Source organism: Gymnogyps californianus, chromosome 8 (assembly GCF_018139145.2).
Source record: "Gymnogyps californianus isolate 813 chromosome 8, ASM1813914v2, whole genome shotgun sequence".
In the NCBI taxonomy this organism is placed as follows: domain Eukaryota; kingdom Metazoa; phylum Chordata; class Aves; order Accipitriformes; family Cathartidae; genus Gymnogyps; species Gymnogyps californianus.
In genome coordinates, this window is record NC_059478.1 from 19632042 (window position 1) to 19746803 (window position 114762).

The 114762-nt window shown below is 38.5% G+C and overlaps 3 protein-coding genes and 2 long non-coding RNA genes across 11 annotated transcripts; 3 read left to right on the forward strand and 2 right to left on the reverse strand.

The window, feature by feature from the left end:
* Positions 1-283: 283 nt before the first annotated feature.
* On the reverse strand, positions 284-26465 carry SH3GLB1 (SH3 domain containing GRB2 like, endophilin B1). 5 transcript variants are annotated; one of them, XM_050901458.1, is made up of 11 exons: positions 26328-26465; positions 21512-21653; positions 18726-18854; positions 16886-17019; positions 16418-16510; positions 13619-13705; positions 12203-12226; positions 7736-7825; positions 7101-7201; positions 1764-1995; positions 284-758 (listed from the first exon to the last, which is right to left on the reverse strand). In XM_050901458.1, the coding sequence occupies exons 1-11, from the start codon at positions 26397-26399 to the stop codon at positions 651-653; spliced, it is 1212 nt and encodes a 403-aa protein (XP_050757415.1). In that variant the 5' UTR covers positions 26400-26465; the 3' UTR covers positions 284-650. The 5 variants fall into 5 exon arrangements, with proteins under 5 accessions (XP_050757415.1, XP_050757417.1, XP_050757416.1 ...); XM_050901460.1 differs by having other exon boundaries at positions 13667-13705; positions 26328-26464; XM_050901459.1 differs by lacking the exon at positions 12203-12226 and having other exon boundaries at positions 26328-26464.
* Positions 26466-29392: 2927 nt separating this feature from the next.
* Positions 29393-36994, forward strand: LOC127019416 (uncharacterized). The gene is made up of 3 exons (XR_007766912.1): positions 29393-29499; positions 30852-30985; positions 36835-36994. It is a non-coding gene; the product is annotated as an uncharacterized LOC127019416 (long non-coding RNA).
* On the reverse strand, positions 34801-53186 carry LOC127019409 (calcium-activated chloride channel regulator 1-like). Its single transcript, XM_050901455.1, has 14 exons — positions 52965-53186; positions 51013-51153; positions 50634-50784; positions 49848-49965; positions 48948-49119; positions 47049-47276; positions 44589-44813; positions 43277-43454; positions 41382-41488; positions 39811-40035; positions 39381-39648; positions 38029-38193; positions 36938-37165; positions 34801-35568 (listed from the first exon to the last, which is right to left on the reverse strand). The coding sequence occupies exons 1-14, from the start codon at positions 53121-53123 to the stop codon at positions 35141-35143; spliced, it is 2793 nt and encodes a 930-aa protein (XP_050757412.1). The 5' UTR covers positions 53124-53186; the 3' UTR covers positions 34801-35140.
* A 7444-nt stretch (positions 53187-60630) lies between these two features.
* On the forward strand, positions 60631-81171 carry ODF2L (outer dense fiber of sperm tails 2 like). Its single transcript, XM_050901457.1, has 14 exons — positions 60631-60655; positions 63526-63588; positions 63821-63892; positions 65696-65812; positions 69007-69192; positions 70518-70627; positions 72154-72289; positions 72857-72967; positions 74124-74228; positions 75384-75542; positions 77647-77732; positions 77819-77981; positions 78876-79001; positions 81004-81171. Exons 2-14 carry the CDS (start codon positions 63553-63555, stop codon positions 81130-81132), a joined length of 1536 nt encoding a protein of 511 aa, XP_050757414.1. The 5' UTR covers positions 60631-60655; positions 63526-63552; the 3' UTR covers positions 81133-81171.
* Positions 81172-99799: 18628 nt separating this feature from the next.
* Positions 99800-113629, forward strand: LOC127019415 (uncharacterized). Of its 3 annotated transcripts, none has more exons than XR_007766909.1 (5): positions 99800-99869; positions 108266-110267; positions 110889-111124; positions 112000-112132; positions 112231-113629. It is a non-coding gene; the product is annotated as an uncharacterized LOC127019415 (long non-coding RNA). The 3 variants fall into 3 exon arrangements; XR_007766911.1 differs by having other exon boundaries at positions 110971-111124; XR_007766910.1 differs by having other exon boundaries at positions 110175-110267.
* Positions 113630-114762: the final 1133 nt, after the last annotated feature.

The following is a 114762-nucleotide window of genomic DNA, read 5'->3' on the forward strand; positions in this document are numbered from 1 at the left end:
AAGGGAAAAAAGTACAAGGCAAGATTAAAAACAAGTCAGAGCATATGTCACTAGCTTGTGTCAATCCACCTAGGTGCAGTTTAAAATCTCAACAACAGAGAGAAAACAACCGTTTTCATTTTTCAAAGGTGATTAAATGCACAAGTTACTCAGCAGATAGCCATATATGCCTCAGCACATTTGAACTCCACAAGTGTTGGGAACTGAAGTCCATATGGACTTCTTCAAGGTTTATGTTTCATGTTTTGTTTTGGTTATTCAAATAACGTGCATTACACCTGCATCAGTTCACAATAAGTTTATTTTATGTGAAGAAAAGCTTTGCCATTAATGAAAAATTTCAGTAGAAAACAGTATCTCCTGCTTTCAATCTAGATTACTCAAAAGTAGAAGCTTGTATTAGTGAAAACTTCAGTAGAAACAAATCTGTAGGAAACATGTTCTTGGCACATGAAGTAAAAGCTTTAAACACATTAAGTTTGAATAGAGTATTTACCATGCAACCACGCTGGCAGAAAAGCCAGTTTGTAATGGCTGGTATTTGTCCCTCAAGACGATAACATGGAAGACACTTAAACCTGCTTACATAACGTTAATTGTATATAAATATGGTGTCGCCATAATTGACAGTCTTTATTCAGGCCAACCATTTAGTTTAGCAGTTCTAAATAAGTAATAGGCACTTTGCCTTTCTGATTTCCCCTTTCACCCATCAGCCAGTCTGAATCCATGCCAGGGATACTGTACACTGTTATCACCTAAAAAACAGAAACACATTATTATAACCTTTCCCTGCCTGGAAAAAAATTACAGTCTACCTTCATGTGATTTCCCAGGTCTTAGAACTGAGATTAACCAAGTTAAATAGAGTATTTAATATGAGCATCCATGGAACATAATCTAGTGCTCATAAAAATTATTTCACTGGTCCATGGAAAAGAAGTAGATACAGCAGCATATTTTAAAGTCCCTTTTTTCCTGATGAAATTCTACTCATTACTGTTTCTTTTCTATTATTTTTTATCTATAAATCCTGTCTATTGCCATCAACTGTAACAGGCAATCTAAAAGCAAGTTCATTGGATCTTCAAGTGCATGATAGAAAGACAGATGGTGTTGATTTGCTACATGTTAACAGAAAATCTTAGGCCACAGCTTCTATGTAAATCACTATCTAGAGAAGAAAAAAGTCAAATAGAAATATTTAAGTAATGCACATTTAAAAAACCAAAAAGTCTGAAAACCTTTTTGTGGATGCTCTTCTTCGGGGTTAAGCTACAGTCACATTACCAGGTGGAACTCTGTTCCAGCACCCTGCTTCATTGCGTACCTCCACCTGCTTTGTATAGACTCTCTGACTTAAGAGTGCAATTGAATTGGAACAGGAATAAACACAGCACAACCACCACCATCAAAACAAGAAGTAGTTGTATTTTCATATTCTTCCCAAATTGCAATATTTAATGTTTGAAAGACTGATTGTGTTGATAACAGTGCTAAAGGTGTGGTAAAAAGTAGACAGCAAAATTGCATCTGGATTGTCTAGCAAATGTTCTTGCAAGCTAAGCTGGTGTAACAAATGTTAACTCTCACTATAGAATATTAGGGTATATAGGTACAGGACAATGCTCTAAAAGTACTATTGAAGTTTAATTAAAAAAAAATCAACTACACAGATTTCTTGATGTAGCACATCTCAACTGGCTAGTCACAAGCATTCTGATTTTACTTTTGAATGATCAAGGTACATAGAAAACTCTTACCTCATCTGCAAGTAGTGATAATTCACTGCTGTTTGCAGCATCGTAATCATAGAGAACTCTAGCTTTCCTGCTGCCACTTGATGACTTCAGTTCACTGATGCCTGAAGTAACTATTGAATTGCTTACTGAAGGCAATGAAGCAGAGGCCGAGGCCAAGACTGAGGGAGTAGAAACACTCTGCACAGGAGTTGAGGAAGACTGATTATTGTTAGAGAGAAAAGTAGATGGAAAGCTGTGGGAGAAAACAAAACAAAGACTTCTGAGTGAATCAGTTCTACATGGGGAGTTATACATGCCTCCATGCCTAAATTAGCATTCTTGCTTTTATGAACTACAGAATAAACACCAGTAGACAACAGTAATAAAATAGCACTGATGTTTGTACAAATCTAAATAAAGATACTTGTTCCTGACCTGTACTATAAATCAAACCAATATACTTTAAAAGAAATACTGCCACCTTAAAAAAACTTGATAATTGCCTCCTTAAAAAAAAAAAAAGGCAAAACCAGGAAAGCACTGTTGGTCAGACTTAATTCAGACTATATTTTTATAAACATTTCTTTTGACAGCTCTGCCAGTAAAAGTAGTCTCCACCTCCTCCTGCTCATTCCTCAATTATGTAGCTACACAAAAGATTGTGCTGGTGAACCAGATCACGCAAATATAATGCAGGTTAAAAACACAGCCTCCCTCTGAAGGAAGGAAAAAACCCACACCTATTTTTGAAATCTAAATCAGTTCATTGATTCAGCTAACTGCAAGCTGTAAAACAAAAATGTTTGTTACACTAAAGATGAACTTATATCAACTTATGCCCCTCCTTTCTAGGTCAGGCTGCTGCTTGTTCTGTGCCAGCTGTAGTGCTTGCCAGACCCTTCCATGAAGTCAATTCAACTCATTAACCTGCCCCCCGCCCCCCCCAAAAAAAGGGTAAAAAAAAAAAAAAAAAAGGCATATAATCTTCTAGTAAGTTAATGAGCTGAATCACAAAAAAACTGCGATGGGAGCCAGAGCAAATACAAGGGAAAGAACAGAATAACATGGCTGAAAAGTGGAAGAAGCAGAAAGGAGAGCAAAGAAGCAAGAGATTTCGGGGCAGCGGGGTAGGGGGAATGGAAAAGCACGGGGGCAACGATGACCTGTGAGATCATCTCATGTCACTCTGCCCTACATCCTAGGATGCAGTTCCATGGCAGACTAAACTTATTTATTTAGCAGTTCATGTCGTCATTCCTTGTCCCTTTGCTGCCTTACTTTGTTCCAACACTTATCTGATTCTACCTTAAAAGCAGGTCAATGAAGGTTTTGAAAAGCAGCAGAGCTGATGCAGTGAAAAAGGATCAGCAAGTAGGACATAGACAGAGTCAGGATGACATAGAACTGTAGCTGCACTTCCCTCCATTCTTTTGACCAGTCTACACATCAACTAGTCAGTCAATTCCCACACATAACTTTCCTTATCAGTCCTTCTACACAGATGCTTTTTCATTAACATCTGGGATGTGGACATATTACCCTCCCCCCCCCCCTTTTTTTTTTGCCTACTCTTTTGACATAATGAAGATCTATTCATATTGTGTGTATAAACCTGTCGGAAAACACACTCTCATCTCATCTCTTCCCACCTATGCCCCTCAGTTAAGTTCTTCTTGAAGATGCAGTTCAGTGGCAACTTTAACCATATAAATCAAGATCAGTATATTCCCACACCCATGTCTGCAGCATTATTGGTACTCAAATAATCATAAGAGGAGCTGGTTTAGGGAGCTGATGCAGGTGAAAACTAAATCTATCAATACAGTGACTAATTTTTGGATCATGTGGCCATGAACATAGGTGGAATTAAGGCAGATCAAATCTGTATCAGCTGCAGCAGTACTGCACACAAGGTTACAGTTTCACACTATACTTAATCTGGTAAATCTACACTGCCACCAAACAGGGTGGACCCACTCCTCTACTCCTTTTTTGCACAAATGTTCATTCTCTGTCATTTGAGTCAGATCTAGCAATCTGTTGCTTTTGAGTTGTTTCAACAATCTGATCTAACAAAAATCATCAAGAATATTGCTAACTTTCCATCAGAATAGCTTGTTAAACATGTTCACCTTGCAGTCATGCAATTGTTATATCTGACTGAAGGGAAACAGCAGGACTGTATTGTGAAGGACAGAATTAGCCCCTTTACAGTTAGACTGAATTGCATATAAAAATTGGGTAGACTTCCAGGGGACTGTTGTGAGTTTAGTTGGCAGTGTACTCCTGTCAAAAGGAGGAAGTCCCACTTCCTCCTCTGGCTTACCTTGACCCCATTTGATCATAAAGAGCTAGTTCAACTGACCAAGAAGAGACTGCAACTCCACCCAAAAAAATTATTTTGTTTTCATTTGCCAGATTAGTTTTTCAAACCAGTTCACCATGTTCCCTGAGCAAATCAAATGAGCAGAACAAAGGGAGGAAAAGCTAGACCCCACATTTTTTTAGGGGTAACGCAGCTGTGCCTCGTGATGTATTTATTACTTGATTAGCTGGCATTCAGAGGGATTTCATTTTAAATGACAATCAGCTGCTTCTCAATATTGCTAAATTACTGTTTAGTATACTGCTAAACCTGTTCTCTGTTAACACAGTAATTGTAAATCATTCTTCTCAGTTCAAAGGGTCACTGGTTTGTACAGCTAGTGGAAAAGAAAGCCAAAGCTTTATAACCGCTCTGTCAATCAGTGAAGCGTTAAGTCTCACTCTTTTTGCAAAGCCATATGTAGGCATGTTACTGGAAAGCTTCAGCTATACAGAGGTTTTCTGGGATTTTTTTTGAACACTTGAGTAGCAGGAGTTTCACAGCTTGTAGAGTAGGGGACTAGTAATGGGTAATTTGAAAAAATAATGATGCCAAAGCTTAGGCTTGGCTGTCAGGGAAGCTGAGAAAATTCAGAGCAAAAGCAGTTATCAGCAAGGAAAAAAGCAGCCAGAGTACCAGGATATTTGAAATAGATTTGTTTAGTTCATTCTGAGGAACTAAAAAAAAAAAAAAGGAGAGAGATTGCTTTTAACCTGGGAGATTTGATTCTTTAAGCAGCCCCACAGGAGGGCGAGGCAGTAGAGGGATAAGCAGCTGGTGCTGCCTTGAAGAGAAACACCCATAAAACCACGTCTATTTATATAAAGAGAACTGAGCACAAGTTTCCCCCCCATCTTCCCTACAGCTGACTCTGGAGAGTACATCAGGAAAATCAGTGCTCAGCTCTGGAACTTGAATAGTCTCAATGTGAACCGGGTTAGGGTTTATGCCCTAGATTCTGACCCAGGTAAAACATATAATACACATCTACTCTAAGAACCAGGTTTCTGTTTCAAGCAACAAACCATCTCACTTAGAGGCTGAACACCTTTGGTCCATCAACAACCTCAAAACAAAAATAAGTCACTCACAGCTCGTGGCTTTCATATGAGAATATGACATAATGTCATTCTTAGATGTGTGAACAGAACATGTGTAACTCAACGCTATATATCCCTTGTTAACCAACAGAGCACTGGCAAATACGACCAAAATCTAGCTGAGCTGCCTGAGCTATTTATTTGGTACTATATCTGCCTACGCGTAACATAGGAAGAACACTACACGTATCCTGCTTATCTGTTTATTTAATGCAAGTGCTATGCACCATATGCCTATGAACTGAGGAACTCTTCCAAAGCAAGAAGTGCAACTTGAGACCCTGTGCGAGTGCTCTCCGTTACAGTTCAGTGGGACTTCCTTGCACAAGGAAGAAAAGACACACCCAAGATTTAATACTATTACTGTTTTAAGCCACATAGGCAGAGAAACTTCATTTGGCTGTTTGAGGCATTTAGGATTTTGCAAAGCTTCCATGCTTTTGGTCTTCTAGCAGTCATAGTAATTTTATCAAAAATACTAATCAGATCACAGACATAAAGATACATCCTTCTGTTTTCCTAAAGGCAGTATTTTCTTCAAATATTCTTTTTTATACCTGGTAGCAGTTTACACAAATTTTAAACAAAGACAGCTGTACATCCTAAAGCAAGAGATTTTAAAGAGGAATATGTTCTTCCTTAGGTTGAGGGTATTACACTGAAAGCTTTCTGTTTAGTAAATACACTAGGATAAGAGTACAGATTTTAAAAACATCCTCTCAAAATAGTTGTGTAAATATACTTCACTTAATTTCTAATTTAAGAGGCGCTTGTCCTTAATCCAGTAAATGTTTATTTTTAAGCTTCCAATTCTACAACTTGCATTTATGTGCTACCAAATTTTATAGTTGAATACTTCTTTCAACGGAATGTAACTTTAAAGATGTAGCTTTTTTTTTAAATCAAAATTTTAAAGACTTTTTTAAAAAGTCTTTAAACTACCCATTCAAACAAACTGAGGAAAGGAAATCAAACGCCACAGGAAGTTGCAAGCCAGGAAAAGGACAAGACTCAAGAACACTTTTGTTTTTACTTCCTTGTCATGAAAAACATAAACAGAGATACTTTATAGAGACAGTTATTTAGAATAGACAGTACAGTAAACTTCTACGTACAGACAATCCTTCAATGCATATGCTTACTTAAATAACATGGTCTGGTATAACCCTAAGAAAGGCTGATTTGTGAAGACGAATTTGAATAGGGAAAATTTATGAAAAGTAAGTATGTAGATTTCTTTACATCACCACCAATCACACAAAAAGGATTATGAGCACAAACTAACATCAGAGTTTCTTCTCTTACTTTAAAAATGCTAAACCCACGAAACAGTAAAACTAGACAAACTTGCTCATTCTACTGTGACTGCTTTGGATTACTGATTATAGATATTAGGAAGTACATTTCTCCCTAGATACAATATCTATACTGGTAACTCACTTAACAGCGGAGAATGCAGTTTCATTGAAAATCAGGTAGTGCCCTGTAGCAAATTAAGAGGTAACAGGTATTTACAGGCAGTACAACAACTTTTCCCACATTGCATGGCGGTTTTGTAGCATGAAGCATAAGACAACTGAATGATTACAAGTAAATCTCTAGAAATTCCTTTTTGTGCCATTAAATGAGGTTACCACGGGCTCACCTTCCTCAATTACAAAATCTACAAAATCTCAGTAAATCAATCCTCAAAAGGCATTAGTGCTGTGTGTAGGCTTAGCGAAGTAGTTGCACTGGGGTAATTACATATTAGTTACCTGAGAACAGATATACTTCCTTTCAGTCCAGCATGCCTGTGTGTTCACCACTGTTACATTAGTGCAAGTTTTCCTACTATTCATAAGCACTTAGAAAAAAATGGGTTTTTTTCTGAAGTTTTTACAGTGTTACTACCTTCCAAGTTGTTTCTGGAGATCCAACATATATTGGTAACATTGTGCATAGTAGGTCATCTGAGCTTCAACAAAATCATTCAGACAGCGAAGATGATGTGCCTATAATACAGCAAAGAACTGTAGTTTTTAGTCTGTAAAAATACTATGCTGCATTAGAAAGACTGGTCTCCTAGTCAGGTGCTAACACCAATATTGGCACATAGGGATTTATGCCACATAGGTGTAGTGCCTGGATTCACCAGGTAACTGGGATAAAATGTCACAAAAATTAAGATATTTGAGCACAAAAAATAGGTGCTGTACAAGCATCATGCCATTTACCTACATTGTTTCCACAACAGAATAAATATTTTAGCACGTTTTTGTGGTTTCAACATTCAGTTGATCTGATGAATGGGAAGCTGAGTTTCAAGCATAAAAATGAAAGCTCCTGCATTCTCAAGGTTAATGGGAGACTAAAGTTAAATCCAGTGGATACTAAACTAGAATTCAAAAAATAAAAGAACACAGTTTGATGCTTTAACGCACTGAAGTGAAAACTCGTAGCCCAAAGTTCCCAAGTAGCTTACTGTAGTTATTTTTAGAAAGTGCCTTGATTTTGACTTTCCCCCTGTACCCCTTTTGGGTACTCACATGTGTGCTGCTGATTCCTTCCAGCAGAAGTCTGGTAATCTCTGCTTGACGGTCAAATTCACTCTGAGTAATTCGTACTTCCTGTTCAGACTAAAAGTAAGGATGCACATTAGGTATTTGTACAATGCACTCTGTTACACCTTCCTAATGCAACAGTTCTGTTTTATTCAGAGCTATTCATACAAATGCATTAATCACAAGCTTAGGTGTTTGAAACGTGCTTTTTCTTTGCAGATCTTTACTAGGCAAAAACAGTAATTGCATTTTGGGTTCAGAAATGTTGAGGTCCTGCATACCCAACAAACAGCTTTATCATCAGACACCTACCACGCAGAGTCAATGTATGCAAAAGGAAGGCATTTTTCTGCCAGTAGTATTACCCCACCTCTCCCAATAACAAACCAAGCATTCATTGGCATAACAGTGTCTGCACCGGGGCTTCTGCCAGCATAGCACTGGCAGTCAAGGACAACGTAATTTTTTTCCATACTTCAAGTTAACAGGGCTCTGACCAAATAATTTAGGGTAAACCTCACATTACTTTTGTCAGGTAACTGCACAGCAATCAGCTGTACATAAATCTTTGATGGTAAGTTTTAACAGGATATTTCATAAATTAATGTCTCACACTGGCCACCACGCTACTACAACTACTTCTGGTGCTTGTAATTGAGGCATCTTTAAAAATAAATAAAACCGAACTATAGCAAATGTTCTAACTTCAATTAGAGTAAAATTGCTATTAAAATGATTGGATTTAAGTTTCATATTTAAATAATTCAAATTTATTCCTTGTTACATATTGTTATCAGCAATTTATAAATAAGTTAACAATGTTATAGCAGTTTTAAAGGACTTTCATTTAGCACAAGCCGAAATTACTTTAGAGTACTTCTTTGGGGGTAAAAAAAGGACGCTACTCAAAACATACAAATACATAAAAATACGTGTTGTAATATCTAAGATTTACTGTTCCAAGACAGAATGTCCTCAGCCTGGAATCTGGATTACCTTGCCTCAATGCTTATATGCATTTAGTCTTGTTTCTAAAAACAAACCCAAAGGCAAAAATCTGCATTAACCCCAAGATGCAGCAGTTACCGTTCTCAACAAAACGGAGGAAGGAAATGTATTTTCAGGAAACTTAATGAGGTGATACCGATAAAACATTGGTTTCAAAAGGATGTTATGTGTTTGCAAACATTCTGCTCCTGCATTCCACTAATGTTAATCAATACGAGAAGTTGCATGGAAGGATCTTAATCTCAGAAATGAGCACAGAAGAATGATGCCGTTACCCAAGAAATGTTTTTCATCCAAAGTTACTGCAGCTGGGAAGGCTTACACATTAATTAAACAGTGAGGAAGTAGCTATAGAGTACTGTGTGTTTCTTACTTAAAACTGAGATAGCAGTGTATGTATCAAGTTACAAACTAATTAGGTTTTCAAAGTTTGTTGAGGCAAGAATCTTTGCTTGGAATTTTCCTATTAAATCTGTATTAATATCAGTGAAATCCATCTGGCAGTCCCTGAGAGAAATGTAAGAACAAACAGAGGAAAAAAGCAAATCTGATAGCCAAGAGGGGAAGAAAAGCATTCCCTTCTGTATTAGCATCTTCATTTCCTTTAAAAAACCAATAAATTCATAGGTAAACCATTTATCTGGAGATAAATAGTCTAGTCTCTTGCTTCTCTGAAGTCAGCAGTTGCTAATGTGTTTCTTTCTTCCTGCCAGGTAAGTAAATACATGAGAACAGGAACTTATAAGAAGGGGAAATATCCATCAGAATAATTCTATTTGTTTCAACAATATTTTAGCAAATCAACTACTTTCTATAAGAAAAGGCAAAGCAAGTAATGTGGTAACATGTATTAACTTAGCCAGTACAGAGTGACTTTAAATACATTACGTTACAAAAGCCCGATGTACTGGGTTTGTACAGATTTACATAAACTGAATTATGTGACAATGTGTTTAATCTGTTTTGCCCATCCCTGTTTTCAGTACTGCTAGGTAAACAGTAGCAGGACAGCTTATCTATTCTACACCTTGTGGTAAAGGTGAAAAACAGCTGACTTTCAATCTGGGAAGCTTATGGCCTGATCACCTTTGTTTCTAAGCAGAATGAAGAGCTCAAAATATAAGCCTAAAATTTCCAGTGACCCCAGCTGCAGTCATATTTTATTTTTAGAACAATTAGAAGACCTCACTGGGTAGGTCCCATGAAGATCCCTCAAAATGGTACTTGCTCCCCAAGTTCAGAATACGAACCCAGTTTCTGAATATGAATATTCAGAAGTTCATAATCTCCCCAAATTTCACATAAGAATATATGACCTCTCAGAAATACTGTGCAATCCTGTAGCTAAGGGATAACACACAATCATAAGAGCATAGGAAATAAAATCACCTTCCTAATGTTTTATTAGACACACTATCAGTAAAACAGTGATAATGGATATACTCATGCTACCCAATATAGCTGGGCCTCCTTGTCTCCTTTGTAGTCAAAAGAAAGACAGGAGCTCCTCTTGATGATGAAAGCCAGTCTAACCTCAACGTGCTGAACACCCGCTAAAAGCCTCTGCTCTTTCCACTGACTACACCAGACACCTCAAAGGACTCCTAACAAAATTCTTATGTTTATAAAATGTGTAACATTGGTACCTACCCCCTGTGTTTTATAGTATAGTATTTAATATCCTCTAATTCTACATTTCAGAGGGGAAGTTAAACTGAAGAAAGTTTGTCATTGACACCACGCAGATCTTTTGTTCTAACTCAAAAAAAAACTGTAATTGATCTAGAGATTACTGGACAGTCTGAAATCCTTGTCGGGAAGCTTCTTTGATTTAAATTGAAAACGTCTGTGAATCTCTTCCTCCAACTTTCAAACACAGAAGGACAGATTGCCTTTAGAAACCTGGATGGATTACTGTTCCTTTGGCAGAACATGCGTGTTGTAGTTTCTTCTCAATAGTCTCTGCTTTTTATATGCTTAATAAAAAAAGGGAACCTCGAATTACATAATTTATTACAAGATTTAAAGCTTTTAGTCTCCTTTATGCTATGGTTAAGCACTTTGTATTATTTCTTTTTCTCTCCAAGTAACAATCTGTTAGATTTCACTATCCTTAAAGTTGCTTGTCAGGATCTCCAAAAAGCAAATAGTTTTATTCATCATTGTCTTATAGCTTCAAGATTAGTTTTTGTTACAGCAGTATTGCTCCCCTGCCATCTTTTTCCCAAAATAGTACCAAGTACTCCAGCAGATAGGTTTGCTGCTTCCAAATTGTTACTTTACTTAAATAGTAAAATAATTCTCAAATTTTGGGATCACAGTTGACCTAACTCTCCTTTTACAGTTCAATCTCTAAACTCCTTCTTCCCCCTAAACTCTCACACTCTACACATATACTCCCCTGTTTGCACCGTAACTCACAGAAAGTTGGAATAGAAAAAGCCTTAATTTATTTTCCTCTCACAACCTCCAAGATTTCACCCAAAGCTCCATATCCCAGCTTCTAATAGCAACTCCCTACACCTCCCACAGCTGCCTATCTAGTCCCCCTTTAAAAACCATACTCCAAAGCCCCTGCCCTCCAGCTACACTTACTTTCTATTGCTACCCTTAATTTTTATTTCCTCTTCTCTACAGAAATCCCCTAAGAAATTTCTTCTTAACTGTTAGCACAGCTTCTCACAGCCTGTTCCCAATACCGCTTTGTCAGAGCCAGTGAGCCTGAGAACAGCCCTTCTCGTGGCACCGGAGCAGCTATTGCCTAACACCCCATTAGCTCCACTGAGTTTGTCCCTATGCAAGGGATGGCATGACAAGAGAAGGCTGCAGCCCCCATCCCAAGGCTAATGCTATATTTATGAACCTGCCTTCAGCCCAGGTGCAGTTTTCAGATGTGCCTAACTCCGAACTTCAGTTGCTTAAGATAAGCACAGCATTCTCTAGTGACACTGGGGAGAAAGGTGGGGAACAAAAAAAAAAAAAACAAAAAAACCAAAAAAACCCAAACCCTCCAAAACAGAGTTTTCCTCTGAGTTTCTTGCATGCACTCCAGCATTTTAGTTACTGTTCCATGTTCTGGGTAAAAGTTGAAGATCAGTGTTTTTCAGGACAGTTTAGGTTACTAGACCCCAGCCTTTCTGAAAATTTTCAAATAAGCTCATTCTTAAGAGTTCATTTTTAACAGGATGCCATACCAGTAAATTTTGAGAGACAAGTCCTGTAGTTCTTTTTCTATTGTATCTTAGTACCATATGATTCTCATGTGACAAGTGACAGTTTCGCCACTGGAGTTTGAAAGGCCCTAGAGGGAACCGGTGTATTCTGATGTAACGCATCAGGCTGCCAGCATTAGACTGAAATCAACAACGTGCAATATCCTTTATTACATTAGGCCAGCACAAGTTATGGTTTCAGAATTCTACAGTTTCTAAATTCTTTACTTACTTTTGTCACTTCCTCAGCCCATATCTAGTCAGCATTAAGGGGGGAATAAAAACACACAAACTTAGACGGTGGTGGTACTTTAATACAGGATGCAACCATACTTTGGCTTTTAACTACTTTCCTGTCCTCAGAACTTCACAGGGATTTGAGGAGTGCTATGAGTTAGTTGCCCAAAGCCCTTCATATACAATGAAACTACAATGAGTATGGATAGCACTACGTCTGTGAAATAAGTTAGACACTGAAGAGTGTATGACTTGCAGAACTTCTATGTTACAAGAATCTATTTAAAACAAGCTATTACAACAGAAGACATAACTACTTAGAAAATTACATGAATCAGACAAACTAAATTACCTTATGGAGGAATTTAAGTTACCTTAATGTGTTAAAATATTGGAAAACTATGGAAAGCTATTCTCATTTTAACACCACGTTAAGTAAAGACTGAAACAGATGAATGATTTCTCTTGCTAATTCCATTACCAGTTTCCTATTTCACAAGCATTTTTATTGAAACCCAAATTTAATTAAAAATGTTACAGAGGTATCTCAAACTGAGTATTAAAGTAGTACAGCAAAATCATAGAACTGCAAGGAATTTACTCTAGAAGTTAATTACTTCAGCTTGCTGTTCCAATTCCCTCTTGCAATGCAGTTCCTTAACCTTCATTTTCTGCAGTTGTAAGATGATGACAATCAGGACTTCAGTAGGAAGAAATGTGTATAAAGGTTGCAGAAGGAAGTTGTAACAAACAAGTTTATTCGCTCTTTTATCTGATCACGACTGAGAAATCTGGAACACTAATTGAGATGAGACCCACTATGCTGTGCAGATCCAAGACCCAAACCAGGACAGGCTGAACAGCACAGTCTATGTTGTACATAATTAACCCCTTCCTCTTCCACTTTCACAATTATGGTGCTAAGAACAGCTGCATTAATGAGTCCTTGCAACAAGTTCAGGATATGCTGTACTCTAAGTTAAGCCGTTAATTTATGTGACATTATTCAGTTTCAGTTATTTGTAAAACATTGCTTGAAGGGAATAAATTCTCCATATTCTCGGTTATTTCACATAATTCGCTCCTCCTCATATTAAAAAAATAGGAAAATGAAATAATTCCTTTCCCTCCAATGGGTGAAATAATTTCAGAAGTGATAAAAAAATCAACTCCTTTGCATCCAAAGTTTACATTCATAAACTTATAGAAATTAGAATATAATACTGTATACTTCAGATTATCAGAAATATTCTGATAAAAACAACATCTAATGCTGTACTGAGATAAGTGTATTTAGTACACTACACCAATCCAGTTTGGAATGGAAAACATCTCAAACAAGACCAAATGAGCTGGATAGCAAGAGGAAACATTTGATAGGAAAATGAATGAACACAGGAGGCCAACAAACCTTTAGCCATTTTACATGCAGCAAGTTGAGCACGTAAGAGACATTTACCATAATGTTATTCTCTTCAGGCTGAGAGGTGTTTAGTTGCTTAAGTGCATAGATAAAAGACAAAAGCAAGTTACAACACTGTGAATATAGCAGGTGAACAGATTATTGGCACAAAGAACCGCAAGATTAAGCTAAGCAAGACTGTGAACTGAATATAGATAAATAACACTGTTTAGATTTCTACTTTAAATACTGATCTAAGCTACTTCAGTTGTAGAGTAAGCATGGGAGAATGTAATTTCATCAAATATTTTTATAACAGAGAAAAAAATAATCAAATGTAGATGTAATTTATCACTTTATCCTGTCAAAGAAAGTAGTAAAACATAAAAGTTTGCATCGTAACTCAACACACTTTGCTAACCTATCACTTCAGCACTGTTTGTCAGGTATCTTCCTTCACAAATGAGCCAGCAGAAGATGAACCATTTGCATCACACCTATATCCAGGTTAGTTCTCATTTCTATATTGCAGAGGACAAAGCAGAGATACAATTTTTTCCACTTCTCTGGGAATTCTACAATCCGATACTTCTTAAACACGCAGACTGCTGTTAAAATGTAATTAAAATTGAAGTATAGGCAAGGTAGTGAAGAGGCCTAGAGTTTCATGCTCTACCAGCACTAAATTATTTGTGCATAAAACTGTGAATCACTTGCTATATGAATATTTAAGACTGGTCAAGTAGTAGCAGCAGCAACTGGCAATAATTTTGTCCAAGCACCAAGCTCTGGATGATTACACTGGTGATGGAACTAAAACAAGTATAGAGCCTTTCTTTTAATACTAAGCTCAAGAGGAACAATTTCCTTATGGTCTTTCTATTGCTTTAGAAAGAAATATACCTGCTACCACGCCACAAAGGAAGTTAATAACAATGTGCTGGTTTTGGCTGGAATAGAGTTAATTTTCTTCATAGTAGCTAGTATGGGGCTATGTTTTGGACTTGTGCTGAAAACAGTGTTGATAACACAGGGATGTTTTAGTTACTGCTGAGCAGTGCTTACACAGAGTCAAGGCCTTTGCTGCTCCTCACACCACCCCACCAGGGAGCAGGCTGGGGGGGCACAAGAAGCTGGGACGGGACACAGCCAGGACAGCTGACCCCAACTGACCAAAGGGATATTCCATACCATAGGACATCATGCTCAGCATAGAAAGCTGGGGGAAGAAGGAAGGGCAGGATGTTCGGAGATATGGCATTTGTCTTCCCAAGTAACCGTTATGCGTGATGGAGCCCTGCTTTCCTGGAGATGGCTGGACACCTGCCTGCCAATGGGAAGTAGTGAATGAATTCCTTGTTTTGCTTTGCTTGCGTGTGCGGCTTTTGCTTTACCTATTAAACTGTCTTTATCTCAACCCACAAGTTTTCTCACTTTTACCCTTCTGATTCTTTTCCCCCATCCCACCGGGGGCAAGTGAGCGAGCGGCTGTGTGGTGCTTAGTTGCTGGCTGGGGTTAAACCACAACAAACAAAAATACTTTTTTTTTTTTTTTTTTGGAAACTTAACTCTGAACAAATCCAAGCAAAGGAATAGTTTACTATCCATCACTTCTCTATCCATTGCTTCCAAATTCCACTACTAAGCTGACCAAAACCCTGCTCTGCTCTCCATTGTTAGTCTCACAAATTAAGAAAGCTTGACAAGTAGAGAAGTAACTTTTTTGCATAAAATTTACTTAATATAAGGGGAAATGCATGCATGGACTTAAAAGATATAAACAATTTAAATGCACAGGGACAGCATGCATGACATGGAAGATTGAGACACAGAAGCAGAACTGTCAGGTAGAGATGATGTTGGTTTTCTTAGAAGGATCACCACCCCAAAGACACAAGGTGCTTCATCTACAAAGCTCAGTCTCAGACATGACACTTCTGAGATCTATCGGGACAGTGATCCATTCGGAAAAGCCAGCAAAATCTGACAGTCCCGCTTCTGCCTCTTCATCATGTACGCTGTCCCTGTGTATTTAAATTGCCTGTATTCCTTCAGCATCTGTGTGCATGACCCCTACTGCATTAACCCTTATGGGAAAAATCACTATCCATCATTAACTGCTGCACTTGCAGGAATGCAGTCAAAAGATAGCTATGAAAACACTGTAAGCATACCCTACTGAAATTGCATACATTCAATTATCTATTCCTCCATTCAGAGGCATTTTAAGAGTTTAAAAAGCAAAAGCTTTTTAGTTTACAGTAAGTTTAATCTCCTTGAACAAACATTTCTTGAGGGAATAAGAATGGTTAAGAGATGCGAGTTTAAGAATCTCACCCTGTTTGGTGGTGTGAAATAGTAAACAATATAAAAAGAGTAAACTACAAATGTTTTTGATATAGAGAAGTATAGATAGGTTCATCAGTTGGAAATAATTATACATATGCTTCAACACTTGTGGAGATTCAAATGCCAAAACTTCACCTCTGAATGATTTGTATTTACAACCATCTGGGCAGATTGTAGCAAGTCATTTTTGGCAGTACAGGCTCATCTAGTATAGAACAAGGGGAGAATATTTACATGGGTCAAGTACGTTCAACTTGATGGAATATCTAAAAATAGAAGACTAACACCTTGATCAGCAATTCGCTTTTGTTTCCTTGTGTTCCACTGAGGCACTTCTTACAAAGTGAAAATAGTCAGGGTAAGAAGCTAGGACTAGAAACATAACCAAGCAGTCGAGTTTATAAAAATGTATCAATAAGTTTAAAAGTTATGGACAAATTAAAAAAAAAATTTACTTACTGCAGCTCGAGCTTCTGCAACTTTTGCCTTCTTCAATCTGGTTTTTGCTGCATCCAAATCTAGTCTTTTATTTTGTAATAGTTTACGTTCTTTCTGAAAGCAAGTTATGTTAGGTTGTGAGAATAGGTACACATACTCAAAAGCAAAAGCCTGTCTACTTGGAAATTTTTTTAATGAAGTACCACATACAAAAAGGTTCTTCAGTTGAACAGAGAGGCAGAATTAGATCCTAATTATTCTCACATGTTTTATACTCAAGATACATACTTTTAATAGAACAATATTTACAAAAAGCAAGTTTTCAGAATTACTTTGATTTTACCTGGTCAAAAGGAAGCAAAATACACCAAAGGCACAAATTCTACCTCAGTTTTTCTACATCAGTTTGAGGAAAGCAATAATGCACGATTATGTACTACTTCATTTGCAATTGGTCTGAAATGCTGAAGAATGCACAATTCAACTTACAGTAATAGTTTTGTAGTCTCCTTCAATAAAGTTTCTTAGGGGAGTGAGAAAGTTTATAGCAGAAGTTTGAATTAGTTCTCTGTCTGCTGTCCCAATTCGCTTTTGTGTTTCTCCACATTTAATGAGTGCATTTCCTGCAAAGGAAAAAAAAAAATATGTTAATTTCACAGTGATTCAGGCAGGTGGTTAACAAAACAGGTTTCTACAGGCAGGAAAGTTTAGGCCAGCAGTTTGAAAGATAATACAATGCCATCACAAGGGCTTTCAAAAGAAATCCAAATCAGCTACAAAAAAACTCAAAAAACCCAACCCAAATAAAAAACCACACACACCAAAATAAACAACCACCCAAACACCAAACCAAACCATTTTTATTAATAACAATCACAGGTCAAGGCAAGATTTCAATGAGAACAGATACAGCATTGTAGAAGTGGCACTAACTATGGCAACTCCATTGTGAACACCTATTAGAACTGGATATCGTACCTACTTATTTTAATCCAACAACCTCCTCCCCTTATACCACATTTTTGTTTAAGTTAGGAGTAGTTGGTAGCAAGGAAAAAGCTCACTTAGCTACTGGAAAATACTGTGCTTTTCCTCGCCCCCATCTACTCTACATTTAACTGAACAATACTTTGAAATTTGGTTGCAAGTTAGGTGTTGAAACTGAAGTTAGTGTATCAAGAATACAGTTATTATTACGTTTCAACAAACTGACACAGCTGAATTAGAAAAGACCCTAAGTTTCCAGAGAACTAAAATATTTTGTGACACCACGTGAAAGCTAACAGTGTATCTATCTTTATGCTAATAGTTTATGTTACTTGCCCGAATTCTAAGAATTCTGCAAGTTAAGGGACAGTGTGCCTGTAAGTACAACTCTGTTTGATGTTAAAAAGCAAGACTTGAGGCTGATGATCAGAAGGAAGGCCAAAGTTACCGGCATAAAGCTGTGTGGAAGTAAGATGAACAAAGCCTGCCATTATTGATTTTGTATCCATAAGTCTTCTGTAAAACATTTACTTTTTTTTTTTTCAGTGAACTTTCCTTCTTTTGAAAAGGAACACCATTATTTCCAGATATAAAGAACTCATTCTTCCCAGAACAAAAGTTTTCCCTCCCACTGCAATTTTGAAGAAAGCAACTAAAGAGAGCTATCAGACTTTGATTGCAGACTATATTATATATACAGACACCTATGCATTGCAGTTGATTAAAATAACAGCTAAATCTGTTATCAGCAACTTTAAGAGTTGTAGAGAACACTTGAATTAGACTTATTAATTAATAGCAGTGTAAAAACATTAGATATAACACCCCCAACCCTCCTGTCACAGGTATATAAATTTGCTGGAGAAGGAAGAAAATTTACATTATGTTCTACACTCTCATCTTTAGCAAAATATTATATATTAAGAAAAGCAGGAATACTGTTGTCATTAGAGAGGCTTCTTACTAAAGAAGTTAATTTTGGATAATATATTCACTCCACAAATAAAATGCATAAATGTTGTCAGATGTGCAAATGTGTTCCCTTAACAAGGAAACTAAATTCCAGAATTATTTGTTCTGGTGAGAAAATTATCCATCCACAAAGACGGTTATCATTCCAACAGCAGGTTCTATTTCTAGATTTGGATAGAAACCTCATCATTGATCTCCTAATGCTCAAAGTTATACAGCAAGTCATTTCAAACTGATATAAAAGTCATTGAACTGTTTTATCTAGAGGAAGACAAGAAATATTATTTTACATTGTTAAGAAAAACTAGTTCTGTGCATTTTTTCCCCCTTCATTTCTGCAACACAAGACACATTTTTTGCTTCTATTTACCATAGGCTGTTCCTGGGCCAAATTCATTCCCAGCATCAATCATATACTGGCCTAGTAACTCTGGATTATTCATGCGACTTGGTGCTTTGCGGTCCAGCTTCTCATAGACAAATTCTTCTATTCTGGCATCTAAAAAATGTTTATTTGAAATAATTATTGTCTTTCAAAACAAGTTAGAAATAGAAACAAAATAAAAAAAAGGAAAAAGAAAAAACAATTTCAAAATCCAGTAATTAAACTCAACATAAGTGAACAATGTTAAGCTGAAGATACTGTTCTTGGAAACTGACTGTATTCCATGTTTGTCATGCTATGTTCAGGTGTTTCTTAGAGCCATCTGTGAAAGTGAAAAATTATACTTTTCCTCTCCCTTCTATCAACATATTTATACAGTTTTTCAAAATTTTGTCCAGAAGTCTTCACTATAAGAGCATAATAGAATGCTTCTCCTTAACAAAACCAAACAGTCTTTTTTCCCCCTCCAAGAAAAAGTGAAAATTGTTCACTAGAATTAGCAGTATAGGAATTAAGTTCAACAACTGCCGTAGGCTCCCTGTTAAGATATTCTGAAAGTTTGGTAGCCCCAGAAATAATATCCTCTTTCCCACTCCCCCTGCTTCCTTGAAATGCTCTGAAAGAAACCAGTAAAGATATGAGAAAGTGTTTCATTTCGTATTCCCATCTTCCCTTAGTTTGAGCAACAAAATTATCAAAAAACTTGTCATGACTATATGATCATTAATATCCATCTATCATAATATTAAGCCACAGTATGCTTCTTAGGTGAAAAAGCCTCACAGACATAAACAGGGACACTGTTAATTACAACAGCAGACTCCTCAGATACAACACCCGATTTCTCTGACCAATTGTTTTGACTTCATAACTAGCTCACTTTATTTATACAGTCAGTATGCTTAATAATTTTAGCCTGCAATAGTACAGACAACCACAAAGAAGCTCTCCAATGAATAAACCTGCCACTTTGATGCAACCAAAAATAATACTGTTAATTAGACAACTTTCATCAGCACTGGATTAAATAACTACTCTCTCATGAAGGTCACAAAGATTAACCTGACAAACACAGGTACCAGTGCATTCCCTGGCACCAAGGGTGAACTAAAAATGATCCAAATTCATTAGTTTTTCTTTGTTCTATCCACAATATTTATTTTTTACTAAATGACAAGAGAACTGAAAAGTAATCTAAAATTACTGGACTATTACATGGGTCTGACCTAAAGGTACAATTAAAAAAGTGATTGAAAGTAATTTTTCCTCCCCCAGACAGGGTCACTCTATTAACAACCAAAAGAAGCCCTCTACAGTATGTGATAGTCCTCCCAAGTAGGCTGCCGAACAGCTGAAGTTACATTCACATACGAAGACCACTGCTTAATGCTGAGTATTTTTAGCCATCAGAAAATTGACTGGTCAGCATAACTGAGATACTACCATATATTATCCTTCTACTGAATCTTCCTCACACAGTTCTACCAGTCTTCAGTTAGTGATTCAATATTCTACAATTATTACAAGTTTCTGAAAAAGTCAATAGATATTACAAATACTGAATTAAATGAACAAGATAACTATTTCCTCTGGCCCAGACAAAAGTAGAAATTTGAGCTGGAATACTCTGTAAGTTCTATTGCATCCTTCCCACAGGATTAGTTGTTTTGGGTTTTATGTTTGTTTTTTAAATACTGGTTTTACGGAAGTAAAGTTCCATCCTTTATGGAACTAAAGGATGCAACAGACTTCCAAAATAATACTTCAAAGATCAGCATTATAAAGAATGTATCTATTAGGCATTAGAGAAGTGCTATCAGTGTATGATTTACCTGTACTAATAAATCCTAATTCAGTATATCACTACAAGGAGAATATTTATGTTTTCAGTGCAGAGGTATTAGCAGTATTATAATTTTATCATTTGAGCTAAAGGAGGTTTAGATTTTTTTTTGGTAATAGTAGTTCGCCCAGTGACTAGAGACCAGATCTTAACTTGAAATCTGGATCTACACACTAAGCAAATTCCTATAGCTGCCAACTCTAGTACAACTACTACAAAAGGCACAGATAACTGTAGGATATGAGTCTGAAACTGATATCCTCAACATTACTACTCATAGCAGCAATTTCAGAAACAAATAAAATTAAACACACCAGAAAACTACATTTATTCTACTCATGTTTTTTCTATTATTGTTACAGTAAGAGATTCACCAGTGATGAAAATATATTTGAAACTTTATTGTATTGCCTAAGTATGGTGTATCAATCTAATCATTCTTTAGTAAAGGAACTGTTAAAGATAGGCATTTCAGTTCATCTTGCCTGCTTCAAGCTGAATTGTACTGTGCAGACAGTTTAAAGTAATGAAATAGTAACGAAATTTCTTGAGCCACTGCATCTAACCCACGAAGAAGTTCAGAGTTCTTACAACTACCTAAGATTTCTGGGATTAGAGTGGGAAATTCAATTAAACAGGAAACAACTCAAAAACCAGTCAAGCTGAGACTGATCAGAGTATGGAACCAATGCTATAGAGCGCTCTGTCTAAAGCTTTTCCCATTTGAAGGGTTAAGGAAGTACCAGCAATTGGTACAGTGTCTCTGATTCTCAGTAGCTGTTCAAACGTGCTTTCCCTAACTCCAGCCTTCAAATCTTAAAACTGCTATATTTAGTCATAACTTATGCAATACCTATTGCAGTAAACATTTACATTGGCAAATCTATTAATTCAGAAGTTGCAAACAAAAACCTGAAGGGCTCCTTACTTGGATTTGGCTGCAATAATACTTCTGTTTGTTTCATTATTTTTTCTGTCCACAATTTAGTGCATTCTGCTTTGCTGAGAAGGTTCTCCAGGTGAGCATCCAGTTCAGTCTTCTCTGCTTGACCAAGCTTTTCTTCCGTGAACTATGAGTTAGTCAGACAGGTTGAAAATACTCAGTTAGTTCATAGAAGTAATTTCCCAGGACATGTTTAAGACAGTAACTATTCACTCATATTAGTTGGAGATCATGTTTTCAAAGATATAACCATTATCCAGTCATCAATAAAAACTAAGGATAAATTTGGAAGTTGTTAAGTTCAACAACACACCCTTCCTATCAGGAAAAAAAGGGGTGGAAGAGTGTTAATCAGACCAAGATGAGGAAGGTAATTTACAACATTATGAAGAAATCCTCTGCTCTACTTGGTACTGAGAGTTCTCACTTGAAGCATTTTGTCCAATTTTGCGTAGTGCGCTTTGAAACATGAGCCAAAAGGAAAGAGAGTCCAGAGGTAACGAAGACCATTAAAAGATTACTTCAATCTTGCATATTTTGTAATTAAGTTTGTCCCTTCTCCCACACTGAAGCCTGAAGACACAACAGATTCTCATTGCAGCTACCTTTAATGTGTTTAAAAAAAATTGTTGTCCTGTCCACAGCAAACAGGAAAAAAAGTAGTGAGCTTAAACTTCAGCATGAAGATTTAAATTAGAATCAGACATTAGAGAAAGCTTTTAAAGACAAGGATTAAAAGCTGAAATAGACTTCCCTAGGAAGTTGTGGAATATATAACTTTGGTGATGGGGGGTGTTTTGTTATTTAGAATAGGACAAATTAATGTTTTGATGAACTGTTTAGATATAACTGATTCTGTTATGCCTTACAGAAACAGTAAGATGACCTCTGTTGTTCTCTTCCAAGCTGTGTTTTCAGTGACAATGAAATACAATGTAACTCCACTTAGCTAAATAAATCCAGCAGACAATTCATTTCACTTAATATTAAATTCATGTCAATTCTTATAATCCACAAGCACTCTGTACTTCAATCCCAGTTCTCTGGGAGAGGAGGAGGCCACACATTTCACATCAGGGAACCAAGCAAAACCGGAACTGAGGGTTTTGCCTGCGTCTCTTCAGAGCAGTAGTTCCTCATGACGATGATGATCTCATCACTTGACAGCCTGTTCAAAGTCAGGCATTTTCAGAAGAACCTGGCTTATGATTAAATCCCTAACAAGCTTACCAATTAAGAATACAATAGGACTGGAAGCATTTTTGACTGTCAAACTGCATTCTTAACAAGTTCTTCAGTGGGATATTTAAACTTGCAGTAAGAAACAAGAATACAACACTAGTAAACTGCATTGTCCAAGTTTGTTTTAATTTCCATCATATGTAGAATAAAACCAACTTTGATAGCATGCACATCTAAAGTCTAGATAAATGCTGCAGCATTTGCAGTTCTACATAAAAGCAAACTGCCTTCATGAGAAAGTTCAGTCACAGTATAGGGAAGAATGGAATTTATTTATGGATGTATTACTACTACTGTTTAAAAGGCTCTTTAAAAAGATGTCAGGTACTGTAAGTTGTTCTCAAGAAACTTTGTACAGATTCATCATAATACAATATTAATGGTTCTGAAATTATTTTTTACTAATTACAGAGAAGAGTATTTGTATATAAAATGGGCTTTCCTATTAATATTTCCATAAGTCTTCTCAGCAGTGTGAAGATTGCTTACTGAAGATCGCAGTGTTAGATTTCACATACACATTTAAAGGAAAAACTTAATTTTAGCAATACTGAGCAGCGTGGTAAATAGTACTTTGACAGAAGCATGGTTTCCAGCATCAATGTAATGCAACAATGCTGCCCCTCCGATTTCCCATCTCAGTTACCCTGAAACATAAATTTGAACCGGTCTTCCTGTCCTATGTCCTTTTTCAGACATTACTCCATCCCTTAAGGATAAGAACAAAATAAGGAAAGTGGTGCTGTGAATCAAGACTTTTTCTTCTGCTTAGAAAAACTGTTCCAAGATAGGCAGATATTAATGATTTTTGACTTTGATTAGAGCTCTAAAAATTTTGTTTTCCTTTTTATTAAAGCTTGAAACATGTCATACAGAGATACTTAATGTAAGCACTTGCTGGAACAAATCATATCAGTAAGCCATCTATCTTTATTAAATTTATCTATCTTTATTAAATTCAAAACAGGTACACAAGTTGCCTGAATGTGACCAGCTCACGCAGAAGGAAATTGTACTGTTTTGTATACAACTGGGTTATCACAGCCCAGTTGACATTTCAAGCCCACACTGCAAAATTACTAGGAGAAATTACATTAAGATAAGCCTCTAACTTCAAGTAGAAGTTATGAACAATAAAAGTATTTCTGCTACTAAAGAGTAAAAGCCCAGCTCATTCCCAACTGCTATGCAGGCAGCTTGTCGATAACACAGCCTGGCAAGAGGAAGGACTCACATTCCTATTACTACACTCTATGGCGTTATTTATTTCACCTCAAATACCACTAACTGTAACCATTTGCTACTTTGTTCCACAAATTGCAACTATTGCAAGACGTACTGAGAACGACTCCTTCCACCATTTTCTGCCTGCCCCAAGGAAGGGTAGGCTTTGGATGAAGATGGCCAGTAGGCTTGATTTTTCTGTAGATTACGAACTAGAATATGGCAGTCTGAACACAGTATAATCTCATCCACAGAAGGAACAGGTTTCCTGGAACATGAATATCAGGTGGTTGTGGGTAAAACAGTCCCATTCCCCTTATAACAGAAAAGTCTGATAAGCCGGTGAAACACTAACATGACGTTCACCATCTTGTACATTGAAATGGAAATCTGAAGTGGTTTTCCTACATACCATTTTATGCTGCTCAACTGTTTCATAGGGTTTGGTGAGTTTTTTTGTTTCTAATATCCCAAAGCAACTAGTGTCAGGTCATACTACCTCATCCAGCAATGCCTGAACATAAGAGTTTAACTCAATATACAGAACTGTAATTTTTACTGGAGGACACAAAAGCTACACCCAGATAATATTAAAAAAAATTCACAAAATTATTACCCTTTAATATTATCTGTAGGCCTTACATAGTAACTTAAAAAAACAGGGGAAGCAACAGTAGCACACAGAACACGAGTTACTCAGATTATAAGAACATGCTAGGGATTTGCTCCTCCCCCTCAATGGCTTCATTAAGCTGCTCGTTCTAGGGGAAAGTGGCAGTTGGTAGAGCAAAATTATTACTTCCACATTTCCACTGAATTTTAGTTTAGATTAAGCAGATAACTAATGTAGCTATTCAGATGTAAACCAACAATGCAGACAGAGCATACTCGAGTAAACCACAGTTCACACCACCTTTAAACCATGACAAACTGCAAAAACCTGCAATAGATTTAATGCAATAAGCTGATTTAAATGTAAAAAGTCAAGGTAAGAGAGATGAAATCACAAGGTCCCATCACAGGATCTTACAATGAAGGGTGAAGTACATCTCCTTTTTTTCCTTGTCTAGCAAGAAAAGGGAAAGGGGTGGAGGCTGGAAAGGAAGAGATGGTCTGGGAAACATGTAGACCTGGAAGAAGCCGGGGGGGGGGGGGGGGGGGGGGGGGGGGGGGGGGGGGGGGGGGGGGGGGGGGGGGGGGGGGGGGAAGCATGGAAAGACCTCCATCACAAAGAGAAGCCACAACGACTGCTTTAAGTTCATTTAAATTTGAACAACAATGTTTTCTGATGAGTTTGCATTTTCAGAGTTCTGCTGTGCTGCTGATCATTGGTTCTGCTTGAATATTGAGATTTAGGGCAATACACCAGACCAATCAGACCAGATAACAACTTTAATCACCTTCCAAACCTGACTGTGACCCAGCGAGAACTCATGAGAAACCAAAGTGGATTACTATGCACTGCTTGGATGTCCACCTCCCTACAGGAAATCTGTTCAGGTTTGATTCTATGAAGAAAGGGGATTACGGCTCAAGACAACAGCTAAGGAACAAAAGCCAATTATAGTGCCCTTAGCATGAAGAAAGGGGAAGACCGATTCAGAAACAATGGGCTATCAAACAAGCCTAAAAAAGATACTAAAGCTCAAACAAACCCAAAAAGCCTAACGTGTCACATCAGAGCTCGAATTTTACCGATCAGGCAGCTGCATACATTTTTAGCAGCCAGTAAAAACACCAGCTTGTTTCCGGCGAGACACACCTTTGTCCTCTCCACGCATCCAGTCCGACCGTACCTCCTCGCAGCTGATGCCTGCTCAACTCCTCCCCCTCAGCCCAGGCGCCTTCTCCCCTCGTTGCCTGTCCTGACCTTGGGCTGCCTCAGCCTCCCCCCGCCAGGCCCCCGAGGCCGGCTGTTTTGCAAGCAGCCTGGACGACATCCCCGGGTCCTGCCAAGCCCAGGGCTAGCACGGGACCCGCGGGGGAAGGAGCCGGCTTGAGAAGCAGGCACCTCACAGCAGCACATCGCTGCCCGGCCAGGCCAGAGCGCTGGGCTCACCCCTCGCCAGCGCAGCCGGGCCTGGCGCTCCCTCAGACCTGGAAGACCGCGGCGGGCCCAGCCGCCAGCCCGGCCCCTCCCGGCCATCGCTCCCCAGGCCTAGGGCGGAGCCGAGCTCCCCGGCCAACGCCCCGCGCCGGGCCGGGCCGGGCCGGGCCCAGCGGCGGCGGCCCCGCGGAGCCAGCCCGCGGCCTCGCCCACCTCCCCCAGCTAGGGCCGCGGCGGCGAAGCCCCGTCCCGGCGAGGCCCCCGCAGGGGCGGGCAACCGGGGCGTACCTGCACGGCGCGGCTCAGGAAGGTGCCCGCGTCGGCCGCCAGCTTCTTCACGTTGAAGTCCATGATGTTCATCTTCGGCGGGGGAGGGGGCGCTGACTCAGCCCGGACACCCGCGGCGGCGGCCGCTCCGGCCCGTCCCTGTGGGGAGCCGCCGGGGGGCGGTGCCAACCCCGGCCCAGCGCCGCAGCGGATTGGCCGCTGCCGCGGCGTCAGCCGCAGAGCCCGGATCGGCCGGTGGAGCGGCGGCGGCGACACCCGGCCCGGCCGGGCCCCGCCCCGCCCCGCCTCGCGCCGCCATGAGGGGGCGGTGGGCGGGGCAGGCGGTGCGTCCCGCCGGTGGGGGCGGCCGCCCGCCCGCCCGCCCTTCGGGGCGCGGGCACGCGTCCCCGCCTCAGGGAGACCTGGCCGTTATCGGCGCGCTCCAGGGCCTGCGGCAGGCTCCGGAGTGAGTCTCAGCCCGCCCGCCAGCCGTGGGGGAAGGGAGGCTTCCTGGAGCCGGTTGCGGCCTTTACCGTAAAGACTAGCTAGCAGGGCGGCCGGAAAAGGCAGAGTCCCCTTGTGCGGGCGGTGATGGCCCGCCCGGGGCACGTTTGTCCGCGACGTTAGGGGTGGAAACCGCGCCACTCCGGGGGACTGCGGCCCGGCCTGTCCCGCCAGGGCTGACACCCTCGGACTCTGAGAGGACAAGTTCCCCCCCACTCCCATTTCTTGAGTCCAGAATTCTTTCAGTCAAAGCTTGTCTTCATGAAAAATAGTTTTTGGATAGACTGTGAAGACGTAAGCTGGGAAAGAATTTTTAAGAAGTCGTTCAGAAAAAGTCTGTTTATTAAAAGAACTTGTTAGATAAATGTATACTGAGATGCAACTATAAAATAGTATGAAAGCATCACAAAGGGAGTATTTGAAAATACCTTGAGTATAGTAGCGTAACTTAATGCCAGTAACCAAGCAAATTAGAAGAAGAAGAAAGTCTCTAATTTTAATAATTTCCATTATTTTAACATCTCTTGTCATGATTTTCAAATGCCCAAGAAGAGAAGAAAGGACCTTTGACATGGGCTAGCAATTAGAAAATGGATTTACAACGTGGCATCATTGGCAACAAACTAATATTCCCAGCTTGAAAATGATCCTGGTCATTCAGTTATTTACCTCATAATCCAAATAGTACGTAATGTTTGGCTAAATTTGATAAAGTCAGAGGAAATCCTAGGGCATTATGACAAGAAGTGAATTCCAGAGAAAGGAAATAACTGTAACAATCAAAGCAATCTTGCTTACATGCCAGTCAGATTCCAGGAATTAAAACCAAAACAAAACCCAGGCTGTGTAAAGTTCCCATTGTACCTTTAGTACTGATAAGGAGAGGGCCTGAAAGCTATTGTGTGTATATGTTTGCTTTGCTTGAGTACATTTAACCTTTTTCAGCTTTTATTGTCTCACTTATACACGGGTGTAAGTGTTTATGTATAAAAACTATATGGCAAGTTTGTTTCCATTTCTTAAAATGAGTGTTACTGGTATATAAAGACCTCATGAGTCTCTCTTGTAATGCTCAGCGCTACATGGTCATATAAAAGCTGATTACGATTTCTTGTGATATCAGTGTAGGATATGTGAAAAGACAGCAACATCAAAGATTTTCAATTTGGACATAGAGATGCAATTATTTCACTTCATAGCTTTCATTGGTGCTAAGCGTCAGCAGTTCCTGTTGATGGAGTTCCACAAAAAGACAGACATGCCAAACAACTGAGAGCAGCGGTGCCTGACCTTGAGGCAAAAGCACCACCTCAGGTGAGATGTACCCCAATAATGCCTTGGGAGAGTGGTATGTTCAGGCTGGAATTGACAGCAACCAACACAGCCTAGCTCTTCCCAAAATGAAGTACTGCTAATTCTTCCCTGAAGCTTTCACCCTGTTGCTGCCCATGACATGTGAACCTCACCTGCCGGAGAGGAAAGTGCTGCTTTCTGTGGTATATTGACTGACAGCCTTGACACTCCGCTTTTTCCTGCAGAAAATGGTTAGATACCTCTCCTTGCTAGCATAACCTGGATGGAAGAAGAAGACGACTCCCATCCTGTAAGCCCCCGTGGGTTAGAGTGTTCTTGTAGGATTTGGAATACCTTCTTTTAATTGCTGCTTTCCTAAGGAGCCTTAAAGAGAACAGTACTACTTCTTAGGAAAATGCCTTAAGTAGATGGTACTTCCACCTTTAGCAGACAGGCTGTTTGGCATATGTGGGGCATTGGATGTGTTTTTTTCAGTTCTCACTTTTAACATCCTTCCTCTTCTCATGAATGTTTAAGCAATCAGAATGTGAGAGAGAGGAAGAAAATAACTCTTCAGGCTAATGGTTACTACACATATCTAAGACAGAGATCTGTTCTAGCGCATGTTTATATATTTCATATAAAACCCTCATTTGGATAATTTTTTTCCCCGTTTTATCCTACAATGTAAAAATAAATTCAGTTATTGGATCACAACCTGGAACTCCATGCTTCCTGAGTTCCACAGTATTCTACTACTCTTAAAACACTACTGAGTTACTCCCTTTCTTGAAATTCTCTTTCTCCGCACCCTGTAGGCCTATAACGTAGTGTTCAGGACAAACTCTGGAAATTTTTTTGGCATTCTAGAAGGAACAGTCTTTCAGGTGTTAACAGCTGAATCTTGGAGATTCCTGTTGTCATTTTAAGAGATTACCACATGCAGGCTGTCTGCCCTGTCTTTATTGGAAGCTTCAATACCTGGTTCTAGTAGGAAACGTGGTCCCTCTCTGCAGCTGCTATTCTGAGCCGAAAACATTGTCAGGGGTTTGGGTTTGGGATAAACTGATACATCTGGCTCAGGTAAGGAGAGCCATACCTAGCATGTGGGCTTAGTTACAAACTAGATATTGACCTGGAGAGCTCTGAAGGTATATTCAAACCCTAGCTCGTTCTGATAAAATCAGCTGCAAACATCTGAGAAGTCAGCATGTTTACTTCTGCCACCTGTGGTGGAGGAACAGTATCTTCCTTCAGAAGTGTAGGGTGAACAGCAGGGACGGTCACTTGTAAGAGTACTGAAGTATCAGCCACAAGAGAATCTACAGAATCGTCTCAGGCTGAAAAAGATATTGGAGCATGCCATGTCCTCTCATCTCTGATGATTAAGAAGAAGGTGGGTGACCAATGCACCAGCAGGTATGGTGAAGACCGTACCTTGCCTACTGCTTGATATTCAGCCTTGCTTATAACATGTCCAAAAAGAAGAAATAACCTTTTACAGCATTGTACTGTTGGATATAAACAAACCCTGGAACATCCCTGCCTATGATCAGAAATAGAATTTATACAGAGAACTTCAATACTGTTACTTGGTAATAATTTGAGTGAGGGCTTTGAGGATTTCTGATTAACATTTCCTGAACTGGGAGACAAATAAGACCAATGGTTAGAATTGCTGTAGTTCTAGCCCTTTATATCTCTCTAGATCATTACATTTGTCTACCTAAATCTTGATCATGTAGCTGTAAAGTTTTGCAGCAAAGTATTACATTTGAATACCCTGTAAAATAGGGCAAGAAGCTTGAGATCTGTAGGTTGAACAACTAGATGCTGCAGCACAGTCGCTGTTACTAACTCTGTACTAACTTTGCTTCTGTGTCAGGCTTATCTGTGAAGAAATTAATCTTAAGGTTTTATTTCTTGTCATTGGACTTTTCTTGAAAAACTTGATGAAAATCAAAAGCATTGAAAGCGTGTGGAATCTTGAGCATTTTTTAAGGTCACTTTGCAGAAACACTGTAGGTTTAGCACAGTTTAGTATGGTTCAGAATGGCTTGAGAGATAATGTCAATTTTTATTTTGTTTGTTGACCTTGCCATTAAGGTGTGCTTTAATTTTAAGGAGTGTATGGTTGTCGTAAAATATTTGAATTTTAAAGCAATCCTTTGAATACCACTTACCAATATCTAGGGTATCCATTGGGAGTGCTTCCAGTATTCTTTCCTTGATGCTAATGAGTCATGGACAATATCCTTAAAGGCTTACACTTACCGAAAAAATCCAAACCAACCAACCAAAATTATATTAATATAAAGGTTTATAGTATAATTAAGAAAATAAAATATTTTTATATAAAGAATAGTAGCTTATAACTGAAGTGCTTCTAAGCTGACTCCCAGTACTGCTTTCTGACTTTATGGGAAGGTAGTGTTTAAACCAAAGGCTTTGGAGTCAAAGATTTAACAAAGACAACCCAAAAATGCCTCCATAAGTCAGTTTATATCACTGTGAAAGCATAGGAAAATAAACAAACACATTTTACTAGCATGTGTAATCCCAATAATCTAGTACCCATGTTGGAATTCATACATATTTAGTTCTATAATACATTGAGTTATATGGGTCACATCTTGTGTCACTGTGTGTATATCCACTATTCCCCTTCCCGCTCATGATTATGTAACTGCAGCAAGTATTTGCATAAACCAGCTGTTTTATGAATAGTTATGTCATCTTTTGATGCAGCTAAACAGCAGGAAATGAAGAGTTCTGGCAATGTATTACCAGTCACAACTCTGCAGAACTCCAACTAATACTTTGAAGAATAGCAGCAATCCTGGAACCAGATTTTCAAAACAGATGTGCATGAAAATCTGAAGGTAAATATGATTTAACATTTATTATTGTAGTGAAAAGACATATCAAAGTAAAAGGAGCAGAATGTGTCATTTTAAATAAAAATTATTAAATTTTACCTCTGTTTAACAGTCAAAGCTTATTTTATTAAAATAGGTAAGGGCATTTGTTTGTGTGTGAGTCTATAGCTTCTGTGCCAACATTAACAACTGTGAGCTTAGCTTGATAATAACCAGGCAAAGATTATAAAATCAGTAGTGCCAGCTGCCTGGCCTGTGTACAATCAGGCTTTCATGAAAAATCTGGGGACTGGATTTGACAGAACCAGAAAGCAGCTGTTCTCAACAGCACACTTCCGCTGAGAAACTACAGCTATTTGAGTGAGAATTAATGCTTCTTTTCACATTAGTGCACTCTTCCACTGATCCTTACGGCAGCTGTTGCTGTGCTTCCCCTAAGCACTTAAACTGGAGTTGTACCAGGACTGCATGCAGCAATTGGCAAAACGTTCAGTAGACAAAACTCCTGAAATTTCAGGGAACTGGACTAGGTAAATCACGTGTTGTTTTTGTGATCTTTGTCCTTTCAGTATCATACTTCCTGGAGCCATAGCGGGTTAGTTTGATACCCAGGCAGGATAATAATTTGGTCCCACACCGCAGCTGTCTGTCTATCTTATACTTGGAGGAAGATTGTATGGAAAATTCTATAGGCCATAGCTGGCCCCTATGGAAATAAAAGTTTTGGGGTTTCTTCCTTTTACTGTGCAATGATAGTTTAATGACTGGAGGTATATTTGCAGCTCTACCACTTCCCTGCTGATGACTGTGAGAAAGCCACTTTATCGCATGGTACTGCAGTTTCTCCACAGGTGGCATGGGAATAATTAAATTTATGATCTTCTCCATGGAACACCATGAGGTCTGTGTAGGAAGCTGGAAGCTGAAACTATTTTAAGAGCATTGGGAAGACCATATTGAGCAACAAAGCTTATATGGTTTTGACTTTAACTATTGCATCTTTTCTACTTAGTCTGAACTGGCATGTGGCAGTTGTGTCAGCGACTGGGACCCCAGCCCACATAGCTTTTGAGCATACATACTGTTAGTGTAAACATAATCATTGAAATCAAACAGTCTTACCCTGTCATTTTGCACTTGCTTGTCAGGAAGCATGAAAGAGAAAATTTGTCTGTCTTTTGCAGAGATGTTTGGGGGAGTGCTGAATTCTGCGTTACTTGAACTGAGTTCTTCAGAGCTTTTACTATAGACAGAGCTCAGTAAACTGAAGCTCCTAATTCAAATAGATCTTCTTCATGCTCCTATAGTAAGAGCCAGCCTTAAGTACTAAATTCAACCTTCGACTATTCATATTTGATTGTATTTTTAAATATGCATTTATATTAAGGTCAGAGCATCCCAGAGATAGATGCTTTGATCTAAACCGATTTTTGGAACATTTGGGAACACTGGAAGTGGTGTTGGAGCCCACTAGATGTCAGTGTCACCACACAATAGACTACTGCAGCTCTGCTCGCTAGGCAGGTAGGATTAGGTGTCTTCAGAGTAATGGATGCGTTGTCTTGGATCAGGGAGATTGGCTATGTAAGCTCTGTCATATTTTTACGCAACTCTAGGAAATAGTTCTAGGAACAGTGCTGCAACCCATTTATTCTGATTGTATGATGCAGTTCCTAACAAACAATGTGTATGCAGCAGAAATACTTTAGGGAATAAGAAGACACATCAGAAGCAAACAAAAGGAAATATTTCTGAATAAATGGGCATTCAGTAACCTAAAAACTATTAGAGGGAACTGATATCAGCAAATAATGCTTTGATTTCTGACTCTCTTCTCCAAAGGAGTCTCTCTCCTCTAAAATGTGACAGCTATTCTGGCCTTGATAGGAACTGAAATTATGACATTTATTATTGCTTGGGGAAATGGAATTTTATATCTGAAAACACATCCAATAGTAAGGTTCATTAAGAGATGGTTCATTAGAAGTACAGAAACCCACAAAAAATGGGAAACCTAGATAAAGAGAAAGCAGAACTTGTGGAAAGTAAGAAGATAGGAAAGGTAGAGAAATTCCATTAAAATATTAAAAAGTTGGTGCTGTTAAAATGTAAAAGGTAAGGAAGAACAAAGGGCAAAATTTGATGTTGCAGATATAAAGACAGAGAAGAAAACTTCAGATAATTATTCAAGATTTGCATAGATTTGTTGTTGTATACAGGAAAACCACAGAATCGTAGAACTGCCCAGGCTGGAAGGGACCTCGAAAGATCGTCTGGTCCAACCTTTTGTGGAAAAGGGAGCCTAGATGAGATTACCTACCACCCTGTCCAGGTCCATCTTGAAAACCTCCAGTGATAGGGACTCTACCATGTCCTTGGGGAGGTTGTTCCAGTGATTGATTGTTCTCACTGTAAAAAATTTCTTTCTTGTATCAAGATGAAACCTCTCCTAGTGCAACTGGTACCCATTGCCCCTTGTCTTCTCCATGCGGCTCCTGATGAAGAGAGAGCCTCTGTCCTTTTTGTAGCTGCCCTTTAAGTATTGGAATACTGTGATGAGGTGCCCCCTGGGCCTTCTCTTCTCCAGGGAGAGGAGACCTAACTCCTTCAGTCTTTCCTTATAGGGCAGGTTCTCCAGCCCTTTGATCGTCTTCATGACCCTCTTTTTGGACCATCTCCAGTCTGCATCTTTTTTGAATTGTGGGAACTGGAACTGGACACAGTACTCTAGATGCAGCTTGACAAGCGCTGAGTAGAGTGGGATGATCACGTCTCTATCTCTGCTAGCAATGCCCCTGCAGATGCAGCCCAGGATCTGATTTGCCTTTATTGCTGCAGCGGCGCACGGCTGACTCATGTTCAGCTTGTTGTCCACCAGGACCCTCAGGTCCCTTTCAGCAAGGCAGCCCCCCAGCCACAGAGCCCAGCCTGTACTGGGCTCTTTGGTTATGTCATCCCAGGTGCAGGACTTTGCACTTCTCTTTGTTAAACTTCATGCTGTTCTTGCTAACCCACTCTTCCAGCCTGTCCAGGTCTCTCTGTGAGATGGCTCTCCCTTCTGACATATCCACCTCACCACCCAGTTTAGTGTCATCAGCAAACTTGGTGAGGGTGTGTATTATATTAATTATAAAAATTGTATATTGGTTCTGAAGTGTAATTCCCACTATCAGAAATTGCATTAATAGTATCAAGCTTGTAACTGAAAATACTCATGTTTGCTAGACATGGTATATTTACTGGGTAATGCTAGACTGTGAATGATAATTTGAGTGTTGAATTTAACATTTTTTCATTATTATTGTACATTTTTCCCCAGTGTTTGGAAGGCAGAGGTAAAAAGTACTTGGCCATGTAAGAAGTGTGAAGCGTTCTGGTTTGAGCCAGTTAATTTGCTAGTCAGCAGCCTAAGAGTCATACAGATCATACTTCTCCCTGTATCCCTCACACTCCTTCTCCATTAGCAGCTTTTAAATTACCTCTTGTTATATAAAGGTTTGTTCTAGCTCCAAATTTATAGCTTTGTTTAGTCTCTACCTAGGAACATTTTCCATGTGCTCATTTGCACATACGCTGCAACTCTCATTCTGAAAGTATTTATATACTCAACTCTTCTACACAACTATAGAAGTGCATACTTAAATATTTTTTGAAAAATAAACAGCCCGGAGGTACATATTTTTGTTCTCGGCTCACTAAGCCTAACTGAAAACGTGAAAGATACATAGGAAATCATTGCACTACTTGAAGATTTTTCTGATCTCTTTCCCACTTTGCCTTACTTGATTGTTATATGGAGAATAAAAATAAGGAAAGTATCATATTCCTTTGCCTTCTTTATTTAAGAAAAAAACCCACGCTACATTGGAAAAATCTTGCAACCGAAGTGTTAAGTATTTTTATCACACAGAAACAAATGATGGTACACATATACTTTACTATATTTCTGAGTACGTGCTTTCATGTTTAACATTTAATCAGTGTACATGTACTTGAATATGACACACTTTTGAAAATCTACATCTATGAGCCTATCAAAAAAGACAAATACATCTGTTTAAAATCAGTGCACTTATTTTTTGAATGTACAAATACCTCTTTCCCTACTTTGAAACTTGTGTAGCACAAATTACAGTAAATTCCTTCTATTATTTTATTTTACACATGCTTTTGCATTGTTTCAATATCCAGTCTTCCCTTTTGTTTTTGTAAAACACACAGAGTTGAACTTACAATAGTACAGACAACTACTACACACAGAGCTACCATTGCCACTATTACTGTACTGTTAGCACCATCATTGTTGCCATCATAATCTAAAGGCACAGATGCTTTTGGAGGAATGAACCATGTGGCTTGTGCTATATTAGACACCTCTGACATCAAGTTGGTATCATCAACAGCACGTATAGCAAAGTAGATTATGGTGTCATTTTCTATTACTAAATTTTCTGGTTTAATTTTAAATGATTCTTCTCTACCAGCCTCCTTAGGTATGAGATTAGAGGAATTCACAGAAGTAGCACGATCAAAGTGATTTCTTAGGTCCAGAAGATTTTCACTGCTTTTTATTATGTAGTGATCAGCTAGGGAAAAAAGAAAGCATGTTAACAACAAATTAATATAGATGTTTTAATATCCCTGCTTGTGGTGACAGCATAGGACTTCTAGAGCCATTTTGTAAAAAAAAAAAAAATGTGCTGATGATTCCTGTTTTACTACTGACTGTTGCTCAGCATGGACGGTTAGCAAGTTTGCTTTTAAACCTTACTTTACAGCATCAAAGGTCTATTGTCGCTGAGTCTGGGAACTCCTTCTTTTCAGTTAAAAATTGAAATTGAATCCGCCTTAAAAATATTGTTTCACCAACAATCTTAGCTTTGTGCAGACCTGTGCAAAATATAGCTGAATGAGAAACTGTGCTGTCCAAATACAAACATAAGGTGAAATGGCAATTAAATTGTATGTGTAGATAGCAGGGGTGGGCCTTGCATCTGATCTGTATTCTCTCTCTCGGCATGAGGTTTTGATAGCAAAAACTGTGAAAGACACAAAATGATTCTCCCATTTGTCATCAAAGAACTGGTAGTTACATTGCTATAAATGTGTTTGATCAATTTGGGGGGGTTCTGCTGTTTCTATTTCAAGTCTGTAGCTTTTCAAGACTTTCCCCTCTTCTCCTCTCTTCTTCTTATGAACATCTTTTCCTCTTTAGATAGCAGAGAGATGTGCATGATATGCCCAGCTCCAAACCAGTGCAGGACCTGCTATATTAAACTATAATGCAGTAACTGACCACTTTAGCTATGAAAGCTTCTAGACATGTAGTTGCTAAATAGCAATAAAAGAAGTTCAGAATTTTTTTTTATTTGAGTTTATTTTCCTTGTGTGGCTAGTTATTAAAAATTTTAGATAAATGTAAGACTTTAATCTGAAACTGTAATCTGCATAACTGTAGATTGTATATTTTAACATACAATCTCTGGTTTAAGCAAGGAAATGCTTGTACATTTCATCTGGAATTAGGTTTCATTTTTCCTGGACAACAACCTTAAAATGAGTATTTTGGATAGAACATTACTGCATCTCTGTAGTCCATTTACATCTTTGTAAACAGACTAAAGCTTTGTATTGTCCACGTTGGCTGATTTTTCATTTTTTTTAATTATGCACAGACATGGACAAAGACTTGTTGCTAAAGTCTCTAGTGGTTGTACTATAATTTTATTTATTTGATTTGTTTATAATATTCCTTAGTTTACCTGGTTTGGGGTTTTTTAACATGAAAAATTAAGGAGAACTAAAACAGGTATCACACAACAGGGTAACTTTCTGTTTGGTTCCGTTTTCAGGTGGGAAAGATGTAGCCCTCATCCCTGAGCGGTGGTCCTCAGGGTATGTCCTTTCAGATAAAAATATCAACCTCATCTCACAAAAATGTAGTGTCTGACTCACCTTTTCCATTGTCAAAGTCACCTCCTGGAGCTGTCCAAGACAAGACTATTGTTTCGTTTTCTATATGAGCATGAAGGTCTGTAACTTCACAGGGTGGATAAATAGGAGCAGAATCTCCTCCTGTATTCACTACAAGAGCACTTTTTGAAATTCTGCTGAAACTTCCCAGCTTGACTTGGATTTCTTTATCAGCAAATTTAGGTCTCAGTGCATTCATATAAATTTTACCTGTTTAAAACATTTTTCAACTTTCGTCATGATAGAACTCTGAATTGCATTTTCTTTTAATTTTTATTATCTCCTCTCATCCTATACGTTTTCTTTAGCTTATTCAAATTTAGTGGACAGTTGTGAAGTAAAGACAGAAAATAAGGTGATCTCAGGATTCTCAGCATAAAATTTAGAAAACCCAAAAAGCAGACAAAGTCTGAAATGTGTAAAAATTGGCAATGATGCAACCACTAAAGCAGGTTGCAGATGTTGGTGAGCCATGGCTGTAATAAGGTAGTTCTATCCATCTCTTCACCTATATTGCAGGCCTTAAGAGATTTTCAGTTATATAGGCCATATTTTGTCAGGTTTTTAGACAATTTTTATGCTGATTTTTCTAAATTTCACAATGTATAAGTGTGAGAATATTAAATTGCAACAACTAATATTTTTTTCAGCATTAAGATGAAAAAGTACTAAAAAATCAAGAAATCTCAAAAGCTTAGCAGCATTAGGTTGCATACTAATGTTGCATGCTGAATTTATTTGCCCCAAATCCCCATTTTAAAGTCTCAATTATAGATTTGAAATTCCTGTTGTGAGATGCTGAAATACAGATTCTGAGCAATATTTATCCTTCTCATGGCTGTAAGAGAAAATAATTTTTAGATTAAAGACAAGATTTTATGCTATTCCCATACATAGGAAACAGTAGTTGGAGCTTGCTTGTTTGGGCTTTTTTATAGTGAAAATTATAGATGGAACGTCTTTTAAGATCAAATGCAATTTTTGTGAATCTAAATGATCTCATTTGCCAAACCTTTACACCCCCTTACATACAAATCGTGCAAAGAATTGTCTGTTTCATAAACGCTCTTTACCGTTTTCTCTGTAGCCTGGTATATATGAGGCTCGATTTTGCTTGAGGCTAAGTCTGATGGTTGTATTTCTCCCATGGGCACTCACTTTTAGACTGTATCTTCCAGTGCCTTGTAAAGAAGTAAAGTACCTTGAGTAGATTCCATCGTTCTTCATCGTGTCAGCACCTTGGTATAGAATTATTGAGAATTAATATCTCAAACAAGATACGTGCTGGTAAACAAGGTTATTTTTGCTATTTGTACATAAACATAAAACCTGAACATTACTATGCAGAAAATCTGGCAGTGTTTTTGTAAGGTGGATATCTTTAAAAAAAGGAGTGGTCCCACTATGACAACCTGTGTTTCATATGTATTTTGTTAAAAAGAACCATTTTGCATTAACACCTTTAACTAGGTAAATCTCTTGTTACTATATGGAACGACCAAGTTCATACTTATTGCCCACCTACTACATAAAGCACCTTTAAATTAGAAAAATGTCATAATTTAACCTTTGGCCAGGAATTCATCAAGACAGGATTCCTTCTCTTTAAGTGAACTTGTGCAGTTGTACCTGACTGGCTGCAGTAGATGATCTGCTGGTGGCATCCAAGCTAGCTATTTTAAAGCCTGGCAGCAGTGTAAAAATAACCTCATGGGTTCAAAAAATAGAAGATGTTTAACAAACAAAGGATAACACACTGAAATCTTATTATATTTTTAAGTACAGCAATGTGAAAGCAAGGACAGAATGAGGAGGCACTGCTGGCTACTGAACTTATAAAGCTACAGGTCTGCAGCAGTGGTGAGAAAAGAGGAAGAGGAGAGATGAAAAGAGATCGAGGGATGCTGAATGCCAGGAATGTCTTGCTATTGCTCTAAGAAAGAGTATTCTTGAAAAGAAGAATAATGCACTTATTTAACATACAAAAGAGATAAAGCTAACGTTTGGTGAGATAATGTTAAGACTGTGGTCCAGCTTCATAGAATATGAGATAGACTAACAAAACAGCTTGTTTTCTTTTTACCTTGCCTCTTGAGGGTAGATGATTACATGAAGTACACTTTCAGAAAGTAGATATGAGCAATGTACCCTCTACCATGCACAATTCTTCTGCTTTCACCCTCAATAACAGCACAGGAAAGAAAGCGGAACAATTTTTCAGGTAAAGGCACATGTCTTGGTTTTCCTCACCAAGAAAAAGCTTTGTAGCTTACTTCTGTCCTAAAGCAGTAGGGTTCTCATTTTTTTTCTTGATTTAGGGCATAGCCATGACTCAGTCCTTAGTGATAAATGTGAGGGGAGCATGCAGACTTGGATTCCAAAATGCATAAATGCAAAGGTTTTTACTACGTATATGGAACCTTACCTGCACCATTATCAAGAAGTTCAACGGTTACTGCCGCAGCACCATCCTTCTCTATGGTGGCTATCACAGTTGCACCAAGAACAGGCAAAAACCCTTGGCTAACCTCTGCATAAACAACAACTGGATTAAATGCTCTATTTGCCCTGTTCATGTGAGCTGCAATGCTCACAGGAGGAACATCAGAATGTGCTGGTCGAGAGAGAGCTGTTACTGATATAGCTTGAGTTGCTGTATGAATATTTTTAATATAAAACTGCCAATCACCCACCTGCAAATAAAATACAAAAATATAAAAAACTAGTGAAAAAGCTTCATGTTCTAACACAGCCATTGTTTCCCTTATATAATAAAAAATTCATTAAAGAAAAGCTGTATGCTAGTCTATAGGAAATGTTAATTCAGAAAATAAAAGAAAATGTTCAGTCTTTACCTCTGCAGTGCCACTTATACTGAGTCTAGCTGTGTTTGGGTTTGAATTATCGATTGTAAAGTCTGAGCTTCCATATTCTTTTCCTTTGGGGTCCCTCAGGAAAAAAAATGGCTGAGATAGACTCCATGCGATGCTGAAGAAAGTGTCATTTCCCACAGTTTTGTCAACAGTCACAGTAGTATTCATCCATGCGGAATGGTGAACAACTAGCTCTTTGCTTTCAAGCTGTTGTTAGAGATATAAAATTTGTCTTATTGCTATTTAGTAAAGAAGCATTTAACATATTTTCAGAGTGATTCCTCATCCATTGCACAATATTGTATCCATTCGTTGCTGACTTAAAATGGCTTAGTCTTGGAGGAGGGAATTGAAGAGCATTTATGCCTTTTGCAAACTAGCATGAAAAAAGATGTGTGCTTACTTATTTATAACTCAGAGTTATATAGAGAAGATGGCAGGCTTTCTAGTTCTGCTGTCTCTACCTACAGGAAAATTAAGAGCCATTTGGCACAACTATTGAATGAAGAAAACTAATAAAAACCCGGATTCACTTTATGAAATGGCTGCTTGCATAGTAACATTGATTTTAAGTGTAAAATTATGGTAAACAGAATAAGTTACAGTAAGTGTCAGTCCTTCATTTCTGTATCTAAACTATTTATCTACCTATCTAAAGCATTGTGCCAGTAAGCTGTATTTCCACTGCAGTTTGTCTGTCTCAAAATCCTGGAAGAGAGAGAAAGAAAATGTCTCCACATATGACTGTAAGGCTTATGAGTAATGAGAGAGACAGAAATAACAACAGAACAGAGGAGAATATATAGAAGAGAGAAGTAAAAAATATTTCCTTTATTCAAATTAAAATAATTTTGTGTCATTTCCTCACTCCTATTTTATGAACAATAAAGTCTGCAATTAGAAAATAGCCTGTCATAAACTTAATTTTTTTCCCTGTATAGGTGGGACAGAAGAGTCAATTACAGGCAATAATACAGCTTGAAAAATCCCGGACCTGCTTTTCAAATCTACATTTACTGCTGCTTATAATCTAGCTATCTTTGCGAGTGGTATATTTTGGATAAAACAGGACTGGATCTATGTTAAAATATTAACAAAGTGAGGAATGAGTTGCTAAATTCTAATTAACAACTGGCCTACATGAAAAGTCTGAAAGTTTATACATTAAAATGATAAATATGGCTTAGGAGAGAAGCTGTATTAATTGTACCTTTGTTACTTAAGTTAGACTGTTAAAATGCTCTAAAAGATAATGTTTCATATAAGAGTGAACTAAACATCCTGGGGAATTTCTGCTTGCTTTTTTTCTCAAAGTCTCTTGGACTTTGACAATTATGACAAATAATTTTCTTGATTTTTTGAAATCAAGAATTATATACATTATGTAAATTATATATTTATTTCATTGCAGTAAAATGTAGGAGATCACTAAAAAATGTACTTGCTCCTATTTGCAAATTGAGCCATAGACAATTATCATCATTAATGTCTAAATTCATTCAATTACTGATCAACTAAAAGCACAGGAGGAAAAGAAGTGTTGAAATTCAGACCTGAATAGATTGGTCAGAAATATCTCCACTTCCTGATGTAATTGCACTGAATGTCTCAGTTAATTTACTGGGGACGTCTCCATCTACAGTATAAAGCTTTAAACCTCCTGAAAGACAAGAGCAAAAGAATTAGAAATACTATTTTTTACTCTAAAATTGCTAAATTTTATGTGACTTCTGGTACTGAATGTTCTACTGAGGCAGCCAATTTGTTAAAAAATCAAAAAAGAAATGTTTCTTTTTATTGATGTGTTAATGCATGTGTCATAGTAAATTCTGGCCTGTGTGATCAACTCATTTTATCTCTTGTTGGCAAAGTTTGCAAAAAAATCACTCCCTGCAGCATATCATCAAGTACAGCATTTTCAGACTTCTCCTAGTACTTTTGGAGTCACATATTATCCCTTCAGTAAAATTCTGCTCTGAAAATACCTCTGTAGAAAAGACACAGTGGCATTCCATGGTTTTTGACTCTTAAAATCCAGATCATCTTTATTTCCAAATGTGAAGTTTAGATCTCTTTTCATGCATACTGAGTTCAAGCAGCTCTAGTCCATTGGAGGGTCTCATACTCAGTGCAGGTCTGTTAATGAATTCATTGTGAATATGGCTTCATGCTGCTCTACTGAAGCATCTGCACTTCGTGCATTTGTTGCAAGTCTCTCTCAAACTAGGATCATACATGCCAGACATAAACTGAGCCACCACTGTGCTCCTAATGCGCAGGTCACGGGAATCCCAGAGTGGGGGAGAGACTGCTGTGCAGCGCTGAGCCCTGGGGAGCCTACTCGGGGCGTGCAGCGGCTGCCCACAGCCCCCCCCAACGCCTCTCACCCCCGTCCCTCACGCACAGACTGACAGAAGGTGTGCAGGTTACACAGGTGTATGGCTCTGTCTCACCAGAGAACACGTGGAGTCACATGAGCTGGAGGAGGTGTTAGCTCAAAGATCTGTTCAGTGCCTTTGGAAAACTGGTTTTTGTTTCTAAGCAGGAAGGCCTGCTGGTTGAAGACTACATGCTGAACGACCACCTGGGTTCTTTCTGGCTCACAAATCATTCTTAACAAATATTCCGCAAGAGGAGCTTAAACAACAAATTCTGTCTTAAAATACACGCCAGAACAGAACTGAACTCTGGACTCTCCCGTAGTCATGTTGATCTAATGATGTTGAAGAGTGTATAAGGGCATTCCAAGTTATTTAAATTGCTAAAACAAGTGGATTGTAGTCTGAAAATGCACAGCATGTGCACCTCCCAAATAAGAATATTTATTCACCGTATTTGTTTGGGGTCAGCTTGCTTTCTAGATCTACACAAGAAGTTTTCATTCTTCCATGGCATTTGCAGGTGCTGTAGCATGAAGCAACACCCCTATGGATAGTTTTTAAATGGCTGTTTTCAAACTAATTATGTAGATCCAGCTCAGCTGACAGCTATGCTTGCTAATGACAAGGGTAGTCACTGTCTTCACAATTTCCTTGCCAGTGCACTTCAGCCGCAACAGTTGGAGAAAATTATTATTCTTTATGTAATAAAAAATGCTTATAAGTAAAAGCATATAGAAAGTTCTAGTCATTGCATGTAATGCCAGAAATAAAATTCTAGACATTTCTTTTTATGTTATATAACAGTATCATAATTAAATCTCCTTAGTAATAGCGTATTGTCATGTTACTGCATTTTTTAAATCAAGACAGCTCTTAAAGCAAATCTATGGATCTAAAGTTCTGCTTGTTTGCATTAAAAAAGCCTGTCATGAAAACCAAATTTCTTTAAAATTAAATTTGTTTTAAACGTCTTAAATTTCTTTTTTCCAGACTGATGAATTGCCATGCTTTTACATTTTCATACTTCAATATGCATGCCAGAGAAAGAGTGCATTTAGAATATTTACCTGTTAGTTTTGAAAATTCTTCTAATTCTTTGGCTGCCAATGGCCCCAGTGCAATGGTGTGAATTTTTGCCGCACTTTGTCTCACCAAATCAAGGCAAGCTGCTACATGTGGGTCCTCTCCATCTGTCAGTAATACAATTTCTGAACCATATGTAGTATTCATTTTATCTGCAATTAACTGCATCAAGAAAAGAATTCATCATATAAGCAGCAGAATAATTTTTAAATAGTAATTTATCCCAGAGCACAGTCAATGTATGCATTTAGAGCTGTTAACTCCAAATACAAGACAAATTTATTCTTTAATAAGAGTTTGAATTTTTATTTAACACTAAAACTATTACAATATTAATTATTGCAATTGATATTGCAACATCTAATTGATTAGATTTAGTAAGTGTTCAGTTATAAATAATGAATATTTAATATATGTTTTCCTAGGGAAGGAACCTGTCCCAAATTGAAGATGTCAGAAGCATTCTGCCTGTATATGCTTTGCTGGTTCAGGGACTGGATGTTTAAGGGCATCATATTAAAAACTTATGTCCACTGTCTGGAATTACTCTTTATTCTCCAATCAGAATTTCAGGAGTAGAGAAGGACAGACTTCTGTCTAAGGGTGGACTTTGAGGTAACTGAAGGTGAGGCAGAAAGGGGTAGGGGGCAACCAAGGGGGAGGCCTCTGTTCTGGCTGTTCCATCCCTGTCTGATTGCCAGTCTTCCTCCTGATGTCCCCCTGTCCTGAGCCTCCTCTCTGCCCTGGACGCTCAGCTACCTCAGCAGTCTCATCCTTCTCTGTACAATTTCTCTCTTTCTTCCCTTTTCCTACACATTGCTCCTGATCATCAGTTTTGCATCTGAATTAGGTGACATCTTGTGGGACTTCGGACTGCCAGCCCAACGCAGTAAAACAGACAGATAAATAATAATATATATCCATCACTGGTAGCCAATCTCATGATTTGTATGTGGTTTCACAATTTTAGGGGCTTGATTCATGATTAGTGAACTGTGGGAATTATTCAAAAATTTAGATCATTCTTGTAGTTCATTTTGGAATTTTATCTTATTTTTCAATATTGTTTTTGAAGCATGGACATCACATCTGGCCTGTTTTCTGGTAATACACTTTCTAATGCCATATAATGGTAATGCCAAGTAGTTTCTATACCAAATTTTCTCCTGATAGATTCAAGAATCATATTATCTTTCTTAACTCTACCATTGCATAGCAAGTCCACGTTCAAGTATGTTTCTCGCTTCTTCCTCATTTTCCATACATTCCAGGAGATATTTCCACATTGTGCTTTACCTTAAGTCCTTTACGTATGCCTGCACAGATATTGGTTTGTCCACTACCAATTGTAGGCAAACATTGAACAAGTTTTTGGCGTGCTGCATCATTGGTTATTTGTTGCAAAGGAGCTTTTTCAGATGCGCCAGAGTCAAATGTGACAATTCCAACCCAGGAACCGATTTCAATAATATGGAGCAGAAATACCTCTGCAGCGCTACGGAGATGTCTCATGCGGTTGTGCTGTATGTGAAAAAAACCAACATCCTTAGAATGCAATCTCTTCTGAAAAGCTATGACTATAAATAAAATGTAGGAATTTTTTATGTTGATCAGGTTGCGATTAAAAATTAAAAACTATCAGCCATTAGGTAACTCATAGGTATGCTCAGTTCTAGAAGAGAGGAGATGTAAACCATGTTCTGGTATTGGGAAAGCGCAGCAAACTGCAGCTTCCAGGAAAGATGTCACCAGGCAAAGGCCATCTTCTGATGTTATGACTTCATTCCTAATCAAGATTTTTGTCACTTTTTTTTTTGATAGCGTGATGGCGATGCAAAAGGACAACACCTACGATGCCTGAGCAGTAGGTTAGTCTAGAAACTAAGTATTTTGAAATTATAAATAATACTAAAGTAAAAGTATGACTATTTTAAATGCAAATATTCAAAGGGATTACTGAAAAAAAAGTTATATTTGAAAACATTTATCTCTGGAGCTAGCTGTTCTTGCAATATTTATTTCATAATTATCTTCATTTTGGCATTTAGTATTACATTATTATTTACTATCTGATTTAATAAAATGTACTATGATTGGTAGACATCTGTATTATAAAAATAATATGATTTATTACAATTGCAGATCTTTGCTGAAGATCAGTCTCGAGAACAGCTCTGGACTAGAACGGCCTGTCTGGAAATAGATCTGTTGATGGAGCACTATGGGAGAATCCCACAATTATTATTGCCATAACTAAAGAGTGGGAGCATATACTGCTTTATGCTTCTACATGTATATTTTGGTTTAAGGTATGACTGTCAAATATTTAACAATATTTCTCAATGTTTGAGCTTTTTGAATTACCTTCTTTAGATGAATAGTCTTATTTTTAGGCTTGAATTCCTGTGGGAAATGAAACACTGAACTTACGGTATTTTCAATAACAGTAATGGTCATTGGCTCACTACTGAACTGTAGAAGAGGTAAGTTACGGATAAGAAAATGCAGTATGTCATCAAAAGAATATATAGGCTGATTTTTAAAAGCTGTTGAGTATGCATAGAGGTTGAAGTCTATTAATAACTCATGAGATAGCTGCCTTAGCTACCCAGATAATTTTGTCATCTTTCTACAGATGATCACATTGCTTACAGCTTTATAACAGTATTAGGATATTTATGCAAATAAGCACATATTCAGGGACATTTACTAAACCTTGCATCCATAAACAAGCTGAGTATCTCATGCCACAAGAAGCTGTGAAAGAATAAACCTATGCAAAGTTTTATGGAAAAAATAAAAAAGGAAAAATAACCTCAGCCTTGTTAAAATGACATAACATTATGCCAGCCCACATTCTTGATTCCAAAGAGCAATATTGTAATGAGGAAAGAACATCTAATTTATTGACATATTGTGACCTACATGTTTACTTTAAATTTTAGAATCATTCATGACAAAAATACAATGTGAAACTTCATCTATGATACATTTTCTACTTGGAAGAAATACAATAGCATTGTCGTTCTCGGTCTGGTACAAAGGAAGGAAAGTATATAAAATTGAGATTTTACAAGAAAAAAAAGACCGAGTCTGGCCTGCAACTCTCAGTATTTTTAAGTGATATCTTATAGGAATTCCTAAATAAAATTACCAAGGAGAATAAGAGTAGTCTTTTTTTTCCTAAAATAATCATCAAGTTAATTACAGAATTGACTGATTTTTTTTTTTTATTTTGTAACTTCTTCTCTTTGTGGGAAAGTAACGGAAGAATAGCGAGGAGGATTGTAAACACGCTCAAGTGACTTGCAGCTGGGGTGTAGAAAAATACATATATCATTCTAATTATCGTCTGTCCTTGTGTGTTTGACAAGTAGAACATCTGTGTTCAGATAACATAGGCCTGTGATAGACTTAGAGGCACCCTGTCAAACATGCTTGAGATTCCTGCCCTGCCGCGGGAAAGATCAAAGCACAGTGGTAAACTACGCCTGCGCGAATCCCTGAAAAACAGGCGCAAACAAGTTCGGCAATCCTCTAGCAAGGACCGAGCTCTGTGGTGCCTGCATTCCCGCTTGTGTGCCTCTGCCCGGGTGCTGCTTCGGGGATCCCCTGGTTCACGAGGTAACAAAAATAAATTTACTCTTTGCATTTCATCCATGGTTTTGTGGTTGTTCCTGCATCCTGCCTGTGTTGGCTCACACGCTGTTTCTTACAATTTTTGCTAAAAATTGCTTATAAAATGCGTATTCTTACCATTGACATGCTCCCAGAAACATCCAGTACTAAAGCAACTGCTCTGTCTTGGGTCTGCAGTAGGCTGAAGGTAGTCTCAGACGGGGGTGCAGAAGCATTTACAACAGCCGAGTTGCGAAAGTCATCAGATTCCATAATTACTTCCCACGTGCTTTTGTGGTTGCATATCTTATTCTGCATATTTGGAGCCTCACTATTGTGAGTGTTTTTATCACAAAATTCAACCACCTAAAAAGTCAGATTGAAGCTGATAATAATTCTGAACCCAACAGTATGAGCATAAGGAAGTATCTCAGAAAATACGAAGTTTGTGGTGGGGTGCAGAAAAAATGGAGGCGTTCTTCTCCAGCAAATGTCCTCTGTGCCATGGTCCCTGGCCAGCCAGGATCTTAGAACAGGCAAGCAAAGGAAGTGCTCCCAAAGAACTTATCTCAGATTTTACATAAGCACAAGCATGTTGTGACATGCAGAAACAAAGGTTTCAGTCTGTGAGTACTGAGATCCTTGGAGTGACTGATTCATGGAGGTCCTACTAGATTTAAGCCTGCTAACATAGATACTGTAGCTGAACAGCATGGAGGTCAGCACAAGTTAGCAGCCTGAATATTTAACCAACTTCTTGGGTTAAGCTGATGGTCTTGGACCAGTTCCTGTAAGTTTTCTTGAGTGGAATAAGGAAACATGCAAAAGATACAAAGTCAAGACTTTGAGAGAAGCAGGAAATAATCTTTTAGATGTCTCAGGATGTCCACAGCATACTGCTGAGGGAAGACCATGACCCATTGTTGTGGGTTAACTCCGGTGGGCAGAAAAGCACCACACTTCTTCCCCCTCCCTGGTAGGATGGGGGAAGAGGAAAGGAGGAATAAAAGCAAAAAAACTTTAGGGTCAAGATAAAACAAAGCAAAAAAAACTGTTTAATAAATGAAAGAAGACAGAAGAAACAAAACGAGTGATGCAAAGGCAATCACCACCTCCTGTGGGTAGATCGATGCCCAGCCAGTTCCCGAGCACAAGATGGCTAACCCTCCTAAAACCCCCTCATTTCCCTTTTATTGCTGAGCGTGACGTTATATGGTATAGAATATCTCTGAGGTTAGTTCGGGTCATCTGCCAGAGAAGACCTTGATGCTTCAGCTAAAGCTAGAACATTAGTGTGTTATTGGTACTGTTTTGGTCAAAAATCTAAAACACAGCACCATATGATCCGTTACGAAGAAAATTAACTGTATCCTAGCCAGGCCCAGTACACCCATAAAGTTCTTGGAAAGAGCTTGCCCAAAGAAAAAAGGTCAATAGCTGGAGGAATTGTGATCCTGTACCACAGAGATCTAGCCTGCAAGGAGACTGTCTGTCCTGCTAACCCCTGTCCCAGCACCCTCTCCCAGACACTGGAACAGTACAGAGCTGGCATAAGGAGGCCTGCCTGGTTGTCCTGGCTGCTTTCAGGAGAGGTGGGCTGCTCTTTCTCTGTTAAGGATAGACAGACAGACCAGATTGCTCTGCAATGGAGTGTAACAGAGCTAACCAGGTAACACAGTTCAGGTGCCAGTTTACATAAGGAGTGACCAAAAACTACAGTTATCTTATGGACAAGGCATTTGGCAAGAATGCTTCACTTTTATGCCTGTTGACCTGATTCTCCAAACACGGAGCAACAAGGATGCTGACGCTGCAGTACCTCTCACCCTTATTGACGGGAAACAGCTGTCAAATCATTTCTAGTAGCTCCTTTGTCTTCCCTTTTGAACAGATTTTAATAGAACTGATAGCATCATCCATATTCTTTGAAATAGAAATTAAAGAAACACCTGACTAATCATTCTCCCCAGCAGAAATAACTGACTAGACCCCAAATGTTACTAAACTCTCACTCCAGAAAGGTATAGTAATACTTACAGAAGGTATGTATTGCGAATACATAATAGAACATGAGATATTTTGTAGTATATCTGGAATAAATACACATCCTTTTTCATATAGCTGACCATCGTATCTACAGCTTCTTGGCTCACATGTGTCTCCGCTGCAGTCTTGGAAAACAGGTATACCGGTCACACCAGCTGGACAGCTAAGGAAAGAGAAGATAGGCAGGGCTGGTTAAGAACCCATATATAGTCTGTAACTGGTTATTTATTTGAATTTTGGCTGCCCAAAGCCAAATTGCTGTTGACACAGCACTGTACTAGACACTGCACAAGTATATAGGTAGGCTGTCCCTGTGCCTGGCAGGGTCCTCAAACGAATCTAGAAATAGTTAAAATCATAAAACACCTGTGGTCTTTTGTGATCTTCCTTGTGGTAATTATAGCCTATGCAGGAAAGCCATCCTGCTAGTAGTTGCAATACAAAAGACTGTATTGGTATGCCTGAGCTAGGAAAAAAGGCAAGCCTGAACTATTTCTCTACATCCATTCGGTTATTGTCCCTCTGTGTAGAAACTGTTTAAAATCACAGGGGTTTCAGTAGGCAATTTCAGCGTTGTTGATAACTGCTTTTTAATAAAATTATGTTAAATAAGTACAAAACAAATGGTGGCTGAAGCCTGCAGTTGCACACAGAGCAAAAAATTATCCAGCCTGGTCTCCTGAACCTCTTACAAAACAGCACCAAAGGCAGCTGTGGTTTTCTGGGCTGCAGAGCAGGCAATAGATGTTGCTGACTAAGCATCTTTTAATCATATGAACAGGTCGTGAACACTACAAAGTACAAACTCAGCACAGACGACGAAAATATTGAAAATGTTATTGAAATGTTTAAACGTGTAATGTAAAAGCAGAAATATGAAAAAAAGAATACCTTGTTGGTTCAACACTTGCTCCTTCAGAATTTCTAGACACATAAAAAGGCATGTCGCTACTATATTCATCAAACACCCCCCACCGAAAGTGAGCCCATTCGTGGACAAAAACTCGACCTGTTGAAAAAGAACAGCACATGCACATTCTAAATACAACTGTTTAAAAGCTACTCAGTGTTTTAGTTAGACATTTTAACAATTTAACATAGTTCTTATCTGAGGTAATACAGGAAGATTGTGAAATATTTAAGCATTTGGGATAATAATTTTTCCTTGAGGTTAAAACTAGGAAGGCATCAGTTTAGCAACCAGGACTAGAATTTTATTCATATTTGACTCTCAGAAATGCAGGAACCGTTCTAGAGGCTTTCTTCCAAGTTGGCAAACATCTCCTAAGGGAATTTAGGTTTTGTGAGGTTTCTGTCCCACAGAGCAGCAAACCTCACATTTTTTGACACATTGTAGTACAAAATCAGATACACAAACACTGGATAGTTTATTTGGTAAGTGGTCATAAAAGGAAGGCTACTGCTAATGGCAGTAGTTAAGGGCAGAGGAATAACCATTTAAGGTTTTCAAAGGGATGAACAAGTTCTGGATCCAGTGTTTGAATATTTAACTTCAGACATTTTAATGTATTTACTACTTCTGAAAAATACGTCTCTCAAAGTTTCTTTCATTTTAGCAAGCAAACTAAAGTACCCAAACTCATTAATCACTTAGAAAAATCTTGGCCATTTCGTATGAACAATAAAACAGGCAATTAAATTAAATAGTAGTATTACCTTTTTCTCCATAAACATTAGTCAAACTGTCATTTAGCAGGAAGTTAGGTGTGAAAAGGATGTACCGCCCTTTCTCCTTACATCCTCCATACTGTAAGGTATAAGGATCATCTACAGGTTTCATATAAGGGTCTGCTATGATGATATCTGCCTGAAAAAGTAAGACCAAAGTTATACATGACATGGGCATAGAGAAAAGTTAGGTGATTCTTGTTGAATAAATTCAGTCCTGCGATTTTTTTTATCCTACAAACACTCTCAACACTTTTGAGTAAGAACTTCCAGGATTAGTCCTAGATTTTGCTGTGACTCGTAATGTAGCCTTATCAGTCTAGTTTTTCCTTGTTTTTCTAATCATAAAGAGTTCTCTAAATCATACCTTATCGTATGATTCTGTTTTTAATCTTGAATAGTTGCTGTTTTTCTTCCATGTTTTAGGAATTATAATTTTTACAGACTTGAAGAAAAATCGATGTTTCGTCATTTCAAACAAGTACTTAGAAGCATTTTTAATCATGTTCTAGGGAATGAAAGAAAATAAAATATTAATATCAATGTTAATATTAAAAATTTGACTGTATGTGTAACTAATAATTTAGCCTTATCAAGAAACAGCAGTACAATAAAGTAGAACTAAGTACATAACACAAAACTAAGAAAGTATTACAATCTTGCTAAGAAAAGAATAAACAAAGAAGCCAAGGACTAAGCTGTAATTCTTGGAATCTCTCACCAGTTCTATAATCCTGCGCTTAATCAGAGATAGTGATAAAATTCACACTCTAGCCTTCAGATGAGATGAAAACTACTAAATACAAGGATTTTACCCTTAAATTAATACTGGCCTGACAGCAAGCATGGGCAAGATTCAACATTTCACCTGCTTTTCATTTATCTGACTAATGTCATAATTTTTCTGTCAAATTCGCTGTTTCGCATTTCTTCTTATTTGTATTATGGTTAGTATATGCTGCCATTACTTTCCTTTCCTCTTGCTCTTTTACCACCTCTCTTGGAGTAGAGGCATCAGAAAAAGCATTCCCTTTGTTTATTTTTCTCTCCACTAACAACTAAGTGTTTAGTGGAAAAAAACCCAAACAGGAAGAAGGGAACTAAAATCTGTCCTATAGGCTTTTCATAAACTAAGAAACAAGCTGTGACAGAGGCTTTGGAATCAAATATCCGTGTTACATGTACATAAAATTCAGCTAAAGGAGATTTCTTGAAGAGTCTCGGCTTGCCAGGACTGAGAGTGATAGTGAGTGCTAACCCATGAGAAGTTGAGCAGTAATGGGACGTGCCACTTAGCTGTCCGCATGCGACCCCTTGCCTGCTCTGCAGACAGAACAGAGCAGTTTTAACCAGTTCAAGGGAACTGAAAGAATGGTGTAAGAGCAAGTTCTCATAAGGTCAGCTATAATGTGAATTTAATATGTGGTAGGTATCTCACAGTAACAGTAACCATCACTCATATACTTCTACCCTAAAAAAACCTCAGTGGTTTGTCCCTTAATGAAAATGGAGTGATCTAAATTCTACTTATTGTTAAAAAAGTGGACAGTCAGTGACTGATGGTAAAAAGTAAACTATCAGATCCACTTTTACTTCATGTAAACCTTTTCTAACAAGATGAAAGGAATCTGGAAATGTTAAAAATGTTATGGTATCCTTCGTATTTGATCTTAGAGATGACATGGGACTAAGATAATCCTACATCAGGGTCTAGCAGGCATTAGACATACTGCAGAACCTGGGCATCTGTCAGAAGGGTCCTATTCAGCAGGTTTTCTCTAAAATCATTTGACTTTGTAGAAAACGATTTCTTTGCTTTGAGACGGGGCCAGCATCCTATTCTAGGGGAATTTATCCATTGAGCATCTACGTGGATTGGAATAAAAGTCAAGCCCAGAAATGCCACTAAACCTAAACTTTTTTTTTTTCATTTACAATTTTTAAAGGAACATTGTGAGACATACTAGCTAATGACAAACAGTAGTATAATCAATGGTTATTAAACAAGCACTCATAGGATATTCTTTCCGGTAAACATAATTTGGAAAGCTACTTAAAGGAATTTCAGTCTGCCTCCCAACAGAGATATTACAGCATTGTCTGAGGGAATTAGTGCTCTTAGTAGCAACAACAGATGGCAAGACAAATTAGAAATTACTAGTTTAGTAACTACGGGATTAATCCATGATTAATTCAAAACAACAAGAAAAAAAACTATTGACAAGAATGGGAGCTGGACCTGATTCATGCTACTTCCCAAGCAGAAAAGTCAAGTCGCAACTGCTGAGAAACAATGCATGTAAATGCAAATGTTCTTACCATCGTGTTCAGGATGATGTTGGCATCTTCTGGCACCTGGGGATTAATTGCAACAACCAAATCCTCATAGCCATTCTTATTTAGCCATACCATAGAACCTTTTGCCACATGCAGGAGCTGAAAAGACAGCAAAAATATCAAACTCCTAAACACCCCCATTACTTGTTCCTGTCTGTGAGGTTCTTGGTTAGAAAAGCAATGGCTTATCAGTCTTATTTATATGGACGCCTGTCGGGTGCGAAGACACTTTGTTACGGTAACCCAGGACAGTCAGTCTCCCCCATCCGAGTATGTAGAGTCCCAAGCACATCTTATCTTCTTGTTACAGCAACCTGGGATAGCTGGCTTCTTCCCATCCAAGTACGCAGAGTCCCAAGCGTGTCTTATCTTGTTGTCACAGTAACCCAGGGTCATTCGCTTCCCCCCCATTGCACGGCTGCCAACATGACAGCCAGCTGCGGATCTCAGCATTTGGACAACGGGACCTGCATTACATCAGTGAGTTCGCTAATGAGCCAAACAGGACATTGCATATGTATGATATATTAATCAGCGCAAGTTTTATTATCCACCCCTGCGCTGCTTTCCCGTGAGCTTCACTCCCAAGCAAGGCTCCGCTGCATCGGGTCCCCATTTTGATTAGCATCAGCGTCCTGGGGCTCCCACCATGGTAATGCTACGCTTTCCATAAAGCCAAAGCTTTCACTCGCTGAGTGTTGTGCCTCATCCCTGAGGGATTTGCACCTGCTCTTCACTCCTAACACCGCCTTTGTGTCAAAAAGAGGTGTAACAGTTTACAACAAGACACTGATGTTCTGTGCAAGTACAGTTATATTGGATATGTTGGCTGCATTTACTTATGTGTTAATTTTAGGAGGAAATACGTGGTATTTTATTGTGAACTAAAAAAAACCAATTTCATTTCCTTATGCCTCTTCATGCCTTTCCTTATGCTCTGTTATTCATTTTAGAAGAGAGAAATAATTGTAAAAACACAATTGGAATTTCCTGGAAAAAAATTCTGAACAATGCAATAATTTTGTAATATGGAACTGAAACAATAGAAAAAGCAAGATTAGATCAGGGATATAGTAAAATGCTGATAAGCTCTGTATACAATATTTGGTATGTAAAATCTCCTCTTTTAAATGGTATTGTTTGCCTTTAGATGAATAACCATCCCATTTGGAATAAAATGTGGTTTTCTTGAATGGGAACAGTTTAAGCCAGATTACTCTGTGTGGCTGTCCTATCCCTCCTCATAATTTCTCACTTCGTACTCGAAGAAACTTGTCCAGAAGTGACTTTATATTTTATTCCAGTTACTTGATAAAGTATTTAATAGCATCATGCCTATCACTGATTTGCAATCCTTTGAGAAATGTCTATTAGATGATGATTCCCTATCAGCTACTTTTTGAGATCTCCCAGCTAGGTAGTTCCTAATTTGTTAAGGAGGTGCTTGGTTAATCACGAGCTTTTATGTATTTTAAAATTGCCTTTTACCATTATGTATATGAACTTGAATTCTGTCTCTAGAAATGTATGATAAAACAGCGATGCTTTTTAATATCCACTTACATGAGAGTAAACCACGCATCAAATTGTAATTTAATATTTGACATTGTAAGTGGAACTAACCTCAAGAAACTAGTGCTTCATTTTCCATTAGACACACTACTAAGGGATTAGGAACAAAAGGCTACCTTTATACATTTAACACAGATTTTGCACAGCAGTACATTCTATCAAGACGTGTGGGAAACATACAGGAAAGGGTTAAACAATATATGCTCTGTATTCTTCAGTCTTTTGTTGTCGACAACTGAGGGCAAACATGAAAAGTAAAATGGTTTACGGAATTTACCCTGTGAGCCTTAGATGTCTATCAAATAATTGTTTACTAGGAAGTTAGGTGTGAAACTGATACATTTTCCCATTTTTCCACCCACTTTCATGTTGTAGGGTGTACAGGTCATCTCCATGTTTCCAAGAAGGAGCTGCCACTATGTATGTAGAGAACAGCAGGCATCCAAAGGAAGGAGGAAGAGGAGGGAGGGAGCTGGCACTTGCCAATCAGAGGGTTTGGTAGTGAGCTTCTACCTCTGCTTCAGATGATAGACTGGAAGGCAAACCTCAGACATGTCTCTCTTATCCTTCGCTCAGCCTCTGATAGCTACAAGTGAAAAGTGGCATGTAGAGAAGCAAGGCTAACTAACCAACTCTTATGAACTAGAAGCTACTTCTTTTTCTGCCCCTGTAGCAACAAGCTGCCTTTGTTCTCCTTGGATTTCTTGCCAGGCTTTCCCTCATGACTCTGAAACTCCACCTAGACAAGTATTCCTGCTGTCTTCAGCACAACTGCCAGCCAGGAGTTATTAGAGGGTGATGGGTTAAGAAAGCAAGAGCGGGGAAAAAAGAAAAACACTGGAACTCATAAGCAAAGGTTTTTGACTTGTAATAAATGTTAAAACCAAGTGGAGAAATGAAACTGAGTATCAACAAGGATATTCAGACCAGACAGGCTATTCAGACCAAGGCTATTCAGACCAGTCACAGACCAGGTTTCTAAAATGATTAAACAGCTTGCAAGGACTCCATTTATGGACTACGATAGATTTAGCCTGGAGCTTCTTACACTCCAGCACTGTCATTGTTCATTTATAACCAACAGGATGGTACAGCTTTTATTACTGATGTTGTTACTGATGATCACTACTTATGTATTTACTAATGGTGGTTCATAGATCATGATTTTGCCGGTTCTTAAGGGCATTCTCATGTGAATACTTTTTCACATCACTTTTAAAATTTAAGGTACATTGGGTGCACTAATAAACGTGTGTAAAAGAATGTATTGCGCTCTATTCCCTGCAACAGGCTTTGAGCCATACCTTTTCACAGGACTCATGTTTTGATTTCTCATTGGCAATAACCAGAAGCGCCAAAACCAAATCCTGCCCATGAGCGTGAAGGATGCCCAAGCGGAGCTGGCATGGGGTGCGGAGGGCTGGAGCCCCATGTGTGGGAGGGCAAGGCGGGCACCTGCCGGGCTCCCACCTCCCCGCCTGGCTCTGCCCCAGGAGCAGCCCCCAACTGGGCAGCGATCTCAAGCTCCCTCCCAGCTTCCCAGCCCGGGATGAGTCAGGGCCTTTCCGGCCCATCTCTCTCCCGAATAGTCATCCTCGGCCAAGTGCTGCCAAAATCCCAAGAGCTGGAGGCCACCAGTGCCCCATGTGGGGCTGGGCCTCTGCAAAGGCATGGCCAGGCTGTGCTAACCATGGGCAAGTGAGGTCAGCCCTCCTGTCATGGAAAAGCTGGAGTTTTTAGCCATAAGGACTGCTGCTCCCACAGAGAGTGCCCAGGACTGGGGAACCCACAGGCTAATGGGGCTTAAGCAGAGGTTTGGTAAATCTAAGAGCACCTTCCCTGAGCACCACCATGAACAACCAGCTGGGGATGGGATCCCTGCTGTTACACAGGGAGAATGCTTGACATTTGTTATGGTGTGTTACATCCACCCAGGCTTCCGCTCACAGTTCCAGCTGGCCACATCAAGCACTTCCATGAACTTCCCATTTTCCTGTAGGTATTGTTTGTGTCCCACTAACCGCAGCACGGCTGTCCGCTCCACCCATGCACAGAAGAGTCTCTGCCTCCGCTCACTGAAAGGCAGAATTTCCAGGGCTACTTGTTAATGGGCTGTCATTGATAAGAGAGAGAATTTGGCCAGATAAAGAATCAGGCCTTCCAAAAGTCTGTCTGAAATTGAAGTTATATGTTTGAGCGTGCCCCTTTCTCTTGGAAAGGAATTTCTGTAACTAAACTATATACAAATTAAGCTATCTTAATCTTGAAAATACAATGCGCTCAGTTGTTTCTACCCTTTTGCTTGGAACTCCACTCTGTAATGGGTCCTCTTGCTCTTTCTTCCACCCTTAAGGTCTCGATCCCATTTCCCAAGTCTTGAACAGACTCTTGTGGTACCTGCCCTAGTTCTGGGACCTCACCCTGCTCTCTGGCCATTTTGCAGTTTAAGGAAGGGGCTGTAGCAATTTAGGAACTGGAGCAAGCAGTTTCCCAGGAGATGCACATGCTAAGGAAGGGGAACAAACAGGTCTCATATTCACCCCCTGGGCTGCACTGCACAGGGAGAAAGTCTAAATTGAGGAATGAATGCAAGTGGATTTAAGGACTACTTAGTAAAAGAGAAATAAATTAAAGCTATTTTTGCCTCCTTTGAAAATCTAAAAAGTCTCCTGCAAACAGCTGAGATGTCTGACTGAGCTGGAAGTGACTCACATGAAAATGAGGAGTGGCACCAGTACAGCTGGATTTATGGTGAACATTGGGAACTCTGATCCAGGCAGGTCGATACATGTAATAAGGGAAGTTCTGCATCACTGTAGCTGCTATAAGGTAGCTGGGGTAGGATGTTCCCAAACATCCTTGGCCAAAACCTAAGAAGACCACCACTGAATCCACAGTGTCCAAATGAAGGACACCCAGACCTGCTGCCATGCAAAATGCTGTTCAGGAGAAAGCTCTCCCTGCTACTTCCCTGCTAAGTCTTCTGTGCAAAGAGATGAGGCTCCTTAAGCGGGTGACTGGCTGTGGGGAACTCGATACCACTACAGCATTGTAAGTCCACGGGGCAGCTCACCTCAGTGCCCCCGTGCACTGTAGAGTGAACGACTTTCCTGTCTACTTGCTCAAGAAGCTGGCACACCGTGACATGGAGTGGGAGATGCTGAGAAACAGGCCAGGGAAGTAGCAAAACCCACCATACCTACTTTACAAGAGTGTGTGGGAAGAAATGTTGTCATCTCTCCATCTCTGCCGGATATACATTTCTGTGTAAGGCAGTAAGTGTCTAAGGATTACTGGGAGAAAGAAATTCTGGTCAGTATTACACCACGCAGTGCATAAAAGGATGGGGAAGGAATAGTGTATAAACAGGGTCGCAGCAAATCTGCTGCTTTTGTGAGACTTTTGTGATAGCAGGCTATTGCCAAAATTAAAGAATGAACAAAGAAAGGCATTTGAGTCTTGAATTTCTGACACAGAAATTACACATTCAGTTATACCTTTAGAGCAGATAAAGTCATGAGCTGTGACAAACACTCAGCGGAGTTCCTGTGGTATCTAAAGAAGCCTCTCTCCGGCACACCTCTTATATTAAAGCTTGTAATTATGTCATCATGGAACTGTGTGTCATATTTCTAATTATTTTCCACTCTGTGGATTCTGCCACAGTCATTAAAATGCAGTTTTGAGGACTGAAATTTGTAATTCATTGTTGATGACGTACAGAGTGCAGTGCTAATTATCATGCTAATCAGCCCTCACTGATGGATAACGGTTGCTTTATTGTATACGCAATCACCACATTTTTAGGTAACTGCAACAATTTATTGCTTTCTTTTAAAAACAAGTCAATCCTATAGCAAGTTCTGGAAAGCTAAAATTACGGGTTCTGCCTGAGCTGACTACGAGACACCAAGGCCACAGCTCATAAACTGCAGTCTGAAGGGGATGGTTAATTCACAATTCAAGGCTATGGGTCCTGTAGAGAACAAATAATTAGGCCTTTTGCGCATGCAAAGACAAAATCTCCCTTGTAATTCAGGAACAAACAGGCACTCACTCCAGAATGGATTATGGAGTGATTTCATCTCTACTAGTATTAAAAAGGTTGAAATTTAACCTTTGATTTTTATTTTTATTCTGGTGCACACATGGCTAGGTAATATTCTCCAAAGAGTGTATAAAGGCAATAACTGCTCTGTCTTCTGAAATTCCACTGCCAGCAAGAGAAGAAAATACAAACACATTGGCATGTTTACAAGTGATGCCAAAGGATTTGTTTTACGTTGATTTTGATTATTTCTCCCAATGCCAAGATTTTTTAAAAAATATAAGTTGCCAACACTGGTATTTACTTAGCATACTAAAAAGTAACATTTCTATCAGTACGCGTCTTTCCAAACAAAATTAATGTGCAGATTATCATTATGTATAATCACATGTATCTATATGTATGATCTGTATGTATCTATACATATGATCGTATTTGTATCACATGATCATTCTGTTTTGCAAACTTCATTATCTGAAAGTGATCTTTCCATAGGTCTATTGCGATGCCTTGGATATTCTATAAAGTGCCACTTCAAGTATCATTAGTGCTTTCTCATGTGATGTGATGAAAGAGTAATCGGTTTATTTTTCATCAGAACGTGTTTGTTTAAAAATATGTGGCTTTTCTACAATGTCTGACAATGTGTGGGCAACAAAGCTTCACATACAGTCAGGTTACATGAATACTTATTGTTTAATCTCAGAAAAAAGATATTAATGGAAACATCCAGAAAGAAAACAAATAGAGGATCCAAAGCTCCCCAGAGCTCTCCAAGTTTCTTGTCCATCTTGCTCTGCAAATAACCTCCTGGGTGCGCATGAACACCACCCCGTCTGCACAAGTTACGGGGTGGTAACGGATACAGCCACTTCTTGAAGGGCCTTTGAATCCTAACCGCATGAACCTCTTTCTTTCGGGGAAGGGGGCGATGCTGCTTCTCCAGGCCCGCGGAGGTCGCAGGCCCACGCTGCTCTGCCGCGGTCGGAGCAGCCCGCGTAGCTGCCTCCGATGCCTCCATCTCCCCGCGCCTCCGCGGGCCGCGCCGGCCCCGACCGGGGGGCGGCGGGGTCCTCCCGGGCAGCGTCTGCACCCGCTGCGCCGCGGGCCAGGGCGGGACCGGCCCCTGGGACCAGGCTGGCTGTGGGGAGGCCGCCGCCGCCTCCCGCCCGCCCGCCCGCCACCAGAGGAGCAGGCCGCGGCAACGGCTGGTTGCTCCGGCAACGGCTCCCGGCGGGCAGCGGCGGCGGCGGCGGCGGTGGTGAGGGGCCGGCGGGCGCAGGTGGGGAGGCCGGGGAGCGGGCACTGCTCCGCGGGAGGGAGGGGGTGCTGAGGGGGGGCGCTCCCTCACGGGACACCTCAGGGGCAGGAGCCGCAGGCAGCCGGGGGCAGGGGCGTTTGGCGAGGGGAGAGGGGACGGGGCCGGAGGCAGGGCCCGGGGTGAGGGCTGCTGTTGGGTGGCCTGCGCCCCTGCTCCTCACCCTCTGCGCTGGGGAAGTGGGAAATTGCAGCTGCGAGCTTTACTCTGTCCTTCGTGTGCATTCAGTTTTCTGCTATTGAGGGGTTTGATTTCTGTGCACCAAATGTGTGAGTTCAGTGCTGCTTCAGTGATTACAAGTTATGAATATGTGTGCAAGATTTCAGTTGCATTAACTGTGTTAAACGTCTGATGAGACTGGGGTTTACTTGGTCTGGTACACTGTATTTTCTAGTGGGAATGACCTGGGACGCCGATAATGTTTCAGTTACTGATTCACAGAACTCCAATATAGGTTAACATATACTGTTTTGTTATACAGCATTAAAACAAAATGTTGTCATCATCACAATCATCCTCATCTTTACCTGTATATAACTGTACTGCTCCTTTATTGGACTTCAATCTTCAGGAAAAGTTTCTTCTTCCTCATGCTACTGAGGCAAGTTCATTCTGTTCCTGTTAAGCTTGACTTTTTTCATTCTATTATTTACTTTGTTAACAAGATTCAAAACTGATATTTCAAAACATACTTCCTAGGTACAGATGGGAAGTAGGTGATATTTCAAAAAATGGGTAAGTGAGAGCGCTGGACGTAAAAATGGTATACTGAAACTATGGAAAAATTCTTATTTGTTCTTTTCTGCTTACATAGATGGGCTAGGATAAATGAAACGCAATGTTTAATCTTCCAAGATGCTGTTTTCACTGGAAGAAATTAAATTCAAGAACTTAGTCTTGGTTATATAACCAAGAAGAAGCTATAGAGACCTGCACTGTGTTACACAAGTTGAGGTCTGCCAGGAAATGTAAGCCTGTAATAAACCAAGACACATAAATATATATATATTAAAAAAAAAAATTAGATGTTTGGAGTGTAGTTATTTGCCTTATGGCAACAGTTGGAAGCAGAGCAGTCTACATTCTGATTCTGTGAGGAAGTGATTTTTTAAGTTGGGAACTCCCCAAATTCTGTTACTGATTTTCTCAATGATGCTAAGGAGATACGGATGTAAGAATATAAACTCTTAGTCTGACAAATCCTTTTGATGGAGATGCACCTGGCACAGGCTGAAAGTAGCAGAAGTGGGTCCTGGTGGGTGGAGAAGGCAAGACAATCCACTTGGAAAAATAATGAGTAGTCAGTGGAGCACTGAGTGGAGTAAACAGATAACTTTGTGCTTGGCAAGGGTATCAGTCATGCGGGAGTGTCAGCGTAGAGGCAGGAGAGAGGTGTTTGGAGAAGGGGTGAGTGTGATGACAGGTTCCTTGTGCTTGACAGGGAAGCAGGGGGAAGGGGATGTGTTCAGGTAGCAGGACTGATACTTGGTTCTGGACTCGCCGTGACATGGGCAGCATCATGTTCCTGTGCAGCCCTGCCTGGTGAGGAGATTTTCCAAACTGGGAAAAGAGAAAAGCCATTGCTGCCTCCAAATTGGAAGAATTCTGCTGTAAAACATAATACCGGTGTCTGAGCAGGACTTGGCCTACACCTTCACTGGAGGTAGACTGTTTACCTTTGCCTTGTAGATTAGGTGTGTTCTGTAAGCGATCAGTTTGAGGGTACATCCTGTGATATCACAGGCTTTTACCCTTGTTGGAAGTCATAAATGAGAGATTTCTTTGATCGTTAAAATTTCTCCTAAATGATTCTCCTGAAGAGCTGACTTGTTTTATGTTGATGTCCTTGAATTAGCGAGATCAGTGTCCTAACTGTGAGTGATACTAGATGTTACATAATTATGAATGCTATGTCAGGGAAAAATGTATGTGCCACCTGGAGAAGCAGGAAAACTCTGTTCATTGATTCAGCCATATAAAAAGGATTATCATAGAACTACAAAAGCCATCCAAGATGGAAAATATTTTACTGATCTAAGCAAAGAATCTGGCAGTCTAGAACACCAAGTAGGAAAATATGTAAGGCATAAACATAGAACCAATGCAAATGTACATTTCTTACGTGAGCCCTAAACTAACATTTAGTCTTATCATCTTCTTTAATAGACGTATTGGGAAGATTTTTGTGTTACGTTCTGTGCACTAAGAAAGTTCCTGCAAAGTTGGAAGGAATTTGGCAGGCTATGTATGTTAAAACAGGAGGTGGATCACAATGAATTCCTGTTTAACAGTAGTGTCATATGGAACTTGCACAGAAACCTGATGGAGTGAAGAATGTAGAGTTCTTTTAAAATTAAATGTGATTTGTTGTTGCTGACTTTCTTAGCTTTCTTTTGGAAGTCATAAAGCTAACCTTTTTTTCTTGCGAGCTAACAGAGATGGGTGTTTATTCTGAACTTTTTTTTAAATTTTAAAGATGATATTCTTGATTTTCAGGTTTTCATAGACAATGCTAGCTGTCTTACAGCATGAGGCTTCTTGTTGACCGTTAGAGGGAAAGTTCATAGAGAACTAACTGTGGGGAAGACAATTTCCTGAGAATGGGAAGAGGGTATGAGTAATTTAGGTTTCCGGTCACTTCTCAATTCTGGGAAGTCTCCTAAGTACTTCTATTTTTGCTGATAAATTATTGCGGGCTCACAAAACGCCATTCCTGTTTATATATTTTTTGCTGATAGCAAATCTGACTCAGTGTAGTCAGGAAAGGATAGGACTACTGCTGAATACAATGTTTATAGGTTTGCAGTGCATGCAGAGGTGGAAACCTGGATGCAGAATTGGGGTCTATGTACTGACTTTACAGATGAACATGGGATCAAGGTTACAGAACGTTCTGAGGAATTACATGCAGGCCAGGATAAGATGAATGCTTTGCAAGGAGTTGCAGTAAAACTTTTGATGCCAAAGTTTCCACCTTGAGGCAGTGGGTTTATCCTCTCACTAGTGAAATTAAAATGCTTAGGATTTACTGTCTGAAAGTCCCACAAGTTTATTTTTTTTTAAATGGAAAGTTACCCTACCCCCAAAATCGGACATTTTAAAATGAGAAATTTAGTTGACAATATTATAGGCACAGAAATTCTTTTGGATTTGTAGTAACAGTTAATGTAGGTTCATTTTTGTGATCTCCCGGTCTATGCTTTCTGGCTCAATCTTCAAATTCTCCCATCTAACTGAAGTTCCTGAAAGGCTTTAATACTTAATCTTTAAAATATTACAAGTTGTACAAATGCTTTTACTATTTGACTACATTTTTAAATAACACTTAAGTATTTATGATATTTAGAGTCCTTTTAGCTAAAATAAAGAAAGAAATTGGTGTATGGAATAACCCTAGTTTGTTTTCTTCAGCTATGAAGTTCTATGCACAAAATAAATTAAATCTCTAGGATTTAAACCACCAACTCTAAGTAGCTCATGAGTATGTGAGCTTTTATATTCCTATGTACCAAATTTGAAAATGTAGCAAATTATATGTACCTAATTCAAAATAATTGAAAAAATGCTAAATCAGTTATAATCTGTTTCCTGCTTCTGTCTTGCAGTTAAACAGTAAAAACATTGACACTTTGATGCAGAAGTTAAGTGAAAATGAAACCCAAAATACTGTAAGTAAATTAAAATTTCTGTCTCTTTTTTTTCTATACTGTACCTCTGAAAATGGCTGCATCGTAGGATCATACAATTTCAAGTGACAGTGGCAAAATGGGAGTATTTGTGGTTTATCATCACAAAATGGAATCCTAGTTTTACAGCTGAAATGTTCATCAGTGTGCATTACTGTTGCATTGTTGTGTACAGACATTAAAATAATTTCTTTTGTTTTTTTTTTCCATGAAGAATCTCAGGAGAAAAATACTTGAAAGGGAGAAACATGTTAAAGAACTTTCATCCAGGCTTCAGGTTGAAAAAGTGAGTGACCAGTTCTGTTGGAATGAATGTTTCCTCCCAATGTACTAGATTCTTATTTACAAATTTTAAGTTTTGAGAAAAGCAATTATTTCAAAGATCCATGAAAAAAAAGGAAAATCCTGAAAGATATTTCCTACAGAAATATCTTAAAACCATCAAGACTGTATCCAAACCTATGAAGGATACAGGTTGTCCTTAACACTAATGTCCCACGGTTCAGGGAGGGGCATACATCTAGACTAATGGCTTTTGGCTTCTCATTTACAGATTTACAATAGTTCTGGAAAAAAATACTTATAATGAAGTAATACAGAGTAAACTAAACAGATACTGTTCACAGTTATTTTCCATGGCTCTTTGAGCTCAATGAATAGGGAGAGGTAGTACTGACAGCAGAGCTAATATCAGAGGCTGACAAGACCTCATTAATTCTTTGAACCAAAGGAAGGGGCTCAGTACAGAAACCAACATAGGAAGAGAAGAATTGTCTGTCCTGTATAAGAAGGTACTATAAAAGTTTCAAAATTATTTTACTGATAGTTTAGCAATCTGTGTTACAGTACTTGTATACCTAAAGTGCACTTTATGTGTATGGAATGCAGCATGACTCAGTGTTAGTCAGGGACAGAGTAGGCTCAGTTAAGCCTTTAAGGGGACAATGGTGTACTTTGATTTTTGTAACTCCTTGGGGTCTGTTGAGAGCCATGGTTCTTTACAAATTTTTCTTTGCTTAACCAAAAGAACATATCACTTGGCTGCAGGATAAACTTAGCCAGCGAATTGTAATAGAGGAGCCTGTGGGCATGCCCCCTTTCACACCTGGCAATTGGCATGTCCTTGTCTTTATCTTGAAGTGAAGCAGCACGTTTTCACAGAAACATCCTTTGGCTTGAGAGTAGAAATGCTGAACAGAAAAGCCTATAAAGATTCTGAAGCCCACAATGCCAGCAAACCTCAGCATTGATGGGATCTGCGCAGCATGCCGTGCCCTGACTAGAGATGTATCTAATGTTGAACAATTTGGGGTGCCCAGCATCTGAAGGGATAAATTATTATCTATGCTATCCCCTTGTTCCTTCTTATGTTATCTCCAATAAATGGCATTTTCCTCAATACCTGACTGAGTCTGAGTCTGCCTTTCTTAGTGGTATCTATAATGAATTCCTGCACTGGTGCATTACAGTGCTCTTCTAGTCATAGACTAGATAGTATGACTTCTTTCTACCTGTTTTCGTTATTTCTTACTTAGAATGAGCCAAAGGAATCAAGTTGCAAGAAATTTCATAGAATCATCTGACCTCAGTTCTGGTGACATAAGTTGCCTCTTCCCTTATGCTTTATGTATCCCCCCAAAATCAGAGTTTGAATTAAATGTATCAGTACTTCTAATAGCAGGTGGTGGTCTTTGGTATTTAATGAACATCAGTTCAGGTCTAATTAGTCAGGGCAGAGCTGATCAATGTGGCTTAATTTTGGTCAACCTGCTACCTAGATGCGTTTGCTCAGCCTGGATTTCTGAGTTCGTGCTTCCAGGCCTCGTTCATACTACTTAAAGAGTCAGATTAAATATGAGGCATCAATTATACATATATTCTTTCAAGTTTGTGATTTCTGTTTAACATTAATAACGTTAGTAACATGTTACTGCTTGTGAATATACTTGTAGAGCATGTTTTATCTTTTCCAGCTTTTGAGGACATTCAAATGTCAGTTAGAAAGTATGGCAAAGTAAAAAAAATATAGATAACATCATATGGCATATCTCCATAGACCAATAGATTTGTGTTTATTTCTCTTTCTTAGGTCAATGTACAGAAAGAAGACCACCTGTCAGGATCAGTAAAGGCAGTACAAGCTCACCTGCAATGTCAGATTCAAAGAAAAGAAGTGGAAAATGATGAATTAAAAGTGAAAATACAGGTCAACATATTTTTACTTGTGTTTCAGTTTATTTGAAAAAATTAGCAAAGCTTTACTGTGGTCAGAGTTTAACTCAGATGTGAGAGTTAAATCTTAAAGTATCACTTGAAATCAAAATCTTGGTAAAAGAAAAATCCCAAACAGTAAAAATCATTAGCATTTATATTTTGCACAGTCTGCCTGACCACACTATCTTAATTGAAAGGTTTTTTTTTCCTTCTTTTCTCAACTTGTGCATACTAGCAGTTCTGCTGAAGTGAAGGTAAGCACATGTAGAAGCATTTGGACTCACCTAACTGTGCTATCTAGACAATAGATATCCATCCTGAGGCAGTCTCCATATAGTCAATAGAAAGAGATAGGCAAGTCCCCAGGATGAGTTTCTGTTGCAAGATAAGGGTGATGAATCGCCATTTGTTTCTTTTTATTGACTGTGAAGGAATCAATAAACCTCTTAATACTGACTGAAAGAGAAACACTTAAGATTAATGCCTAACCTCATTTTGTTTAAGGTAGGTGAAATTATTTCCATTTTCTGTTCTAAAAAGCAAGAGGTGAATTTGGGCATTTGCATCAGTTACTGGCTTTAGAACAAGGCAATGAAGAGGTCATGTGTCAGAGGCTGGAGCTGTATGTGGCCTCAGATTTCAGTGTTTGAAACTTGTCAAGAACATAGGCATGAATGAGAAAACATTGGCTAAAAAGTAATGTATTACTAATTTCCAAACTTTTTTTAGTAGCATACATCCCCTATTAATTGTATCATTTGAAGTGGTTAAGGAACCTATAGCAACTCAATTTCAAAAAAAGTCACGTATGTCTGTGTCTGTATAAATACCTCATGTTTTCTTCTGAATAAAAATTACTTTCTTGTTCTGCCTAGTACAATTACGGAATTCCCAGAACGTTTTCATTAGATAAAGTAACTTGATATACAACTGTATTTTCATTCAGTCTTTATTTAAAAGTTTTATTTGTTTGCTCTTCAAAAAGTGCTGAAGTCAGTTGCTAGCTTACATCCTAGTGATGATTTTGTTAATATCTGGACAAAAGCTTGCGAAAGCTTAGCATTACCATTATGAAATTAATTCTCAATTTAAATTTACCTCAGCCACTGAATAATGCCCAAAGCACTTATTCTTAGTGTGATTGTGACCTCCTGCGGTTGTAACAGGGGATAACAGTTGTTTACTTATACCAACAGTTAAAGTCCATACATAGATTTTCTATTTGCTCTGTTTATTGAAGGTGTTCTTCTGCTGCCCCCCCCCCCAAGTCACACCTTGTTTATTAAATGCCCTGTAAGCATCTATATATGAAAACTGCTTCCTGCATATTTGGAGGGTTTTATAATTTTGTTTTTTGAAGTAGTACTTTTCCTTTTTGGTGAGTCCCAGTACCTGAGACCATCTTTTACTTGGAAAACCACATACATTTTCAGTTGATTATGGAGAGGTTTTGGGGCCATTAGCAGGACCTATACTGACAGATATCCTCTTATATGCATAATATGTATATTTTATAGCAACTGGCAAATAGTGTCTTGAATAAGGCTGGCACATTGACATAGTCAGTAGGTAAATGGCATGTCATTCTGGTCTTTATTCATGTAGAACATAATTAAGTGTCAAACCTAGACTCAAATGAAGGAAACAAATGCATTAATCATTCTTACAATTAGTGTATTTATCAGTGACTTGAGAAGTTTATTTACTCTGCTAGCCTACTTACATTGCTGTAGTTTGGCAGAAGAATAATAAGTGATATGAATGGAACTTGCACTTGTCTTTATGAAAGTAGTAGTCTACTGGTAGCTTGGTCATGTTTTTGATAAGCTGTAGCATCTTAAAAATAATCGCATCTGAGATTCTCCTTGAAGCAGAGTCCGGTATTGCTTTTATTGTACGTCATCATGTAGTGTTTTAATGTCTGGTCTTTTTTTCCATTCCTATTTAAATAACAAGTGATATGTAGATGAAAAATACAAAAGTCATGAAGTTAGAGAGGTCAGCTTCCTGGATTGGATGGGATCAGTACACTGCCTTCATCAGAGTGATGTAAAAATCTAGTTAGTCAGAAATATTAGCAGCAATAGAAAAGATAATATAATGATAGTTGTAGAACCCAGCTCTCATCTCAATTGCGTTGTACACGTTTGATAATATGATTAAATGCATTAAAAATACATTTAATGCAAATGTATTTTTACATCTGTTTACATAAAAATACATTTAATGCAAATATATTTTCTTTCCTGAGTGCTGTAAAATCAAGCACTCAGGAAATTATAGTTATAAGTTGTCCTTACAATGTGTGATTTACTGCTGTGGTTTAAAATTTATCATAGCCTGTTTTAATTATCTTCAAACAGTTGTCTGCTGTCGGCAAGGCAGTGCTTAATCTTTTCTTTTTGCATTTTCTGCTTCGCTATCCATTGAACACAAAATATAACTTTCCATAAAAAATAGTTTCTTCACTAAACAATTCTGTTTCATTATTAGAGTGCATGTATAGTAATAATTATATGCATGGAAAAAGTCAGAGATCTTGTAAGAAAATAGTGTATTGCCATCTAATCACAGACCATATCGTAATACTTATATTCAAGAAAAGACCCCAGCCTTTCCTAGCTTCTTGACTTAAAAAAACCCAAATCCAAGATCTTAACTTTCATATTCAAATTTTATATGCAGTTATAGTGATCTCCAGCCCTAGTTATGTGTGTGCTCACTATAGATTCAGAGCACAGACTGCTACTACATCAGTGAATATCACTAGTGGCATCAAGATGATATTCTTTACAGAAATTAGTCACTAGGGATGATGAAACCACTTTTATTTTCCTCATAAATGGGTTTAACATCCATGCCATGTCTTCTACATTGAAATTCTGCATTCATTTCCAAGAGCACACAGCAATGGTTAGATTGCTATCTTTCCTCCTACTCCTGCCTGCTTCTGCACCTCCTCAACCTCTTCTCTTGATCATCTTTGTAATGAGTTTCCCAACATGTATTTTCTCTTGCCTACTGCTGTACATATGTTGGCTAGCTCCTTGTATCAACCACAAGATTTGAGATACAAAGACATTATGGAAACATTATAAATGTAATGGTATTCCTGATTATGTTATGTCACAAAATTATCTGTAAGGTACAGAATTTGAAAAAAGTTGATGTTTAATTATGCTGCAGACTCTAGAAAAGAAAATAGCAGAGTGGAAAATTCAAGTTGGTGAATACAAGCACCAGATGTCAGCCTTAAAGGAAACAAGTGAGCAAAAGAAGACTGCTCTGAAAAAAGCAATGAGGTCCCAGAAACAAAGAGCTCAATGCTTTGAAGCAGCTGTGGAAAATTTAACCTCCAGAATAAGAGAACGCGTGAGTGACTGCTGTGAGCTGTCGTGCTGTATTGTTTTAAATTGAACAATTGGGAGACTTTCACCTGTGGAAAATAGGAAAAGTTGGTTGGTCATGCTGTGTTTGTATCTCTCTTATTTTTTTGCTCCTTGGTAAAGGAAAAGCTTGCTATAAGTGACATGCAAACTGTTACTACATTCACTGGCTTTGTTTTGTTAAAATTTAGTCTTAAGCCATGAGGTTGTACATTTCGAACAGTAGTAAGAGGAGTCTGATCAGCTTTCAGTTACACCTTTCCTGGTCTTCCTGTTAGACCTTTATGGATATACACTAACTCAGAAGTACAGTATACTAACTGAGAATCCATGATTGGTGTTTGAAGTCTTTGTTTTCCTTATTTGTCAGTGTATGACATCTCATGTGTATACTTAACTTTCTGTTTCTGAGCTGCTTGCTCTGAACCTTTTCAAAATCCAAGTACAAAACTTCCTTAATCCAAATTGTTCCTTAGATTCTTGCCCTGCATATCCCTACAGTGTGTAATTGTTCAAAAAGGCCAGGTGGATCAGAACTGTACTGAGATCTTTATTGCCTGATTTAGCTTTCCTAAGAGTATGTTTTCATACTCTTAGATGTGTTGCCATCATTTTGGATATGTCAGTATTAAAGATATATTTTTCCAGTTAGTATACCAGGAGATGGTTAATAATGTTTTTTGTTTTCTTTGATCTTTGTGAGAAGACAGTAGTGGATCTTTAAGTACACTTAGCAGTACAGAGGGATAGCAACTAACTCCTGAAATTTTGGTGTTTTGTAGTCACACTGTTGTTTTCTTTCCCCATTGAAGACCTGGTGTACTTTCAAGATAGCATGTGTTGGTTAATTGTCCATACTTCTTTGAGGGACTTTACCTAACTTAGCATTTCTTACCTCGCTATTATTTTTTATTCTTACAATGTTTTGGCAGAATTTTGTTTTTGTATTAATTTATGTAATTTCTACATAGTAGAGATGTATTGGAGACAAATATTTTTGTCATAAGAAAAGATTTTCATCTTAAATTTTGAAATGTTGTATTCTACAGTTGATATACAGTGCCAGTGTTTAACTGTGTCTCTGCCTTGAAAGTAAGTCTGTACTTAGACTTGAATTTTTTAAAATGTGGGTAGTTTTGTTTATTTTCTTCTTTTGAGACAAGACAAAATTTACATTGCTTTGTACTAGGGAGATCCAGTAAAGCCATCTTATATTAAATAGCTCTTGTGTTTACAAAAAATTGTAGAACTAGATGGCATTCTTCAGTGGCATTCTTTTGTTACATAATTTGTAATTCCTGTATTCTCTAGGAAGTCAAACTGTCTGAGATACTGTCAGCTTCCGATGTCTGGAAAAACCAGCATGATAGAATGGTTGAAGGAAAGACGACGTTAGAAATTCAAACAGAAGATCTTAAGAAGTAAGTTAAACTGTTGATCTATTTTTTTTGTTTCTGTAGTCACACAGTGTTGATATTTAGTAGTGTAGTACTCAGTGTTGACAATGTAAACAAGTTTATGTATTCATATTTTAAAATTCTGAGCAGAATTTAGAAGTTGGAAACTAGAACAAATTTAAGATTTTTAGCCTTCTCTCTGCTGCATTTCACAACTTTTTTTAAAACTTCATTCCCCCATACAAGTAAGGAACATATTCTTTCCCCTGCGTACTTCTGATTAGCCTGAACTTGCTGGTAGCTACTATGCTGCTTCCTCAGAACCACTTATTTAGTAACTGATTCAACAGCTTGAGTGTTAACCCTTGTGTCTACTGCATTATAGAAGAAGGTTCTTAGGTTTCTAGTTTCTACTTCAGACTAATGATGGCAAAATTATTTCAGTTCCACTAGTGTCTCACCCCACTAGAGGATAGAGAAGGGTTCCTCAGATGCGCATTTAAACATTTTATTCTTGTGAGGAAAAGCAACACAAAATTGTCCAACCTTATTCAAACTACGCAGTCAAATCTTAATGTACATGAAGGATATGCCATTTTCTTTGGCAGGCAGTGACAAATATCCTTTTACCTTTTCTGTCAGTAGAAATATGGACTACAATTCAAACAAGCAAAAGAAATTGGTAGGTGCCTTTATGCTAGGTCTAAGGCAGAATGTTTATTTTACAAAGAACTCGATTCATGCTCAAATATGTAACAGCTCAAATTAAATTGGCTTGACTCTTTTGTTTTTGTTTCAGAAAATCTGACATTTCTGAAAGTATTTTTCAGCATATTTTAAAATTTAACAGGAGTGCAGGTACACGACTTCAGTCCAGAAATCTGTCTAGCCCACCGTTGGTCCAGTGTATATGAGGAGGCATCTAGGAAAGAATAAGAAAGGGGAAACATCTATGATACTTCCCTCAAGTAGTCATTCTGCTTCCAGCTGGTTTTTGCTGGTTTTATTTTAGCTGAAAATATAAGTCTTTGCTTGAAATGTACCATTCTAACAAGACTTGTTCTACTAGGCAGTGTATGACTAACTAAACAGCAAAACAAATTTCATTGTTTAACTTCATTAACAGGAAAAGCAGATGGTGAGGCATAGCACAATTTGTTGCTTTTAATAATGGAAAGTACCATTCCTAAACTAGCTATGGAATATTCTTAGTAGGACATTATCTGATAGACCCTATAAATTCAATATCATTCCATTTTGTACAGTATGTGTATGCATTGTTGTCTTGGAAGTATGCTTGGGTGTTCTAGGTAATGAATTTATTTATAACTGAGCTAGGACCACTTCCTTAGTGGACCACTCTTTTGGATAGTTTCTTATTTCAATAGATACTGCTTTCTTCGGATGCTTAAATGCATTCTCCCTTTTTTTTTTTTTTTTAAATAAAATAAGAACAATGAAGGAGTATGTGTTAAGGTACAATTTAATTTGCATAGTGAGAGTTTTAGAAGCATTGTATATTATACAGAAGTTCTTGCCTTTCTAACAAGGCAGATCACAAGCCTTTTGGAAGACCTGAAAAGAAAGGAGGAATGGAGAAGAAACTCAGATGAGGAAATTCTTGGAAAGCTAAATTCTGTTAATCTTGAAAATGAAAAGATTTACCTTGAAAATGAAAAATTAAAGGTGAGATCATTATAAATCGTTGTTGAATGGCTCTGCATTTCTGATACATTGATGAAGTAACCACATTAATTCCCTTTGGGCCTTCTGTCTAGAGATCCCAAACCTGTACAATAAATGTTGCCATCCATTTTTTACAGTAAGTGAAAATGAGACATTGAAAATTTATCAGTGGAAATCTATGGCAAAGCTAGGAACAGGGTTGTCTAATCATCTATCTGGTTAACCAGGATGCCATTTATTTTACTGTCAGTAGCCACAAAATTGCTTAACTCGAAATTGTTCTTTTATGTTCGTAAAACTTTCTTTCAAATTAAAGAACTGAGTTTAGCTCAATTATTAATTTCAATTTTTAAAGGGTCTACAGGTTTTGTATTGTATTTATCCTCCAAAGTAAATGTTCTCATGAGCTGATGAATGAACTGTGGGCTATCATTTTTGTTTGACAGGATAAATAATTGTGTCACACTTTTTAATGCCTGCAGGTCGCTTGCTAGTAATACCATATTGTAGATTGTGTTACTTTAGTAACACTCTTACAATTTTTATATTTTCCATGTTTTAATCAAGGCTTCCCTTGCTACATTGGAAAACAGTACTGTTTCTGTTGAAAATGAGCTGCTAAATCTGCAAGAAAAGGCAAAGCTGCAGGAAAACCTTGTTGAACAGTATAAAAATCAGGTGACTAGCATATTTGAAACGTTCAAGTATGGTTTTTAAATTTATAAGCAGTTTTGAGGAAATGATAAAGGTTTTGTTTGTAATAAAACAGGTTTGTTTTCATGGTGATTGTAATACTGTTATAACATTGAGGATGATAGAAGAGAGTGCCATTACAAACCATATCCAAGGATAGTCTCCACACTATTACTAGTACACATAATCCTTACTGAATTGTGTGAAGCCCAGTTGAAGCTCATTGATGCCAACAGAGCTAATTACGTACTTGCTTAGAAAAGATTTGCTTCCTAAAAAGCAAGTTGGCAACCCAGTAAACTACATTTAAAAAGTAAAATTTGAGACTAATGTCTTTAGTGGACATATCCAATGATATTTTACCTCTCCTTGGTCATATATTTATTTCCACATTCCAAAGAACAGTAAACCAGCATTCAAGTACTGTTGTAAGAGTCTTTATTTACATTGGTAGCTCCACATTGAAAATACCAGCAAAACATATAAATCAGACTTAAAATGGGCTTTTTATCAATTCCTTTTTTGTATTTGGTTTTATTCACAGAGAATAAATTTTAGAACATTGATTCAAAGTTGTATATATTTCTGCTATAGTATAGACACCATTTCACTGACCATCTTCACTTACCTCTTTTTAAAATCATTGACAAGAGAAAAGACATCATACAGAATCTAAGTACAACCAGTGTGCCTTGTCTGTGGAATGCATCACCACAATTAAAGTTGTTGCCAGCTTTAAGGTGGGAGATATGGTTCCAGGGAACAGCCAGCCTTAAGCAGCGAGTGGGATGAAATTCCCTAGCTCGTAGCTTTGGTGACTCCAGATGGGAAGTGTCTGTGATACTTGTTATCTGGGGTGACAAGGGTGAGTCATGCTGGCTGCTTCTGTAGCACAACTGTAGCTCATTCTCCGTTGTTGAAAATGAAATGTTGATGTCGGAGTGCTCTTCACCTGGTTGCACTTTTATATTTGCTGTGGTCAGTAGGATAATGAAAATAAATAACTTTATATAATGACAAATATTGAGATTCTGTTTAGAAATCAAAAGTTTTCCTTTATGCTTCATACTGATGATACTATCTTTTCTATATTTAAAAGAAACAGCTTGCAAATGTATGTGAAAAATATATGTTGTCTTAGGTACAGAAATTACAAACAGCAGTAGAAGAATTGAAATCCAGATATGAAACAGTCTTAAATGAAAACAAAAGAATAACAGAAAACAAATGCTTAGAAGTAGATAAGGTAAGTTTTGCAGTAATAAAGCATGTTTCCAAACAATTCTGTAGGACATTTATCTTTCCTACATTATTGTGATCCACTTATTAGAAGTCACAAGGTACTGGCTCTTTTTTCTTTTTCCATGTATAAAATTGTTTTTAAATTCACTGAATGTTTTACTAACTTGTACGCTGGTGGTTTTTTGGATACTACACAATTGCAAACAGGTGAGAAAGGGTTCCTAGAGTAATGACTAAGGAGTTGGGCTACTATTTTAGAATTTGAGAATTCTTTTATCACTTTTAAAAATGTCATTTTGTTGTTGCTGATTTTAAAACTAGATCTGTCAGCAGAACAGCTGGGAAAGTTGCATAGGGAAGCAAACCTACTGTGCTTTGTTTGTTTTAACTAGCAGTTAAAACAGAGAATCCATACAGAGATGAGTTTTAAGTTTTTGAGCAGATGGAGCTGAGTACCGGAACACAGTTAGCACATTCTTAAGCATCAGAAAACAATACAAAATTGGTAGGAAAATCACTTTCCTCAGTTTAATAGCTCATCAAAATACATATTCTTTTAAGCGATAAAGCTGAGGCAGGGACAGGTTTTGCATTGCCTGCAGCGTTCTGTTTTAGAGAACAGAATTAGTCCTCACAGAGAAGCGTCTTAGATGTTAATTTTATTTCATTCTAACTTTATTTTTCCATGACTGAGTTGTAGAATGGAGAAAAACATTTTCTGATCCCATAAATGATATTTGCACAGCATTGTATGTGGCTTCAGATGGCATTAGGTGTTGCCTTCTTTTCAAATACTGCAATAGTTGTGTGGTCAGAATTTTTCCTGTAAGCTGCTTAGCGTGTCTGTATGCCATCTCCTAAAATATATTGCAATAAAAATAAAATCAAAATTTGGGTATTCCATGATGAACTGCTAACACTTGCATAATTTTGTAAATGTTCATTTTGAGTGTTATTGAGTCTTTAATGAAATGTAGTCAAAGATGGAAATTTCTCCAATGGTGAACTTGTAACTTTGTCAGTATTTTATAAAATAGGTGATATTATGCAACTTGTCTAGAATTTCAGATTTATTACTTACATGGAAATTCATTAACTACTACAACAATTAATTTATGGTTTTACACTTACATTTTTCTCCTGTGATGCTACTGTGCAGGTGAGGGACAAGATGGAGGCTGAGTTAAAGGAGTTAGAACACGTTTGTGACTTGCTGAAAGCAGCTGAGGAAAAGCAGCAAGGATATCAGGAAAAGCTTATGTCCTGGGAAAGAATCCATGCACAGAAATGCAAAACCCTTAGGGAGCTGCAGGTTCAGGTGCTTAGAACATGCTGATTTTTAAAGATAAATGAGAAAATTTTGTGGAAGAAAGCCTCTGGAACATTTTTTTCCTATTAGTGTGTGTGACAGTTGTGTGGTTTCCTTTGTTATTCGCTTCATAAATCAAAAGCTTCTTCTGTAGAAATAGCACAATGCAAATAAAACTGTTGCGAACTGTATTTATGTGAATTCAGTATGTGACAAGACTAGTTACTTTTAGATTCTGTATCTTTTAAGTGAGTATATTCTTGATCCTTTTGAATACTTATGTCCTGAGATATGTTGCAGAATTCTTCCCTGGAAATAAATGTGCAAGACTAGTTATTGTTTCTATCTAGTAGAATAATTCAATTCCACATTAGTTTTGTTTTTAATGACTAATTTATAACCGGACAATATTTGCTCAGATAAATAGTCATAAATTACATTGTTGATGATGTATGACTTTAACATTTTAATGATTACATTGTGTTGGTTGATAAAATATTTTAAAAAATATGCTTTAATAGGATCATTTCTATTTTTAGCAGTATTTTAGCACTGCTGCTTGTATTTCCTCTCATGCCTGAATATGAATATTCCTCAGGGTTTTTTTCTGTGACATTAATTTCAATGGCAGGGCTAAGTTTGGGATTTTTTGTTGTTCTCTTTTCTCTCTTTTTTTTTTTAATGTGCTTTTGAGTTAGAAGAGAATACTCTGCTAGCACGAATGACAAAGGTGTTTGAATCAGTAGGGTGGGAAAGGGGCTTAATCTTCCTGTGTCAGTGGGAAAACTTCAGCTGAAACATAGTGAGTCTTTGTGTCCCTATAGACTTTATATACTTATAAAAAAAATAGCTCTTGATTTTGTTTTAAATTTCTTGTCAAGATGATCTTTATAGCATCAAATTTTGTTCTTGTTTTTGTCATTTTAAATACTCCTTCCAGGAATGCTCATAAGCTCATAAATCCACCTTTGCTTAGCAAAGTACTTAAGTAACAATTAATTTTGAGGTGCATATATAAAATGATGTATGTAATTTTAATCTAACTACATGTTTTCCTGAATAAATGAAAAAAAATCTTAAGTATAGTGAAGTAATTGGGAATATAATCGGTAGTCTGGTGGAACAGCAGTTAAATTTCAGTATTAAATCTTGGTGACATCCTTTAGAGATTCTGACCGTTGATCCTATGACCAGAATTTAGGAAAATTCCTTTTGAAGTAACTGGACCATGTGCAGAAACCCTCCTCTGGGTTCAGCTGGACCAGGACATCAGTTTACTACCCCATTGCTGGAGGTTTCTGCTACTACCAGTCTGCTAGCTGAACAGCCTGTAATTCACATAAACAAAATAAACCAATTAGCTCAAATGACTGGATGGAACTGCTTGAGGTAGTCCAGTGAATGATGGGGGTTGCCCCTTAAATAATGGTGCCAGCAGGCTGGTGATGTGGCTATTTGTTGCTAATGTTGCTAATGATGGATGGTAGCAAGAGCACTAATCTCATCACTACTGTTACGAGATTTAAAAGAAAACATGTAAAACATGTAAAAGTTTGTCAGTCTGGATGCTGGGCAGGGGAAGACAGTTTGGCTTCTTGCTTTCTTCAGCTTCCGCTACTGATATACCTCTTTTTATGAACTTGATTGTCTTCTTTGATATTCACTACTTTCTGAAATTCTTTGCCAGTGCTACACTGTTCTTCTGTGATAACTGTATATATGTGGTATTATTTTTATGCTTCCTTTGACTGTAGTGTAAGGGAACTTATTTTTGCTGGAATCTAAAGCTTAAAAGTCAAAGTTCACAAGGAGGTAGACCCGGCCAACTCCTAATACACAAGGCTGCAGGAGCAGCATATGGGTTTTGTTAGGACTTCACTTTGTTACATAGCAGGTTTTCAGTCTTAAAGTGTTCACACAAAGTTTTAGTCTGCTACTTTGGCTGTATTTTATTTGTTTTAAATACAAGATAATGTTTACTTGAATATAATATAGTGTTTACCTGAAATTACAGTTAAACTGTTTGATTGGATTTTAATAGGCAAGCTTACTTTACTCTGTAATATCCTGTATATAGGTCTCTTCAACTAGAAACGAATTGTCATTTTCACAGGAGGAAGACAGTGTAACTTCCATGGGCAGTCATTCCTTAGAAGAAGAAAACCATAACATTCAGAAAAAATACGAAGATCTTAAAAGGTAACTTTTTAAAAATCTGACTGCAATTAATTCCTACACATTTCTGCTATAGTGAATTATAATACATTAATCTATTTTGCGTAAAGGCAATTAGAAAAGATGGAATTTCAAAATGAAGAACTTGCTTGTCAGCTCAAAAAAGAAGATGAGAGTCTTCAGTGCAGTAAATTGCAGCTTGAAGAGAAAATTGCAGAATATAATGGATTAACCAGACAACTGGAATCTGCTTTGGAAGAAGGGAGAAAAATGGTATTGATGATTTAATACATCTCTCAATCTTGTGCCATTTTCTATTTAAAAATAGCATTAAAAACAAATGTGCTTGAGAAGAAAGTTGGGACAAGATTATTTTGCATGTAGGGAGCAATACTAAAAAGTTACTGGGAATTTCTGCATGTTTAAATATGGATTGCACAGTTCAACTTCTTTGTGGAATTCGGATCCTATTGAAATTAACGACAAATTTCAGTAGACCAACGTTTCACTATCATTTTTTTGGTGACAAATTAAAATGCTTTAACCACCTAATATTAAATCCCACACATGTGGCAAAAGTTTCTGAACAAAAGCTTAATCTTGCCTTTTTCTTATTTTCTTTGGAATAGGCAGCCCACAAGAACTTCGGTGCTGAAATCCTTCTCATTTTAGAGGAGGGCTTTGCACACTTTCAATATTAAGCAGAGATTTGTCACTTGTAGAAAGGATGTAAACAGTAAATCAGATGGAAGAGGAAATGTAGGAATTTAGATTGCAGTGAATTATATTAGTTTAATCATAAAATATGTATGAAGTTTTAATTTCTGTCTGAGATTAATCATGCTGAAATAAACTATCTGAGTTTTCTCAATACTGTCTGAGGATATTAATTTGGTTTTGAAAAAAGAACGTTTGGTTTAACTGACAAATGAGTTACAAAAGTGTCTCCCTCCCAATAATATTACAATTTTTTCCAAATTGAAACTTCTTTCAAATTTAGCCAGAATATTTCCCAGGATTGTTTAATTTCTGTGCATGGGAAATAACTAAAGTATTAGATGACAGAATAGGAAATAGAGCTATTAATGCTAAGGTATAAGAAAATAATTTGGTTTGGGCTTTAAGTGAAAGTAAATATACATAATTTCTCTCTCATTACTATTATAGGTAGCTGAAGAACTGGAAAAAATGTCATACAAAGAACAAGCCCTTCAGACAAAAATGCTAGTTCTTGAAACTGAAGTGAGAGAGGGGCAAGAAGAGAAAAAACAACTCCTCTGCATATTTCACCATGTGAGTAAATAATACTGTTTATGACTTAAGAAATTACTTACCACATCACCATTAATAGTAAAAGTTCCTTTTACTGAAAAACACACTACTAATACAATTGATACACACTTTCAGGAACAGCAAATTACTTCAAGGTGACAATATACTTTGTATATTGACATTTCTAGTAGACTTAACAGATGCTCAGTCGAACTAAATCACTGGAATAATATTGAGTTTACATCTCTTATTCAATCCAGTTTTCCAGCAAGGCAAAAATCAAAAAATATGTATGAAATTGTAATTTCCCTCTCAGATTAATCATGTTCAGTAAGCATAACTAGATTTGAATAAATGCATAACAGTTCCATAGTGATGTATGGTATCTTTTTTTTTTTTTTTCCTGAGTTGATTACAAGAATCTCATCTTACTGGAATTTGTGAAAAGCTTTCAGCTTATGTACTGATTTTGCACATAAACGCAGTTAGTTACAGAAGAGATACTCTGATTTTTCAAAGTGTCAAGCCTTTAAATGCCCAGGTTTTGATATGTTGATACTTACCTATTCAGCAAAGCCACAGTCGAAGAAGGTATTTCGGATGAATAATATTCTCTGAAAACAAACAAACAAAAGAAGTCTGATTTATTGTTTTATCTAATCCAGAAAATTTCAGCACATTTTCTATTAATAAAATGTCAGACATAGCTGAATTCCCTAGACTAGTGATGGCAAATCATTTGCTTTAATCAAAGTTTTGATACAGTTAGAGATTTGTCCTGTGGTCAGTGATAATAAGCTACAAAGCTATTTAAAATAGATATAGAAGACACTATCACTCTCCTAGACTTTAAAAAAAAAAAAAATCTGTATTCTGACTTGAAGCATTCAAGATTAAAATCAAGCCAACCTAAATGCAAACTCTAGTGAAGATTTAAATAAGACATCAGAGATATGGTTCTGAATTCAGTATGCTTTTATTAATTTTTATCTGTATCAAGTGTAGCTTAATGTCTGCATTTACCCTAAGACGAAAATGTTCTTAAAACAAAATCAGACATTGGCTAGTGTTTTATTCTACTTCAAACATTTTTTCATAGGAATTTCTTCCTATGTTAAAGTAAAATAGAAAATAAAGAAAATGTTCTTGTCTTTTGTCCCAGAAAAACTCACAGGTATGTTTTCAAATAGTTTCCATTTGAATCTTACAGTTAAAATATAAATGTGAAAGATAGATATGTCTGAGAGAAGAACGGTTCTAAATTAATTAATTGCTTTTTATTCCAATTACACTTACATATAACTGAGAATGCATTATGGAAAATGATAAAATGGTCTTATTCCTGTTGTTGTAGTGAAACTGGAAACAAAATAGGACTGTGAAGGTAACTTTATTCAGTTATTCATTCCAACCTGATTATTTTTTTCTAAGGCTGGATTTAAATCTGATGACTATAATTCTATTTTTTTTAAATTGGATTTATTTTAACCAACCAGCATCTGAAATCTGTAATAGACATAAAAGGAAATACCTGAATATCTGTAGTATTTATATAATGAATGATCTATGGTGTGCATCAGGTGTGGAACTAATGAGCAGGTAATACTGCTATCAATCATCTTTTTAATATAAGGAACTATAGGCATCAAAAATCATGTTGCATCACAGATCAGTAACAGATGTTTCCTTGAAAAATCAACATGAGAAGAGAGTGTTAAGTCCATAATAGATTTAAGATGCTAGGAATCTTTCATGATAAAAATTCTGAAGGTTAGTTTTTACGTTCCCAGGCCTTTTTTGGATTATAGGCCTATTCAAACATGTTCAGTTTGGTCCTGACTGAACAGAAATAAAGCTTCAATATTTTGAGGCCTTTTGGGGAACCTTCAGTTTTGTGGAGCCTCTGAGAACTTTTACATGTAAATAAAGCTTATAAAAATTAGGTACTAGTTGTCTTACATTATTATTTTGATTGATTTGTGTTTTATTTCTAAGTTGCATTGCATTTCTCTTTTTTCTTTAGAATGAAAAGCACCATGAAGTACATTTGAAAGAGCTGGAGAACCGCCTACAGAAGTCGGAGAACAAGAGCCAGAGCATCCAGAATTATGTGCAGTTTTTGAAGGCTTCATACATAACAATGTTTGGCTGAATTCTTTAATTTACTTAATAATAAAGAAACTTTTCAAGATTTGGCTCTAAGTCTTGTTGGAGGCAAGGCTGTTGAGGCCTTACAGTATTTTTCAGGATTGAGTACTATAATTTTAGTTCTTCCCTGGGAAAACTTCTATTGTGGGCAGGAAAAAGCAGGTCAGTCATTACTGTATATCCTCCTGGCTGGTCAAATAGGAAAAATTTACCTGGTATTACTCATAGAAAGAATTGTATTATTCATGGGACAGAAGTGAAAAGGCAGACTGCATGACAGTAGTGACAGGTGTGTAAGTGTGGGGTATGCACACAAAGATGTAAATTAGTCTGTGAATTTACCATGTGTTAGGTCCTGTGCTGTAAAATCTTATGTGTGTCCTTTTAGTCCATGGTAAATGCAGATGATCACAGATTACCTTTCAGTTCACATGGGGGAAGAGAACGTCTGTGGACTGGTTGCATAGTAATGTGCGTATTTTAATTATTAATAATTATATAATACTTATCAGCCATTATACTTCTGTTACTGTAGAAATCTGGTTGCCCAAGATAATGATATCTATCCTATTAAGACAGGCAAAACTTTAGAGAGGAAAGGTTCCCTTCCTTTCTTTTCCCTGTAGCTTAGCACCAATATAGCACGCACTGCTGCACTGCATGAAGTAGCTGCCGCCACAAGGCTGTCCCATCCAGCCTTTTTTCCCTACATCCCATTATGATCAGGAGTATACTATAGCGATATTTATGAATATAAGTAGGAAGGTATTTTAGATACAGATATAGTTTAAGCTCTGAATGTGTTGATATACCCTTTCACGGTGACTCAGCTCCAGTAAGGTATTTAAGTATTTGTCTGTGTTTGAGTACAAGAGCTGCTGTTCACTGCAGTGAGTAAGACTGACTTATGCCTCAGGTTAAACACATGTAAATATTCACCTGATACAGGGCTAATACAAAAAACAATCCTTATTGAGAAAGTAATTTTTTTTATAGATATATGCTGTGATATGTTTTTTGAAAAGTAGTACATTCAGATAAATGTATGTAATTTAGAATGTGTATTTAAATGTATATTTTTTGACTGAAAACATAAGTTAGTTCATGCACGGATAATACCCGTTTGTTAAACGTAGTATTTCATTGTTAGTTATTTATGATGTGTAGAATGTTGATGGTTTTTTCTTTTTTTTGCAAATGCGTATCCATCCAAACAAATACTGATATGTGCTAATGATCTGGTTGTGTGCACTTTGTAAAAATAGAATTATCATTTATTATATATGACATGCTAGTAGCAAATATTTCTGTTAAATTTGGGGGGGTTTTGCATTATACACACACACGCTTACCACCATATTTGTGTTCATTTAGTTCTGCTTGTGCTACTTCTAAAATATCGAAACCTTTTTGAAAGTCATCATGTAGGAAGGAAAGATTTCAGAAGTAAAGTGTTGAATCCAGTCCATGGCTGGTTTTTAAAAGGTCATCATGGAAAATTGTACGCTTTTCATTGATAAATGATACAAAGATGTACAGTAACTTGATTTCAGCCTATCTTTTGCTATCCAGGAAATTAGGTTGGGTTTTTTTCCTTTTCTTTTTTCTTCCTGTGTCATTTGCAAGAAATAGATCTGGAATCATTAAAACTGCTGACAGCTTCAGGTACCTCTTTACCTCTAAATATCTATGAACAGAATAAATTTAAGATATGTCAAAGTATATGGGACTTAACTTAGAAAATTAGAAATTCATATTTTTTCAGCTCAACCCATAGTTTCCATTCTATTAATCTAGACTTTCTTTCCTTTTCTTCATACTCAATCAATGGAATATACATTCTGGATCTTTGAAGTCTTTGAAATATCTTAAAAATGAAGACAACATTTTCCAAATGATGGTGATGTTTTTATGGCTCCCCATTACCGATTTTTTTTTTTTTTGCATGGTAGAAATAGGGCTACTAGTCACAAAGATCACTTTTTTTTTCTCAGTTCCTTTTTGAACTGCTGTTAGCTGATCATGTTATTTGCATTTTAAATTTTTTTAGCTCATTTAGAGACAGAAGTTGCTGTGGTTTTTTTTAATAAAGAGAAGAATGAAATTATTTTTCTAACTACCTAAGGATCTGGCATTTACTCTAGATTGCTGCTTGTATTTTAAGTAACTGTGCAAAATACAGCTAAAGTAGTTCTTGCCTTGTTCATTTTACAACATAGAAAGCCGTGTGTCATGCTGCAGAATTCTTGGATACAGCTATACTGAATTGACTGTATTTTGGGATTCTAATATTTTTCTTTAAAGCAATTTATTTTTACTGTCTGCATCACATAGCAAAGTGACATTCAATTTTCTAGGAAGAAACAGACTCTTTATGCTTGCTTTTCTGGGAGTTTTCATCTCTAGACGATTTTAGAAGCCTTGATAATGATGGTGTTACCAGCATCTCACCTCTCAGCCTTTTTTCAAATGAGATTTTGATTTAGCATTTTGCCCAAAAATGCTTAATATGCTGTTGCAGTTTTCAAATACAGTCAGACAGATGAAACATCTTACTGCTGCAAATGTGTACAGAAAAACTATCAAAACAACAGTTACTGGTCTGTACTGTACTTGCTTATGTGACTATATTTTCAGTCTGGTAGTGTTCATTCACAGGACCCTTAGCAAGCAAGAAGGTTTCTCTTCTGCTGCTCGGAAAGTCCTTGGCCAGAAAAGCAGTAGAAATCAGAGATTCAGTGTAAAAGTTTGACTGGGCTTTCAATGACGAGCTCACCCAGTAGAAAGTCTTAAAGAGATTTTAGCTGGGTAAGAACAGAATAGAGAAAAAAATAAGATTAAAACAGTATTATTCTCTATCCCGCTGTATTTGGAAGATTTCCTAGTAAGAAGACATTTTTACCATAGACTTACTAAGGTACATAGTTGAATGTTAGACATTGTATGTGTTGTAGGATTTTTTGGTTTTGATAAGACTTTGTGGTAATTTTCCACAAAAGCTGACTCAGTATGATCCAAGGTACATAAGAGAGCCCATGGCTGAACTGATGCTAGTGTTCTTTTTGTAAATCAAATCAAAGCCACCTGCAATGTTACCGTTTTCCCCCAGTATCTGTATATTGCTTTATTTTCTACCCATGTTAAATAATTAATTAGATCTTTTTCTGTAGAGTTTTCCGGGAATGGCTTAAGTGTGATTGCTACGGCCCTGCTTTTGTTCTGTCATTTATAGCTGGGTGCAGAGAGACTCTGGCAGCAGGATATGCACAATTTAAAAGCATACAGCAGTTATTGACTGGCTAGCACACACAGAAGATAGCCAGGATTTAATGAGCTATTAGGCTAAGGACTGGTATGCTCTCCACCCCTCGTAAGCTACACGCTACGTGAGGTGCCTTGGCTGGCCAGGCAGGCATCAGGCAGGCGGGAGGAGTCAGGCTCCGGGGAACAGATCCCACTGTTGCTGGTTTCCCCTCTTCCCCCAGCTTTGTCCTCACTGGTGGCTTTCAAAATTGCATTTTAAAATGCAATTTAGAGATCACACTGCATTTAAACCTGTGTGGTGCTCCTCGTCAGTGCTGTGTGTACTGCTGCATGCGTTTCTTAATGGGACAGGATTTCAGAGTTACGAAAAATGCGGTCCTTTGAGGTTGGCAGATTCACTTCCTAGCCATTTCCATATTCAATCTTAATTTCAGAGTTTTAATTAGGTTAAATTGTAAGTGTGTAGAGTCCTGAAATTGGCAGACCTTAAAGAGTTGACCTGAACTCCCTACTCCTGCAATTCTTTATCTGTGATAAAATGGACAGTAACACATCAATGCCTCGTTTCTTGCTGGTTTTGATAAAGAAAGGATCTGAAGTAGAAGATCATTATCATATGCTTTAGATTTGTTAATGTATGGGAACACAGAATTTAGAGCAGAAGCATAAGTCTTAGGGCTACTTGAGGCCCTACCCCCTTGAATTCTGTTTGCCAAATAGCTTATTATTAGTGGCTTAAGGTTGATCAAAGAACTTTATCTCTTTCCTATCCATGGCACCAAAACTGCTATACATCCTGTTGTAAGCTGGAGTCTTTCCAGTAAGAGCACAAAAACTCAGTAATTTCTCTCTGGACACCTGCCTCCTTAAGGGATACTTTATAGAAGCCACGTAGCGATCGTGGAGCTCCATATGGATGACTCCTCAGTCGAGTGTGATAGGTTACTGGCACAGCATTTCTTTTGACTGGTCCTTTTATCTATTTAATGGTGAATGAAATCAACACTTGGATTTTTGTGAAAAGTTTAAGGAGGGACCGTTATCATGCAGCTCAAAATGTCTTCTGCTAGAATCGTGTCCAGCGTCCTGCCTCGGAAAAGAGCCAGATTAGACTTTTTGTGAGAGTATCACTTTGTTGGTGATTTTCCTACAGGAACAGTGACCTGGCTTCCTCCGCTGCCAAGCTGTTTAGCAGCGTAACATCTGTGTACAGCCCTTACTGTGGAGGCCTAGAGCTGGCCAGCACAAACAGGGATCAAAGCAGGGCCCGATAGGAAAGGGTTGTGTGGGGCGTGAAGTAGATGCAATGATTTAATACAGATTTCTTTGCTTTTTCAACGAAAGCTTCCTGTGGATCGTTTTAAGGCTGACATAGCTCAAGCACATTACTTAAGGCCAGAGAAGTGAGAGCACTGTGTTGATGTCCACTGATGGGGAATTCAAGCAGTCAAAAACATGAATTTATTGCAGTCACGCAGGTCACCCTGTTATGCATTTGGGTTCAGAATATTTTCTTGTGTACTTACAGCTGAACAGTAATCATATAGCAGCTGTCACTCAGTAGTAAAGCTTCCAAACGTTTGAAGGTGGAGTGTGTTTTATATTGCCATCCACAGCTATCTGCACCCTTCACTCAGGATTCTTGATGTAATGCTGTTGGCTTGCAACCTTTGAATAAGGCTTTTACAGCTACTAACAGTCCAAAGGAATATCATCCTCATGATAAGTAAATAATTTCCACTCAGAGAAATCTAGTGTCTTTAAAATGCTGGTTTTATTGAGAACAATAATATTGTTTCCAGGAAGTAACTGACTTATAAACAGGCCTTTTTTGTTTGAGTGTTTGACAAACCAGATCAAATACCTGATTAACATATCGTAATACTTTTATGGCAGATAAAGGTACTTCATTTAAAAGCGATAGGGAAAAGGATGGTTTTATGCATAGAGACTCTGCTGCAATCTTGCCTCCCTCTTACGGCAGAATAAACATAGCATTTTGTTGGCTGTAAAACTGTACTTTCCAATTTATCAACAACATAAATATTTCATATGCCACTCTTTCGGTGGTACTACTAAAAATTGAAACCAGGTCTTACTGGTTAAGCTTTGCATGCTTTTTTTATCCAATTCAATCTTTCAAAAAAATCTTTGATAACATCTAATTTCTAGAGCAGCTGTTACACATCCAACAACCATCTCCAGATCTCCCATCAACGTTTCAGGCATGCTGAGCCCTTGTTCATTATCACCGTGACCACATTCCTATTCTTAGCAAAGATTCTCCTTTGCAGAGCAGCAGCCTACTCTGCTGTGGCAGCAGTCCACTTACTAATTTACAACTCCACCCACTAAATGCTGCTGTGAATTATAAACTACCAAAGTAAACCATGTATTTTTAACAACAGCCTCAATTTTACCATCATGCCTGTTTATAAAAGTCAAAGACATTTTTGAAGTGCAAAAATGCTAAGTTGGCATTTCAGGTTATTCTCGGGACATTGGCTGTTCCTCCACAGTAACGTTTTCCCCTCCTTTCTCCGCTTGAGAAAATCAGTACATTAATATGCTGCAAAACGCAAACTGTTTTATACCAACATTTCATTCTTTTTCTAGAGGGAAAAAATCTTAAGAAATCTGAAGAAAGAGCCCAACCTTGGAGCTTTCAAGTCTTTGCGCCTGTGCCAGAGTGCAGGCAAACTTTCCTGATTCTGTCCTAGGCTTTATTTCCAGTTTGTTTCTGAATTTCTTACCATGCAGTAGAATATCAGGTCCTGTGCTTTATGAACCACATAAAACATGGTAACGACATCGATGTTTACATGCCACTGTTTAGTTTTTTTTTTAAATTGGGTTGTGTTGTAACAGATGACATTTGAACTTCAGTGGAATTTGCTGTAGCAAATTTCACCCACAGTCTGGTTGTCATTTATGTGTACTTAGCTTGAAGCACACAAGTAACCCCTTTGAGACAGCCAGTGATTCAGAAGCCAACTTTTTTCTTACAGATTACTTTGCAGAGACAAACAATATACTTCATGGGTTGCCACCTTTGATAATGATTTGATAATCAATACGATTATATTATGTAAAACATAAAATCCGCCTCATGTCTGCAGTACCCTATCAAAGCTGTGAAGTATACTGAGTCATAAGTAGTGCTGGTTTGGTTTTTTTAAAGTGATAAGGCTGTGTAATTGTTTAAAACCAGCAAGTACCAGAAGCATGTCACATAAGGTTTTGAATAGCCTGTTTCTCTTCTACCTTCAGTGCTCATTGTCTGCCCACAATGTAGACTACTTTAATTTTGCAAAACAGTAAAATGACAGACAAATAGTGTCATAATAGAATTTCAGAACCAGCCAAGCTATGATAAAGGATCAGATCTTCGCCTATGATATTCTTGAAAATCATTGAACTACTGGGAAAGCTTTCTTAGAGACCTGGTTGAGAATTGTTACAAGCAGACAAAGTGGTCTAGGATTGATAAATTTTCTTTTCTTCAGTAGCTTCTGGCCTCCATCTTTTTATGAAACCCCAGAGCTTGAGTATGGTTTTGGAAAGCAAGAATGGTGGCTCGGGAGCAGGTTCAGCAGGATCAGACGATCCTGGAATTAGCGGAAGAGAGCATCTCTGTAGGTGGCAGCCTGCTGTTGATAGGAACAATCAAAAGAGGAGAGTGCCTTTAAACAATATAAAATTAGATGTTTGCATTTCTCTGGAATTAAGTGTAAGCCGAATGATCTGGTTTATCTTATAAGAATTTTAACTCTAAATATATTTTTAAAAATCCAGTTTCTTTCAATTTCAAATAAATTTCCTACTTTTATTAAGTCTTGTTTTACTAAGATTATGGTTTAGGAGAAATGTCACATGGATATTTTTGAAGAGGTATAATCCTATAGTGTCTCTATAGAGAATAATGGAGTTCAAGTTCTATAAATGGAGACTTCAAATATTGTTGTGACATTTACTGATGTCATTCCAACCCTTAGTAATTCAATGCAGTTATACTCAAGCACTGACATATTTCATGAAGCATGTGTGACAGAGAAATAGAGATTTAAATACTTCTTTGCATACTTGCATTTCATGGGAGATTTCCCCAGACAGAAGCATTCCGAAGTGGTAGTCTTGCTGATTTCTCTTTCAGTGTGCGCATTTAATAATGGAGGGGAAATGCGGTTGTCTTCTAATGACATGTTTCTAGTAGACCCATCATCCCAAGGTCTGAAACAAAAACAAGCTCCCCAGAATGAAATAAATCCCAGTAACAGAAACAAAAACTCCATGCTGTTGTTTTGCAGAAGACATCCTTTGAATCCTGCTAGGTACTGCTTGTTGATAGCATTCTTGGCATGGTTCCACTCCCAAACTTAGCATGCTTAAGCAACACTCACATCTGCTGGGGGTACTGGGAACAGTGGTATCAACTGCAGTTCCTGTTTTTGTAAAATACTGCTTGCTAGGATTCAGCTCTTCTGGCTTTGGTTACCAAGCTAATGTCTGGAAACACGACGACTTTATGATTTCTATACAATGTTTTGTTTCTTTCTAGCAGCCTAATCATTTCTCAGCTCTTGGCATCATATCTGGCTTTGAATGGTGAATATCAAGAATTTCCTTTCCCTTCTGTCTTCTCGCTATCTTTAACGAACTAAAATTCTGTGTTAAAATAGGTACTTTGCTCCATCCATCCAATTCTGCCCCCTTTGGAGCACTTTTCAGTATCACATAACGGAAAAATAGTGGTTGTCTATGAAGGTGTCTTTTGTGAAGGTACTTCATTTGAACAGTCAAACAAAGTATGAAAACTTCAAGTGCCCAAGCACCCAGTTTTTCACAAGCCCTCTAAGCATCCTTTCTCATTGTGCCTTTTGGCAAACTCACATTACTCGATCTAACCCCTCTCCACAGTTTCTAAAGGACACCTTGATGATTTGGTTGTCCTTTCTTTGAACAATATTGAAACTCTTGAAGTGACTTCCTCCCTTCAAACTTTTTTCCAGGCAGGAACAAACACTTTTAAAAATAATTTTCTAAAACCTATTTTGGAAGTCAGATCAGAGTTACATTAGAAATACCTTTGCACATATTAGAGTCTAATGCCTGAGTTTTCTCTTCACTGCAGCTGCAACAGTCCAAGTGAAGATGTAATTTAACTCCAAGACTTGTTGCTCATTTCCATTTTGTCTTTGCTTTACATCTTGCCATTTACATTAGCTGTGGCAGTTTCAGAAACTCCAGATGATGTACTTCCCAGGGATTATACGACTCTACAGTGAAGACTTTATTTTGAATAGCCATTTCATATTTCTCACAAATGGCACATTTCAGTGACAGCTGTAATTTGGCCAATCAAGTACTGGAAACAAGACAATCGTGCCAAAAAGACCTCAGTGTGAACTCAGTAATTATTCTCTGGTGCTAATTTTTTCTGTTTGCCTCTAGCACAAGTAGCCCAAATCTTACAGGAAGACTCACAGCAACTGCCCTCCCCAATATATTGTCTACAAATCTCCTTACTTATTCAGGACCATCCTAAATTTGCTGTTTTTTCCTTTCTTGGCAAAAACTTATGTTTTAAAATCTTACAGTTATTAGACTCACAGTATCATTTACTTAAATAGGGGAAAAGTGTATTTTACCGTAACTGTTACCTCCTGGATAAATATTGGTTTATAGTAGTGAACCTTATACTTCATTTTGCATGTCAGACTTCACTTCCCAAAGTATGAAGAGATGCATCTAAGAACTGTACACATGGATGAATGATTTAAAGGTATGTTCAAGGTTGCCAGATTTGATTCCAGATTTTAGTGATTTAACATCTGCTTTGGTCTGGGATGATATAAATTGAGTGCTTCCAACAGGAGATCATAATGAAGACTCATATACACTTGCAAAGTTGTGTGAAAGAGCATATGGATTAAAGAAATCCTTCCAAGGTGAATGCCCAAGCAGTTTGTTTTGGATGGATGGCTAGAAGTGGCATGGATAGTTTTAGGTACAATGTCTGAGTGTGCTGTCAAGTTGCTCCAAGACTGAGATTATTTCTTTTATGATAGATGAGACCTCTGGAGAGGCATGTGAGATGTGATCAGACTTCCTGAATTATTTTACCATTGTATGTATTTGATTAGCCATTCAGAAGCTTAAGTTCTTGAATCTAAAAATCTGGAATTAATTATCCTTGCTTAACATTTATCACACTGGAACGGATTAATCATCCTTTGAATTAGATTGTTTCCATACCAATACATTACTTAAGTTAGATTTATCAAAATTTTATTAACTAAAAATCCATAGGCCATTAATAAAAGCTTTCTGGGTCAGTACCTGTGTCAGTCATTTCCTTCAGAGCAGTAAACTGCTCTCAGTAAACTGCTTTGTTTATTCTGCTTCTGCAATGGCTTTTGATGGTGCTCTCTTTGCTCATGGAAGGTGCTCCTGACCACTACTAGCAGAGAGCGTGTTTCCCGTGCTCAGAGATGAAGGCACACGTGGTGGCAATTCACAGTCCCACACTTGTATGAGAAATGTGCGGACACGTAACGTATTTCAGGCATGCACACAAACATAAAAAAAAAGGTTTTGTGAGCAAAGTGAGAGTGTGAATGTTTGTGGTTGCAAAATACGCTCCTTTTGTCTGGCATATCTGCTATTCCTAGCTAAATGAAATAATACTCTCATACAGAAATATCTCAGAACGCTTGGTTTCATTCCTTACTTCCCCCCCCTTCCTTCTCTAAAAATAATGTTTGCGCACAGTTTCATGGGAAAAGAAACTCACAAATTTGTGAACTTCAGTATCTTTACTTGGAGGTTGCACGCAACTTTTTCCATACATCTTCAGACGTGCTTCTTAGTTGAGAAGAAATGAAGACAAAAAGTAAGTTTTAATTCACACTGTGTTATATTAAATGAAGCAATTCCTACTCCTATGCTCAGTCTCTATCTAATTCATTTTTTTATATTCTAATAGTACCTGTTAGAGTCAATGGCCAGGATTTTATTAAAACTTCATAGGAGTTTTGCCAGTGACATCAACATGGCCAGGACTTTGTCATATACTTTTCTACTCACTGTACGTGAAGTAAAAGTCTGTAGCTGGGTTCTGAAGCTGGGATTTTTGTTTTATTCAGAACTATAGAGAATTGTGGACCGATTCAACCTGGCCATAAACAAGTGCAGCACCTTTTTAGTCAGTGATCCTGTTCCAGATCCTTAGCTTGCCTGCTTGAAAATATCTGTATTAAGTGCTCACAGAGCCCACAGGACAAAAATAACTTCCACGCGTTAAGCCACTTAAATCTGTCAAACGTGAGAAATTATTTTACCCAACATAATTCAACGTTTGTATTTGGCAATTTCAGTGACATATTGCACCACAAATCATGTTTCTTAAATATGTCCCTAATGATGTAAAATTCATAGGGTAGGGCACCTGGTAACCATCTGACAGTGTCAAGGCATTTGATATTAATTTTAGAGCTCTCACTGTTCCACTGTGTAAAACTTAGTATTACCATCTTCATATTTAATGTGCATATGTGCTGGCAAATACAAAATTTATATTTGGACTGCACACCTGTCTGCGGGTGACTATTGACTATGGCCATATTTTTGAAATTAGAAACAACAGACTTAGTGTTCATATGAACGCCTCTCAGAAGAACATATTGCTGACAGCTGTTTTATTCGCTAGGTACTAAAACATTAAAAGCAGCTATATTTAGATTCCTTTAAATGAATAATCAGGGGTTTTGTCGTTCTTAACATAACCTTAAACTCTGTGAAACCAAATGATAAATTGGGGTTGACTCTCTGGAGCATCTGCTTAAGAAAAAGGATGTTGAATAGCCTTTCAATTATATTGACCTCATAGCTGAAACCCTTCTTCTTAATGAGTATATTGATCTTATAAGAGAAAGGAGGTAATGATTGAAATTGGTAAAATTAGATGAAAATTCTACTCACACATCGAACAGCAAAACTTTATGTAAGGCACCCAGGAAATCGCAGACTCACGGCCAATACCCTGGAAGAAATTACCTTTTTGTTATTCTACTTCATTCTTCCCGAATACTCACTGTATATCAGACTTTGCTCATTTGCCTCCACTTGCTTTGAGATGATCTATGCTTCATATGTTGGACAAAGAAACTCTTGTAAAGCTGCGTTCGCAAGTGAACAGCCCCTAATTTTAGCAAAATTGCATCTAGTGCATCTTTCAGTCTTAGCAGCTCAGGCATATGCCATCTCCTGCGTCTGTCCTAGCAGGGCATCACAGTAGACTATAATAATTGGAAAAAATGGGACTATAGCATTGCAAAAAGAAGAAAAGAAAATCCTGCTGAGGACCAAATATCCACTTGTCAGACTACTGAAGTAGGTCCAGTAAGAGTTCTGGTGAGAGGCATGAATATTCGTTTTCTTCGTGAACTCTCTTTCACCCTTGAGAAACTGCCCTGCCCCACCAAAGACATCCTCTGAGCGCTAGGCACAGCCAGCCATGGTAAGCAAAAAAAGCCAACTCTTTTCTTCCTGCCTTGAGGGTCAAGAAGAGCTGGAACCATCTGAGCAACCCTTTGCTCTTCCTTGGCACGGGATATTCTGTCCCTTGCATCATTGGCAGTGGTTGGGAAGAAGTTTTCCCCAGGGAAGGACAGTTTGCTTGCATCTGAAAGGCTTCTTTGCCTTCCTCACAATTTCAAATAGACTTTCAGAGCTGGAGAGCTTGTGAACTGGAGAAAACCAGACAAAGTGGATGTTTCTCTCTGGTGTTCTTTCCGTGACAAGGAGTTCATTGCAGTCAGTAAGGCCAGGAATGAGTCCTCAAGAATAAATACCAAGCACGTGGCTGAACCTAGGACCTTGTTTTCTTCCTTCCCATCCCCAAGCAAGCCCAAATTTTGAGGAACTTTTACATTCTCCAAACACAGGCATATGATAGGAGCTGAGTGAGTGTGGAAGTGCACACACACAAGATCCAGTTTATACCTTGGAAAATGTTGGTATAACTTTTTTTTAAAAAACAAATTGTGATTCAATACAACCTTGTGAATGGTTTCTGTGATCTTTTCAGCTGTGTGCTAGTGTCAGTAGCTCTCTTTAAAATGTAGCTCTAGTCATCCAAAACCAGAAATACAGCAGACTAGGAATGAAACTAAATCCCTGTGGCTGCTTGTTTGTTACTCTCATGCCTAAACATCTTGTTTGTCGTGGATTTGCTCATTAAAGGTACTATTGCTTTCTAGACAGCTCTACAGTCTGCCTCTTCCACAGTCATTGCTCTTACAGAAATATTCGCAGGGGCACAATCATTTTAGAGGTGTTAATAGCTTGTATTCACAGCAGGAATAATGAAAACAACCAACTTCGCCATAGAGGTATGATAGCAAAATACCTCCAAAGGGAAGTTGTTTGATTCAGTTTCAGGAAAGCATTTATTATGTCTTTGGTCTGCATACTTCTCATTTTTCTGCACAATATAAGGGTGTACATTGTTGTGATACTCATGGTGGCTTATGCAGGAATATTGGTAGCGTTGTTTTAGTACTAGCACTGGAAATGGGGGAGGAAATGAAATGAAGCACAGTATTATTTCTGTCTTTTATCTGCATGAACTCTCCAATCAGGTTGATTCTGTTCAAATTTCTAAAACACAGTTGCTCTCCTAAGGGTATCACAATTAAACTCTCTAGGCTGCTGTATCACAGTAGCCAATGAAATTAATTATAGCCCCATATTATTAATAATTTGTGATAATAGTGGTACCAAAAATGGCCATAACAACTCTTAGCTGTGCAAAGTTTGGCAGCTGTAACATCCATGGAAAGGTTTCGGGGCAAATGGAAGAAAGCTTGATTATTCTCCATTCTGCATTATGCTATATATCAATACCTTTTCTATAGTAAGTTAAAGCTGATTCAGGCTAGATGTGATTTATGTCATATTCATTTATACCAGATGTTAATTTAAAAAAATCACTTGCTTAATATCAACAAGTGGTTCCTGTAGACTTCCTTTAACCATCACATGCAATTATATATATTTTCATATATATATATTCAGAGCTCATTCACAGGTTTCCCAACATAAAACAAAGAATGCATTGATGTGAAAAAAATCCTCCCAAGAAGTCCAGAGAATACAACTATATTAAGCAGTTCCCAAAGACGGTGTAAGGTCTCCATTTATGATTAGTATTCAGAGCAAGTACTCACATACGTGTCGTATTTTTAAGAGCTTTTACACATTTCCTGCTACAAAACTTGCAGGTATTTTCAGCAGCACCCAATTTTTGAAGATATATGTGAGCAACGAAGAATGTATTTTTACACCAAATTCATTGGAAATGAAATATAGTCCTGACCAATTCCTTATTATTTACTCATTTCTCTCAGATCTCAGAGCCTGAGCAGCGTGACAGCAAGACCTCAGCCATGGAGGGTTTCTGCATTCAGAGCGAGTGGCTCCCTCACATCTGGTTCTGTACCGGCACTTTGGTTTGTTCATGAATCCCCAGCTCCTCTCTGCAGGCAGCTTTTGCAGAGATGTTTGACTGGAAATACAGTCAAGAACGGGCTTTTGCTGCTACACCCAACCAGTGTAGGGGCACATCCTTGGGCCTTTGGCAATCAGCTGGGGACGGCTGCATATTAGATGAAACTTGCATCTTTCTAAATGTCCCCGATGTCTTGCTTCTTGTTTTGTTTCTAGCATTCCATAGTAAAATGCTGATTCTTATTCCCACAGGTAGTAATGATGTTCCTAGGGAAGCCTAAACAATTTTGTGACTATATATGATTACCATACTTGCTGGTTTTATCCATGGATGCACTCTTGCAGGAATTATCATAGCCAATAACCATATCCGATTGAATCATAGATATTTAATCCAGTGATGACAACCAATTTCTGTCTAGTGTTAGCTTTGAACTTCTGTCAGTCTATAAAACATAATAAAGCATTTGTGATCTCATTCTGGTGGGGAAAAACTCCAGACCAAAAGAAAATCTTTTATGTTTCCTTCATTTTATTATTCACAGTTTTAATTCTATAGGCTGTGGTCCACTGGATGAAGATGCTTAATTAACAGTTGATTTCAGTGAAATCATTAAAGAACTTACTTCAAACATGCCAGATCAATTATGTTTACAGCTAAATTAGCACCTTTGATCTATTTTTAAGTGAGGATCCTTTAAAAATATATGTACATTTGCAAGAGAGGGTTAAGAATAGGCTGTGATAAAATTAAAAGGAATGACAGTTAGTAAAGTGTACTGCTGCACTACGCTTTAAGCCGAGCATCGCTGACTCCATTTTACTAGAGTAAAGATGCTCCCTCCTGCCTACCAATTATGTTCAGTAATACTTGAAATAAAAGTATTACATTAATATTATTGTATTGCACTGAGCTGTGTAATAAAAAGACTTTGGTCAATAAATAAATATTTACCTCTCGGGGTGCAGATTACTCTGGTGCAGACTGGGCTCCCGCCTGCGGCACCGGCAGGGCAGCAGAGACCCTGTGCATTATTTGCACGGGATTTTTAGCAGCCCTCCGGCCGATGATGGTGCCAGTGCCACACAGCGCTGACCAAGACGATGCCCGGTGGTGAAGCAGGCAAGGGTGAGGGGCAGCCGCTGTGGAGCAGGGCCGTGTCCTAAAAGCCAGCACAGGGAGAGGGAAGGGGAAGGCAGAGCCCCAGGGTGAGGCTACGCACCACTGGGCACCGAGGAGAAACCAGTGTTCCCAGTGGGCCCAGCACCGGAGTGAGGACAGACCTGTGCCATTCCAGTATAACCACAGTTACACTCAGATGGGACCTTTCCCTTTTTTCAGCCCATGGTTATCCTTTTAGCAAAGATAAAATGTGAGAGAAATAAACATAAACTTCACACTCAGAGATAGTTTCCACTATATATATTCTTTTGTCACAGGACAAAGAAAAGGGACCATGCAGGAGGTTTTCTCCCGAGATGAATACAGAAGGTCATCGGAAAACCAAGTTAATGTTCTATATTCCACGTGTGCTCCATTCTGTCAGATTAGGTTTCAGTAAACCAAGCTCATCAGCTGCAACTTTCCTCTACTGCCAGAGACCAGATAAAAAATTCAAGGGACGTGTTAGTTACGAATTGCCACGGAAGGGCGATCCCAGCTGTAATGAAGGGGTATGTTATGGGGGAAGGCGCAGAGCTAGAAAGTTCCTTGCACTCCACGTCTAATAGAAAATGGTTTGCAGGGAAAACTGTAAATAAGAGCACATATGGCACAAATTATACCATAAGCGCTAAACAAATCTGAAACTGTAAACATCCTCTTGGGTTAGACCTTAGCAACCTTCTGCTGTCTCTGGCATAAGCTGGTGGCTCCAGTAAATGTTATTTTACTAAGAGAGTTTATTTTGTTTAGAAGTTTTATGTAAGAAAAGTGACTCGGTTGCTGTGAGAGGCTTCTTGGCAGTGGCATTAGTTGCACGTCCCCACGTGTAGGAGAAACGGCCAGCCCAGTCTCCATCCTGAAAGGCTTCAAGCAAATGGGTGGTTGTGTGACAGTAGAAGATGCCTCAGCTCCAGCTCTGCTGGAAATAGTCAGCAGGAGCTTGTCTTCAAGATGGAGCTGCATCTGTGAGTCAAATATGACTTTCTATGGACATGGATTATGTCCTCCTGTGCAGAGGAACCTTTCTGAAATCTTTTAAGCTGTTGCCAGTTAACTGCAAATCTTATTCCTAACATATGTGGAGTTCCCAGCTGGACTCAGTCAAATAAAGGCACTCTGGTAGTGTTTCTGGAGTACTTTTGATTAACTGGGTGTATCCTATGGTAAGCAGGATCATTACCTGCACTGTGCATTATATCTAAATACACTTGATTTTCAGCAAAATCATCATTAAAATTTAGTAAGCTCAGGGAAAATTTTTCTGTAGAATCTTTGCAGATCATTTAGTATTAGTAACATCTCTCTAATAAACAGCATAAACCAGCTTCTGTTGGTGCTCTTACTGACTTGAATGATTTAATTTTATGTTTAGAGCACTTTTTTCTTTATTAACTATTATTTATTGTGAATAAAAATCTCATGCATGGCACAATACCTCTGTATAATGTTCTGAAAATAAAAGACACATGTTCCCTTGACAAAAAACTTTACAGCAGAAGGAATCCCTTAAGAGTTTTGTAGCCTGTAAAGATAAACAGAGAAAAAACGTTTTATTTCTGGGGTGGAAAAAAAGAGTTTTAAAAAAATGTTAAAAAAAATAAGCTAAAATCTTCAGATACTTAAAAATGTGGTCCTCCAAACAGACATTAATAACTGTAAATGTGCTGAGTCCTCTGATATGGAGTGCAAAGTTAATTTCACTAGACAGATAGTAACTAACTAAAAAGAAATGTAAGACTATGAGAAAACAAGTGAAAATTTCACATATTTCCTACTATTCATTCATAATTACTGACAGCAGAATGATGTATGAAATTACCATGAATGTCTTGCCAAGGCAAGACTGCAATCTCTTCTTCACTTTGGTTAAAATGTTCATATTGCTTCTATCTTCTGTATTTGACTTCTTTTTAAATTGACTTGTGCTTTAGTTCTGGGAGACTGAGTCCCAAAGGGCACTGCTTGCGGTGAAATACATCTTTGGGGTATCACACTTAGGACAGATGCTCTCAAGTTCTTGATGGTGAAATGTGAAGAGGGAGGTCCACCCTTGACCAGGTCCGGACACGGAGCTGCTTCCCCAGGGCCCCATGGGCGGGAGCCACCATGCCAGTACCAGCCACTGCAAAAGCATCCTCAGAAGCAGTTGGAAACATAAAGGCAGGCTCTGATGTAGCTTTTCGTAGTCTGACAGGAGTTCATCCCCTCTCGTGCACATCTGGTGTGTATTTATGTGCTCTAGAATGTGGAAAAGTAAAAGCTAAACATATGGACTTAACCCATTTCACCTAAAGAGGTGAAAAGTGGGTGTTTAGATATTATCAGGTCTGTAGCTGGCAGTCATATACACACTGTGTAAATCTCCCCACACTGGAGGCAGCTGGTGTGGGAAGGCATCCTCTGAGAGCAGCCAGGAGAGCCCAGCAGATGCCTGTGTGTGCTCAGCGCCATCAGACCCTGAGGGTGGGTGGTGCGAGGAGAAGGACTTGCACAGATACATGACGTGTCCGCGGAGAAGGTAGTAACATCCTGGCATGAAATATTCTCCAGCTCTCTCAATGCACAGGTGCAAAAAGATCCAGGAAAAGAAGCTTGGGCACAGCTTCTTTTGTACAGCGTGTGTTTCAGGTTTTACTGAACACTGCACGGTGGCCTGTCAGTAGAGGAATCTCCTCAGTAAATTATGAGTAATGATGTCACCTTTAGTGAGACAAACCTGGGTTATCAAGCAATTGTCCTATTTTGGCCTCAGTCTTGGTTTAGCTAAGCAAACTCAGGACTGGAGGACATGCAGCAGGACCTTTTTTTGCTGTCATTCAGTGCTGTGCAGTGTACTTCGTTCAGGAGAGGCATTTTTGATTTCTGCAGGTCCCAGAAAACGACCAGTACCACAACATATACCATATTGGAAGATACTGTGATGATGCCCAACATCGGATGTAATTCTGGACCTAGTTTGAAACGTGCCATTTATAATGACCCATGTTCACCATTGGTATAGGGTGCATTTGTGCTGTGGACTGAAACAGAGCTGCACCTGCTTACACCAAAGTATTTATCCGTCTCTCTAAATTGCTGCTTTATTAGCAATTGTTGATTCTACTTTAAAAGGTGTTTACGGCAGATGGTTTTACCTCATAAATCACTTTAGCATAAAGATGGATGTGCTTTATGCAGCAGTGGAGTTTGTGCCGTCTTTTCTTGCTTACTCGTATTAACAGGAATGTGTATGCAAATGTCCTAGCTCCAAGCAGCTACAATAAATTGCTCTTGGGCACTTGAACCCCTTCCAGCTTGGTTTAGAAGTTCAAAAGAAATGTAAATATATATATTCTCCCCCCTCGACAAAAGCTGGGGCAAGGGAAGTTGACTGCTTGGGTAAAGGTTTTAACCCCATGTTAGCAGTTTTCAAAGGTGCTATGGTTTTGATGAGATAGGGCTGTCTTCCCCCCAGCCCCTTGTATGTGGGCTGCTGTTCAGTAAGCCAGAAAAATGCAAATAACACAGATATGAATAAGACATAAAATACAGACTGATGATTAAATATTTTATGGCCCTCTATGTGAGAAACAGCCTCAGCAGAAGCCCTGGGTAAAGCTCCAGCTGAGAGGTATTGTCTCTAACTACAATGATCAGTCCCAAACAATCAGCTGGTTCCCTCTATACCCCCAGGCCTGCAGCAGCCCCCCTTGCTGTGGGGGAGGCAGGCTGCCGGGACGTTCCGCTGTGAACTGCTGCTCTTCAGCTGGGTGAGCGCTGGCCCTGGGCAGCTATTTTGGGTGTCTATAAGAAGCAATGTGTCGGTAAGGCTGTTATTACATGTTGTGGCTGGAGTGTCATGCTTACTAGGGTCAATATGTTTTAACAAAGTTGATTCTTTGTAGAATAATGTTGGGGTTATTTTTGCCTTTTTGAGGAGAAATGGATGTGCTTCATCCTGCAGTTTCTGATGGTTGGTTGAATGCAGCTGCTAGTGCAGATCTTGCGTATGGTTGGGGGCTTTGACTCTTTCTTTGGTTTCTCTCTACTATTTCCTTTCTCTGCTACGATACTCACATGTGAATGTCTAGAAACCCATTCTATGCAGTTAAATGGGTTGCTTTGCTATCTCAGTGCTCTGCAACTGTATGTGACTGTAGCTGTAGTCATATGTGTGAATATTGCAAAACGTTTGTACATAGACTTGTGAATGCAGATGTGTGCTTGGGCTTTTTTACTGTCCTTTCTCTCTTATAGTCTTGGTGTAGACTAAGGGAAGAAAAACAGAGTTATTACTTTGTTGTAAAACTTTGGGAAACACCTGGAAGAGTGGTATGCTTATATTCTGTGTGCTGGGTCACTGCTTGTGTGATACACTGTTTATTCCCCTCTGTCAATTGTAGGATATTTGTGAAAGGAAATCCAAATATAAACTTTGGTTTCAGTAGCTGGTCAAAAGCAAAAAAAAATGGTCCAATAGGTAAAATACACTATGCACAGTGTTGTTTCCAAATCCTTCCCACTAACTACCTTGGCACATAGCAAATGACTGTTAGATGAAAGGGAAGAACTTTTTCTGCCTGTTCTGGTGGCGGGCAGCTTCGTACCCTGAGTTTCCACCATTGAAATCAGTTGTGTTGCATCACATGCAGAGTTGAAGTTCTGCATTATAACTAAATCCCAGCAATCTGTCTTGAAACTCATCTCAGATGGGAGAAATCAAGATGTGTCTGTTGTCTCCAGCGCAGACTCCATGCTCTGAGGGGGATGCGTGGCGTGAGAGCCATTCCCCCAAATCCTCCTGTATCCGAGTGATTTAGCTTTGAGTGAACAGGCAAAGCATTTGGACTTTTGCCTGCTGAAATAAGTCCTCATTTTTCACATTCAAAGTGCCTTTGCCTCAACCTGCATTATCGTGAGAATTAGTTTAAATATTCAAAGCTTTCTCCAGGTATGTCTCGCTATCTCAGCTACGTTTTTGGGTGCTGAACAGCTCAGCTTGTTGGGAGCTGAGAGCATTCTGATATATTAAGGACTTCCTTTGCCATGTTAAAAATATGGAATATATTAGAGTGAATACAGTATCAGAAAAAAACCACATTTTTTTTGCCTTTAAAGGTAAGGTGTTCTTGGTTTGTTTCAGAAAGCTGATAGGCATGTGGGGCCAAATTGGCTGCTGAGACAGACACAGGAATAACTGTTTTATTTAAGGCAATTTTACTCACTAGTAAGATCACAAACTTTATCCTGCAAATTGATAAGAAATATTAATGAGCTTTTACAGCTTTCAATAGAAAACTCTAAGGGTCACGTCTAGATTTTAGACCAGAAACTTCTCTGAGAGCAGCTGGTGAGAGTATGGTGTGTTGCAGAGTATTCCCATCTCATCTCATGCCATGTCCACTGTGGAGGAGCAGACAGACCAACACCATGGCCTCATGAGGCACATCTTTAGCTTTCTTTCATACTGTTGCAACAGAATAGGCAGCATTCAATGGCAGGGTAATCAGACTTGCCCTACTGAGTCTGTAGCAGATGAGTTGAAATGCTGGCATGGAGGTGCATTAAGATAATCTTGGGAATTCTCACTAAATAGTGTTAACTTTCATCCCTGTTTACCAGTGGCAGTATTTCCATTCACTGAGCTGGTAAATATATCTCCCATGGCCTTGAAAAGGCAGGGGAAACAGTCAATGAAGAACTGCAAAATAACTAATCCGCTGACTCTGGAGTAGCGACATTATTTTTATTTTTTTTTCCCTCCACTGCAGGGAATAAAACAGGGGTGAATTTACCTCGTCCTCCTTTAAATTCATCACTCAGCAAGAAACTATATTATAGGAAAGCATTCCCACTGTTTTGGCATGGCTGCTGTATTACTTGCTTGTTCTGGGAGTATCATTTTGGTAACATAAGAAAGGAGGAGTGTGATCTTTGGAGAAAAAGGAACTCTAAGGGAAGGGGAGCGATCTTAAATGTTGTGTTTTGGTGAAAGGAGGCTTTGTCCTGAATGACAACTTGCATCACAAAAAGTTTACTTAACGATGGCCTTTCTTGCTAAGTAATGCATGCCTTCTGTTTACTTCCTGCGAAGGCGTCCAAGCACGCTATTTAATTCTCCCCCGCAGCGCTGGCAATCGTATAGGACTGACCCAGTGTTACCTGTCCCAGGCGTAGGAAGAAATGAGCTAAACGGTGGGTTTTCAGCCCTGCTCTATGCCACCCACCATGTCCGGCAGCGGTGGTGTCCGGGCAAGCGTGCAGCTATGACCATGGACCATGGAGGCTCGGGCTGAGCGCAGGGAGAGGTGCAGAGCCGTGAGCGTATGCTGGGGCAGCCCTGGGAGTGGGGAGGTTACGCAGGGCAGGAGGGGTCCCCTGCTGCTGCCCTGCCCTTGCAGTGCAGGAGCAGGCATGAACTGCCGTGAGATCGTCTCCGGCTCCCTGTCAGGCTTCAGGCAGGGGAGAAACCCAACTTCTGTTTGCCTTTGATTTAATCAGAACTGCCCTCAAAGGAGTGTTTTGAAAAAGCAAGGCCTTCAGAAAGAAGCAAAGTGTGTATGGAAGAGAGCAAAAGGTTTCAAGTGCAATTCAACAGTGTGCCTCCGTTCCTATTTACCCAGGGCTATTGCCTGCTTTTTCACATCTAACCCGTTCAAAAATGCTTTGGGAGACAAATATCCCCATGTCCTCTGTGCCATCGGTGGGAGCAGACGGGCTCTTCCAGAAGCTCCAGTGTACTGAAACCAGTATCCCATGGCAAACTGGAGCTGCCTGGTGTGCCAGTGTTCACTACAGGTGTTTGATTTACTCCTGGAACAGGAGCAAAACCAGGACTCACAGCAAATGATTAACCTGCACAGAGCTCTTCTTTCATCCAAACCGACTTCCTTCAAATGTTGCAAACTTTGGGACAGCTGCATAATACAGGTTTTTATGTAAAAGAAATTGCTGAAAGCTCTCTCAGCTTTGATGCTTTCCACTGGCCCTGTCAGCCTACACTGACACCTGCATAAAGGAGGAAAATGGCAAATATCTACAACTTCTACCTTCTCACTGAGTGAGACTTGCCAGGTCTGTAAGTGTCAGAAGGGCTGCACACATGGTTTCTTTGTAGCTGCATATAGTGACTACTATGCAATGGAATTTCACTTAAAAGTAGTGATACACTGGGTGCGTTTAAAGCCCGGCAGATGTGCGGGTGCTGAGCAGGACCGTGCTGCAGGTCACAGCCCCACCGCTGCCCCCACAATTGCACACCAAGGTTACTGCTCATCAGCAAACCCGGAGGAACTGCCACTCTGCAACTCCTGTCCTGCAATGAAACACAAGGTAATTTGACACTAGTTTGTATCGCAGTGAAAATGTATATGCCAGTGATCCCCTCTTTTCCCCCCAAACTACCGTATGAACTCAGGAAGCCTTGCACTTGAGCCTAGACCCTGTCTGTGATCTCCTCGCTGTCTGTAAGACTCTGGGAAGCTGTGGATGCGACGTTTCAGCAATACACGAGGCCCTGGTCATCCTATCCAAATGCAAAAGGTGTTTCTTCCTGTCCTCCAACCCTTGCCAAGGGCACCTGGGTGAAGGCAGGCTCTGGGCAAAGACCGTGGGGATGCTGGGAGGGGGAGAACGTGTCACTTTTGTAATGGGGCCTGTTGCAGGTGCAAGGCCACTGCTTGATCTGTGGGCAGACATGCCGTGCCCCCTCCTTCCTTCTATAAATGGTTTTCGTCTTGATTAGTGGTCTGTCTCACCACTTCTGCTTCAATGGCCTAACTTAGAGCAGGGCTACAAATTTGCATCCCTGCAGCCAGCTCAATGTCCTTAATTATATGTGTCTTTATATGTCTAAGGAAAATTTCAGGTTTGGAAATGGATGGAGAGAGGAAAGGTTTCTATATTTGTAGGGCTATGCATTTTTTCCCATGTAGTATTTCCTGTAAAGACATCTGGGGCCGATTCTCATTTATGGTAAGGCTGCTTTACGTGAATACAAAAGGGAATTTGAAGCATGAACAATGGTGTTTTCGGCTAAAGCAATGCTGGGGGACTGGCAGAAACAGGAAACCCATCAGAGTCCTGATGTCCGAGTGCAATGGCCCTCTTCTGAGATACGGTCACTGGAACCACCTCCACCCTCCCTGTATGGGATGCTCAGATGTGCTTCTCATGGAAGTCATGTTTGTAACAGTGAGGGGCACATGTGTCCTGGGCTTGCTTATAGTACCTGCACAAATACTTTTTTCCTTTTAGTTTTTTTTCATAAATAATTCATGCAAAGGTCACCAGCCATAAACTATTGCTGTTTTCAGAATATCTGTAATATTGGCCCATTCCAATGAGCTTCCTACAAGAAAGTCAGAGTTCAACCTTATCTAGAATGAAAAGGAAACATGACAAAGCTTACACAGCTTTCTCCTTGCTTTTAATGCATCAACCACAGTCTTTTCCATTTCTAAAACAAGGCTGGAAAAGTCATCAAGAAGATGGCATTCATTCATTTAAAAAAGGTTATTGAATCAGGAAATGAAATGGAAAAGTAATTTATGCTAGATACTTTCTGGTGTTTTTTACTGTGTAACATTCTGGAAGATGGTTCCTTTGCTTTGTCACCAGTTCAGTTCTGTCCAAGTCCCAAGCCCAGACATCAATATTTCATGTACTTTATAGATGTCAGCTGTTTTTGTTGGATCATTTATTGCGCTTCTGTTATGGACATAATATCCTAGCAAATGATGAAAAGTACCTGCTAGCTAAATGAAAATGCCAGATGCAAAATTTTTTGTTCATTTACAAATGTGTTATAAAGAATGACAATACTTCCTTTGATTTTTCTTGTTAATGTCACTTTGTTGGCCAAAGAAGTGTTCCTGAGTAAGTCTGTCCCATGCCTTGTTACTAGATGAGCTGAAAAAAACCCTCCAAAAATGAAGACAACTGCCAGGGAATTCAGCAGGTCTGATTCTATTCTTCTCATTAGTGTGAATCTAGGATATCATCATGGAAATCAGTGCGGTTAGTGGAAAACAAATATAAGTGAGGACAGAATTGATTGAATGTATATGAGAAATATAATAATATAATTTGAAGAACTGCAATCCTGGGGATGTTTTTAGACCTCCTTACAATGCTGACCTCTGTCACCCTGAGGATGGCATGGCAACATGCTTTACCTGCAGACTGGCATTGAAAACAACCCACCAAATCTGTTTCATCCAAAGTAGCCCACGAGGCAGCAAGGTACGACAGGCTGATACTTCAAGTTTTCCCATTTCCACTTTTATGTCAGCCTGATACAGTTCTGAATCGTTAAAGACTGAGGTATTTTGGTTACTAGTGGAGTTTTCTCCATGCTGTTTCTCATATGCAACTTACATGTTCAGCAAAGGGAAGGTCCTGGTTCAGAGACTCCAGGTGAGGAACAGGCAAAGGTCTTCTGTGGTGAAAACACAGCTCAGCCCAGAGGCTGCTGACAGTGCAGTCCATCTCTCTCTGGATCTTCACATAAGGAAGCTGTGACTGCAAGATTCTGGAAGTAAACTGCCCATGCTTCATTCTCCCTGCGAAAGCAAACAGTGTCGGGTTCAGGGTGAGAAACCCTCTTTCTTCATAAAGAGATTGATGTCCTCCTAAATACATGTGACATTGGTAACTTCCAAGTTAGGCATGTATCTTCCAGATTTAAAAGGGTTTGAAGTTGTTTGTGTAAAGCGATGGAGTCTATAAACTAATCTTTCAAACGTTTGGGGCAAACATACTCTTACAATTTTTCTTCACTTGCATGACAGGTCTGCAAAAAAGGCCTGAAAACTGATTCCAGTACAGGGTAACACCTAACAGTGGAATTAACCATTCTCTAAAGCAGCCACATTTAACTATAACATCTATAAAATCTTGTCTGAAAAATCAAACAAGGAAAAGTGTCTCTTCAGTAAATATTCATGCTCAGATGATCTCTGAGATCTTCCCAAAGAAGCTGTTTCAACAGCTAGCATTTTCATGCTAGTTTTTTTTCCCCCCATGGTTTCTTAGAATTTTTTTCCTATTCCTGTCACAGGCACACAAATATTTCACCAAAATTGTCTGTGAATCTTCTTGCCCTGAAACACGTTCAGTTTTAGATGGTGTTCTGTGGCTGTTGATAACGTATTGGCAGCTATTGCTTCAGTTGTGATGGCACAAAGAAATGAAGTAGTTGAGTCTCCTTGGTTTTATTGAGGTTAAATCCAAAACACAACCAGGAAACACTGACCCCTCACTCCCCTCAGGGGCATTTGCTGTTTATTGTAAATATTTGTATGTGAAACTGCAAAAGAGCTGAGATAGATATGTCCCTGTGAGATGCATCTGCAGAAAACAAGTTAAAATCTGTCTCTTTCAAAAGAACATCGTAGACTGCAACTTTTTCCTTAAATATTTGTATACGTGAAAGCAGTAGGTAGCTTTTTGCATGTAGAAATACTGGAGAAAAGAGGATGTGTTTGCCCAGCTTGAACTTCAAGTACAACAGGATAATGTGTTTCAGGGTAGCTGCTTACAAGGAGCTGGAGCTGCTAATAAATCTGCGGCTTGAAGTATTTTACTGTCAGCTTAGGATGCTGGAGTATTGTATGCAGTCCCTTGATCTGCATCTCCTGGCTGAGCTGCAGCAGAGGTTTGTCTGAGGGTGTCACCAGAGTCGGCGGGGGCAGGCAGTGAATGTGGGGAGTGACGGCTGTCTGTCCTGGCTCCTTGCTTGGAGAGGCAGCTGCGTACCCCACAACAGCCTGTGCGTGGGGATGGCAAGGCAGGGGCAGCACGTGGTGCCTCTGGCTCCACAGCACATCCAGGCTCCTCTCTGAGGCATCAAAACATCCAAATTTTACTCTCCCGTTGCCTCTCCTAATCTATTTTGCGGTAGGCTTTTCTCCGGAAAGGAGAGTCTGAAATGAGCCAACTTAAATCTAATCTTTCATTATTGAAACAAGGGAATCATGAATATATCATGTTTAGGCAAAAATGAAGGTTTCCTAACCACTCATCTTGAAGAGAAGACTTGCAAAGTATGAGCTATATTTCTGAGTATCATTCCAGAGCATGGCTTGACTTGCTCTACTGAGAGACTAAAACTGATCCCCTACAACTTACTTATTTGTAAGTACTTATTTTACTCCTTTACATATGAAACAGTATCCAGACAACACAAGTTGTCTGGTGGAAAATTTGTAAGTGATTTACTATTCCTCTCTCACGGTGAATTCCTACTGTAGCACATTCAGGATTGCACAATTGCAAGCTAAAATAAAACTGAAAATATGACAAAGGGAAGCAGACCAAAATAAACCCCTGGTGTGAGATGTCATTACCTGTTGTTGGGAAAGCAATTCAAGATTTTCATACAATTGGCTATAACATTTCCTGAGCTAAATTATGCTGTCAACAAACCACATAAAAGTAATTTAACAAATGTCAGAACATCTTGGGAAAAAAGAAAAAAAAAAAAACAACCACCACATAAGTACAAGGGCAGGATAAAGCTATTGTATGATCTGTCATGAGAACCAGCAAATGGAGAGAGCTGTTTCTAACACTTTGAAAGCATCTTGGGCAGCTATAATCCAGCTGACTAAGATGATTTAAATATGCTGGCTGGGGAAAGGGGAAGAAAGATTCCACCCCCTCCCCCCGCAATGATGGGGGAAAAAAATTGTTTTTAAAATGTTGTCATAGTTCCATTTGAGTTAGCCATGGCATGTTTCAAGCCTCTGAATGACACCGTTGGGTTGCATGTAAGTTCAATAATTTTTATTAAAATTAGTATTTTTATTAAACTACTAAAAATTATTTGGCCCTTCTATTTTAAATCTCTATATGTAGTGCTATAGCTTGGTATATATTTAAGAAACTTTAAGATAGATGGGTATGCAACCTAGTTTAAGAATTGCCAGTAGGAGGGGAAAAAAAAAATCCACATCATTAGAGTATGAAAAAGATGAAGTCTATGCTTGCATACAACCAGGAGATAAAACACTGGATCAGCTTGCCAAAGAAACCTTTCCTGATTATGCTGAAATCTTTTATGAGAGGTTATCAAAGTACTCCAATAAGGCTATTGCATAAGGACCACACAACTTAAAAACAAAGCCACATACAAGATGCAGCTATATGAGTTGCTGTTCACATGTACAGCATTGTTTGGTTCCCATAATTACCTCTGTGTGTGTTCTTCCCCTTACAGGGAACACAGGAAAGCTCAGCTGTTGATGAAAGCAGAATATCAAACAAGATGCCAAACAATCTGGCTTTACAGCTTCGCACAGCACAAACGGAGGGGGAAAGGGCAGAAAGAGGCACAAGGCACAGGCTCCAAGCTCCATGCAGGAGAAGCGAAATGCAAAAGAATGAGGTTCCTAGTGATTCTTGGGACACGGTCAGGAGGTGCAGCTGAGTTAAATGGGAAAACTAAATTACTTCCTATTAGTAGACTATTCCTGGTTTTGTTTTAAAATCGAGCAGGAATATCATCAGGGTGTAGTATACTGCTGTTTGCAATTCTTTCAGATGCGTGAGCTCAGGCAGGCAATAGCAAGCCTATGCTGTGGAGCCTAGTGTTGTGGTAGAAATGTCAATCCAAACAACTGAGAACTAAAAAAGTTATAACACAGCTGGTATTGTTTGGGAGGATAATCTCTTCAGACTCATGCACTACAGGACAAAAAAGAAGCTCAATGCAATTTGAAGCACCACCATCCATCAAGCTTTTTGCATTTACAGCACTTGGAACTACACAACAGACTGGGAAGGAAGCAATCTTGTGTTAGGAAACTCCATGCTACAGCACTATGGTAGAGAGAGAATACAGACACAAGGTTGCAAAGGGCCAGACTCTGCTGTGGTATATTTATCTGATATTATCACTGTGGAGAGCAGTTCCTGGGGCAGATGAGGAAGCCACTGAATGAGATGAAACAAGACCGTGAGTCTTGCATCCCATGGAGAACCACCACAGCATTACTGACAGTGCCTAACTGAAGTCAGCAATTCAGGGGAGAGAGTGACAGCACAGCCAGCATCTATCTCCAACTGCCAGATTTACCTCAAGCTCTGAATGTGCCTCTGCAAAAAGTGCGTTTCTGAGAGCAAGAAGGGATCTCAATGGCCCAAAAAGCCATTGAGTTTCCAAGATGATCGCCATATATTATGGCAACTATCAGCATTTGTTATGTTTTGCATGCATTTGATACTCTGCTTGGAAATAACTGAGTGGTGCCGAGGGCTGGAGGATAACATACCCACTGCGCTGTGTGTGCTTCCCTCTGCAACCAGCTCCTGTGTCTGCAGGCTCCTGTTAGTATCATGCATTTAGACCCTTAGAAAAACGAAAAGGTTTGAATGATATAAGTACGAGAGTTTTTTCTGTATTGTATTCTTCTGGGAAATACAGGGTGGGAGGATTAGTTAATATTTTAGACTACAGGAGGTAAATCAAGAGGGAGGTGTGTATAGAGCGTTTAAGTTCAGAGTTGCTGTTTAATGGACTGCGGTCACATATCGCAGCATGTGTACATGTAATTGTCTCCCAAACTGGAGACTGAATCCTTAAAGCTTCCCTTGCTACACATTACTTCTCTAAACAAGAGACAGAAATATAATACAGTATTACCAAAGCAGATGATTCATTCTGATATGCTACTTAAAACACGCCAAGGACATTAGCTACAGCTCAGCCAAATCTCCCTGTCTGAAATAAACATTGATCTGATGGAGTCCTGCATTAATTTTTAAAACATAACAGCAGGGGGCAAGGAGGGCCAGGGTTTTTCACTGCAAACTAGCTGCTTACGCAATAGGAATGAGGTGTATTTTCAGTGCTTGTTGTTCTTTTTCTAAATAATTCTCCCCAGAAGCTGTATTTGCAATGGTGAAGTTCTGAAAAATTCTAAAGTTTTTAAGGTGGTTCTTTCAGAATAATTCAGTTTTCAGTAAATAGTCTGGAAAAACACGTCCTGCCTTGCACATTGCGCATAAGATTGCAGAAATGTATTTTTAGGGTCATGAGCTAAATTAACATCTGGCTCAATTGGTATTTCAGCTGCGTTATGTACATTTGGCCTGAATGTAGCCCATTGCTTATTTTTTGCCCTCAGATTATGCAGTGGCATTTATCCTACATGCATGTAGCATGCAACCTATCCCTAACATCTGAATAAATCTTGGATATTCAGTCATCTGGCATACTTGTAAGTTCTCCACGTTTTTTATTACTTTGCTTACAACTTATTACTCTGGATACAGCACAGTCTATTTATATGCTTTGTAAACACTCCCTCTTCCAAATGCTTTGTGGTATCATTTTCTTCAGTGTCTTTATGGAAGATTGTCAAATGAGGGAAGCAGCTGAACTGGAGAGGCATAGGAAAGAATGGAAAATAAATCCTCTAACATCAATAAGGAAGTGATTGTCAGTGTTAGCAAATATTTATCTGATAACTGTTCTGTTAAATTATTTACAAATTGGGAGTAATACGTTACCTGCTGCTATGCAAAATGAAGATTTGCTTTTTTCCTGTCAGACTGCCAAGTGAGGTAACTTCAATGCGTAAAATCCCATAGCACAGAATAAGCAGCTTTGGTGCCACTGGGATTCTTCCCACTACTTGATGATGGTCTGACAGCAGTGATCAGTCTTTTAGTGCTTCTGCAGGGACCAGTATTTCCTCAAAAGTATCACTAAGATAATAAAATTATCTTAAATTAGATGCATGTCTTCATCTCTATGGAGTAATGCATTGCCTCCAGTTCTGCATGTAGGACAAGGGCACGCTTGCCTGGTTGTTGCTAGTACATGTCATTTCTTCCAGCAAGTCTGAAGCCCAGAAGGAAGTTTCCTCTCCCCAAGTTTGCTAAACCAAAGGCCTTCAAAATCTCTTCTGTCCTCCAAAGTGCAGAAAATGGTATTGAGTGAAGGCACAGAGTTGCTGCTGGCTGTCAGAGGCATGTGTGAAATGTTCTCCTTCCCTGAGACCAAGTTCCTGAAATCTGGAGTTCTTCCACAAAACCAATGGATGTATTTGATAGTTACTGGGATTTTGCAAAGGTAAACTGGACCTGGTAGAGATGATATTGCCAAAAATTAAGGTTATGTTCATGTAAAGTGTGTCACTGAAATAGCCAGATGGATTTGAAGAAAGGTTTTTGTCTTGGAAAATTTAACACCTTTTGATTGCCACTGTTTCTTCAGGAGTCTGCTTTGACAAATGTGGTGGTTTGGAACCTGTGAATACTCCCAAACTTTAACAGGAAGGCTCTGTTTTATCATCAGTCAGCCTCATACTGCCCCAGCTACCACAGTGAATGACAAAAAATAAAATCCCAAACCAAAACAAACAAAAAAGAAAACGCCACAAAACAAAAACACACACACCCCCAAAAAAACCCACCTAAAAATAAAACTTGTAAAGAATATTAAGCTTAGGGAAATAATTTTCTAATCAATAATGTCACTTCAAGAATAATGCAGGTCTTCTGAAAACATCTGGGGATATTTGTCCAACTTCTTAATGTGTACTTAAAATATAAACTATAAAAATACTTTCTGAGATAAGAAGGTTATAGCTGCAATTCTTTGTAAAGGAATAAAATATTAATTTTGTTGAAAATTTTTATTAAAATCCATTTTGTTCCAACAGGCAAATAAGAATACTGTTATATTTACATATGTAACTTTGAAATCATTGCAAGTTAGCTATTAAGAGAGAATGCTTTGCTTTGGAGAAAAGCAGCTAGCTTACATATGTTGGCTGACCAACTTAAAGCAAAGCTAAACATCTGATAACCATAAATGCTATTTTTTGTATGCACATTCTAATACCATAAGTACTTAAGACAAAAAAGTGATCCTCAAACTATAAAATAGAAAAAGAACAAACTATAGAATTTTTATGTAACTTTTTTTCCTCTTATTGGTTTTAGAGATGTCTATGTTTTGGTCTGTGTGAACATCTGTCTCGGCTGGATGGTTTCAGAAAACTTTAAACAGCCCCAGTAGTTTCTGAAGGGAGGTAAAAGTATATTGTTGTGCCTGTGTTTGAAAATGGAGACTGAGGTAAGGTTTGGCATCTCCTGCTTCAAAGAAAATGGCTAAAATCTGGCAGTGCAGAAGATCATTGTGCCAGCCTGATGTCTCTTGCCTTGCCATTACAGTTCACACAGGTTGTGAGCCTTTCAAAAAGCAGCAGTTCACTTGTGTCCAGGAGAGACACTGCAAGTTTCACGCCTACGCTTCCTGGAGGTCCCGGGGTGCAACGCCCATCCATCTCTGGAGGACCTGGAGCACCAGAAGAAGGTTGGAGCCCTGTGAAAAATAATCCACGATCCTGTAAGGACTCTAGTGCACAATGTGAGGTTGCGAGCAAAAGTTAATGCTGGTACTTTGACAAGTTCTGGACTTCTCAACCTTGATGATGTTCATTCATTAAACTGTTGCGTGTATGTTTGGCTCAACATGGTGCAGTTACTCATATCATCTGTTGTTCAACTTTTGACCATGTCTAAGCCAACACTGGATAACTAAACAACCATGAGGTTTTTATGGCTCTCTAATAAGAATAATCTAGGCACATCTGGCTTAATGAACTTGTTTGATCCAAGCAGAAAAAAGTCTCATCTTTCAGATGTATTCATAATTTTCTCTAGGTTTTTCTTAATCAGTGTTTATGGGAGGATTTTATTCAGTGTTACTTTTTTACATGACATGAATGCAGAGGGGGGAAGGGTTGCTCTGCAATAATTCTGTGCCTGGTGAAAGACCTAGTCCTTTACTTTCCTGCAACAGTAGTTCTCGCTCACATAATCTAATCAATTTTAAATAGCTGAAGAGGAGGATCAACATTTCTTCTCTAAAAATAAGGTGATGAAAGTAGCCTATTAAAAATACTATGCTATATTGGTGGTACAGCTGTAAGGGATTTACAAAAATTAATTATATTACTATTGTAAAAATATCAGCATTGAAGTTAGTGCCAATGTATTTTGGTCTTGGATTCCACATATTCATCTGTCTGGTATTTTCAGAAAAAGCAATCTACTTAAAGTCTCTTTCTCTATAGAAAATTTTTCCTGCCATTATACATGCCTGATCTAGAATTCTTAATTTGGAAATTAAATGTTCATCATTCAAAAATACCATGTTGTACTTGACAATACTTTTGGCTTTCTTCTTAAATCCAGAGATTCCAAGAAAACAAACAACAATAAGCCCCATTTTTTTTCCTTTCTTGGGAGCTAAAGAGTACTGAAGAAGTCTGATGATGACTTACTCATGTGGAAAAAAAAAAGTGGGAAATAGTGCAATTTCCGTTTTCATTGATATTGTTAATACCTCCTGAGTCTGGAAACTCCTGTTTTGATGAACGTCATCAACAAATGTTGTCAGGTTTAAATTACTGCATTGTTCTGCATGATTTAGGTATGCTGTGTGTTAAGAGACTCAGGATATTTTAAAACCACTAGAGAGAATTGGTGGGAAGTTGGAGGAAACTTTCTGACAGATCAGAGCGATCATTTCATGTTAATGGTTGAGATAACTGTGTGAAGCTGGTCAAATTATTTATGGTTTTGTGATTAAATTTCTCTCTTCCCAAAGATGGAGTTCATAAGTATTCATAGTATTATGACATTATTTCTCTCTCTTTCAAAGTTTGGGCAGGGAAAATGGAGTTCTTGCGGCTGCCTGAAACAACTGTATTTTGCATCTTTTTGAAGGTCATAAACTGGAGTCTCATGGAATTTTATGCTTCTATAATTGGGGAGAAAATTCTGGTAAGATTTTTAATGTGAGAACAAGCCCTCTTACTCCAAGGCAGAGATTTAACGTGGTGTTAGCCACTGAGCATCAGTACCTTACCTCTCATCAGGTGAGAAAGTGGAGGACTGAGGCTTCTGCAAATTCCCCTTGCTGTTGCCAGAAGCTAATTTTGCAGAAGCAAGCCAAAACTGTATTTTAGTTACTGCAGAAGGAATATCTGAGAACTCATTTTTTTGGCTGCAGGGCAGCACTATGAAAACCTGCACAGCCCCAGGGCTAGAAGCGGAGATGGTCAAGAAAGACTTTTCTAGGACTAATGAACTGCAGAATGAAGAATCTCCCACAGCTGCTGAGAAAAGAAAGGGAATGTCTTTAAAAAGGACTGGCCTAATGTAGAGGTTTCTGCGGCTCGGGAGTGAAATACTTCTCAGATGACTGCGCCGGTTCTTCCAGATGTGTGAGCAATTTTTAGTGCTGATGAGATTTTGCTAACGAGCTGAGAGGACCATATGAGTGTGGACAGTTTCCCTCCAAATGGGCTCCATTTTTATTCTTTTACAGAGAGTGGTTTTCAGGAAATACCTGCAGATTTTATCCTGCAGAAAGGTGTCCTATAAGATGTCTCTAAGGGTTTTTTGACCCATTCTTCCAATGCGAAAGGGCACTATGGAGCACTACCGAGGAGGTTAAGTGTCCTTGGCTGCTATGAGATAGTGTTTTTTCACGTAGGACAACCACAGCTTTTTATTTTTTGCAAAAATAGGCTTTTGCTTCCTTTTACTGATGGAGACAGGGCAAGTTTTATACAATGACAGAGAACCAGGACCCTTTGGGGAGGGCTCCTGCCATGGGCAGGAGGCTTTGGGGAGACCTGCTGGGGAAGCCCTGGTGCAGGGGACCCCACTCCGGTGTGGGAACGTTCGTTAAAC

What these genes read in the sequence shown, in the direction of transcription:
- SH3GLB1 (XM_050901458.1), bottom strand. Translation starts at nt 26,399, where the DNA reads ATGAACATCATGGACTTCAACGTGAAGAAGCTGGCGGCCGACGCGGGC. An exon ending in GAGACTACAAAACTATTACT is followed by an intron (nt 16,511 to 16,885) that starts GTAAGTTGAATT and finishes ACTTGCTTTCAG; the next exon opens with AAAGAACGTAAACTATTACA. An exon ending in AAGGAATCAGCAGCACACAT is followed by an intron (nt 7,202 to 7,735) that starts GTGAGTACCCAA and finishes GCTGTATTATAG; the next exon opens with GCACATCATCTTCGCTGTCT.
- LOC127019409 (XM_050901455.1), bottom strand. Translation starts at nt 53,123, where the DNA reads ATGGGGGTGTTTAGGAGTTTGATATTTTTGCTGTCTTTTCAGCTCCTG. An exon ending in AAACAGAATCATACGATAAG is followed by an intron (nt 50,785 to 51,012) that starts GTATGATTTAGA and finishes TTACTTTTTCAG; the next exon opens with GCAGATATCATCATAGCAGA. An exon ending in TTTCTGGGAGCATGTCAATG is followed by an intron (nt 44,814 to 47,048) that starts GTAAGAATACGC and finishes TTTCACATACAG; the next exon opens with CACAACCGCATGAGACATCT.
- ODF2L (XM_050901457.1), top strand. Translation starts at nt 63,553, where the DNA reads ATGCAGAAGTTAAGTGAAAATGAAACCCAAAATACT. An exon ending in AATTAAAAGTGAAAATACAG is followed by an intron (nt 65,813 to 69,006) that starts GTCAACATATTT and finishes ATTATGCTGCAG; the next exon opens with ACTCTAGAAAAGAAAATAGC. An exon ending in TGGAAGAAGGGAGAAAAATG is followed by an intron (nt 77,982 to 78,875) that starts GTATTGATGATT and finishes TTACTATTATAG; the next exon opens with GTAGCTGAAGAACTGGAAAA.